Below are 144,179 nucleotides of genomic sequence, written 5' to 3'. Positions count from 1 at the left end.
ACTCCTTGCCTCTCACAAGCAGTAAATCAGTACTGTCAAATGCATTTATTTTGCATAACTAAATATTTCATGCCCATGACTATCAGTATTTGCCATGCTATTAGAAGTAGACTCCTTAGCATTTTTGGGTCTAATCATATTAAGCAGTCAACTCCAGAAACCGCCAAACCATGAAAGAACTACATCCTTAATATTCTGTTCCTTTAGAATCACTCCTGGTACCAAAATTTGTATTAGTCAGGGTTCTCTAGAGGAACAGAACTGACAGTATAGATATATGCAAAGGGATGTTTATTAAGGAGTATTAAACTCACATAATCACAAGGTCCCACAATAGGCCATCTGCAAACTGAGAAGTAAGGAAACCAGTCCAAGTCCCAAAGCTAAAGAACTTGAAGTCTGATATTTGAGGGCATGAAGCAACCAGCAGAAAAGAAAGATGCAGGCTAGGAGACTATGCTAGTCTAGTCTTTTCAGGTTCTTCACCCTGATTTTATCCCAGCTGTGGTAGCAGCTGATTAGATTGTGCCCACCCAGATTAAGGGTGGGTCTGCCTTTCGCAGCCCACTGACTCAAATGTTAATCTGTTTTTATGGACACCCTCACAGACACACCCATGATCAATACTTTGCATCTGCAATCTAATCAGGTTGGTGTTCGGTATTAACCATCACTTTACGGAAGACAAAAAAAATTGAGATTTGTGATTCAAAGTAGAGAAGTATTTTCTTACATAGTGAAGGGAATAATTTTATTTAACTAGAAACAGGAAAGTGTATTAGTGGTTATTATTTTTGCTGCAATATAAAATGTAAAGCTAATTACTGAAAATGGAAGATAGTTTAAAAAGAAAAATATTAAATATTTATTTTTTAAAACAGACATGAGCCTTGAATAAAAAAAAACTAAGATTGTTGACAGTTTTGAAAGCATTATTGATCTTACAGATATTGGTGAAAATGATCTGTCTCCTTGCAATTATTCTACAGAATTGGTCAGTAATGCAGCTGACAGATTTTGGCATTTTCTGTGTTCGTATAACTTTGGATATCAGAAAATAGAAATAAAGGTATTGTTTAAGGTCAAATTGAATATTAAATGATGGGAAGCATAGGAAGGAAATAAATCATAATGTACAAGAAATAAGGAAGAATGCTAATGCATTGAATGACCTGATGTGTACCACAGCTGATTCCAGTTCCAGTTAAGTGAAAACAGAGAAATTGTTCATATTCCTTCATTTCTGTTCTTCAAGTAAACACTTTCTTTGTGTTACCTATATTTATATCAGAGTGATAAAAATCCAAGAATATGGTTCATGGATCTTATGATTCAAGAATGGAGAATATACCAGTTAAATAGATAGAGAATACTGGATGTAATGTATCATAGGGATGTGTATATCAGTTATACCAGTTATGTTGCTGATGCAATTAAGGAATAGAAAAAAACAGTAAAATATAAAGCATGGTTTTCACTGAAGGAAATGTTGTGGCTTTGGGTTATAATACAGTGAAGAGGTAAAGGAGAAGGTTCTGATTTAGTGACAGTTCCTTTAATAATAACAAATAATATTTTATATCTAGAATAAAGTCTGATGAAATTTTTTTTATGTTTTAGATGCAAACTCTAGGTCAAAGTAGGATTTCTGCTTCTCTGAAGTTGCAAACCTACAGAGGGCTGAGTCTGTTTCTTTTTCTTCTTCTTTTCTACTTATTTTAACTTCAGAGAGTAAATGTGAAGGTTTGTTACATGGGTAGTTGTGTGTCACGGATGCTTGGTGAATGAGTGATCCCATCAGCAAGGTAGTGAGCATAGCACCTGGTAGGTAGCCTTACAACCCATGCTCCCTCTCACCCTCTGCTCTTAAGCAGTCCCCACTGTCCATTGCTCCCATCTTTGTACTCATGTGCATTCAGTGTTTGGCTCTCACTTATAAGTGAGAGCATGAAGAATTTGGTTTTTCATTCCTGCATTAGTTCACTTAGGATAATGGCCTCCAGCTGCATCCATATTACTGCAAAGGAAATGTGTTCATTTTTTTAAAAATTGCATTCCACGGTTTATATATTTTTTTCCAGTTCACTGTTGATGGGCATCTTGGTGGATTTTGTATCTTTGCTATTGTGAATAGTGCTGCAATAAGCATACAAATACATGTGTCTTTTTGGTAAATGATTTGTCTTTGGGCGTTTTGTTTATTTTGCAGGGCTTTTTTGGTTGATAGGCTTTTTATTATTGATTCAATTTCAGAAGTTGTTATTGGTCTACGCAGGGTTTTAAATTCCTTCTTGTTCCCTCTTGGAAAGCTGTGTGCTTTCAGAAATTTATCCATTTCTTCTAGGTTTTCTAGTTTGTGTGCAGAGAGGTGTTCATAATAGAGAATAATTCTGTTATTTTAGAACTGGCAAAATTCTGTAACCTAGAACAATAAATACCTGTGCAGTTCAAAAATGCGCAAATAATAGAGGCTCAATATCTGAACACTAAACTTTCTTAAATTTACCCTTTTTAATAAAATTTGTCTCTATTTTTAATATTAAATAATCAGTAATTTATATGATGTTTTAGGAAATAAAGATACAAATATGTAAAAAGATCTAATGGAAACTAGATTCCTGTATTAAAATGTATTTTCTGTTTGTAGTTTTGTAATCTATATCAGTAATTTAGAAAAATCTATAAGTTTGAATAAAATGAATAATATTTACAGTTTGTTGAAACAATACAGTGGAATTGTAAATAAAATGATTTTTTTCACATTAATTTATCTTTTGGATATTATCTTTTTACCTAAATTTGTTAATATGAGACACTTCCAATAAAATAAATGCCAAGAACATATTTGTAACTGAGGGAGATATGAATAAAGTGAAAAGAGCAACTACAGTTTGCTTAAGGACCTTTATCCACCCAGGAAAACCTGTTACGCTGGTTTGACAATTTTTAAAAAAAGAATATTGATATCCCTAATCTGTTGTTAATTTAGCAAACATAGATCTTTATTTAACTATGTTAACATTTTCGTAATTACCGAGATTACAAATTCAAATACTGAAAGAGGAGACGTTATATCGAAGAGATGTCATTTTAAATGGATAAGAAAGAAATGTTGACACTTTGGCATCTCTGTTGTTCTTAATAGAATGTGTGTGTGTGTGTGTGTGTGTGTGTGTGTGTGTGTGTGTGTGAAAGCAAGTTACAGATCTGGGCTGGGTAGGCACATTTCAGGAAAAGCACATTTTACTGAAAATATTTAAAAGCATTGATTACTGTATATCTAAAGTAATGGGTACAAAACTACTCAATAATTTGAGACTATCTTAGAGATAAAATTTGATTTTTATAAAATTACCAAATAAAACAAGTGTTAATAGTGGAAAATTGTATCTTGAGTTGACGAACCTTTTAAAAGTTAACTAATAAAAGTGGCTGCCAAAAGGAACTATCAGCTGCTCCTGGAAATGGTCACTGGGACCTACAATTATGTATTATGAATCAATTTATTTAATTCATGACTATTTTTGGATTTTCAAATCTTTTAGTTCTTCAACATGTGGAATAAAATCAAGTATAGACTTTGTAGAAAATGTTCTGAAGCAGACATAAAAGTACTGACTCTGAGATGATCTCTCTGAAAAACGAGCATACGAATTAAAAAAAAAAAAAACATTGGACCACCTCATTGTGTATGCCTCATAGGGTTAGTTATACTTATAAAGAAGATAAGCAAACAACAGCAAGCTTTTTCGTCTGGCCGCACACCACCTTCTTATATATTGTATATGGTTCATCAACGTACTAATGAAGTTTCCATAAAGATTAAATGAAGGAATCAGTATAAAATACATAAGAAGGGGGTCTATGTGCCAAAAAAAAAAAAAAAGCTTGCTGTTGTTCGCTTATATTGTTCATCACTGTAACTAACCCTGGGAGCCACACACAATAAGGTAGCCCAGTGGTTTTCTCTCTTGTACGACAACAGCTGTATATCTCTCTGTACTGTAACAGCTGGTTACTCTATGCCAGTTCATGCTGTAGAATCATACAGTGCTTATTTCACAGAGATTTTACAGAATCAAGAACTATGATACATAGAAAAAGACATTAAACCTGTAAAGAATTGTATAAATAAGTGCAGTGATTGTTATCTAAATCATGCTATCTAGTTTTCATATGCTTCCAGAGAAGAGATGAAGCAGAAATCTTGGCTGAATGTTTAAAAAAGAAATGTAACATAGCTGTAGTAAATCCCAAGCTCATGAAGGAGAGAGGATCTTCTAAAACATAGAATGTGGCTGTTAAACAATTTGTGTTTGAGGATCAACTCCATCTCCTTGAAGATTCAGCTGTTCTCAGGAATGTTGCTTGCTTCAGGCCCTAGAATTTGTGTCACACCCTCGGTTTATCCAGCCTCTTACCTGGGAAGACATACCTCAAGTTTGGTGTGCATAACCTTGTTGGATTTGGTCCCATGCCACATCTTAGTACCATACAGCATGGTCCTCCCTTCACCTTCCCACGCTTTCACTTTTTCTACTGGATTAAGCCATGTCTACAAAGTAGCTCTGCATGGTCCCTCCAAGAATACTAAATGAGAATCCCAAGCAAGATTCCACCTCACTCCCCTTACCTAAGGAAACTTATCATCTCTACCATGGCATGGAAAGGGAAAAGTTTGAACAAAAATATGACATTTCACTCCCGTGATTTCTTTTTGTTTATTTTTTCACAATTGTCTATGAGTGATTCCTTTTTCATTTTCCTTTTAAACAGCCTCTACCTACAACAAAGCACAAATATCCAGGCTACGATGTTATAGATGAGAGGATGCCTCTCAATAGTAGGAAGAATGCTATGAACCGAGACTTAATTTTGACGTACTAAATGAAGGAGAATTATTATGGAAAATATTTTATCAAAACAACTTGATGGCCTTTCACATTTTGTTACCTCAAAACCCTTTTAATTTATTTCAAAAATATTTCCAATCCTCGCCCTTATATAAACAAGAGCACAGTCTCTTTTTTATATATATAAACTAAGTTAGCAATGTCATAATCTTCAACCTCCTCCTGTCTTCTTAATCCGAGAAAGAAAAAACAAACACAGACATCTAGGGCCCACCAGAAAGAAACTTTCATTATGAGAAAGGCTAGCAAGAAAAGTATCTTAAAATTTTTTAAAACACCTTCTCTTACAGAGAACTTACTCCTTGATCATTATGCATACTATCGACTAAGAATATGGATATAATTTTGCATTAAAAAGCTGAGATTATATGTAATTTGAGAAAAAATTTAAGAAAACTAAGTATAATTTTTACATGCTGCAGTTTTTGTATTTTGTTGTCACTTAGGAAAATAAACATTAAGAGAAAAACTCAGTTTAGATTATCTTATAACTTCTTACCATTAGACAATCTAATTTCTCAAAATAATATTGAATGTCCCATAGCCATTATAGAAAAAAACAGTGTACTATCAATCCAATGACAGGATACAATTTCAGAGAACCTGCTAACGGGGTAAGTTATGAACATGAATCCTAAAACTACTAGGAAATAGTCAATCTGTTGTAACAAAGGCAATGTTAATCTCTGTACAAATCATAATGTGTACTGATTAATCACTGAGCTGCTTGCAGACATGTGAATTATTGGGGATGAAAAGGTTTATGCTAACAGCATAATGGCGAGGTAAATAAAACAGAATTATGCTCAGTGAGGGCAGTGACTTTTTCATGTTCACTATCATTACATTTAGCCCAAAGTTTAAGGAGTCTTAACCAAACACTGAACAAATGCTTTTCTTCCCCTAAAGAGAGAGAATATAAGTTATAGTTTTGATATACATTCTCTACCATTGCTATGACACGTTACCACAATTTTATTTCTTATCTCACAGTTCTGTAAGTTAGAATTCTGACAGAGGTCTCAAAAGGCTAAAATTAAAGCATCAGTAGGATTGTTTCTTTCCATGCTCTGAAGATAAATCTGCTTCCAGGCTCTTCTAGTTGTTTGCAGAATTCAGTCCTATGTGGTGGTAGCACCCAGGTTTCCATTTCCTTGCTGCTTGCCAGTCTGGGGTCATTCTCAACTTCTAGAGGCCACCTGCATACCTTGTCTTAGTCCCCTTCCTTATTCTTTAAAAGCTATCTTTGCAGGAACATGAATGAAGCTGGAAATCATCATTCTCAACAAACTAACACAGGAACAGAAAACCAAACACCACGTTCTCACTCGTAAGTGGGAGTTGAACAATGAGAACACATGGACACAGTGAGGGGAACATCGTACACCAGGACCTGTCCGGGTATAGAGCTAGAGGAGGGATAGCATTAGGAGAAATATCAAATATAAATGACAGGCTGATGGGTGCAGCAAACCACCACAGCACGTGTATACCTGCACATTCTGCACATGTATCCCAGAACTTAAAGTATAATAAAAAAATTAAAAATTAAAACATAATATTTCAGAGAATATTTGGGAAATACAAAAATGAGAGCCATCAACCACATATCCTTCTCATGCTTTGAATCTCTCTGATGTTCTCTTCTTCCTTCTCTCTCCTCCTTTCCACGTCTGTCACATATCTCTAATGGGCCCTTTTGCATTCTTCTGTTACTTTTACTTACTCAGTTCACTTTGACTCGATTACCCTGAGTTCACTCAGATAATTTAGAATAATCTCTCTATTTTGAGGCCAGCTGTCCATAAATTACAACCTTAATTCCACCCGCCAAGTCTTTTCTTAGAAAAAGCTAGATTATTGTTTGATTGAATGACCATGAGACAGAGACTTGGGGAGAGGAAAATCTTTAAAAGTCTGCTTCCCACAATTTGCTTACTTGTTTTCTATTCTGTAATCAACAAATTTGTAAAATTCTAGGTGCCAGACACCTTTCACTTGTCACAATATAAGAATTACTAAGTCTCAATTGCAAGTAACAAAGTCGAGAAGTTAAGAGACACAAATAAACACTCTTTGCAATAAAATGTATTAGAGAAACACTTGTGTATGGGTGTCAGTGGAACTGTGAGCAAATTAAACCTATTTTTAGACACATAAGAAAGTTTTATGGAAGTAGCAAGGTAGTGATTTAACTCTTGGGAGGGTCATAGTGAGCAAAAACTTTACAGAAAAAATATGATCTAATTTTGCTAGAAGATCTTAGTTCAAAAGAGAAAGCAGAGGAATTGAGATTCTAGGAAGAAGTAAGATACACAACAATGAGTAGTGTAAAAGAATACAATGTTTTAAAAATTGCAGGGAGAAAATGTGGTATAGGCATGGCCAAAAGAAGGAGTAGAAGAGTTGAAAGACAAAACAAGTTAAACTGCAAAAGTATGAATAGATTGGAACAAATCTGTAAATGTCTTGAGTACTACTGCTAGACCACCCTAAAAATGTAATGGCACTAAACATCTAGAAAATCAGGGGTGTGTGTGTGTGTGTGTGTGTGTGTGTGTGTGTTTATTTAAAATAGCTTTAGTGCAATATAGACTGGAGAAGGGGGCATAAGGCTGACAGACTAAAAAACAATAAGGAAATAATAATTTAAGTATTTTATTAATAGGACACCCCATGGTAAACTTCATACGCTAATGTAGTTCAACTCATTTTTATCTGTGAATGTCACAGATATAAATATAGGCTAAAGCAGAATTCAACTGATTCTTTGGACAGAGATTTTACTTTGGAATCAGAGTGGCTTCTTTCTCTTCATGCTGCTTTTTCTTTTTCCTTGCTCGTGTTGGTTGGGCATATTTACTACAATTTTTATTCTATGCATTTACTTATGTTAACAGTATCAGATTTTGGAAGATAATTCAATTATGCACAGACATTTTCTCTTATTATTTCAGTATCATTCAAATATTTAATGGCACCGATTCAATTCATTTTTACTGATGAAAGCGAAAATTGTCATCAGGTGAATTTGTTTTTATAATTCATGGTCACGGGAAGAAAAATAATACAGTTTCTTGAAAATGGATGCTGGTAAAACAGCATACTTTGAATATCTGTTTGTATGTTCACAGTTAAAATAGTTCTCCAAGGATATTACTTTATATGGATCCGTGACAACAACCATCTTGCTATTAATTTATTTGGTACTTCATGATAATACTGCAAACACATCACTGCTGATCTCAGAAAGCTTTCACAAATGTGCACCAACAAACACAGGCACAACATACTGGCCTTGTTCCATATGCTACTGATGAAACTGCATACCTCCTCAATAAGAATAAGCAAGGGAATAATTGATTTTTAATGAAATACTGAATTTTTAAATACTTAAATGACCTTAAATAGATACTTTAGAGTTACTGTATTTTGCATAAATAAAAACAGCCTTTCTCTTTTTCTAATGTATTTCATGGTACATGAACGGTTATACTGATTTTACTGCACTGTAGTAAGAGGAACAACAAAAACTAGAGAAAATATACAATAGAACGTTGGTCGTAAGATATATTTTTAAAAAATCAATTAAACATCATACATTTAATGTTTGCTAAATGTACTTCAGTGTGTCAGTTTTATTGTTACATATACATTTCACATTGGCTGGGGCAAGCAATAAAGCAAGCAAGAAAAAAGTATAGTAGAACATAGGATGATATATACGTGGAGAGGATGAAAGATAAAGCAAAAAATGGAATATGGATGATCAAAAAATGGGCTATGGAGTGTGTGTGTGTGTGAGAGTGTGTGTGTTTTTGTGTGTATGTGTGTGTGTGTTTGATGGGGTTGGATGCAGAGAAACCTAAAAACATTACAATTATAAATGGTGAAAGCTTTTTTGAGTTCCTGACATATAGGTAAGACCTAAACCTATGAGGATGAGCCTTGTAGATTTCTGGGAATGAGCATTCCTAGAAAAGAGAAAGCAAATGCAAAATCCTAATTTTAGTAAACAGTAGTGTGATGGTAAAGAGACCCTAAAAAATAAAAAGCTATGCTTCTTGGTGATTGATTATTTCTATTGTATAAATATTCACACCACAAATAATTTTCAAGCTACTGACATAATACTTCAGAATTCGGAGTTGGAATGATATGCACACTGCTGGAATGAGAGCCTGTTCCAGTGGCTTGAGCATAGGATTTGAACTTGAGGATGTAAGGGCCAGATGGGGATTAGATAATATAAAGGCTTCTAATTCATTAAAGGTTCTGAGTTTTTCTCTGCCGAAATTACAAAATTATTGGATAGATTAAAGTCTGCTTAACTCACAAACAATATAATATAAAACTATAGGAATCATTAATTCCCCAAATAGAATTTATGAAGTATTCCTTCCTCATTAAATCAAAAGAACTTGTGAAAGTTAAGCAAATTTCAAATTTATAGTTTTAAACCACACATAGAGAGCCAGATTAAATGGTGAGTCAATTACAGAAAAATCTACAGAGGGCACACAAGGTGCCATTTACCTTGGTTTTTAATTTTGATGAAATTTACAAGAACTACTACTCATTTTCACCTTCCTGTTCATCAATAAATTTACATTGAATTAATAATTAATGCTACAGGATCAGAGGAGCAACAACTTTTTGGCTTGATTATCATGGTCGGGAAATGTACTGTGCAGAACATCATCTACCTATTATTGACAGCTCCCTCTGTTTTTCTAATTGTGTCCATCTGAAAACGTAATATTTCATCAAGCCCACTATTCTTATCACACTCTGCCAAACGTTCCTCACTATTTGGCAGTGATAGCAAAGATTACTGTCAAATACGACAATATGAATAGCACACCTTCATTATCTCCTCATGTAAAAAAAAAGGAGTCTATTATCAGTTAATCAGTCTCACATGACCCCTTAGTATCTCAAGAGAAGTTGGTCACTTTCTCCAAGGCCAGGCCTACTACTTGTGGTCTACTTTCCTCTCCTTATCATTTGTCCGGATACTGTCTTCCATCACCTAGTTTATCAGCAGTTTATCATCACCCATCAACAGGATCTAATATAAACATGATTAAATCACGGCAATATTGACAGAGATTCCTATCTATGTTCCACAGAGCTAAAGCACTCTCTTTCCCTTCATGATAACGCTCCCAATGTGAAAATAAAGATTGATATGGTTTAGATCTGTGTCCTCACCAAACTCTCATGTCAAATTCTAACCACCAATATCGAAAGTGGAGGCTGGTGGGAGGTGGTTGAATCATGGGGGTGATTCTCCCTCAGTTCTGCTCTCCTAATAGTGAGTGAGTGCTCATCAGATCTGGTTGCTTAAAAGCATGTAGCACCTGGCCTCTCTCTCTCTTCCTCCTGCTTTGGCCATGTGACCATGTGCCTGCTTTTCCTTTCTCTTCCACTATGATTGTAAGTTTCCTGAGGTCTTCCCAGGCATTCTTCCTGTATAGCCTGTGAAACCATAAGCCAGTTAAACCACTTTTTCTTAATAACAATGTGAGGATAGAGTAATTCAGAGGTTTTAATTTTTCTATTTCCCTGCATAGATCATTATTCCACTGCATCTGTCTTCCAACCCACTAGCTCACTGAATTCACTAACTGGAGTCATCAAGCATTTATTTTTTTTTTTTTATTTTATTTTTTTTTTTTATTGGATTATAGGTTTTGGGGTACATGAGCAGAGCATGCAAGACAGTTGTGTAGGTACACACATGGCAGTGTGCTTTCTTTTCTTCTCCCCTTCACCCACATTTGGCTTTTCTCCCCAGGCTATCCCTCCCCACCTCCCCCTCCCACTGGCCCTCCCCTTTTCCCCCCAATAGACCCCAGTGTTTAGTACTCCCCTTTCTGTGTCCATGTGTTCTCATTTTTCATCACCCACCTATGAGTGAGAATATGCGGTGTTTCATTTTCTGTTCTTGTGTCACTGGTCATCAGAGAGATGCAAATCAAAACCACATTGAGATACCATCTCACGCCAGTTAGAATGGCGATCATTAAAAAATCAAGCATTTCTTAAATCTCAGATCCACTAGAACATTTTTGGTTGTTATATTACAACTTTGTGGTATTTACCTGATGGCCTCATGTCTTCTAATATCTTTCCTGGTCATCACTTATATATATTTCTTCTTCTTCCTGATAGTGCCTTTCCTGATTATGTTTCTATCCCTTTTCTCAACCCTCAAGCATTAATAGTTCCTAGGGATATTTCCTTTCTGTCTTATCCTTTCCGTGGTGCATATTTTCTTGATATATTAAGTATTTATTTATGTATAACCCTTTCTAGATATCTAATTGGTATGTAGCTTGTCCAGATATCTAATTGATATACTTCATCCTGGTGTCTTCTATAATTTCCAGAACCTAACAGCTTTAACCATATGCCTATTTAAAAGTCCAGTTAAGAAAAAAAAAACCTAAACTAAATTTATTCTCAAATCTATTCTCCCATATGTGCTTCTAATTTGGGCCAATGGTTCAAGCGTTCATTTAATGTTAAAGAATTAAATTGTTGAATATATTCTAAAATGCTCCCTATGTCTATTTGATAGACCAAATCACTAATAAAGCATTTTCATTTCTGTCCTATGTTTAAAATCTATTCCTGTTTCTCAACACCTGACTTTGCTTTTATTAAAATCCATATTTTACCCATCTAGGTAAAAAAAAAATAGAGACTTTACTAGATATAACAGCATATTTGGTGGTTTTTTTTTTCTTTCCAGGTTAACCACTACTTGCCAATATACACACTTTCCTAAAACTTCCCAAAATTTGACTGATATGCCTAATATAAATAAATACATGCATTCAAAATGAGTAAATTATTCTGCTTAGTATACAGCATTTCTTGTGATATGGGTCCCAGTCTCTCGTGTCTCAGCTATTGTCTCTCTTCCACACCTTCACCTTTAGAAATAGAATTGCTTATATTTCTGAAAGGCAATCTTTTATTGGTATTTTTACTTGCTATTCCCTCTGTCTAGACAACATATTCTTTCCCCACCTACATGACTAATTCTTTTTAACCCGCGAAAACAAAGGCTTTCTTTCAAAATACATATATATGTATACATATATATAATATGTATATAAAGATGCATATTTACTTAACAAATCCAAACAAAGATTATTAGTATTTAAAATAAGAGAAACTCAGAATCAGTACTTTGTATAAGGAAAATGCTTGATAAACACCAGAGAAAATAATAGTATTATTTTTAAATCTTATAAAATTAATGAAAAAAATAAAAATATTTAAGAAGTGAAAGCATAAGTGAATGTCATAATATACTAACTGAATATAATGTATTCAACAATCATGTGCAAAATTCCAAAGAAAAAAGGTTGATGTACCAAATACAAATTAATGACATTTACATGATAAACATAAACACAATTAAAAGGGAAATGAAAAAAATTAAGGAAAAAAATGCAATATGTGAAGCAGTGTGTTGATATACTTAATATCTAAAGAACAATTTACAAATTATAAAAAGAACAGTATCTTATAAAACTGGGCAAAGTTTATATAAAAAAAATATTTCAAGAGAGCAAGATAAAATAATTTTAACTGAAATAAGGAAATTGCAAGAGGTTTCATTCCCCATGTTTCATTTTATTGTAACTGCTTATAGTGGGCTCACACTACATGTTAGAATGACCATAAATATATTACTAGTGGTTCCTCATGTCAATAGTTTTGATGGCATATCTTCATTGATTTAATAGTCATGACCTAAATTTGTTTTCATTTGCTCAACAGAGCTAATGGTTGTGTAATTGAAGTACTGAAAATTTTAAAGCAGCATATACAAATAGTATGCCCAAGTTTAATTTGAATTTTTTATTAACCATTTTATCCCTCATAACTCTTGAGCAAGATGTAGATATACACACACACACACACACACACACACACATAGGTACAGGGTGCACATGTGTGTGTGTGTGTGTATACATATATGTATTATTTAAAAATAATAGAAAAACAAGGCTGTGAAAACAAAATTAATTTTTAGAATCTTGCCAAAACAACTAAGTTGCTATAAAGTTTCTACAGATATAAAAGGTTTCAATAGGTACAAGAAACAAGAATCTTATTTGAAAATACATTAATAATTGGTTATTGTGCCAGGTTAAGTAACAGACCCATGAATGCCCATGTCATTAATCTACAGAAACTAATTGCCAGAACCTCTGAATATGATACTTTACATTGACAAAGGAAATTTCCTAGATGTAATTAGGACTTTTGAGATTCAAAGATTGTCCAAGCGGATCCAGTGTAATTACAAATTACTCATATGAAAACGCAGGAACGTCACGGTTAAGAAATGGTGGGAGGATAGAGATGAAAGTCAAAATGGTTAGAGTTTGCTATAGTGTTGGTCTTGAAGATGGAGGAAGGGGCCATAAATCAGCCAATATGGTGACCTCTAAAATTTGGAAAAGCTCTTAGGCTCCTGTCAGAGCTGCCAGAAGAAACAAATCCTGCCAATTCCTTGCTTGTAGCCTAGTGAGAATGATGTTGGACTTTTGATCTTGGAAATATAATTTGAGCTCTGGTATTCGTTATTAAAATAGCAATTAACTGCTGTATATGCTGCCCTTCAGCCCTGTGAGAGCATGATGGCACAGGCTATAGTCCTCATATGGACAACTTACCCAAGAGCATGGTGGGTACACTCATGGGTAACAACCCCCCACACTGGGATGACACAAATATCCACTTTAGCAAAGTGGGGTGCCTACTTGGAACAGCAAAGTACGCTGAGTACAAGTCCCTTAGTAGCAGAGTTACAAGAGGTCTTGGGGCTTACAGTCCTAATGCAAGATAAGGCCATGGGGCCTGAGGTACCCCTAAACCCCAAGCCATCACCTTTAAGGAAGGGTGCCCCCCAATTCATGATGGGGAATGGTATATGAATGGGACCAGCTGGGATGCTACTGCTGCCTGGAGTGCTGTCACAGGCCAGCTTAACACTGACACTATATGGTTTGATACCAAGTGTGGTTAAAGTAGCTAATGAGCTGAACTCAGGGCAATGTAAATGATGATCACCAAGAAGGTGACACCTACAGTAACCTTCACTAACAGCTGGATAGTTTATTGAGGCTCAACCTTGTGTTTAACTACCTAAAAGTTAGAGAATTGACTAATGAGAAATAGGCCCATATAGGGCCAAGCCATGTGGCAAGACCTACGGAAGGAAGAACGACCGTCTCTGACCAGGTATGGGGACGAATGGTAATTGTTGTGGCCTGCTCCAATGCTCCTGAAGGCAGGAGAAGAGAGAACCTGGTGTTGGCCATGGACCCTGTAATCCCCCCACTGCAGATGGTTGGCTATGGTAGCCCCCTGTGGGGAGGGCCCGCAGTATGAGTTACATGTTACTCCTTGGGTATTTAATGTGTGACCTCCACAATTGGCTATTCATGGGGGAACGGCCAGGGAAGGGACCCTCCTTGGGGTAACATGTGTACTGTCTGTGTGGCCTATCGTGAGCTCCCCTGTGATTTTGGCATGGGTACGGGACCCAAAAGAACTACAGGGAGCTGATAAGGTGTGGTACCACTGCCCAGAGCAGAAGCCCTTAGCGGCTGCATTGTTATCCAGAGATGAAAAGTTAGCCTGTGTTTTGCCTGACAGACCTGATGTATCCCTGTTAGTACCTGTGCCTGCTTTGTCATTTTGACCATAGGTTTTCATACTCCAACAGCACCACAGATTAGGCCTACATCTATGCTGAGCTGACCAATGTCTCCAGCTGCTGGATCTGCACCCTCCTTCCAGCAGCAGCTGCAGATGGCTTGCCCTGGGCTTCTGTGAAGAACTGGATGTGGCTAGAGGCTTGGGGTCCCACAGACAATGCTTGGGATGCAACATGCAAGCTTTGAATAGGGGTGTTGCAAAATCTGTGGCATGTCTGCCACTGGCTGACCTATAGAATCCAGGATGGATGGGCTGGGTAATGGGAGAACACATGTACCATGGTGTATAGAGCAACAATGGGGTAGTGTCACTGTGGTATGGTTGCCTGCTGTCATCTATACAAACATACCAAGGGCGTGGAGGAACAAGTGACTTTCTCAAGGCTGAGCCCCAATAGACTTTGTGTCTCCTGGAAGTTTATGGGTCTGTGGGGACACAGGATGGCCATATCTACCAATCAATTGGACCAGACATTGTACCTGGCGTGGCCTTATGTGCCCGCCACTGTGCTTCCCACATTGCCTAGATGCCCACATAACTGGGAGATGCTACATTCCCAGTTCCTGGCAGTACAGCAGGCCCCCTGGTAGCATTACTCCCGAGCTTTGACTGTCACTGGACTAGGTGTCATCACCGTAGAAATGTAGGTTACAGCCCTTGCAGAGCACACAGCTCAGGCCCAGAAATACACTCGAGTTACCCTCCTTTTGTTAACTGATGAGATGGCTCAGATCAGGAACATGGTGCTGCAAAGCCAGATGGCCTTAGACATAGTAGCACTTCCCCAAGGTAGGACTTGTGCCCTTGGAGAACACAATGTTATACATTCATGACTGACAACCACCAGAACATAAGGTCAGTTTTACAAGGGGGTCATGGGACCCCCTGCAGAGATGGTGGATGTCTCTGGGCTCTGACCTATGTTGGGTTCTTATAATCATAGGTAGCATAGCAGGAATATTAGCAGTAGGTTGTTGCCTCCTGTATTGTTGTTATGGGCTATGGGTTCAGGGTGCTGCCCTATATGCATGGGTTCCCACTAAGAGGACCCCTCAGCCTTGGTGCTGGAGTGTAAGGAACATGGCTACACTGCAGCAAGGCAGGCATAGGCTGAGGTAAGCATTCCACATGACTCAGAGGGAGACAGGCACACAATTCCATGCATTATATGTAGCCATAACTTAGAGAGGCTCATCACTTGGCTATGAGCCACTATTGTTTATGAGGTATATAAATGCAGCACCAACACTGTGAGAGAGCTGCTGAATAAAGCCATGTCCCATCTACCTGCTGTCTCTCCAGTGTTCTTCCAGCTCCCTGTCCCCTGCCCACCCACTCCCCTCAGACCTCAGCTGGGGCTCGAACCTGGCACTATTTATAAAGATAGAATTTTGGGCTTACAGTTTTAGCTCTGACACATATAAAATCAAGATGTCTTCAAGTCTATCCTCACAATAGGAAATAAGACAAGCAAACCAAAATCAATAGCTTTTCTTAAACTAATCGGCAAACTAAGGGTTCAGGAAAGTTTGGAGAGGCAAGTAAATACAGAAAATCACAGCCAAGATCAACTAGACAGGGGCAGAAACTACTGAAGCAGGTAACTTAGGAACACTTGGAAAGCAATTTTGACTAATTCCTGGAGTCTTAGAGTAAGTTAATTTAAGAGTTAAGAATGCCTGGGGTCCCTGTTTTAGAGGACCCTCATACCTACATGAGCCCCATTGAGTTGTCACAGTTAAGATGGAAGAAAAAAAATCCCCTCTGGTTTCAGACAATATGGGGAATAGAAACCATTTTGAAATATGCCCTGAGTGTTTTTCATAGCAATGGCTAACTCTTTAAGGGGGACTACTTTAGCAGAGCCTTATGTGACCAAGGAAGGGGCAATGAAAACGATCTCAGCTCCCTCTAGACTTCCAGTTCCATAGGAGAAGGAGAGGTCACATCTCTATGATCCAGAGCCACTAAAAGAAAAAAAATCTAAAATCAAGAAAACAAGCTCCCATCTTCTTTGGAAACTACAGAATGAAGAGCAATATAAAAGTAAAGCAAGTAGAAAAAAATTAAATGTTAAAAATGACAGCATGAATCAATATAATTTAAAACAAATTAACAACTGAGAAAAATAAAAATATCCTAAAGCTGGTTCTTTGAAGATGTCAATGAAATTTGTAAATCAAAGCAGGATAACAAAAAAGCATAGAAAAAGAGAGAGAGGAGAGAAAACATTAATGAGTAATTCTAGAAAAGAAAGAGGTCATAATATGGATCCCATGGAAATGAAAGGGATATTAAAGGAATATTATGAAAGCCGTTTGGCTGCAAATTTGAAAACTTAGTTAAAATGGACCAATTCCCTTTTTTTTTCTTTTTCTGTGGGGGGTGGGATGGAGTCTCACTCTGTGGCCAGGCTGGAGTGCAGTGGCACGATCTTGGCTCACAATCCTCCTGCCTCAGCCTCCCAAGTAGCTAGGACTACAGGTGCATGCCACCGAGCCCACCTAATTTTTGTATTTTTATTAAAGACAGTGTTTTACCACGTAGGCCAGGCTGGTGTTAAACTCTTGGCCTCAAGTGATTTGCCCACCTTGGCCTCCCAAAGTGATGGGATAACAGGCATGAGCCACTGTCTGGCCCAAAGACCAATTTCTTGAAAACACAAACTACAAAAAGTCCTGCAAAGAAACTGCATAATCCCTACTGGCCTGTAATTATCAATGAAATTGAATAAGTGATTAATAACCTTCCAAAACAGGAAGCACCAGGTTGAGATGACTTCTGGTTAATTCCACCAAACTTTTAAGAATAAAAGCCATAAATAAATTCACTACAATCACACTAAGAAAATAGAAGCAAAGGGAATACTTCATAACATGCTCTATGAGACAAGCATTACCTTAAAACAAAATGAAGATTAAGACATAAAAAGAAAGAAAAACAGTAAACCAACATCCCTCATGAACATACATGTGAAAGATTCTAATAGAATACCAGCAAATGAAATCCAACAATGTATATAAAGACCAAGTGGGATTTCTTCCTGGGATGCAATTTATGATTTAAAAGTCAATTGTATTAATACTATATTAATTCAATGCAGTTTTAGTCTAAAGAAGAAAAATCAGATGATCATATGAACAAATGTAGAAAAATAATTGACAAACTGGAATGTGCATTTATGATAAAACACTCACCAAACTAACAATGCAAGGGAATTTCATCACAATTATACCTACCAAAAAAACCCTACAGATCTCATCATATTAATGTTGAAAAACTAGATGGTTTCTCACAAAAATGCGAAATAAAGTAAGGATGTTTGCTATTATCATTCCTATTCAACATTATCTTAGAAGACCTAGAAAATACAATAAGAAAAAATAAATGCTATATCTACAGATTCATAAGAACAAAATAAAAATGCTTTTTTTTCTCCAAGATGGTAGAAAACTCCAAGAAATCAACAACAAAACATTGGAACTAAAAGTAATTCCAGCAAGATACCAGGATAAAAAGCCAAGGTAAAAATGTCCATTTCTTTCCTTTATACCAGCAACAAAAATTTGACATTTAAAATTAAAACACAAAAAAATTTTACGCTAGCAACAAAACAAAATATTTAGATATAAATCTAACTTATCCTGTAATTACTTATGCACAGAAAATTACAAAATTCTGATGAAAGTTATCATAGAATAGCTAAATAAATTGAGAACTATTTTATGTTTCTGAATTGGAAGATAATATTGTTCAGATGTCAGTTCTTCTAAACTTGATCTATAGATTTAATGCGATCTCCAAAATCCTAGCAATTTATCTTGTAAATATTAAAAAACTGATTCAAAATTTATTTGGAGGCCAAGTATAGTAGCTCACACACCTACAATCCCACAACCTTGGGAGGTCAAGGTGGGTGGACTGCTTGAGCCCAGGAGTTCAAGACCAGCTTGAGCACCATAGTGAAATCCCCTCTCTACTTAAAGTACAAAAATTAGCTGGACATGGTGTCACACATCTGTGGTCCCAGCTATGTCAGAGACTGAGGCAGGAGAATTGCTTGAATCTGGAGGTGGAGGTTGCAGTGAGCTGAGATTGCACCACTGCCCTCAACACTTCAGCCTGGGTGACAGAGTGAGATTCTATCTCAAAAAAAAAAAAAAAAGGTTTTATGGAAAGGCAAAAGAATCAGTAATCAATATCAAGAGAAACTTTGGAAACTACACACACACAAGGATATTAAACAAAATGCTCCTGGAAAACCTTTGTGAAATTTTGAACAATTTGGAAACAAATGAATATGGAAATGCGACATAATAAAAACCTCTAGGATAGAACAAAAACAGTACTGAAAGGAAGTTTTATAGCACTAAATATGTGCATCAAAAAATAAGTCACAAATTAACAACCTAACATTGCTTCTCAAGGAACTTGAAAAGTAAGAACAAATGAAACTCTAAGCTGACAAAAGAAACCATAACAACAATAAGAGCAGAACTAAGTAAAATAAATGCCAAAAAAAAAATTACACAGGATTAGCAAAATGAAAGACTGGTCTTCAAAAGGATAAACAAAATTGATAAACAATTAGCTAGACTAACTTGAAGAGAGAAGATCCAAATAAAAATCAGAAATGAAAATAAAACTTTATAACTGATACCACAGAAATACAAAAAGTCATCAGAGACTATAATGAACAAATATATGCTCACAAAGTAGAAAACTTAGAGGAAATTAATTCTCAGAAACACAGAACTTCCAAGATTAAACCAGACACACTTAAAAATTGTTAACAGACCAATAATGAGTAGTGATATTGAATCAGTAACAATAATAATTAAAAAAAAAAAAACAACTCCAAGAAACCAACAACAAAACACTGGAGCTAAAAGCAGTTACAGGAAGGTCACAGGATAAAAAGCCAATATACAAATGTCCATTTGTCTCCTTTATACCAACAATGCCTCATTAATTAAGACAGTGAAAGAATAGGCAAATCAATTGAACAGAACAGAGTTCACCAAATTCCACTAAAATATAGTCAGCTGAGCTTTCACAAAAGAGCAAAATAATTCACTGGTGACATTCTTTTTTCGACAAATAGTGCTAAAGCAACTGGACATTCATATGCAACAAAAGCAACAACAAAAACTCAAAGGGAACCATAAACCTCAATGAAAAATGCAAACACACAAAATATATAGGAGACAACGTGAAAGGAAACCTAGATAGCCTTGGATTTGGCATTCAGTTTTAGATGCAATGTCAAAAGCACAAGCTATAGAAAAAATAATGTTGTACTCTATAAATATTAAAAATATCTCTGCAAAAGACACTATCAGGAAAACAAAAAAATATTTTATGAATTGAAATAAAATATTTGCAAAACTTTGATGAGGGACATATATCCAAAATATACAAAGAACTCTTACACAATTATTAAACCAATGAATGACAACTCTTATTCAACTCTTAAATCTATGATGAAGAAAAACTCAATTTTAAAATGGAAAAAAATCTGAATAGACAGCCACCAAAAAATATAGATTGTAAAAATACATATGGAATGATATTTGACATCATACATCATTAGGGTGTTTTAAATTAAAACAAATAATTGATACTACTACACATATTTGATTGGTAATATATATTTTTAAAATACTGAAAATACCAAATGTTGACATGAATATGGAGCAACCGGAACTCTCTTTCAGTTCTGGTGGGTAGGAGGCCTTTATTCTGTACAATACTGTAATGGAAGATACATCATGCCAGGCATTTGTCAAACTCCATAGCTGTATGACACAAATGTGAATTTTACTGTAATCTACTGACTTTAGTTAATAATAATGTATCCCTATTGTTTCATTAATTGTAGCAAATATACTGTAGTAATGCAAGATGTTGGTAATAGGCAAACTGTATGCAGGAGATGATACATTGGAACTTTCTCTGTGCCGCTTGTTCAGATTTTCTGTAGATCCAAAACTGCTTCATTTAGTTAGGAACATTATTTTAATTAGAAAAATAAGTAATTTTCTGGACCCCTTTAAATTTATCTTATGTGGTAAACAATATTTCCACTAATTAAATATTTCATAGTATCACTGCCACAATTTTGGTAACAGAAAGTTTTCTCCCATTTTAATGTACTTGTGAATGCTTTACATTTAGTGTTTTAAAGCATCTTACTAGTTACTGCAATTGTGGGATGCTTGATTTTCTCTATTGCCTGTCCTTCAATTTGTAATCTCGCAATGTGAAATCTTAACCATATCTGCAACAGGATCAGTTTTGCTCAGTGGATTACACTAATGCAATTCTGGCTACTACTTATTAGGACAAATCAAAGAAAATGAACCTAAGTACAAATTCCAAAAAATGTGATTGGCCTGGTTTGTGACAACGGATACTGGGCTTAAGCTCCCTAAGCTTTATAAGGACTGTATCTACATACAAAGGTTGCTCCATCAATTATGCGCAGCAGAAACACCTGATCAGATTTCTAAACAAGGCATTGTCTTTCAGAAAAGCAGGCAGGCTCCGTGGTTTTTCTGGGAATTGTCTCTCGAAGTGGATGTGACAGCAGCACCAAGGTAGTGAATGTAATGGTGAAAATGAGGCCAAGCTGGGGAAAGTGGAATCAGAAAAATCCTCTCAAGACAAAGCAGCTAGAACCATACCATGGTTGGAATTAAACAGAGAACTGAGATGCTAGAATTCTTTGGACCTGTTTTGTTTGTTCCCTTTTAATTAATGGTGGCTGTAAGAAAATCAATCTTAATTAAAAGACTTTTACAAAAGTCAAGTGTTATTACACCACAAAATGTAGAAAGCTAAGTTTTGCTATGAAGTGCACAAAACAAGAATCCATTAACAAATGAACATAAACTAAATGCAGATGGGCAGTTACCAATGCTCTGTATGAGGAAAAACCTCTCTTAAGCACATTGGATACAAGGATACCCAAGGGTAATGAGCTATAAACACGGAGGCATTATTTGACTTTCAATACGAATACAATCTTAAAACTCTTAACAACACATTAATGCCATTTATTTTTGTTTGGAAAAAAAATCACATCTGAGAATCATTTAAACAAAAAGTATGCACCCAAGGACAGCTGTCATTTTCTTCATTTTATACAAGGAAAAGAGGACGGAAGCTTGTTTATCAACCAAAACAGTCACAATGGCAAATGGATAACTGAACTTTTCACTCAAAGAGTGAATTATTTAACAAACGATTTCTAATTAGGCTACCTGCAGAGACCAAGAGTGAGCATCATAATAGATTCTAGAGAGATAAAGATTTTAAAAAGTGATCTAGTTTGAATATGTGTCCTCACCCAAATCTCCTGTGGAACTGTAATCCCCAGTATTGGAGGCGGGGCCTGGTGGAAGGTAATTGGATCATGGCGTTGGATTTCCCATGAATGGTTTAGCACCATCCCCTTGCTGCTGTGCTCCTGACAGTGAATTGCTTCTCACTAGATCTGGCTCTTTGAAAGTATGTGGCAGCCAGGGGGCAGTGGTTCATGCCTGTAATCCCAGCACTTTGGGAGGCAGAGGTGGGCAGATCACTTGATCACTTGAAGTCAGGTGTTCAAGACAAGCCTGGCCAACATGGTAAAACTCCATCTCTATTAAAAATACAAAAATTAGCTGGGCATGGTGGCACATGCCTGTAATCCCAGTTACTCAGGAGGCTGAGGCAGGAGAATTGTTTGAACCATGGAGGCAGAGTTTGCAGTGAGCCACTACACTCCAGCCTGGAAGATGGAGTGAGACTCTCTCTCAAAAAAAAAAAAAAAAGGGAGTGGCACCCTGATTTCTCTCTCTCTCTTTCTCGTGCTTTTGCCATGTAATATGCCTGAATACACTCTGCCTTCTGCCATATTGCAATGAGGAAGCCACAATCCTTCTTGTATGCCTACAGAACCCCGAGCCCCCAATTAAACCTCTTTTTTTTATAAATTAGCCAGTCTCAAGAATTTATTTATAGCAGTGCAAGAACAGCCTAAAACATTTCCAGTGCTTTCAGAGGCTAAGGTGAAAGAACAGCATGTCTGAAGTTGAGACTAGTGGGAGCAACAGAGGGAGATTCTGTCACTACAAAAAATAGGCAGACTAACAATTCCAGTCAATGGAACATAAATAACCTGTGAATAACACATGGATTCATAAAGCTTACATTTATAGGATATTTTCTGAAGTGAAATGAAAAAGACAAAAATTTGAGCTTGTACTAAAAACTAAAAAATGTAACACAGATTAAAATGAAATTAGCTCATAAGTTTTAAAAATATGCCTGAACAACTAGCCTTGAAACCTATTTTCCAAATTCTAAGATTAAATCAGAGCTTTGAGATGAACATCAGCAATAAAAATGGATTCTCATCAAGACAAAATACAAAGGTAACTGGAATTTTAATTGATATGATTAAGAAGGATTATATAATATCTAGAAAAACATGAAAGGCAATGATAAAATCCAAGAAAATCTTAAAAACAAAAAGCTTCGACAAAGGAATGGTGGTGAGAAACTTTAAAAATATTTGGAAAAGGATGCATCTAACATCGAAACTTAGAATTCTCTCCCCATTGCACAGAGGTACGGTTGCTTAGGACTGAATTTCTTTCCTATTTGTTTCTTCAGGATAAATATGCTGCCTGAAAATAGCATAGTAGTTTAGATCCCTGGCTCTGGATTTAAATGGCCTGGACTTTTATTTCAAACCTGATAATGTTTATTAAAAATGTAGCTTTGGCAAGTTCCTTAAACATTCAGTGGCTGTCTCCTTGTGGTTAAATGAGGATTAATCCAAGTTAAATAGAAATTGACACCAAGTGAAAATGATAAGGGAATTAGAAAAATGCAATCCTAGACTAACTATGATGATGGAATGGGGAAAACGAGGCATGAAAGGAATAAATGCAAGAGTTGGCAAGATGAAAGCTGATTATAGCTTCTGAGAAAAACACAGCTAGTATTCTGGCTATGTGTGGGGTTGCCAATTAGAACACAAGACACTAGTTCTTTTTGACTTAGATAAATGCCTAAGAAAAATAAATCTAGACTTAGTAAAAAAAAAAAAGGTATCTTTTTCTTAAAATGGTGATTGCAATAGGGAAAATGCTCTAAACCAGAAATCTGCAAGCATAGTCAGATCAATGAGAATTATTTTTTTCTTTATTTTGGTTGGGACAGGTTATCAGGAATGACAGAAACTTTTAAGAATAAATCTACGGGGATTGAGCAGACACTGCGGCTACCATTGTATTATAGGAATGTATCTCAATGTGGCCAGCCAGTCTCTGGGATGAGCTGGCAAGGGGGGCACATTCAGCCTTTTGGAGCTTGCTCAGGCATATGGGCAAGTCAAAGTTCAGAAGTCCATGAGGAGGAAAAGTTTGACTCAACCTTGGCTAAGACAGGGCAGAAGGTAAGACCTGGGTCATTGAGATCACTTGATCATAAACAATACGTACTTGGCGGACTTTGGTTATTTGCTTTAGTTTGGTTATTTTAAAATAAGTTGTTCTATCCAATGTTAGGAATTTACGTATTTTAAAAAAATCATGCAGTACTTCTGGTTTGCGGCCCAGCATGCAAGAAACTTGAAAGTCTTAATTCCAGCAACTGGTATAAGGCTGAAAGGCTGAAATGAAAGTGAACATGAAAGCTGAAAATCAGTGAAATGAAAACGACGGTCAAATGGGGGCCCAGGGCAAGCTGATGCCCCCAAACTGGAGAGACAGACCATTGCATTGAGAGGATTATTACTTACCTAAGCAGAAACACTCATGGGAACCAGGGTTGGGGTAGGAAACTCAGAATAGTAATTGATGAATTTCTAGCAGCTTACTGTGGACGAGCCTGAGAGAGTTAAAACCCCTGGAAGAGCCTAGCTAAAAGGAGCCTTACACTTTTAATTTACCTACAGCAACTCTACCAGTTTCCTAAGGTAAATATCAAGAAATATTATTATGCTTTCATCAGGTAAAAACAAAAGGCAATCATGGTTAAATAAGCCGGGATACTATTATTCTTTTGTTTAGCAATTCTTTTTTTATTTTTAATTTTTGCGGGTGCATAGTAGGTGTATATGTCTATATATATACATAATATATATATTTATATCATATATGTATATGTTTCTATATTTTGATAGATGTGCAATACATACACTTAGTTTATGATTGTTGAAATGGCCTCCTCTAAAAAGAAACGACTAGAGCCTAACCTATTGCCGTTTTATCAGAACCTGTTTGATCTGGGGGAAAGGAAATACTCAAGCCCACTCTAGACATCTTGTCCTTACCTGAGCAGAAACATCCATGGGAACCCAACTAAGGGTTGGGGTAAGAATGGGGGAGGTTGAGAATTACTTGTGATGCTCATAGCCCGGGAGCATGGGCTCATAAAATACTGAGATTGAGTCCTAAGACTACAGCAGATACTTGTTCCCACACATTTTACCACCACATTGCTAAAGACCCATACATCAGAGTTCCTTTTACCCAGTATAGCATCCCCCTCTTTCAACCAAATATTACAAGTCATACTAAAAGGCGCACGCGCGTGCACACACACACACACACACACACACACAGAGAGATTGGAAAGGCTGAGCCAGCATCAGAACCACACCCAGACATGGCAGGGTGGTGGAATTACCAGTCCATAAATTTAAAACAACTATAATTAACATGCTGAAAACTGTTATGGAAAAAGTAGACAACATGCAAGCACGGGAATTGTAAGAAGACAGATGGAAATTCTGAGAAAGAGTCAAAATAAAATGCTAGAAGCAAAAAGAAATCATTGTAAAAGAAATAAAGAATGCCTTTCGCGGAGCTCAGTTTTAGACTGGATATGAGTGAGGAATGAACCTCTGAGCCTTGAGATATGTTAATAGAGACTTTAAAACTAAAAAGCAAAACAAAGAAAAAATAAAAAAGAAACAGATAAAACAAAATATCCAAAGAACTGTGTGACAATTACAAAAAGCATCACATGTTTTAGTGAAATACTAGAATAAATAAGCAATATTTGAAGCAATAATTACTAAGAATTTTCCCAAATCAATTTCAGACACCAATCCACCGCTTCATGAAAATCAAAGAACAGCAGGCAGACTAAAGGCCAAAAAAGATACGTAAGCATGTCATATTCAAATTGCAAAAGGCTTAAAAGATAAGGAAAACTTTAAGGAAGCCACAGGGTGTGGGGGTGGGATACCTTAAACCATAGAAGAGCAAAGATAAGAATTACAGCTGATTTTTCCTTAGAAGCCACACAAACAAGAACAGAGTGGAGCAAAACATTTCAAATTTTGAGAGAAAAATGCTCACCAACTTAAAATTCTGTTTCCTGTGGAAATATCCTTTAAAAATGGAGAGGAAAGCATTCCTGAGAAAAAACAAAAGCAGAATTAGTGACCCGTAGATATGCCTTGAAAGAAATTTAAGAGTCTGTTAAGAAAAAGAAAATGATATACATCAGAAATTCAGATTTACATAAAGAAATAAAGAGCATCAGAGAACATGCAAGCACGGGAATTGTAAGAAGACAGATGGAAATTCTGAGAAAGAGTCAAAATAAGAAAGTTTTCTTTTTCTTAATTGATCTGAAAGATAACAGCTAGCTGAAAATATTAATAGCTAAATGTATTCAAGTGTGTATGTGTGAGTTTGTGTCTCCCCTTTTCATTCATGATTATCATTGTTATGTTTCAAATCACCATAAATGTACCTACCAAGTATAGTCAAAAGTCCAAAAGTTCTTTTAACCATTTTCACATGTTGTAACAACAGACAAATAAAAGCTTTTCCACCCTATTTTTACAGGCTATCACTTTAAGAAGCTGATAAATAACCTGTAACAAATCTGGAGAATCTTTAATAAGAACATTACTAGCTAAGTTGCTATCATGATAACTCTTCCTTTTCTAGGATTCAGATCTAAAGAGCTCTTTTGAAAATGATTATTTTTATGAAAGAAGATGAAGATACAATTTGAACATTTTTCTATTATACTGCTATCACTTTGAGATTTCTAGTAAAATCTCCTCAAAGGGGAAGAATAATTTTAACTGTGGATATTTAATGAAAGCTATCCTAAAATAATGTCTCCTTAATATTACAGTTACATTTGCATTCAACATTTATTTAACACTTCTTGGTTGAAAATAGAAAGATACATGAGATGTGTACAAGTTTGCTATTTTCTTAAAAGTGTTTATATTGGTTTGATTTTGTTTTCTTTTTCGTTTCTTTTTCCTAACTTGGCAAAAGGATAATTATCCATATGAATTCACCTCGTCAGGCACTTGTCCTGTTCATTGAGCCAGAAGAAAATTGTATCATTTTCATTTTTATTTTCTATCAAAGATTTCTTTGTAAAACTCAATCCTAAAAATATTTACTTGTGCTATAACTTTGGTTGTCTTATTCTACGTGATGTAGTGTTTGTAATTCAATTGTGTGGTCCCACTTGCACTTTGAATGAAGAAAGCTGAGAAAATGTTGCTTTCACCCTAAAAACAAAAAAAAAAGTTCAGATAATGTAAATAATTATTACTTTCTTCCAACCATCAAGGGCCAGTTTCAAATTTCCTAAAATTTAAGAAAAAGGGCTTTCCAATGAGAAATAATCTAGTTCTGGCTCAACTCCTGGAGACCACAAGAGGAAGTGATGACTAGACTTACACAATAGATAAGGTCTTAGCAAGAACCTTCAGGAACCTGTTGAAAGTTGAGTGTGAGCAAATGTGAAGCCACTCACCATAGAACTCGGCCTTCATAAAGACCATTGTGGCAGTCAATCTATAGAAATGAACTCCATTGACTCATGCCAGGACATGGGCAGCCACAGAAATCTTTGCCTGCATTGGCAGCAATCCTTCCTATTTCAAAATATCCTGAAACTAGCCATGTGCTTCATAACAGACCACCCGAGTCTCACCAGCTTTATAAAACCCTGTGTTAATGGAATGTTTGCCAGCAGACAAACATTCAGTGTACCCTCCTTTTTCTCTATAAAACTTACACTCCTTTTTAACATCTTTGAACATTTGCTGAAATGAATGATAGAGCAGATGGTTTCTTCTAATGCAACTTGAATAAAAAGCCTTCGTTACTTTTGTTTTGGACCTAGTTTTTTCTTTGGGAATAGAGAGCCTCCTGAAAGCCACAACGTAAAAAAAAAATATATACCTAATCGTGGGCTCTTTTCCACACACCTGTGCAGGATGCTTACAAGAAAGATTCAGTTAGAAGTAAAACCAAAGAAAGGCTTTCAAGGTCCATGTATAGAAGTAAGGAACAAAGTACCAGTGGAGGAAAGACAGAAAGCTCACGTAGACTCTTCTACACTGTGAAATAATAGCCTTGAGTCATGGAGGAAGGATAGAAATGCCTCCTGTTCTAGGACATAGATGAAGATGCACTGTGGCTAGGAAAGTTAAAAAATGATCAGTAAAAACTCCTTGTACACAGGGGTGGGAATACAGATAGTCCTGGGCAAAAAAAAAAAGAAAAGAAAAGAAAAAGGCTCAATGAATACCTTGATAACAATACTAAAAGAAGAACACGAACCCCATTTTGGAAAAATACTCACTAAAGATACAAGGTAGAGTTTGGTTGCCATGGAAACAGAGCAAATCAATGAAGAAACTTTATGAACTGGTTCCATGGATACAGGGTGTTCCTAGGAGACTGAGCTCTCACCCACCCATCCACCTCAAGCACCCAAAAGTAGAACAGGAAGTACTGAGTAATCAGCGACAACAGTCTACTACTAAAAAAGGAACCAAAGTGTGACTAGAGACTCCTTTGTTTTTACACTCGTCACAATGAAATATTTATTACTGATTATAATGGTTATAATTATTATAGTTATATCATTAAAAGTAAATATATAATATGTATTCTTTTTTTGTGGAGCTTCTTTTTTTTAATTGCATTTTAGGTTTGGGGATACATGTGAAGAACATGCAAGATTGTTGCGTAGGTACACACATGGCAGTGTGATTTGCTGCCTTCCTCCCCATCACCTGTATCTGGTATTTCTCCCCGTGCTATCTCTCCCCACTTCCCACTCCCCACTCCCCACTCCCCACCCCCCACTGTCCCTCCCCTATTTCCTCCCGACAGACCCCAGTGTGTGATGCTCCCCTCCCTGTGTCCATGTGTTCTCATCATTCGACACCCACCTATGAGTGAGAACACGTAGTGTTTGATTTTCTGTTCTTGTGTCAGTTTGCTGAGAATGACGGTTTCCAGGTTCATCCATGTCCCTACAAATGATACAGGCATGCAGTCAAGGCCAGTAGATGAAGCTACAGTGCTGGTAATTTCAGTTACGATGCCAATTACAAAATAATCTGTGAGAATTATAAAGCTGCTGATTCACTGAAGGTAACAATAGCAATGCAAAACCCAAACACCAACTACTGACTAATTGGAATCAACCCTCATACTAACATTCTAGCATAAGAAAAGTTATGATCAATTCAGGGCACAAATATTACTTATCTCAGTCTTGAATCCTTTATGCATGACACCTAGCCTTCAATAAACAATTAAGTGCACGCACACAAAAGCAAGGGTGGTGGCGGTGAGTTACAACCCCCTGTGAAGTGACAAAACATTCAACAGCAGCAGTCAGAGAAGGCTGGAATGATCACACAGGAAATTTAAATTAATTATGATTAATGAGCTGAAGACTCTAGTAATAAGGTGGAAAATAATGCATCAACACGTGGGGGATTTCACTGGGAAGACCAGAAGTATAAGGAACAATTAAATGAAAATGCGATTTAAGAGCAAAAATAAAAGCAACATCAGCAGCAAAATGGTAACTGATGATTAATGCCATTGGCAGGCATCAGTTAACTTTACCTATCTGAGGAAAGGATCAGTAAACTTTAACATAGGTCAACTGCAATAATCTAAAATGAAATACCATAAACACAGAGTAAAAATACTATAAGCAGAATATAAAAATTAAAAACAGCAGACGCTATAAGAGTTGTAAGACAAGGCCAACATTGTAAAATACATATAAATGGAATTACAGAACAAGAGGAAAGAAAAAAAGACCAGATAAATATTTGAAGAGATAATTGCTGAGACTCCCAAAAAGTATTAAAAAATAACAAGCCACATATACCAGGATCTCAGAGAACTCCAAGCAGGATAAATGGAAAAACAAATAATAAAAAATCAGAAAAAAATCCCAGATCTACAAGCATAATTTTCAAACTGCTCAAAGCCAAAGATAAAACCAGAAAATAAAGAAAATGCCTAAGTGTCTCATGTACTCTACAAAGATATAGGCTTATACAAAAATTTTAAATTAAATTAAAAATTAAACAAATAAATATTATTTGACAATTAAAAAGCAGAAAGAAATACATTGTAGAGGAAAAGAGGAGACTTGAAGTCCATTGCTTGTCAGACACCTGAAATCCAGAAGACAATGGGATGAGACCTTTAAAGTACTAAAATCAAAACACTCCCTATAGAAAGCCTGAATGCAGCAAAACTCTTTCAGGAATAAAAGAGAAATCACATATTTTTTTCTAAAACAATCTGAGAGATTTCATTTCTATCAAAACGACCCGAGAGATTTTAAAAGTCACTCTCTGGGAAGAAGAAATATGATACAAGATGCAAGCATGTGTCTGCATAAAGAAATATATATGTATATTTGAACTGGCTGATATAGAAGGAAACAGACAGAAATTTGGGAATAAGATGGCAGAATAGAAGGCTCTACTAATCATACCCTGACAAGGACATCAAGTGAACAACTATCTACAAAGTAAAAACACCTTTCTAAGAGCCCAAATCAGGTGAGCACTTGTAGCACCTGGTTTTAACTTCCTATCCCTGACAGAGGCACTAAGAGAGAGAAAAGACAGTCTTGAATCACAAGAGGCATCCCTCTCCACACTCCCAGCATGTGGCAGCATGATACAGACAGCATCTCTGGGCAATGGGGGCAGAGAGAACACAGCAAGTGCAAGGCATTGAACTCAGCACTGTCCTGTTAGAGAAGAAAGGAAAACCAGACCAAACTCAGCTGATGCCCATCATGGAGGGAGCATTTACACCAGCCCTAGCCGGAGGGAAATTGACATTTCCAACTGTCCAAACCTGAGTTCCTGCAAACCTGGTGACCTACTAAGTAAAGAGCCCTTGGACCCTGAAAAATCAGCAGCAATACTTGGTTATTACATCAAGAGCCTTGGGTGAGCCTCAGAATTGCTGGCTTCAGGGGAGGCTCAGCACATTATCAGCACTTTTAGCTATGGAAAAGAATTCCTTCTGCTGGAGAAAAGCAGAAGAAGTAAAAGGCTCTTTGTCTTGCACCTTAGGTACCAGCACAGCAACAAGAAGAAGAGCACTAAGTGGACTCTTGGGATTCCCCAATTCCAGGACTTGACTCTTGGATGGCATTTCTGGACCTGCCCTGGACAAGAGGAGAGGCCGCTATCCCGAAGAATGAGTCTCAAGACAGGAAGCATTTACCACAAGCTGACTTGAGCACCCTTGGGTCTTAAGGGACCATCATCAGTAGTCTGGCAGTACTCCTCATGGCCGTGCTGGTGCGGGCTATGGGGTAAGGTTTCTCTGCCCTTGGAAGGGGGCAGGAAGAGTGGGAAGGGCTGCATTTGATAATGTGGAGGACTGCACATGATAAAACAGAACACCAGGTGGACTTCTAAGGTTTTTGACTCTTGTCCCTGACTCCCAGTCGGTATTTCGATCCATTCAGGACTGGGGGAACTCTCTGTCCCAAAGGGAAGGACATAGACATAGCTGGCTTTGCCACTTTCTGGCCCTAGAGCCCCAAGGCCTTGAGCCAACAGAGGCATTAGCCGGGGAGTTGCTTATAGCTCACCTTGGGCAAAATCCAGTGTTGTGCTAACTTCAATTCCGACCCAGCACAGTCGTAGCCATGGTAGCCACAGGGGTGCTTATTGTCACTTCACCCACAGCTTTAGGTGGCTAAAAACAGAGTGAGATACTACGTTTGTTTAAGAGAAAGTAAGAGAAGAGAACAAAAGATTCTCTACTTAACTGCAATTTTGATTTTCCAAGTTAATATCAGTATGACATATTCTAAGTTGCCGTGATGTAAGTCTCCATGATATGTGTACTACTCGACTTGGTCAAACTCCTGACAGGTGATAGAATACTATGATAATTCAAGGGCTTTTTAAGAATTTTCAGAAACTATGTTCTTATTACTGGGCAGGCACAATTAAACACAGATGACTGTCTATTTTACATAAAAATACTCCTTTATAGATCCCAACCAAAGAATTACTGGTGACTACTATGAAACCCTTTGTTTTCCAGGTTCTTTACAAATCTAAATAAAATATAATGCATTTTTCAACTCCTAGAGAAATTACAAAAACAAATTAAATTAAATAATCAGTAGGCAATTTAATAGTAACTGAATTTAGTTAGAAATGGAAAAATGAAATGGAGATATTCCTGTGGAGATACTATAGCTCACTTATATATTGTCACATTCACTGTGTTAAAACAGTTAACAATAATATATTAAACCTCAAGATAACATTCAAAATGACCTACAGAGTAAGTTTTTCTAAAGCAATTAGTGTAGTAACTAAAATAGCTATGGGTTATTTAATTTTACTTTAACACAGACTATTATAAATTAAATTTGAAGTTATGAATTAAAAATTTACAATTGTAGATTACCAAGTAATATAGAAAAATGTAGACATGAAATAGATATATATGTTGTTAGTGCTTTTATTAAAAATGCTTGGCTGGGCACAGTGACGGTGACTCACACCTATAATCCCAGCACTTTGGGAGGCCAAGGCAGGTTGGTTCACCTGAGGTCAGGGTTTGAGACCAGCCTGGCCAATATGGCAAAACCCCATCTCTACTAAGAATGTGAAAAATAGCCAGGTGTGGTGGTGGTTGCTTCTACTCCCAGCTAATTGGGAGGCTGAGGCAGGAGAATCAGTTGAACCTAGGAGGTGTAGGTTGCAGTGAGCCGAGAACACACCATTGCACTCCAGCTTGGGCGACAAGAGTGAAACTCCATCTCAAAACAAACAAACAAACAAATGCTTGTATGTACAAGCATAGAGAAATACAACATTCAGATTGTATAATGAGACCATTATAGTCTCATCAATGTGAATATTTTGTATATGACACAGATAAAATTACTAAATCTTTGAGGAAAATGTGGATAATACAATGAGATTTGTCAATTTTTTATCCAAGTGGAAAAATTATTACACCCATACCTTTGCCCATATAAAATATAAATTTCTATATTCAAAGTCCCAAATATTATCAGGAAAACTTTGAAAACCTTTCAATAAATCATACATAGGTAGATTAACCTTTGTGAGTTGGAAAATATTTACAATTAAGTTAGAATGTAAGCACATTAAGCAACAACATCTCCTCAATGAAATGTGATGTAGTCCACGATTGAAAAATATATTTCCATACATATAAAGGATAACATCTAGCCTCTACTAGAAATTATTCAATTCAGTAAGAATCCAATCTTTTGATTGGATAAAAATAAAAATGAATGAAATATATAAATAGGTAATCCAAAATGGCAGAAACTAAAATAGTACAATTCCAATAATCAATGAAATTAAAATAACATTTCACGACATAATATTAGCACAAAGAAAAAATTGTAGACATAAAGAATTGGGAGAAGCTGGGCGCGGTGACTCACACCTGTAGTCCCAGCACTTTGCGAGGCCGAGGCGGGTGGATCACCAGGTCAAGAGATCGAGACCATCCTGGTCAACATGGTGAAACCCCATCTCTACTAAAAATACAAAAAATTAGCTGGGCACGGTGGCGCGTGCCTGTAATCCCAGCTACTCAGGAGGCTGAGGCAGGAGAATTGCCTGAACCCAGGAGGCGGAGATTGCAGTGAGCCAAGATAGTGCCATTGCACTCCAGCCTGGGTTAACAAGAGCGAAACTCCGTCTAAAAAAAAAAAAAAAAAAAAAAAAAATTGGGAGAAAAGAAAAATATCAAACAATTTTTAGTGAGGTACAAATTGGTATCAAAATTGTAGAGGGAAAATTCTAATATTTAAAACTCTGAATATGTGTATGTATTACTACTAATGGCTGCAATTTCATAGTTTTCCAGGTGACAGTCCACATTTAGAAAAGGTTTTTGTACCAATATTTTTGTAATATTACTAAAAATTTGCAAACAAATATAAATACAATTTGTTGTAGTCTAACAAAGGAAATTACAATGGCAATGATGTGGATTAACCACATCGCTCAGAATGGATTAATGTCAAAATATTTTGAAGATATCTGACAGTTAAATGCAACTCATGGACCTAAGTTTCAAATTAGAATAGGAAAAAAATGCCATAAGGACATTAGTAAGAATGTGGAGAAAAAAACTGAAATATGGACTGTGTGTCAGATAATAATCTTACATTGATATTGAATATCCTAAATTTGATAATTATACTGTGGAATGGAAGGAATGCCTGTATTCTTAAGAAATACGTATTAAATTACTTAGAGAAAATTGTCATGTCTTTAACTATGGCCCAAATTATTTGGGAAATAAATTATAGGTACAGGCACACTATTTTATATTGCATATCGCTTTACTGAAATTTGCAGATATTGTATGTTTTACATCTTGAAGATTTGTGGTAATTCTGTTTCAATCAATTCTATTGGCACCATTTCTCCAACAGTACATGCTCGCTTTCTGACTCAGTGTCATATTTTGGTAATTCTTGCAATATTTCAAATGTTTTGATTTTCATTATAGCTGTTATGGTGATCTACAATGCTCTTTGGTGTTACAATTATAATTGTTTTGGGACATCATAAATCCAGGCACATATAAGAGAGCAAACTCAATCAATAAATGTTCTGTGTGTTCTGACTGTTCCACTGACTGCCTGTTTCCCATTTAGTCTCCCTCTCCTGAGACCTTTTTAGTCTCTGAGACACAACAATATTAAAATCAGAAAAATTAATCATTCTAAAATAGCCTCTAAGTGTTCGAATGAAAGGAAGAGTCACAGGTTTCTCTGACTTTAAATAAAAACTAGACACGATTAAGCTTATTGAGAAAGGCATGTTGAAAGCCAAGAGAGATTGAAAACTAGGCTTTTGGTGCCAATTAGTCAAGTTGAGAATGCAAAGGAAAAGTTATTGAAGGAAATTAAAAGTGCTACTCCACTGAACAGCCTTATTGCTGATGTGACAAGAGCTAGTGATCTGAATAGATAAAACCAGCTGCAACATTCCCCTCAGCCCAAACCCAATCTGGAGTGAGCCTTTAACTCTCTTCATTCCTATGAAGGCTGAGAGAGGTAAGGAAGTTGCAGAAGAAAGTTTAAAGCTTGTAAGAGGTTGGTTCAAGAGATGCCATCTTTATAACATAAAAGTGCAAAGTGAGGCAGCAAGTGCTGATGTAGAAGGTGCACCAAGTTATCCAGAATATCCAGCCAAAATGTTTGATGAAAGGGGGTACCCTAAATAATAGATTTTTAATGTAGATGAAATAGCCTTATATTAGAATAAGAACGTTATATAGTATTTTCAAGATACAGTCAAGAAATCAATGCCTGGCTTCAAAGGAGAAGTTGACTCTCTTACTGGCTGTCAGTGAGTTTAAATTGAAGCCATTGCTCATTTACCTAGGCTGAAAATCCTAGGGGCCTTAAGAATTACATTAAATTTACTCTTCCTCTGCTCTCTAAATGTGACAATAAAGCCCGAATGACACCACATCTGTTTAACAGCAGAATTTCCTGAAATTCAGATCTACTATTTGAGAGCTACTGCATAGAGGACAAGATTCCTTTCAAAACATCACTGCTCATTGACAATGTACCTAATCCTCTAAGAGTTCTGATTAAGGTGTATGCAGACATTAACATTGTTTACATGCCTTCTGACACAACATCCATCCTGTGGCTAATGGATCAAGGAGTAATTTTGACTTTCACATCTCATCATCTAAGGAATACTTTTCTTAAGACTGTACCTGGCATAGAGAGTGAATTATCTGATGGATCTGGGTAAAGTAAATTAAAACCATTTGGAAAGGATTCACTAAGATGCCACTAAGAAGATTCAGGATTCACGGGAGGAGGTCACACTATCAACATTAATAGGAGTTAGAAAGTTGATTCTATTCCTCAGAGGTGACTTTGAGGGGTTAAGACTTCAGTGGAGGAAGTAACTCCAGATATGGTAGAAATATCAAGAGAACTCGATCTAGAAGGGAAGCTTGGAGATGTGGCTTTATTGCCACAATCTCATGATAACACTGTAATAGACAGAGGTTGCTTCTTGTGAATAAGCAAAGAAAGTGGTTTCTTGAGACAAACTCTATTTCTGGTGAAGAGGCTATGAACATATTCGAAATGAAAGCAAAGGATTTAGATTACATAAACAGTTGATAAAACAGTGGCAGGGTTGAAAAGAATCGACTCCAATTTTCATAGAGGCTCTACTGTAAGTACAATGCTATCAGATGGCATCAAATGCTACAGATACATTTTTCATGGAAGGAAGAGTCAATCAATTTAGCAAACTTAATTTTTTTTTTTTAATGAAATTGACACAGACAACCCAAACTTCAGCAACTACCACCTTGATCAGTCAGCAGCCACCAACATTGAGGCAAGAGCCACCACCAGCAAAAGAGATTGCCTCTAGCTTAATGCTTTGATGATTTGCAATTTTTAGCAATGAAGCATTTTAAATTAAGGTATATATATATTTTTAGATATACTGCTACTGCACTCTTAATAGACTACAGTATAGTGAAAATATAACTTTTATATGTAATGGGAAACCAAAAAAATTGTGTGACTCACTGTTTTGCTCTATTTACATTATTGCAGTGATCTGGATCCAAAACCACAATATCTCTGTGTGTGTGTGTGTGTGTGTGCAGAAAAATAATAAATTGTAAGGAAAATGTAATACAATGATAAAAATTGGTCAATCAGTATAAAGTTTTTTTAAAAAATATGAATAATGACTAAGAATTGTGAAATACATTGAATAAAATGCTGTTTTATTCAATAAAAAAAATTTCATGATTAAACATGTATTTAATCCTTGTTTATAAATGTATATACAAATATAAATATTTTATACCTAGGATTTTATCCCTAAAGCAAGTTTTTTTATTATTATTGCTCTGAATACAGAGCATATAACTTTATGTTTAAGCTTATTTATTTAAAAAATTGTTTTGATGATGTAATTCATGCTATAATCTATAAAAATTATTTCTCCTTCTTTCTACTCTCTAACCAATATAAAATCAAAGAAAAGAAAGCAAATTAACAACAGGAATGAAAAATACTATTTAAATGACTTTTTAAAACCTCCTGTATTCCCCAAGCACAGTGCTACCAAGTTCAATGAGTATTAGATCAGACAGAATGGATATCAGAGAATCCAAACCTCAGCCAGATCTTGCACAAAACAGCATTTTGCAAATTAGGAAACACAGACTGAGGTAAAAATACCATGCTTGAAACTCAATTGCACTGACCCTGGTACTCTCCCTGAATGACATTTGAAAACATGGAACAGCAGATGAATTATTCCCAGACCAGACCAACAGACTTGCTTTGCAAGTTACAGCCTATTGAGGACAGAGACTTATATAAAAAGCTGTGGTCAGCGAATTGCTACAATGTACCCACACATGCACATAACACATGCACACAAACACACATACACATATAGGTACACACACACTTCTTGATACAAGAGCTTCAGAGTAAGTCACAGTAATGCCTTAAACTGGATTACTTGCTCTTTTCTAAATGATTTTGCCACAAATAGATGGTTCAGGAAGACATACAGGTACATAAAGAAGAATATAAATTGGCAAGGCGTGGTGGCTCATGCCTGTAATCCCAGTACTTTGGGAAGCCGAGGCAGGCCAATCACAAGATCAGGAGTTTGACAACAGCCTGACCAATATGGCAAAACCCCATCTCAACTAACAAAAATTAGTCAGGCTTGGTGGCACTCACCTGTAGTCCCAGCTACTCAGGAGGCCGAGGCAGGAAAATCGCTTGAATCTGGGAGGCAGAGGTTGCAGTGAGCCAAAATCACACTGTTGAACTCTAGCCTGGGAAACAGAATGAGATTCTATGTAAAAAAAAAAATTAGATCAGTATTCCAACTATTGGTAAAGAATATTAAAAATGAATCTAGGACATAAGAAACATTTTCTTTTGCTATGAGTAGGTCAACATTGTAATTAAAAAGTACTCAAAAATATGCATTAAAAAATCTTGAAAGAGATGTTGAGTCCAAATTATAAGGATTATGAAGAAAGGTTAACACAAGAAAATAAAAATTAAATTGGCTGATCTAAAAAAAATGTAAAATAAATAATAAGGTCATAACATAAATAAATGCCACAGAAAAGAGTCAAAATTGATTAACAGTGACAACCCAACACATTGAAGGTGATATTGTAGACCTAAGAAGAAATGTAATAGGCTATCTATGTGCTCCAAAAGAAATAAAGTATAAACTTGAGCCTTCCTATGAAGGAAGACCGTTAAAGGCTCACTCTGGATTAGGTTTTGGCTTTAGAGAATGGTGCAGCTGGTTTGATCTATTCAGATCACTGACTCTTGCCATATCAGCGATAAGGCTGTTCAGTAGAGTAGCATTTTTAGTTTAAAATTTAATATTAAAATTTTAAATGTTTTAATTTTTAAATTAAAATTTAATATTAAAATTAAATAATTTTAAAGTATTTTATTTTAAAATACTTTAAAATTAATATTTTATTTTAAAATACTTTAAAAGTAATATTTTATTTTAAAATACCTTAAAATTAATTCTGAAACTGAATGTATTTCTCATGCCAATCCTAATATATTTATTGGAACAACAGTCTTGAATTTTCGAATCACACAGCAAAACCATATGCTGCATGCCAAAGTTACATCTAAAACAAAAATCTTTAAAATAATTTAAAATTTAAAAATGGAAATATCAATAGCAAACAAATACAATAGTAATGGATGATAATATTAACAACAGAGACTTTAAATTCTAAGGAAAGCCATTAAATGGGAAAGGAAATGTTCCTATTTTGTTGAAATTGAAATATCCTATAGTCAGGAATATGCTTGTATTACACAACATAGCACAAACATTCATGAAGCAAAGACTACGGAAGATGTAATAAAAATTATGCTTCAGCTTTTATTGGCTAATGCTACCACAAATAATGTATTAGATAATAATTTAGAGAATCTAAATTAATGAGATGTCATTGCTATGTATGAAGAATTTTACATAGGAAGCAACTCTTCCAAATGCACATACAACAATCACAACTTAAAATGTATTACATATTAATAACAACGAAGAGGAAAGGATATGTTGTAATAACTAGACTAGATAAATGACTAGATAAAAACTACAATTACCATCCTGATTTTTAAAAAATTTTTACAAGTGCACACACACATACACCTCACAGAAGTGCTAAACTACAAAAGCATATTTCTCCAGAGATAATATTTACATGGACAAGATAAAAATTGAAAGTGCTGAATATTTTGAAAATAGTAGTTTTTAAATTATTATATATCTAAATATCTGTGAAAAGGTAAGAGAAAAATATACAGATATAAATGTTTTTAATAATGACATACTGAATGAAATAAGATTCTAAAACTAGACTTTCTCAGTTAAAAACATGAAAAACTATTAAAAGAATAGGTTTATAAAAGTCAGATGATAGGTTAGTGAAGAAAATATGAAAAACTAAATATAATAAGCAACATTTGAAAAAGAACAAAGTAACAGTAAAATAACTCTGATTAGTGAACAAAATCTAGATTATAAGGGAAGAAAAATAACAAAATATGAAAACAAAGTGGTGGGAAATATTTTAAAGGAATCCTTCAATTTTACGAAATTAAATATTTCAACCTAAAAAAGGAAGACTTTAAAGAATGTAAGTTAACCGTATTTAGAAAACATAAAATCTAGACAGAATATTTACTGGAAAGGTATACATAAATTGAATGAAATAACACACTCCAATAGAAATCTAAAGAGGATAACAAAATGGATGTTGACATACTATGGTTGCTTTCTATTACTGCATTAACAAATTACAATAAACTACCAAAATCACAAAAACTTAATAACTTAAAATATCACCCTTCAACACCTTACAATTCTGTGGGTCTGAATTCTAGCACACCTTGTCGCTCTACAAATGGGATTACGAGGTTTTAAATCAAGATGTTCACAAGCTAAGTTCTCATTTGGAGGTTTTGAGGAACAATTCTCTTTCAAGGAGCTCATTCCCATATTGGCAGCATTCAATTTGTTGTGACTACAGGATTTTGGGCCCTGTTTCCTATGTGGTTATTTAGTTGGAGATGGTCTCAACTCCCAAAGGCTGCCACATTCCTTGCCACAAGCCCCTTTCCCACATCTTCATTCCAGCAATTACATATTGAATTCTCCTCATGCTCTGATATCTCTGGCTGTCTCTTTAACCTCCAGACACAGGTTTAAAGATGCCACGTGTTTAGATCCATCAAGATAATCTCTGATTTTAAGGTAAGGTGATTTAGGACTATAATTGTCATACAAGATCCCTTTAGGACAACATGGGTGTTTGATTAAATCACTGGGGAAAGACATATTAATTTTGATCTCTGCCTACTATATGTACCAGATAGCAAAACACACTCTAAAGTTATAGTGTTCTAAAAACATTTTATTGGGGATGGAAAAGATGTAAAAGTCATTGTAAAAACAGTCTAAAAAGTAAGATATATGACACATTCAATGAATGTATAGAAAACAGTAGGTAGTCATAATGTTACTATTAGTATAAGAATCCCATCTCGGCTATTTACCAAACACCACATCGATTAAGGGCAAACATAAAAATATTAAATATGTAATTGTAGCAGAAACAGAAATATAATAACTAAAGAGAAAGTATTGTATATTTGATTATAACAGCAGTCAACACTGAAAAAGTAATTATATCATGAAGATTTTTTTTTCTTGAGACTGGGTCTCACTCTGTCACTGAGGCTGGAGTGCAGTGGTGTGACCTTGGTTCACTGCAACCTTTGCCTCCCAGGCTCAGGCGATCTTTTCACCTCAGCCTTCCAACTAGCGAGGACTACAGGCACCCAACACCAAGTGTAGGTAACTTTAGAAAATACAAAATGATTATTTTTGTATTTTTAGTAGAAACCCTGTCCCTACCGAATTTCCACTATTTCCTCCTGCTTTAGTAGAAACCCTGTCTCTACTAAAAATACAAAAATTAGCAAAAAAAAAGAAAATACAAAATGAGTTACACATGATGGCAGGCTCTTGCAGTCCCAGGGGTCTCCCAGGTTGGTCTTAAAATTTTGATCTCTACAAATCTGCCTGCTTTAGCCTCCCCAAATCCTGGGATTACAGGCATGAGCCACCAGGTTTAGCCACAAACATTTAAAAAATTGATATACTAGGTGAAAATACTTATAGTACATATAATACTATTATCACAAAAATTAAGAGAAATCTAATAAATCAACAAGAAAAGCTTAAAGCATCCAATGGCAAAAAAAAGGCAGTGAATCTAAGGTTTAATAAGATAAATCTGAGGGACAAAAAAAGACAGAAAAAGAGATGGATGAATAGGAATGGGGGGCAGAGAGAGAGAGATCTAGATAGATATTTTCCAGATGACCAGTGATTAGCCTTCAATCTTTAGCTGACATAAGATTTTTATTGTGATGCTTTTACTAAGTTTCTGAATGAAGCTCTTCTATTCTGATGCTTTACAAACTTCCACTCTGCACTAGTTTGCACAAAAATGTTGACTGGTGTTCATTTTTTGGTAAAACAAGTTTATAAAGTGAACAAAAGAACAACGGGAAAGTTTTCACTTTTCCACTCTGTTCCACTTTGCAGCCACTGTGCTGCATCTTTGAAAAGCCGATCACACTCTACATGTTGTTTGCTCATTTTTTTCAGTTAACAAAATATAGTCGACATAATTTTATGTCTACATGTACAGACACTTTTATTCCTTCTTCGCATCTGAGTATTGTAGCATGTGAACATAAAATGATTCATTTAACACTTTCTCAATGACTATTTTGATTTTTCTTGTTTTTTTCACAATTATGAAATATGCAGAAATGATCCTCTCTGTTTACATTTCCCTGTGTAAATATTTCTGTAAAAGAGCTAGCTAAAAGATGAATCATGAGATAGACAGTAACATGTTTAAATTTTGCTTTTTCCATTATTTAATTCAAACTGTGTCTTCTGTAGGAGTATATAAGAATGCCGAATTCCCTAAAGCCAATAGTATAAATTACCAATAGTTTCAATTCTTGCAATGTGAATATCTTAAACATATTTCATTATGCTTTAAATTTGCATTTACCTAGTTGCCAATTATGTTAAAGGCTATATATGTGAAATGTGGAAGAGTATATGATATATATGATATGGCAAAAGAAGAGAATACAAAGCAAGATCATGTGAAAACTAATACAGAGTGCAAGTTTGCAAAATATAGACAAGAACTTTATCACAAAATTCAGTAAAGACATCATAATACAAATTTTATTTGACCTACAGTTTGAAGAAACTATTTGCATTTTGATAGAAGAGTGTAGGAAAGTTCACACTAGATGTTTTGGGGAAAAGGAATAACTATAATCTTAAAATCATATTACACATTTTATATTTTACCAACATGGCTTTAGAGTGCTAGTTCCTTGAACCTAAAATACTGATATTGTTCCATTTCAAAATTAAAAATTGTTAAATCTTTTGAGGTAAGTTATTACTTTTGTGATATATATTTTTACAAAAAAACAATTAGGAATGCTTTGGGATTTTTATCCATTATTACAATTCCTTCTTTTTTTTATTAATTTGATGACTATTGTTTTATCCTTTGGCATACAAATTTGAGATCAGCTAATTAAAGACTTTAACATTAATCTGTATTTTACAAGAAGTTTTATTTCTATTTGTAATCATTTCGAAATTAGCTTCACCATAATACATTTGGAAAACGTTATCACATAAGAGGTCACTTTCAGCCAAATTGTGATGAAACACTTCAGGCCAGGTATGCATTGTGATTAGAGCATATTTTGAAATTTGAATTAATTTTTTTTTTACTAAATTTAACCATATGTATCAATAAAAACAGTAAAAAAAACTTTTGCATACAAATTATACACCGGAGAAAATAAGAAATTGTTATATGTTTATTCCCCTTACAATTAAACAAATGTAAGTTTTCATATGTTTAATGTTATACTTAAAATAGTCCAAAAGAGGTTTATGTAGTGACAGGCTATGAATGCCTTTATTCAAAGTGTTTGGAAGTCTATACCTAGCAGGTCATTGGAAAAATCTATAATACCCATGTAATAAAAAGTCACATAAATGACATGAATGATACTATTGAGTTATGTATTAGACACTATTATTTTATTTTGTTGACTTTTTTAAGACCTCATCCATGATTATGGAAAATAATGTTGTAACATAAATTTATTTCTATAACTGATAAACAATTGTGGACTATTATATTATCACAAATTTTCTATAGAGACTTGCTTCAAATCTATTAGAAAATGCATTAAAGTTGTAATCAACTCTCTTTAAGTAAACATAACAAAAATAGAATATTTATGGTATTACGACACTTTGTAAGATGCGCTTTGAAAAGGCCCATAAAACTGTTTTCTGTCAGGTACTACCTATTAGTTTTCTATTTTTCGATCTTAATGTCAGACTGTGCAAGTATTAAAAATAAACCTTGATCAGTAAAAGAAATGGTAGTATGACATTGTTATAATATTATGATGCCTTAGATAATTAGTAGAAGTTTCAGACTCACTGTTTTTTGGTAATTCAATAGCAAACACTAGGCTATAATTTTTCATTAAAGCTAATAGATCTATTTTCCAAAATGACCATTTGCTATGCAGTGTTTCCAAACTTGAAAGGTACGTCTAAATTTCAGTCTGACATCAGGAGATGTTGAAAAACTTATCCTTTTTTGAAATGTAGAAAATTCCAACCAAAAACACAAATTTTATTATTACTTAAATTAAGTAGGCAAAGGAAGAACCACATTACAGATACTTGGATATATTCTGCATTCACCAGCAAGGCAAATAAGCCACAGCAATTATAGAGATGTTGTGAACAAGTGATTACAAATTACAAACCCTGGTAATATGTAAGTATTTATTTGAAATATTTCAATAAAAAAACTCTTTAGATAGATGGCGATGAATATTCCAGTTTTCAAATCACTCACAAACTCACTGAGAGGGTGAGCTTTTCTTTTTTACCCTGTCCAGGTCCTTTTAATTTTAGAAGGTAAAAAGGAAATAAACAAACATTAGAAGGAAAAAAATAAAGAAAATGAAGAAAATACACATAAGTTAAACATAAAAAAATAAAATACATGTAAATTAAACACATTTCCTTTCATTGAGAGGGCAGAAACCTAAGGGACCTTTACTTCACATGTTATGTATTTCTCCAGTGATTTCACTTTCTGTAACAAGAATGCATTATTTTTAATTTTGAAAAAAATGTAATTATAAAAAGATAAATAAAACCAAGTATTTTTATTTGCTTTTGTAATCAGTAATTAAAACTTTGATATCAAAAACTGTTTAACTTTTTACGTAATCTAGTATAAATTCTCCTACATGGGGAATCATTTAAAATGCATTCTTGTAAGTCACTCATATATCATTTTACTAATTTTATAAATAGTGCTGGCTTTCTATGCTTGTAATCCATTGTTAGGTATGTCTCCTAGTTTCAATATATTTTCCAATGTTTTGCCTAAATATGCTTCTCATTGATTTTAAGTTTTATTCTTCTTAGGGGTAACCTTCAAGTTCATATCAAGAGACATCATGGGAAAATTAATAAACATCATTTTCTCTGAATAAATTTATAATCTATGTTTGATTTCTTAGTTGATTTTAATTTTAGACCCATTATCATTCTGAGTTTCTTCCAGTATAGTTTATAAACAACTATTATAAGATACATTACTTCAAATTTTTATAAAATACTCTAGTTGTGATTTGACAAGTAGGGTGTTCTTCAGTTTTCATGTATAAAAACATCTCTTTTTCTGTAATTGCAAGACTAATAAGTGCAAATGCTATGAAGTAATTGAGAATATTATCTCTGTCTTTAATACCGTATTCTGTTACCAGTTGATTGTTTTAGAGGCAACTATTGTAAAGAAGATGCATCTGTAACCTTCAAGCTTGCTCAAGATCTGACTTTGAACATTTTTTTTTTTTTTTTTTTTTTTTTTTGAGACGGAGTTTCACTGTTGTTACTCAGACTGGAGTGCAATGGCACGATCTCGGCTCACCGCAACCTCTGTCTCCTGGGTTCAAGCAATTCTCCTGCCTCATCCTCCCGAGTAGCTGGGACTACAGGCGCGCACCACCATGCCCAGCTAATTTTTATATTTTTAGTAGAGACGGGGTTTCACCTTGTTGATCAGGATGGTCTCGATCTCTTGACCTCGTGATCCACCCGCCTCGGCCTCCCAAAGTGTTGGGATTACAGGCTTGAGCCACCGCGCCCGGCCTGACTTTGAACATTTTAATATCTTTGTCATTTAAGGGGAAGAAAACGTTCGTTGGTGGAGATGGATATTTTACAACAGAAGGAAATGAATATAGGCTAATTTTAATCAAGAATATATGATCGGAAGAGAAATGGTCATCATTTTTATCTAATTTTGTCATATTTTTATAAAATACTAATCAAATCAGTGCACGTTCACTAGTGGAAGCAAGAAATCTATAAAGTAAATATCATTGTTAAAGTATCCACCGCAGTCTGGAATGTAGTCAGTGGCTCAAAATGGGATTAACTATGACACAGGGTTCTGTGTCTGGTTCCAGAGATTGCCCTAAGGTGTTCATAGATAGGATTTTGGAGAACTTTACATTGAAAACAGGGAAACCTTATTTCCATTAATTTTGAACTGAATTTTAGTGTTTACTTCAAGTTGGAATACAAGTGAAAACTCACATTAGTATCAGTATTAACTATAAATCGCCACCAGTAGAATCAGACTTTTAGATCATGTGATTTATTGCATCTCAAAATATCACGTATGCACCACTCCTTTCCAAATGTAGTAGTGCTTTGTTTCACCTTGATAATAAAGTAGTACAGATATCCAAACAGCCCAGTTTAAAAAGTTATATTTTGATAACTATGAAACTGATTTCCTTGAAACACTACATGTAATTTTCCAAATTTTGTGCATTTATTTGAGTAAGGATTTATATCTTCACTAGAGTTTAAACAACCAATGGCACATGTTTTAAAATCCTTCTTGTGAAGTATTTAACACAAAGTATACAACCAATAAATATACATCTAAATCCTACATATTGCCTAATACTTAGTCAAAATTTCATGTTTTCCACAATACTTACTCTGATCCAAATTTCTTTTCTTGGAGCTTCAAAAATTTTTACAAAGAAAGAGTGATAGAGAGAAAAATGCCTAATACCTACTCTCAGTTTTAAAAAGAAAAATAAAGACTTTATTTTTTAAAACAGTTTTGCATTCACAGCAAAAGTGAGCAGAAAATGTGGAGTTCCCCATATATGCCCCAGCCCCACTCAGGCACAACCTCCTCCACTGTCAGTTTTCCTCACCAGAAAGGTGCACATGTTACAATCCATGATCCCCAACTGACGCATCACCCAAAGTTCATAGTTTAGGTTAGGGTTTACTCTTTGCATTGTACATACTCTGAGTTTTGACCAAGGTATAATAATGTGTCCTCACTATTACATCTCAGAGAATAATTTTACTGCCATAAACATCCTCTGTGCTCCACCTTTCCATCCCTCTTTCCCACCTAAACCCTGAAAAATCCTAATCTTTTTAATGTCTTTAGAATTTTGCCTTTTCTAGCATGTCATATGTTGGAATCACACAGTATGTAGCATTTTCAGATTAGCTTCTTTTATTTAGTAATACACATTTAAGGTTCTTCCATGTATACTCATGGTTTGATAGCTCATGTATTTTTAGTGATTAATAGTATTTCATTGTCTGGATATAGTACAGTTTATTTATCCATTTGCTTACTGAAGAACATCCTGGTTGCTTTTAACTTTTGGCAATTGTATATAAAGCTTACACACTCATCGATACACAGCTTTTTCTGTGGATACAATTTTTCAGATCCTTTGGGAAAATACCAGCTACCATTATTGGTACTATAATCATACTATAAGAGTCCATTTAGTTTAGTAATAAAGCACCAAAGCATTTTCCAAAGTGATTGCACTATTTTGCATTCCCATCTGCAATGCATAAGAGTCTTTTCTGTTCTACGTCCTCCCCAGCACTTCCTACTGTCAGTGTTTTGAATTTTGGTCATTCTGGTAGGTGCTTTCTCATCATCGTTTGAATTTACAGTTCCCTAATGCCATATCATATTGAGTATTTTTTTTTACAATCTATCTCCTTTGATTGTACTATGCTTTATTGCACTTCTCAGATATTACATTTTTACTTTTTTTAAGTTCTGCGGTACATGTGCAGATGTGCAGTTCTGTCACAGAGGTAAACACATAGCATGCTGGTTTTCTGCGCCTATCAACCAGTCACCTAGGTATAAAGCCTGGCATGCATTAGCTGTTTTCTTGATGCTTTTCTCTCCCCGAGAGGCCCCAGTGTGTGTTGTTCCCCTCCTTGTGTCCATGGATTCTAGTTATTCACTTCTTACTTATAAGGGAGAACATGCAATGTTTGGTTTTCTGTTCCTGTGTTAGTTTGCTGAGGATAATGATTTCAGGCTTCATCCACATCCCTGCAAAGGACATGAACCTGTTCCTTTTTATGGCTGCATAGTATTCCATGGTGTATATCTATCATATTTTCTTTATCTAGTCTATTATTGATGGGAATTTAGGTTGATTACATGTCTTTGCTATTGTGAATAGTGTTTTGATGAACATAAGTGTGCACATATTTATAATAGAATGATTTATATTCCTTTGGATATATATGCAGTAATTGGATTGCTGGGTCAGATGGTATTTCCAGTTCTAAATCTTTGAGGAATCACCACACTGTCTTCCACAACAGTTGAACTAATTTACATTACCACCAACAGTGTAAAAGTGTTCCTATCTCTCCACAACCTCACCAGCATCTTCTTATTTATTTATTTATTTATTATACTTTAAGTTCTGGGATACATGTGCAGATTGTGCAGGTTTGTTACATAGGTGTACACCATGGTGGTTTGCTACATCCAACCCACCATCATCTACATTAGGTATTTATCCTAATATTATCCCTTCCCAATTTCCTCTCCCCGTGCTATCCCTCCCCTAGTCCCCAAGCCCCCGACAGGCCCCAGTGTGTGATTTTCCTCTCCCTGTGTCCATGTGTTCTCACTGATCAACACCCACTTATGAGTGGGAACATGTAGTGTTTGGTTTTCTGTTCTTTGTCAGTTTGCTGAGTACGATGGTTTACAGCTTCATCCATGTCCCTGCAAAGGACATGAACTCATCCTTTTTATGACCACCCAGTATTTCATGGTATATATGTGCCGCATTTTCTTTATCCAGTCTATCATTGATGGACATTTGGGTTGGTTCCAAGTCTTTGCTATTGTAAACAGTGCTGCAATAAACATATGTGCATGTGTCTTTATAATAGAACAATTTATAATTCTCTGGGTATATGCCCATTAATCGCTGGATCAAATGGTATTTCTATTTCTAGATCCTTGAGGAATTGCCACACTGTCTTCCACAACGGTTGCACTAATTTACACTCCCACCGACAGTGTAGAAGCATTCCTATTTCTCCACATCCTTTCCACCATCTGTTGTCTCCTGACTTTTTAATGATCCCCATTCTAACTAGCATAAGATGGTATCTCATCGTGGTTTTGATTTCCATTTCTCTAATGACCAGTGATGATGAGCTTTTTTCATATGTTTGTTGGATGCATAAATGTCTTCTTTAGAAAAGTATCTGTTCGTATCCTTCATTGACATTTTAATAATTGCCATTCTGACCAGCGTGAGATGGTATCTCATTGTGATTTTGATTTGCATTCCTTTCATGATCAGTGATGTGCTTTTTTTCAAATGTTTGTTGTCTGCATGTATGTCTTCTTTTGACAAGTGTCTGTTTTCATATGCTTATTTGCCATCTGTAAATCTTCTTTGATGGATGCATGTTCAGATCTTTGCTTATGTTTAAATTGGGTGTTCATTTACTTATTGTTGAGTTTTAAGCATTCTTTGTATATTTTGAATGAGTCCTTTATCTGATACATCTTTTGCAAATATCTTCTCCCAGTATGTGACTTCTCATCTCATTTCTTGATAGTGTTTTCCACAGAGCAGTTTTTATTTCTAATTAAGTAGAGCTTATCATCCACTTCTTCTATGGACCATGCCTTTGGCGTTCTATCTAAAAAGTCATTACCAAACACAGGACCATCCAGATTGTTTTTCTATGTTATCTTCTAAAGATTTTATGGTTTTCCTTTTAGGTTTTGATCCATTTTGGGTTAATTTTTGCGCAGGCTCTCAGCCTTTTTGAAACAGTGGCTATGCTTTTTCTTTCTGCCAATCACATTTATCAGCAAGTTTTGAATAACCCAATAAACGTATTACTAGGTAAATAAAAGTATACCAGTATGTGTTATGGATCTCCTTTACACTCTCTTGTTTCTATTTCTCCATTATTAAAACCCACCTTAACTGGAGGTTGTGAGCAGAGAATGAGATAATGCTCACTTAGTACAGCTCTAGGTTATTCCTGGGAGATGCTTTCCAGAAATATCCAGAAAGGCTGTCAATTTTTTGTTTGTTTTGTTTTGACACTGGGTCTTGCTCTGTCACCCAGGATGGATTGCAGTGGTGCAATCTCGGCTTACTGCAACTTCTGCCTCCCAGATTCAAGCAATTCTCCTGCCTCAGTCTCCTGAGTAGCTGAAATTACAGGTGTTCGCCACCATGCCTGGATAATTTTTTTATTTTTAGTAAAGACAGGATTTCATCATGTTGGCCAGGCTGGTCTCAAACTCCTGACTTCGAATGATCCACTAGTCTCAGCCTCCCAAAGTGCTGGTATTACAGGCATGAGCCTTGTCAAATTTAAACATGAACTTTATTGTGTGACCATGGCTAAATCTAATTGATCAGAATTAACTTTTTTGTATTTTCCCTCATGTTTTTAAATAACACGTCAAAGAGATTTTCAGTGCTCCTAGACTACTGCCGCACATGAAAACTTAAAAGAAGAGCAGATTAAAGTAGATAATAGTGAATATTTTCTTGGATCCATTAGGTTTAAGTGGCAGAAATTCATTGATAAGAATAATTTGAAAGTTAGAAACACTGTTAATTTATCATGAGTGATTGATTCTCCTACCTGATGCACTGTTTCAGTTACACACACACACACACACACACATATTTGAGTTTAAATAATAATTGTGCCCCCAAACCTCTAGTTCCTTTAGAATATTTTCCTGCATTTTATTAATCTTCTCTGGTTTTCTTCTTCATATATCATATATTAAATAATTTCTTAGTTTCTTTAAATTTAGTATGCATATGTATTTTCCTTATACTTACTTTTCTGTCATTTCTATAAAAGGAGGGAAGATACAGTTATTACTCTACCACTTTAAAACTGAAGTTAATGATAGTAAAGCAATCTTTGTTGTTTTAGAAACATGTGCATAAAATTTCTATAATCTTTGACTATCTTAATTGCAGGTATTATTAAGGTAATTGCTTTACTGTACATTTTAATAACATGTATTTAAATCAATAGTTTATTCTCTAACATATAATCAAATTATACTAGGGCAAAATATATCAGTGGTAGATTCATGTTTTGTAGATTTTGCTCTCCAAAATAAGTGGCAAAACCAGAGGGGAAGAGCTTACTTAATCTGATTACAGCCATCAGTATTCTGGACCAGGTCTGCCATGATGGAAGAGAAAGTGTGTACTAAATAAGGGAATACATTTGATCTATATTCAGATCCATACTTAAGCACATCTCAAAAGAAAAAGATCATAAAGTCAAACATGAAAAGGAAAATCTTTCTCAAACAAGAATTGTAAGCTTTTGCTAATTTGTATTCGCCAAAACAAAAACAAAACAAGACAAAACATAGGTAATATATATGGACATTGATTCTGTGAGAGCAGAGGAAGGGAGAAAAATATGGATTCTGCTGAATTTATCACTGAGAATCCACACACCAGAGATTATAAGTTAATTGTGCTTGCTTAATAAATTGTGTATAGTATTATTTCTTAAGTTAGTTGTCTAAAATCTGGACTTAACATTTCACTCACTAAACCAAGTTAAAATGATAGAAATTCATTGGAATAATATAAACAAAAGTATTAGAATAATGCATTGGAATAGCATTCAATGAAAACACTGCACATAAATAGTTGCTTGTAACTCACTTGCCCACCACCCATATCTTTCCACTTAGAGGGTACTGGAATTACTTATTTTGATGAAGAATTGAGGAATACTTTGGTGAAGGGGGAGGCAGTATATCTGAAAGGTTATTGTGGCAGTTATTCTGTTTCCAACCAGAAATTTGGTTTGTATGGGCTGGCTTTGAAATGGGCTCACTTATTTTAATGAGGATAATTGTATTCTAGGGTGGAAGAGGTCAAGTTGCAACAGTGTCTGCCAGAGAAAAGGTGAGTGACGATGGTCATTATGACAGGCAGAAGGTCTAAACTGTTAATTAGAGCAACCTGACCCACTGCAGCCTTTGACAACAGCAAATACATTGCCAGGTCCTTGGAAGAAAATAAATGACCTGTCATACAAAGTCCTGCTTAATGAGTATTAGACAATAAAGATCTAGGTCTGGTAAATTAAAATCTAACTAGAGACTTGACTATCCAAAATAAGATTTACTGAACTTAAATAAACTCCTATACTTACATCAGTTGAAAATCCCAGAGCTCATTGAATAAAAGGGAAGAAAAATTGCCAATGAATTTCATAATACAGCACAAGAATGTGCCCAACTAGATTTCCCCAAGATTACCAGCAGCTAGATACTCTATATTGGGCAACTATAAAGAAAAAAAGGGAAAAGTACAATTTTCATAGGAATTATTGGACACTGGACCCAAGGTAATGCTCTTACCTGAAATCAAAGTATTTTCTTCATCAGGGTGGGCTTCTGAACATCAAGTAATCAAGTTTTTACTCACTTAAATCTTCTAGTGTCCCCAGCCAGTGCACAAAGTCAATTCCAGTATAAGGTGTACAGTGATAGCAGTTATATTCAGTATCAAGCACCTAATCTAGGTCTGTGAGAATTTGCTTGCCAATATTTATTAAAAAAAAAAAAAACCTGTTGAAGTTTTTTTTCATCAAGACTAACATAAATCTATACATTGAATTGAGAAAAATAGATGTCATGACAACACTGTGTCCCCCAACCCATGACATGGCCTTTTGCTCCATCTATGCTCATCTTTAGTTTCTGTTAGAAAATTTCAATAGTTTATGTACAGATCTTCCACATATTTCAATAAATGTACACCTAAATATTTTGATTATTTTTTCTCTTGTATGATGGTGTATCTTTTTTTAGTTACTCGTTGTTATATAACTTTATATCTGATGTTTCTATATTAACACATGTTCTGTACTGGCTAGGATCATTAGTACAATGGTATATAGAAGGAATATGTGTGGACAGCCTTTCTTTTTTCAGATGCTGTTGGGAAAACATTTACTCTTGAACTGTTTGCTTAGGCATAATTTTTGTTTGGGGTGGGCATATATTTTCTTTATTTTAGACCATCTGGAATCAGCTATAATATGTCTCTATTTTTATGAGATATCTTCTTATAAACTTGAATTGATTGTGAGAATATTTTTCTGAGTTAAGATATGTGTTCTTTATAATTATGATAATACAATAAATTGAATTAATTAATAACAAATATTAAACCAACCTTATATTTATAAAATAAATATATTTGGCAAGCTTTCTTTTTCTTTTTTTTTAAATGTGCAAATCACCACTGTAAATATGCATTTATATTGATAAAGCAACATATTTTTGTAAGCCTGAATTAACAAATGCGATAAAGTATAATAAATTTAAGTGTTGTTGGTAAATATAGAAAATAAGTATATTTATTCTTCCAGAGTGCTATTGCTAGTCCAAAAAGAGATAATTAGTAATACCAATGCAGATTGATTCTTGGGCTCATTCATTCAAAAAACAAACTCACTCCACAGTGATTGGATTAAGGCAAATGCTATAATCCTCCAAATTAGAGAAACTCAACCACTATGGATATTTTAGAAGCATTGAATGATACTTCATAATTATAAGCAATGGGATTTATATAAGAAGCCAAAATTTAAGTGTTAACCCATTTATGCCTAGTGTTCCATTATTGGAATGCTAAGCTTGTGGGAGTTATTTATAACCTACTGCTCAAGGTCGTCACCAAGTTCTGATTTTTCACACACAAAAAATGTGCAACCACTGGCATAAATGGGTTAATAGAGTTTGAAAAGACATGTGTATGAATATATAATGTGCAAGATATCTTATTGCACACATAGAGAAAAACAGAATGTTCTCACACTCTTATAAAAAATTCTATTATCTTTATTTCCTCATATTATACATAATATCTGGCCAATAAATTCATTAAATATGAGACATATTTGAATGAGATGACTTAAAATATAGAATTGTTGGTGTACCTGAAAATCACTTTGGATTTCACTTGAAGTACAGTTAAAATATTATTTTCTTTAATACAGAACAGTGTGGCATGTTGATTTAAACCTTCTTTAGTATCAAATATGACCATAAACTTATTGATGGGTATTTTGGTCCAGGTGTCTGAATGCTAATTATTGTTCTACATCACCTAATTTTATTTTCGTAGATATACATATAAGAAATTATGCCAGAAAAACAAAAAGGTCAAGCTGAAAAACCTGTTAGTTCAATAGCAATGAGACCTAATGGATATGAGAATGTTTAGAGGAAAGCCAATCAAAATCCCAAAATATAAAACCCCAAACACCATATTTCCAAAGGTAGAAATTCTAAAAGATCAAAATTTCTAGCCTAAACCCCTTAAAATTGCAATCCTGAAAGATCAAAATTTCAGAAGTATAATTCTGGAAAAATAACTTTTAAAGTTCTTTAAAATATATTTGTTTACATTCTTAAAGGTGACTTGCTGGAAAAACATGTAAAAACATGACAGAGCACTTCATAGGCCTCTATACACAATAAAATAATGTGCATTCCTCACATGCACATATCTAGACCACAATACTGGTGATCAAACTGCTACACCTTTGCATACATGAGTTCTTATCCTACAATGTGCATAATTATTTTTAAACTAGTAATTTAGCTAGCTTCTTTAAGCAATTGTGGCTTTAGTTCATTAAAAGCTCCTGATATGTCATCAGCTAAAAGGAATGTCAACACAGGCAAATGGCACACTTTTAAATAGAAGTTTTCATGTTGCGATATTGTATGGCTAATCCCCACCGGAATTTTTTTGCCAAATGCACTAGGCTGAATGAAAAAAAAAAAAGAAATTTTATTGATAACGCCTCGAAATTCACTTTTGGAATGCTTGATTGAACCTGATTCCAAATCTATCATGGCCTGGAGATTCCATTGAAATACATTTTCTTCTACATAAAAACAATAACAAAGTAATCTTTCCACCTAAGATGATGAAACTATTCTGTGATTGCGATTTTTTGGAATTTAGACATTAGGAATTTTAGACTTTAGAAATTTAGACTTCAGGAATTTGACCTTTAGGGATTTCAACATTTGGAAATATGGCATTGGGGATTGTCTTTAGAGATTATAATCCAAACCCTTCTGAGAGAATCTAAATGTCAATCTAGAAAAGATAGCTAATTAAAGACCATTTATGAGAGAGGAAAACTTTGAAGATAAATAAAAGCAGAGTCGTTGAGTACTATTGGCATAGGCCATCACCTTCCAGAGCTGCTAAACCCTGGAGCCTGTGTTCATAGAGAGACAAAGATAGAATACACACAGATAAATTGAATTTGCTAATCTAAACTCGCTCCACGATATGAAACATGTTACTATGCAGAACTCTGATGTTCTAGGTTAAATTGTGTTCCCAAAAAGATGTTGAAGTTTTAACCCTAGTACCTGTAAAGGAACCTTATGGCAAATAGTCTTTGCAGATGTTGAAATTAATATGAGGCCATTAGAGTGGACCCTAATCCAATATGACCAGTGTCATTATAGAAAAGGGGAAATTTGGACACAGGGATAGACAAAATGTGAAGAGCCAGAAATAATACCATATATAATCCAGGAAATGCCCAAGGCTACCAGAAACTAAGGGAAAAGAACAGAATATTCCACACTACCTTTAGAAAAAAAAAAACAACAACAAAACCTCTATTGGCACCTCAATTTCCATAATCATAAAACAATAAATTTCTTTTGAAGCCACCCTGTCTGTGATGCTATGCTGCAGCAGCCCCAGGAAACTAATATATCCAAGATAAAAAATTGAAAGTAGCAGTTTAAAATGTTTTTTAGCCACAAGTAGCAGAACATCTGAATGCTAATGGCTTACATTTGTTTTGCTCACTTAAAAATGTTTTGGAGGCCAGCAGCAACTCAATGTTGTACAACAACTCACTGAAGAAATCAATATTCAAGACACTCCTATCATTAAACTCTACCATTCTCTGTGTTGAGACAGTCGCCTGCCTCATAGTGAGAATGACATGTTGTCTATCAGGCTATCATGCAAGATGAGAGGATATCACAATAAACCACATTAGTCTCTTTTATCTAGAAACTAGTAGAATGTATATTATGACTCATTGCCTATAGCTCTGTCATATTGTTTCACTACCTGCTAAGGAGAGTGAGAAAGCAATTATTTAGGTATTTTAGTCTCTAAAGTAGAGCATGACCAAAGATAAATTGCTGGGGAATAGAATTTGGATAACAAGCCTCAATGTCTGCCAAATGTGCTTATGCAGTGGTTATATATTTTGAATGTTAATGTCAGGTCATTCACAGAGCACTTAGAGCTTAAGCCATCATTTTAGGGCACAGCAACATCCAGAATCCAGTGACACAAAAACAAAAAACAAAGAAACGTTGAGCCCAGATTGGCACACCCCATGAGGTAGACAAGGCAAGATATATACAGTGGCCATCAACCATCAACCATCAACCACTGGAGTTTTTCAGATTGCTCCTTTGCTTTCACACATCTGCACTTCCCTGGGAAATTCTGCTTTGCATGGTTATCTATAAGCGACATAAGAAAGGCATCTGATTAACAATCGCTAATTTGTTCTTCAGATGCTTCTTAGATGAACAGCCTAACTCCATGTGTTTTCTCTGTAAGGTGAGGAAGAGCAAGAATTTATTAATATTTTCCAGGTGGTAGAAATAAAAATGTCATCCACTAAGATGTTTCCTTGCCAAATAAAACATTGTAGTTATTATTCATGATATAATATTAAAATATATTATTCATCCAGCGTGTTTTTAATTTGTATATTTAACTTTATTTATTCGCAGTTATTTTTACATTTAACTTTACTTAATGAGAGGTAGTTGTTACAAATATATGTAACACTAGAGAATTCTTATCAAGTATCTACAGTAGTTCTTATATTGGTGGCTAATTAATTCTTCCATTAGTCTACTAAAATAATAATATTCCTTAATTCTCACTTCATGAAGAGCTACATAAATATTTCAAAATATACATATTCAATAATAAAGCATGATTTAGTTAAATAACAATAAGACTAATTTCCTGATTGATGTTTTGCAAATGGATAGAGAAGATAATCCAGAATGTGAAAAATTAAGAAAATGCAAGACCAGGTTTTAATTCATTTCTATAATTTTTAAATAAACAAGAAAATATGTACAGATTAACAGAAAATATGTATACAAAATACCCTCACGTAGTCAAGTTATACTATTATGTCTAAAACATCACATTGAGAATATCACAATATTGTGATATTACTTGACTATAACCTGAGTTGATTGAGGTGCAGTCTCTAAACCAAATACTCACAGAGCTCCTCTCACCTCTCCTGGTTGATGTTAGCTAAATTAGAATGCTGTAGTATTACTTATAAATTGCTTTCAGATGTTGGTTAGAGAATTGTAAAGCAAAATCAGGTTAAACATATAGAGGTGTTTCTTCTGTCTCACATAAAAATCAATCTATTTTAGCCAGTCTGCAGCCATTGTGGTAGTTCCAGGACCACATATCTTTTTGCTCCATGATTAGGGGCATGTAACTCCAGGCCCATCCAGCTTGCTTATGTCCCTAGAAGCAGGAGGGAGAAGAGGGCAAGGAAAGCAGGTGCACCTCTCAATAGGACCAGCCAGTTTTAAAGAGAGTTTAAAAAATCTTCTCCAAAATTCCCATGCAATGCCTTCACTCACATCTTACCAGTCACTGCTAGTTGCAAATAGCTTAGAAAATAGTCTTTAAGTTTTGTAAAATGGTGTTCTGAATAAATTAGGGTTCTGTTACTAAAAAAGAATGAGAAATAGGTATAGAAATCACATTATTCTTACCACTAGAAAAGGCAAGCAGAGTAGAAGATGTGTATTTATACACATAGTATATTTTTGTTAGAATATATAGTTTTCTTGGAACAGTAGTTTTGTTGAAATCTTCAGGGGCATTGTAGAGAAAAGAAAATTACTCTATGATATATGCTTGGAAGTAGTTAAAACAAGTGTAGTATTTAAGACCATCAGATATGATTGTGTGGATATGAGGTACTAAGAAAACAGACTTTGGTTCATATTGTGGAACTTCAAAATGGAGATTCCAGAAAACAAGATTACTGTGGAAATATATCGAAGGTGGTTAATTTGTTTGATCATAAGGTAGGTAATTAGACCAGATGTCTATTTCAACTCCTTATATTTATTATTTTATTACATATTATATAACACAAGATTCATGTGTGGTTTAAGTAGAAGGGCAATTTGGTGATCAATGAGTCTTCTTATACAAATATATCAGTAAATGTTTACTGAATTTAAAAAAATAACCTCTTATAGTACTTTATAGAATAATTCATTTTACACGGAAATGGGGGAAGGAATGTAATAGGGGCCAGTGAAATTACATTGAAAGTGAGAGACATTATTATAACAACTTGATTTCTAATTTTTATACAAATGCCTTAACCTCTGATTTAAATATTTTTATTTTATTACCATACTGTACATCATATGAAAAATTACTACTATTTTTTATTTATAAATTTTATTTGCATTGCTTTGGTGTTTATTTCTCAGAAAACAGATACCCACATAAAGTGTTGCTGAAGTTTACATTTTTTGTTGCGACACAAATTCAGTTGGTAAGCATGTTTTGTGCATTTCAATTTTTCAAGGTCCTGCACCAATTCAGTAAAAGGTGTCCATCCCATATGTGATCATCTCTTTACTAGAACATTCATGATTATTCTAAAAGCAAGCATTATCTATAAAATTGCCTCATTGTAGACTCAACAAAATTCACAGTATACCTTCTACAATAACAAATAATATTCGAATGATTTCAAAATATATACTTTTGGGAAATAAGAACACATATAATTATGAATAATTTAAATAACTTTAAATATGTCAACAATGTTTGAAAACGTCAAATGTACCTCCGAAAAGCAAAAATAAATTGAACTGAGACCAACCACACCCTGATACCAAAACCTGGCAGAGACTCAACTAAAAAAGAAACTTTCAGGCCAATATCCATGATGAACATCAAAGCAAAAGTCTTCAATAAAATACTAGCAAACTGAATGCAATATCCAAAAGCTTATCCATTATGATCAAGTAGGCTTCATCCCAGGGATGCAAGGCTAGTTCAACATATGCAAATCTATAAATTTAATCTGTCACATAAACAGAACCAAAGACAAAAACCACATGATTATCTAAATAGATGCAGAGAGGACCTTCAACAAAATTCAACAGCTTTTTATGCTAAAATCTCTTAATAAACTAGGTATCAATGAAACATATCTCAAAATAATAAAAGCCAGTTATGACAAACCCACAGCCAATATCATACTGAATGGGCAAAAACCGGAAGCATTCCCTTTGAAAACTGGCACTAGACAAGGGTGCCTTCTCTCAGCATTCCTATTCAATATAGTATGGGAATTTCTAGCCTGAACAATCAGGCAAGTAAAGGAAATAAACGGTATTCAAATAGAAAGAGAGGACGTCAAATTGTCCCCGTTTGCAGATGACATGATTGTATTTTTAGAAAACCCCATCAGCTCAGCCTCAAATCTCCTTGCACTGATAAGCAACTTCATCAAGGTTTCAGGATACAAAATCAATGTGCAAAAATCACAAGCATTTCTGTACACCAATAACAGACAAACAGAAAGCAAAATCATGAGTGAACTCCCATTCATAATTGTTACAAAGAGAATAAAATACCTAGGAATACAACAAACAAAGGATGTAAAGGACCTCTTTAAGGAGAACTACAAACCACTGCTCAAGGAAATAAGAGAGGACACAAACAGATGGGAAAACATTCCATACTCATGGATAGGAAGAATCAGTATCATGAAAATGACCATATTGCCAAAAGTAATTTACAGATTCAATGCTATCCTCGTCAAGCTACCATTGACCTTCTTCACAGAACTGAAAAAAAACATGTAAAGCTTCATAGGGAACCAAAAAAAGAGCCCACATAGCCAAGACAATCCTAAGCAAAAAGAACAAAGCTGGAGGCATCATGCTACCTGGCTTCAAACTATACCACAAGGCCACAGAAATCAAAACAGAGATATAGACCAATGTAACAGAACAGCAGCCTTAGAAGTCATGGCACACACCTACAACTATCTGATATTTGACAAATCTGACAAAAACAAGCAATAGTAAAAGGATTCCCTCTTTAATAAATGGTGTTGGGAAAACTGGCGCCATATGCAGAAAGCAGAAACTGGACCCTTTCCTTATACCTTATAAAAAATTAACTTCAGATGGATCAAAGATTTAAATAAGACCTAACACCATAAAAATCCTATAAGAAAACACAGGCAATACCATTCGGGACGTACGCATGAGCAAGGACTTCTTGACTAAAACACTAAATGCAATGGCAACAAAAGCCAAAATAGACAAATGGGATCTAACTAAACTTAAGAGCATCTGCACAGCAAAAGAAACAATCATTAGAGTGAACCGGCAATCAACAGAATGGGAAAAAATTTTTGCAAGCTACTCATCTGACAAAGGGCTAACATCCATAATCTACAAAGAACTAAAACAAATATACAAGAAAAAAAATCAAACAACCCCATCAAAAAGTGGGCAAAAATATGATCAAACACTTTTCAGAAGAAGACATTGATGCAGCCATAAACATATGAAAAAATGCTCATCATCACTGGTCATTAGAGAAATGCAAATTGAAACCACATCGGGATACTATCTCATGCCAGTTAGAATGGCGATCATTAAAAATTCTGGAGACAACAGATGGTGGAGAGGATGTGGAGAAATAGGAACACTTTTACACTGTTGGGGGGAGTGTAAATTAGTGCAACCATTGTGGAAGACAGTGTGGGGATTCCTCAAGGATCTAAAAATAGAAATACCATTTGACCCAACAATCCCATTACTGGGTATATACCCAAAGGATTATAAATCATTCTTTTATAAAGACACATGCACATGTATGTTCATTGTGTCACTGTTTATAACAGCAAAGACTTGAAACAAACCGAAATGCCCATCAATGATAGACTGGATAAAGAAAATGTGGCACATATATGCCATGGAATAATATGCAGCCATAAAAAAGGATGAGTTCATGTCCTTTGCAGGGACATGAATGAAGCTGGAAACCATCATTCTCAACAAACTGACACAAAAACAGAAAACCAAATGCCATATGTTCTCACTCATAAGTGGGTGTTGAACAATGAGAACACATGGACACAGGGAGAAACATCACACCCTGGGGTCTGTTGGTGGTTGGAGAGTTAGGGAAAGGATAGCAGGGAGTGGAGAGATTGGGGAGGGCTAACATTAGGAGAAATACCTATTGTAGGTGGCGGGGGGGATGGATGCAGCAAACCATCATGGCATGTATATACCTATGTAACAATCTTGCAAGATCTGCACATGTACCCCAGAACTTAAAGTAATATAAATTTAAAAAAAGAGAGGGAGTATTTATTTCAGTGTCACAAAGACCCATGAATTTTTCTGTCAAAACACAACTAAAACAAATGCAATTTTTTTAAATTAAAAAAAATAAAACTCTTCTAAAAAAAAATAAATTGAACTAATTTTTTTTTACAAAGTTAGATTTTATAATGTAAAATTTCATACATATTAATGGTAAGAAGCATATATGATAGTGGTTTAGAAATAGTCTATTTCACCTCTGTGTTTGTTAGGAGACTGTATTTGATGATGTGTTTACTAGTTCTACTATGGATTCCTCCCCAAGAAATTGAAATAAAGAAAATGTTAACAATGCCTTCTTTTCCATACAATTGAACAGGCTTTTGATTTTCGTATTTCCAGTAGTTACTTTTTTACAACCATCCCCCAAGGTACTACATTGTATTGTTATTTCCTTTGCTCTAACTTGCGTCTTTCATTGGAATTTTATTGTTTGCTTGTTTTTGAACCTACGGATTCACACATAAAGAGTTATATGTTTTGTTGAATTTATGTTTGGAGTGGCTAAGAGACTATCAGCAATTCTAAAGAAATAATCATTTGGAGTATATAATGATATATTACTTTTGCATAAAAAAGAAGAAAATTCAGCCTACCCTACCATTCCCACTATCATGCATATTAAGGAAAAATTTGCTTTATAAGTTTTCAAAGGAAAATGACTGTTTACTTGAGCCACAAAATCTAAGAAAAAGAAATATTGGTCCCAAGTTAAAACTGAGTCAACAATATAATATAAAAAGCTACTTTTACATGAAATTCACATTTTAGAAAATATTCCTCTGTCTCCAGGATTTTGTCTAATCATGTCCCCTGTGGACACAGTGATATATAATGTGACTCCTTCTTCACAGCCTGGATACAATAACCAGTTTTCTTCCTTATTCTCTGCCATAAATACTAAAATGAAATGCAACTTGTGGTTCTAATGTATTCCCCATTTATTTTTAAGTAGAAAAAAAATGTTAAAATATGTCAATCAACTCTGATCACATTGTGCCTTGTTTTCCTTATCCTAAATTACAGTTTTTCTTTTTTGTAAAACGTTATTTAAAAAATCTTATTCTATACTAAAAAATGGAATCATCATGATTTAGAATACTACAAGAATCCAAGAAACATTTGACAATAAGGTAGTATCAATTTCTTTTCTGAATTTAATGGAAATGTTTTTAAACATCAAAAACTTCTAATCTACTGTGTACCCGGCAAAAGGAGCCTCAGTGAGAAAATACATCTCTAAAGCATAAAAGTTATGTAAAACCAGTTAAGATTACAAGCTCAAATTATTCTACTTGAACCACAGTTTGACAACATACAACTTCATAGACATCTGAGAGTAAATTAGCATATCATTCAAAAAGAATAGATGTTATATGCCCATTAAAATTATCCTGAGGAATTGTTATATTCAAAGATAAAAATACACATCACTGTCCTTAGATGACAAAAATAATAATTCTAAATTAACTGATTTTATTTGTCAATTTTCACAATGTTGTAAAGGACTGTCTGGGACTGGGTAATTTATAAAAGAAAGAGGTTTAATTGATTCACAGTTCCGCATGGCTGGGGAGGCCTCAGGAAATTTATGGTGGAAGGTGAAGAGGAAGCAAGGGACCTTCTTAACAAGGCAGCAAAAAGGAGAATTGAATGCAGGAGGAACTGCCACACATTTATAAAACCGTCAGTTCTCATGAAAATTCACTCATTATGATAAGAACAGCATAGAGGAAACCACCCCCATGATTCAATTACCTCCACCTGGTCTCTCTCTTGACACATGGGGGCTATGGGGATTAAAATTCAAGATGAGATTTTCGGTGTGGACACAGCCAAACCATATCATGATTCAAAACCTTTTAAATAATTTAAAAATTCAATCCCAGGCTCAATAGTAATAGCAGAGATATTTCAGATTTCGGATAACATAGTTTATATCACTCTCTCAACCAAAGTGATAAAGGCAAGAGTATTCTAATCTAGGACAGCTGTTAAAGACACCCAGCTTAAAATCTAAATTCTCTCCATTTTCCATTTTTGCAAGGGTAATGTCTGTGTTGTGATTATTTTTTAAGAAATTCAAGAATTTCTTGTAATTGTTCATTTTCTATTAGTTTTGCTTATTTACCATTTTATTCTACACCAATAAAGGAGTCTGTCCGAAGAAAGCTAAAATTGATAGTTATTGATATAATATAATGTAACATTTGTTATAGATAAGTTGAAAATAGGCCTTTCTGGGTTCCTCTTCCATAGGATTTCATTGTACCTCCTTTTTCATTTCTGTGTAATTGTTCTTTGTTCCAATTACATTAGAGACTTCATACAGACAGTTGTTATGGGTTGAATTGTGTCCCTCTAAAATTTATATCTTGAAGTCCCAATGACAGTACCTAAAAATATGATTGCTTTTGGAGATGAGGTCTTTAAAGAGGCCATCATTAAAAAATAATATTATTACAGTGGTCCTTAATCCAATATGGCAGGTGTCCTTAGAAGAAGAGGAAATTAGGACACAGACAAACACAGAGGGAAAACAGTGTAAAGACACAATGAAAAGATCATCATCTATAAGTGAAGGGGAGGGGCCTTGAAAGCAATGACCTTGCATATACCTTAAGCTTGGACACCTAGCCTCCAAAACTATTAGGAAAATACTATCTGTCATTTAATCTGCTCAGTTTATGGTATTTCATTATGACAGGCCAAGTAAACAAATACAACAAATTGTGTGCTTCATCCTTTAAATATCAACCAAAAAATGTGAGTCTATAAAACTCTATCAATATCCATATATATATCATTTTAGTATAACTCATATTTAATAAAATATTAGTAACCTTATGTGTACTTAATGTATTTACTTATTTTCGTATCCAATTCGAGACATATTTCTAATGTAAGATAAGATTGTGCATATACTATATATTATATGATATATAATACCTTTTTTTTTTTGAGTTGGAGTTTCACTCGTTACCCAGACTGGAATGCAACGGCACAATCTCGGCTCACCGCAACCTCCGCCTCCTGGGTTCAAACAATTCTCCTGCCTCAGCCTCCCAAGTAGCTGGGACTACAGGCATGCGCCTCCACACCCAGCTAATTTTTTTGTATTTTTAGTAGAGATGGGGTTTCACCATGTTGACCAGTATGGTCTTGATCTCTTGACCTCGTGATCCACCCGCCTCGGCCTCCCAAAGTGCTGGGATAATAGTGCACCCGGCATATAATACCTTTATACAGTCTACAACAGCACCTGTAATCAATCGCATTACTATATCTACCTAGAAACCTATATTTATTCACACTAAATGAGATTAAAGAATATTAATCCTCATCAACATAAGTGTTCAGTGAGAGTCACAAAATCTTCTGGGTTTTCAAAGCTTTGGAGGATTCTCAAAATTCAGATTGTTAACCTGACTATGGAAAAAACACTGTTAGGAATCTGCTGTTAGTTAGCATCTTCCTGAATAAGAAATATTCAAGGTTTAAATCATGTCTGTCATCAGTAACATGACATTCTCTGCACTGTGTTATCATCCATTTGTCATCACACCATGGTGCCTTGTTCATCACCAACTCTTGATCTTCCTTAAAGCCAATATTGGACAGAGTCTTTGTTGAATAAAAATGAATGTACTAATTTTACAGAATCCTTGTGTTAAATTTACCAAAATTGAACCTTTAAATAACCACATAGTTGTAATCCAAGACTTGCGATCCACACTTTTCTTTGGAAGATGGATATCTGATAAGATGTGGTTTCTGTCATAGTGGGCTAACTGGAAATTCCTGTTCAACTTAGTGTCTTTAGTGTAAGATTTCTAAAGGTATGTACTAGTAGCAAAGTTGTTTCATAAATTTCTAAACTACATAATCAGCAAGTTTGCAAAAACTAACCCATCGGAAATTTTTGCATCACCATTTCATTAGTGATTATATCACCATTTCATTAGTCACTAGAGTTGTAAATGTCACTAATCAAGACATGACACTAGTTATTTTTTTCCCTACGAGCTTCCATAGAGCTCTACCCAATGCTAAAACTCAGGCTTATTTCTGTCCTGCAGAAGTAGATTTTTTTGCAGGACAGAAATAAGGAGATAACGAAGTGGGGAGAGGAAACATGTTGCACAATATTCTGTAACTTGAGAGATAAGGAAATTGCAAGTTTGAGTGTTATCTCAAAATACATTGCTCTGTCTCCCAGAATAAAATATAAGAACATACTAGTAAACATTCTTATCAAGATACAGAAACCATTATTACTAAGTAGTCATCCCACATCTATTTCCATGTGGGTTACATATACTACATTTGATTACCCTTCATATACAAACTATTTTGTGAACCTACACAAGAGAAAACTATTTACAGGTAAATAAACTTTGATAAACAATTAATTGTAAGGTGCATCGTAATTTCAGATACGTTAAAATGTAAATAGATAAGCATCTGATTTTAATAACTTAATTGAAAAAGTCATGCTTTTATGACAAACGTGGTTGGGGACATATTTAATAAATGAATCTGAAAGAAAATCCAATTTTATTCTTGTATCTTGACTCAGAAATTAATCTTATTTCAGACCTCTAAGGTCTTTTTCATTCCATAGGAGAAGTCAAGAACTATATCCCTCAAACTCCTCTCTTCACAGTGCCCCAGGTTGGAGTTTGCCACTGAGGATTACTGACAGGGGCTGTACACAGGAGAAAGAGAAATGTAAGCATCCATTACACTGTGTCCAGAAAGGATCAGCAAAGGACAGAAGGGTTGTCATTGGTCATGATTTAGCATAAGAAACAATAAAATAGGTGGACCTATGCAATATGCTTAATCAGTAAATTATATTAAGTATAAAATATAAGGCACACAATATAGTCTATAACATAAAATAATATATGTAAACTGAAAATAACTGCTTATGCAAACTAACTCCATTTGGAAAAAGCAGGTTGTGCAGAAAAGTAAAACTAGGCTTCTATTTTATACCACAGAAAATAAGTACGTCCCAATCTTTGTACAGCATTTAGTATGTTTCTAGTGCGGAAGCTATTTGCATTTTATATGACAAATTATTAATTTATCTTGTAAATAAGGGGAATCTATAAGCTAAAAGGAAAATATCCAAAATCTAATATAAAAATGAGCCTAAAAAATAGGTGGAGAGAATTCAGAGAAGGAAACATGAAGGGCTCAAAGTACTCTAAAATATTTTAAACCTCATTCATAAAAAGTTATATCATTTTTTTTAAAAAAGAGAAATAACATTGTTTCCCTTTTTCTTTTTAAGACAACCCAGAAGAATCTGTTCAAAAAAATCAACATTCTATTGAAAGACACCAATGATCCTTTGCTCATGTTAAAGTCATTCATGATTTCTCCTGACACAAGGAACAATCTCTAGAAAGAGTCACCAAGTTTTTTCTTTAAATGTGCAGAGAGTAAATATTTCAGGATTTTCCAGCCATCCAATCTCTGTGGCAACTACACAGCTGTGCTGTCATAGTGTGAAAGAAGCTGTAGATGATATAGACATAAAAGAGCGTGGCTGTTTTCTAAAAACATGTTATTTACCAAAAAACAAGTGGCAGGTGAGATTTAGCCCAGGAGCCATACTTTGTTGATGCCGATCTATAGGATTTTCCTATAACACATTACTGAACGATATGTTAAAGTTATGCCTACATTGGGCCACCGAGCAGCTTCACATGGTACATTTAGATATTCATGACAGCCTTTTGAAATCACTCACCAGAATTCTGTATATCTCTGCTTAAAACATTAAAGAAATATCAGTGACCACATTGAATGTGTAAGTAAACAATTTCAGTCATATAATCAAACTTAAAAATATAATTGGAATTACATAAGAATAGGCACAATTGGGTTCCAATTAAATTAATCTTGTCCTATTCTTAGAATGTTATTGTATTAATTTCATTAATTATGACCAAATATCATACATTTTACTTGTTCTTCTTCAACCTTTTATAACATTCCTTCATTCGACAGCTGAACTTGCTTCTTTTTAACTTTCTAAATTTCCAATTATGTTTCAAATATTATATTTTATTTATATTTTTTAATGAGAGAAGCCTAATTTGACTCTTACTTTTTACTGGGAAAATGCTACTTACTACAGGCTGAATCAAAAGTCTGCCTTTCAGAGAGAATTTTTGTAACACAGACCTGTTGAGAAAGAATACCCTTTGAGAGAGAATGGCTTTCAGATTCATTGGCATTCTGCATGTGCTTCGGGAATTGAGGCCACGAGACCAAGAGTATGTGAATAATGCACATTTCAGTGATCTGAAAATCCAGTGAATTAAAGTTTTAGGTGATAAAGCAGAGACTCATTGAGCTCAACCCACACTAAGCCAGGGAAATGTGCTTTTTAATATGTATATTCAGATCCAAAGTTCTTTAATGTATATTTTAAACTATTTTTCACAATAATCCTGTGAGTTAGTCAAAGTAGCATTATTTTTCTATTTTTGAAATATCATATTCGTATTTCAAAACTTGAAAATCATGGGCTAGCAAGTAGCAAAGCTGAAATATAAACACACACATTCTGCGAAACTTCACTGGTGGTGGTATGAGTCGAGCCCACCACTATTCTTATCGGCTTCTTTACTGTCCTGGAGAAAATTTAGAACATTTTCAGAGTTATCTAATTGATATTAAAATAGTCTTTAATATTTTTACAGAATATTATATCTCATGTTAACTTTCAGGCTATGAGCTATCTCTATGAAGTTGGAAGAAATGAAGGCAGCTCATTTGTTCACTCAGCTTCCAAAGCAATATCCATGAACTTAAAGATATCATCCAAGCATCTGTATCTACTTAAAGTAAAATAATCTTTGCACCTAGTGTCAGCTCCCAGATATAACATATAAGTTAAATAATGTGTGATTCTTCATAAAAAAAGACTATATAGCTTCTCACAAAAACTCCTATAAAGATATAAAAAATTAAGCTTACAAAAATGAAATGAACAATTAGTAATCCTTCCCTCAAAAATCAAACTTTAATAAAAATAAGATAATACTATATAATGCAAAAATTAAAAAAATGGTAAGTCAAACAATACATGTATAAAATCATGAAAACAAACAAAATGCTAGCTTTATTTTTTTAATATTGAATATAATTTTATAAGGGTCATGTCATACATATTTGTTTAGTGAATAAATAAGATAAGTGATATCTCTCATTTCATGTTAATTGAAAGTTATAACACTAAGAAGTATTTCGAAGATAATGAGAGGGAAGGAAGGAAGGAAAGAAGGAAGGAAGGAAGAAAAAAAGGAAGACGAAAGGAGGGAGGAGGGGGAGGGAGGGAGAGATTGAGGAAGGAAAGGAGGAAGAGAGGGACGGGAGGGAGGGAAGAACAAGAGGAAGCGAAGGAAGAGAGGGAGGGAAAGAAGGGAGAGAAGGAGGGAGGGGAGCAAGAGAGGGAGGGAAGGAAGGAAGGGAGGAAGGAAGGAAGGAAGGAAGGAAGGAAGGAAGGAAGGAAGGAAGGAAGGAAGGAAGGAAGGGAGAACATTTGTAGAAAAAATATTGTAAGGGACATAACACAATACCCAAAAGGAAAGGTAGCCTTAATTTCTTAGGCTTTTTATGTTTTTATACAGTTCACTCTTGAAAAATACAGAACTCCATGGTCCACTTATAAGTGGATTGTTTAATAAATATGTTGGAAAATTTTTTGAAGATTTGCAGCAGTTAGACAAAACTCATAGATGAAGCATGAAGCCAAGAAATATCAGAAAAAGAAAAAGTTAGGTATGTCATAAATGTATAAAATATAGGTAGATATTAGTCTATTTTATAAAAAGATCTATAACAAGTTAAAATTAACAAAATTTACATACACAAACACTTATAGACTGTACATGGCACTATTCACAGTCAAGAGAAATGTAAATAAGCATGAAAATGCAGTATCAGGTCCGGTGTGAGTGGCTCACACCTGTAATTCCAGAACTTTTGGGAAGACCTCACATGAGGTCTGGAATTTCAGAACAGTCTTGCAACATGGTGAAACCATTTCTCTACTAAAAATAGAAAAAGTTAGCCAGGCATGGTGGCACATGCTTGTAATACCAGATACTCAGGAGGCTGAGGCAGGAGAACTGCTTAGACCCTGGAGGCTGAGGTTGTAGTGAGCCGAGATAGAGCCACTGTGTTGCATGCAGCCTGGGTGACAGAGCCAGTCTCCCTCCCCCACAAAAAAAAAGGCAGCATTAAATCTTAAATGCATATAATTAACTGCAGTCCACACTTTGTAATTTTATAGCCACCTACTGTTATTGCAGTGAGCTGGAGTATTTCAAGGATGCCCTTAAAGTGCTGTGTAAGCGAATCCCTCCAGTAAGCTGCATAAGCAGTAAAAAGTGATCCCTCATGGTTCTCATGTATTTTTCATCATGTTTTGTGCAATACTGTGAACCTTAAATAACACCATGGAATTCATATAAAGTGCCACTAGTGACACTGGAAGTGCATCCAGCCAGGAGCGAAAAGTCAGGACATTGCAAGAAGTTCTGAAACTGCACTTGCCCACGATTTCAAGAGAAATGTAAAACAAGGAAAGAAAACTTGTGAAGGTCCTGCTGCCGCTATGCCAGCAGGACATAAACCATGCACTTTTTGTGAAATGCCTTTTTATCTCATATTGAAAACGTAGCTTTCTAGCGGGTGCAGGATTGTACCCATAGACTCTAACACAATTCAAGAGAAAGTGAAGTCAATAAAGAGACAGGGATGGAGGCAGCAAACCACAGTGCCACGTATGTGCCTGTGCAACAACCCTGCATGTTCTTTGGACCCCAGAACCTAAAGTGCAATAAAAATATATATATATATATATATATATATATATAAAGATGTGTAAAGAAAAAAGAAGGTGAAGAATCTAAGCCTAGGGAAATGAATACCAGTAAAGGATGGCTTGACAATTTTAGAAAAGGGGCTTGGCTTAATAAATGTTAACAGGAGGCCGGGCGCAGTAATCCCAGCACTTTGGGAGGCCAAGGCTGGTGGGTCACGAGGTCAAGAGATGGAGACCATCTTGGTAACAAGAGCGAAACTCCGTCTCAAAAAAAAAAAAAAAAAAAAAAAAGAGTTAACAGGAGAAGCAGCTTCTACCAACCAAGAGGAAGAAGATGAGTTGCCAAATGTCTTTAAGAAAATCATTGAGAAGAAAGACTATCCGACTGAACAGGTTTTTGATGCACACACAAGTGTCCCATTACACAAAAGAAAATGACATGAGGGACATTTATTAGGAGGAAAGAGAAGTGAACACAAAGATTTAATGGAAGAAGGGGTTGGCTCCCTCCACTGTTCTGTGCAAATGCAGTGAGGTCAGGACTGTCCATATCTATAAAGCTGCTCACCCTTGAGCCTTCATGGGAAAAGATAAACATTAGCTGCTAGTCATTTGGCTGAAAAACAAGGAGGCCTGGACAATAAAATCTCTTTTTCCGGATCAGTTGCACTGAACTCAGGACGTACCCTGCCAATAAGTGACTTCCTTTTTAAGGTGCTTTGTTTCTGTTGTTTTACTGGACAACGCTCCTGGCCACTCAGAACCCCATGAATTCCACATCAAAGGCACTGTAGTGGTCTAATTACACAACGTGTCCAATTCAGCCTCTAGATCAGTGGTCTTAAAGAACCTTATGGCTTATACACATTACAGTACTCTATGGAAAGAATTGTCAGTGCTATGGAAGAGAATCTTGGTAGCGGGAACATCATGAAAGTCTGGGAGGATTATACTACTGAAGATGCCATCGTTGTTACAGAAGAAAGGTGTGAAAGCCATCAAGCCCCAAATAGTAAATTCCTGCTGTTGGAAACTGTTCAGATATTGTGCATGACTTGACAGAATTTGCTATGAGTCAATCAAATACATTATGAAAGAGATTGTGAACATGGCAGAAAGGCGGGGGTGAAGGGTTTTGAAATACAGATCTTGAGTCAATTCAAAGTTAATAGACACCACACCAGAGACATTAACAGAAGGCAATTAGCTGGAGATAAGTGCTTCAGAACCACTGCCAGATGATGAGGAAGGAGGCAGAGCAAACTGGCGGAAAACAAATTGTCTTTAGACGATCTGGTAGAAGAGCAATGATTATTCAAGACTGCTTCTGGCCTCTTTTATGACATGGACCCTTCTATGATATGGGCACTGAAACTAAAAGCAAATGGTGGGAGAAGGATTGGTATCATCTAGAAACATTTTTAGGGAAATGAAAAGATCAGACAGAAATTACAACATACTTCCACACTGTTACACTGAGTATGGCTGCCTCTCCTGCCTGCCCTTCTGTGTCTTCTACCTCTGCTACCCATGAGACAGTAAGACCAGCCCCTCCTCTCCCTCCCCCTTCTTAGCCTACTCAACACGAAGACAATGAGGATGAAGACCTTTATGATTATCCACTTCCACTTAATAAATAATAAATATATTTTCTCTCCTTATGGTTTTTAAAATAACATTTTCTTTTCTCCAGCTTACTTTACTGTAGTGATAATTTACAATACATAAAACATGCAAAACGTGTTCATTTACTGTGTTAACAGTAAGGCTTCTGATCAGCAGTAGTCTATTAATCATTAGGTTTGGGGAGAGACAAAGGTTGTACATGGATTTTCCACTGTGCAGTGCGTCAGCAACCCGCACTCTCGTGTTGTTCAAGAGTCAAATATATTTTCCATAATTCATATTCTTTTAAATTTTAAAAATCCATTTCAACTAAAAAAATGACATTAAATTTTTCTCTGTCCTCAATGAACAGTTGAAGTGATGTAAGGAGAATGGTAAATAACTCAGAAAACAATTATACAGCGGACGTGAACGCTGAGCACTGCTTCTCCTAGCAGTGATTTCCAACTGCTTTCTGAGCTCCAGGGATCTGGTCAACCCTTTCAGCCTCCTTCCCTGAAGAAGGATGAGAACAAGTAACAGGACTGTAGGTTTCTAGGCTGTACTCCATCCAGTTCGATCCAGCGAGATTCTGAATACAATTCTGTTTGAAGGAAAATTTGAACCCCATCTCCCCAAAAGCATAAGGTTGTTATCCTCTACAGATCTGGCACAACCGGTGACAAGTGGAATTGGCTCCATCTCTGTGACTCTGAAAATAAATGCCATTTTTATTCCATTCTGTTGGCTTGTTTCCCATAAATTTAAAAGGACATAACAGCAACTTGCTTATTGTATTGATTTTACAACCTTGAAAGCGTTTTTAATCTGAGGAAAAGTAAACCTTTATTAACAAGTTGTCACTTTCACAGCAGATAATTCTAAGTTACAGGATTTCATGAAGAAAAGAAAACATCCCCTTCCAATAATGTGGAGTGCTGGAAATGTTATTTGTTTAGCCTGTTAATTTGTAATTTTCTAAAGGTATTGCATTTAAGGATTTTACTTGTTTACATTACATAATATTTTGAAGGTTATTTATCTGAATTTAATGTTCACCCATATCTGTTCGTTGGAGGAGGAAAAAAGCAAATGATATCTTTCATCTTAACGTGGCAAGACAAATAGGATCACTTACAATAGAAATAAGAAAAACAGGTTGAGAAACATAAATAAATGATGTATTAAAAGTGTAACTTCAAATAAGCATGTCAATTAATTCTGGTTTTGATATAAGGTACCGGTGATCTATGGAAAGCCTCCTTTATTTTAATCTTTTTATTGTTTTTTTCTACTCTAACCAGAACTCAATTAGAACAGATATCTCTTAGTTCAAAGGTAACACGATTCATTGATGTTTTGCACCTGCATTACAATTGCCCTGACTAGGTGAAAAGAAGTGCTAAAGTCAGTTGTCCTGGTACTAATTTAAAGAAACAAAGCTTGTTCTTTCTTCTCATGGAAGGAGAATACCTCCCAGAACGGCCGAAATCCACTCCTATCATCAAACACAATTTCAGATACCAATGCGGTAGCCTCTGATAATGCTTCCTATCCCAGTATTGTGAAAACTGAGATTAGAATGATAGAATTTGATGCTGAACAAGTGTCTGTATCCCAAATCGCAGTTGATAATAGGAGAGAACTGCAGTCTCACTCCATGATGTAAAAGAAATTTAATCCAACATGCTGGTTCAGAAAGCACTTTTTGAAAATCATAAACTGATATTTTTATTTCTTTACATTGTGAAGCAGATACCTGCTTAGTCATTCCACATGATGTACCAGGGAAAGAGAGCAAATACCCCCTTGAAGCTGTGTATGGCATGCTGAGCAGAAGGGAGCCTGGCGTCAGGGAGACACTCACAGTGGCAGGAACAGCACGCATGCAAACCCATCTTTTAAATCAATGTTCCTTGACAAAGTTAGGTGAGTTTAGAAGAAAAACAGAAACATTAGGAAGTGATAGCCCAAGAATCCCCCATTACCTTCAGCCCACTCCCATTCACACATGTACATTTTCTACCTTCTACCGACCCAAGACAGGTAAAGGAAAATGAAACTGGCCTTAAGCCTGATCTAATGTGGCAGAAAGAGCACTTTGTTTGGCTCCCAAAAATTTCCTATGGGCCCCATGTGGCTATGACCATTTCCAAGAGCGTCCCTCCACCAACCCCATGAAAGGACAACAAGGTGGCAGATGGTGTTGATTGGCAAGCTCACCAGGGAGGTTGCTGAAGGTGGATTTCAGCAGTTTTGTATTAGGGCAGCAAGGCCAGAATTAGGAATATTTTCCAGGTCAGGAATGTCAACTGCTCCCTTGGAGAGAGACAGATGACAAAAGAAAACCTGTCTGAAACAGACTGAATAAATTAATGGAATGGCCTGAGTTTATTGATCTAGATACCTTTTCTGCCCTACACATAGGAGAATAAATGGGATTACAGATAGGTAATCAGGCACATACAGTTACAATCTTTGTATGTGTGATTATAGTGTGTACATTAGTCACCACGATGCAATGCTTTTCAAAACTCTGCTGGCTGATAATCTTCCAGAAAATAAAATTATAAATTCTAGACAATCTGTGTGCCACTTGAGGATGTGACAGAGACAGTAGAGAGATATTAACACAATTCAAATTACTAAGAAAATATAAATTTTGTGAATAAGAGGCTTGATTTCTAATACTTTGGTTTCCACAAACCTGTTTTGTGCACCAACTTCGGCAACTTACAAGACTGCTGCTATTTTTTATAACAGAAAAAGGTCAGATCTTCGATATAGTTTTTAAATAAAACTGAAGAAAAGGGTTCTTTGTGAAATCTCAATGGTCTTAATAGACTTTTGGTTGGTAGTTCTTTTAACCATGTCTATGGCAGAACATAATGGGATAATTCTTTTGTCAACAAAAAAAAGCTGTGACTGTGTAAAAGTAAAAAATTACAAATGAAGAAATATTCAAAAGTTGGTTTTTGTTTTTTCTGAAGATAAACTCTGCTTTCTCTATGTTCATGTAGAAGCATAATTTTAATCCAATTGTTGATTCAGGGAAATATGTATATATACATATATGGATACATATAGATAGATATGTTTCTATAACTATGTATAGATATATGTCAACAGTGTATATTTTATATATGTGTATCTGTATCTATATATTTCTGAGTTTTTCACTTAATTCTTTAGAAGTTAGAATTACTATTTTTTAACAAGTAATGACAATGATAGGAGGATCCCAGTACCAGGGGTTGGGCTTACATGTGTTATCTTTCCTGAAAACTTATACAAACAAGTAATCCTTTCCTCCCTGCCCAGAATCCTTTATATGTAACAACTCAGACTTACAAGTGATAATTTTAGCATATTTGGAGAATATATAAATAAAACTTAGTTATAAGGGCTGTGGACCCTACTTTCAATGTGCGTGTGCGTGTGTGTGTGTGTGTGTGTGTGTGTGTGTGTTGCAGGGAGGGGTGTTATAGGGATTTGACAGCCATAAATAGGGATCAGATTGTAAATTCCAAACTTAACAGTCTACTTTCTCCACTTCTCACTGGTTTTGACCTTTCTAAACTGTTGCACAAACATGAAGATTGAATGCTTAAAAGAATAATATATTTTACTACAGTATGGCAGTAAACATAAGGAAAAATAGATTGGGTAATTGAGCCATGATCTATTAAGCTATGCCTATTTGTACAGAAAAATCTTTTCAGTGTAACTAATTGAAGCTTAGTGTTTTGAATTAGAAGAGCAGTTCAGCAAATGCAAATGTGCACAAAATCGTAATGACTTGAAGTAAATGGCAAAATCCTGCTTCTGTCTATTGCTCTCCTCTCTCTGGGTTTTAAATCTGCTTGAAACTAACCATAAATGTTACTTTTTATATTTGCTATGAAAAATTAGAGGGAGCCCAAAATGCAACACCAATAAACAAAGGTGGGGTGAATAAAAATTACAAAGTATTTTACTGTTTCTAATGGTCTATAACATACTCTTATAAGAACTCCATTCTTATGTTTGACCTCTGAAGATAAATAAAGGCACGTTAATTTCAAATTTTACATCTTGTTTCATTCATTTTTTCAAATATAAGTTGAGCAGGCAATGATAGTGTGAAACACAGAATTTAGTATAAAAGGCATTGCATTTAAAACATGATGTTGGTAACTCTACTAGCTATCGGCATTTGTGATAAGATATAATCTGTGCTTTCGTGTTTTCAGTATTAACGGGAACAATAATATATGTCTCTCTGGGTTGAAGTAAGTGCTAAAGTTATTCATGGATATAAAGTACAAGAAAACCATTCTTAAAAAGTAGCTACTCCAGATTCAAAATTACACCTGTGGGGTATTTTTGTCATTTATCTTCACCTTATAATGGAGAAGTGAATATCACCTTTTCTCTGCATTGGAATTCTTGCAGAGTTAAAAAATAACAGATGTTGGTGAGGATGCAGAGGAAAGGGAATGCTTACACACTATTGGTGGAAACATAAATTAGTATAATCTCTATGGAAAACAGTATGCACATTTCTCAAATAACTAAAAGTAGAACTACCATTAGATCCAAGAATACCACTACTGTGTATCTACCCAAGTGAAAATAAGTCATTGTATCAGAAAGGTACATACTCTTTTTTGAAATATTTTGTTGCATTTTAGGTTTTGGGGTACATATGAAGAACATGCAGGATTGTTGCATAGGTACATAAATGGCAATGTGGTTTGCTGCCTTCCTCCCCATCACCTATATCTTGCATTTCTCCACATGTTATCCCTCCCCAACTCCTCATCCCCTTCTGTACCTCCCCTAGTTCCCCCACCCTGCCCCCAGTCTCAGTGTGTGATGCTTCCTTCCCTGTGTCCATGTGTTCTCATTGTTCAACACCCACCTATGAGTGAGAACACTAGGTGTTTGAATTTCTGTTCTTATCTGAGAATGATGGTTTCCAGATTGATCCATGTCCCTACAAAGGATATGAACTCATCATTTTTTATGGCTTCATAGTATTCCATGGTGTATTTGTGCCATATTTTCCCTGTCTAGTCTATCATCGATGGGCATTTGGGTTGGTTCCAAGTCTTTGCTATTGTAAACAGTGCTGCAATGAACATTCATGTGCAGGTGTCTTTGTAACAGAATGATTTATAATCATTTGGATATATGCCCAGTAACGAGATTGCTGGATCAAATGAAATTTCTATTTCTAGGTCCTTAAGTACATTTATCATGTACAGTGCTATTCCCAATACCAAAGATATAAAATCAATCAAAATATTCATCAGTGGATTATTGGATAAGAAAATGCTCATACACACACACAAACACACACACACACAATGGGATAATACTCAGCCATGAAAATAATGAAATCATATTCTTTGCTTACCATGGATGGAATTGGATGCCATTATCTTAAGTGAAATGACTCAAAAACAGAAAGTCAAATACTGCATGTTCTCACTTACAAGTAGGAGATAAACAATGTGCACACATGGACATAGCATAGGATGAAAGGCATTGGGGACTGAAAGGGTGGAAGGGGTGTGAGGGATGAGAAATTACTTAATGGATACAGCGTACATTATTCCAGTTATGGTTACACTTAAATGCCAGAATTCACTTAGCAAAATGACACCACTTAACACCCTCCAAAAAATCTGAAGATCTGATTTACTGATTAAATTGGTCTTAGATTGGTTTGGGCTACATTCTCTCTCTCTCTCTCTCTCTCTCTCTCTCTCTCTCTCTCTCTCTCTCAACCTATACACACCTAGGTAGCCAGTAACTTCATGTCAACAAAATAAATTACCATCTCCCCAGATCCAGAACCTGTGCACCTGTCCAGGCACATCCTTGAGAATAATGACCATAAAGGTGTCTAAACACAAGAATCAGTTTAGCCCATTTTTATTTCTGGTGACTCATCATTCACCATTATATTTGTGATATTCATCCATGTGGTTGCTGATAGATGCAGATAATTCAATACTGTTGTAATCCATTCCCTAAATATGTTAAAACTTCTATATTTACTCTTCCCTGCAGGGCCACTTGGGCAATTTCTAGATTTTGTCTGATAAGAATAGGGCTCCTACTACATTGAAGCAAATGGGTGTTTGTGTACACGTACCTGTTGGATATTTTCCTAGCTTGGTTGAATTATTTGATTACATGATATTCATAACATGAGATTTCACAAATGATGATTTTACAAATTGACTATTTCAATTTACAATTCAACAAGAACTATACGAGAGGGCCAAAGACTACAGTTTTTGCCAACATTGGCATTTTTCGTGGTTTTCATTTTAGCCATTATGGTGAAAGTTTATCGTGTGTCAATTTGTAGTTCTTAGTGATTTGTAAAACTGAGCAATCTTTCATGACTTATGACTCACTTGGATGCCTTCCTTTTGGCAATGTATATTCAAGTTCGAATTGCCTATTTGCTATTGTTTTGGCTGTCCTTTTTTTCTCAGCATTATGTGGTCTGTGCATGAGGTTTTTATTCTTCTTGTTGTTGTTAAGTATCTGTATTAGAAATATTATAGTCTAGGCTGAGGACCACCATTTTAATCTCTTCATAGTATACTTTGATATTGAATTTCTTATTTGTAACACATTGTAAAATATGTCAGATTTATTATGTTTTCTTAGTGCTTAGTGCTTTTGTGCACTCTTATATATTTGTCTATTCTGACAAATATTTTATGTGTTTTCTTGTGAAAGCTCTACTATTATTCTTAAAATTAGGCAAGAGTATCCAAAAACAAACTAGAAAAAAAAATTCTGTCATATTTGAAACTTTATATTGTCTAAAATCTCACGCTCTTAACTGTTGCAACTGTTTTCAAAAATTAAAATCTATTTTGTAAGACCTTCAGCTTAAATCTTATTTCTCTTCAATTGTATTCCCTATTTTTACCTCTCTAGTCTTCCAGGTAAATTTCAGAAGAAGTTTATCTGTTTCTACCAAAAAACCTGGTATTTTGATTTGGACAGTGTGGAATCTATAGATTTCTTTAGGAAGAATGGACATCCCTATAATATCTAGTGTTCTAACCCATCAAAATGTTATATTTTTCCATTTACTTAAGTATTCTGTAATTTGTCTCAATAATGTTTATAATTATCATCTTAAATTATTGATTTCATGCTCATATTTAAATAGATTTATTTTAAATATTTCACATTTTTGGACATGTTTATGGAGACAAATTTAACCCACCATGCACTTTATTTATTTAAAGTATATGATTATTACAATCATATATTGTGAACTGTGCAGCCATTACCACAATCCAATTTAGATTATTTCATTACTTCAAAATAAAACCCTGCGCCTACTAGCAGTTAGTTACTTTAAAGCTTTAGACAACCACTAGTGTACTTTCAGTCTCTGTAGAAATACATATTCTATACATTTTATATATATATATATATATATAATCAAGTAATATACAATCTTTTATGACTGTCTTCTTTTACTTGAGTATAAGATTAATCCACTGAGGTCCAGACATAGGTTTCTGGCCTCCACTGTGAAGCACCCGGGAGTGTCCCTAAACATGACAGCCATGAGATACCCAAAGCAAGCCAGTGGTCCCACATTTTGTTTCTGGAGAACACTTCCTGTGTCCTCTGGCAGAAATGTTTCAGCCCCATCCCCAGTAACCAGAATGACAGCTAGAACTTCAATATCAGAAGACAAGAAGAAAATATACAAGTGAGTAATTGAGTGATGGTGAGTAGGTCTAATTCCCTTTCTACATTTTGGATCCTGAAGCTATTGGCAGCACAGAACCAAATATTAGCTGTTTGGTCATTACTCCCCATAGGGTAGAGCCCCAAATATTGTAAGATTTGTCTCAAACTGTCATCTTAGGCTACCTTTAAATAAATCTTTCCATCATTCTCTAGGCTGGGCTCTTTCCACTAAACACTCATGCACTGACATCCACATCTCCCTAGTTAACATTTGTCCCAGAAAGTATGGAATCCCTGAACCTCTAACTTACGCTATGAAAAGAAATCCAGCTATCTGTAGCTTTTGAGAGAGTCCCAGGGCAGGACAACAGAGCTGTCCATGCTCTGCTTAGTGTGGGATACTACCAAGTGCACAGAATTGTCCAAGAAAGCTGCCCTGACAACAGGTGCACACATGGCATGGTGCACCAAAGGTGGGTTTTATTGTACATATATTTATTTTGTTTCCTTCCTTGATTGCAAGCTCCATGAACTGAAATTTTCTTTATCATGTTCAATATTTTACCCACCAAGTACTATGAGGCTTGGCAAATGGTAGATCTTCAATTAAGGGATATTGGATGTATGATTGAATTGATTATTTTGTAAGTAAGCATGGGACTTCCTTTGGTATATTAATTATATGAAACATAACATTAAGATCATTAAAGGATAAAGTTTACTCTCTTCTTAAGGTAAATATTAGCACTTCCTCCATGTAGGAGTTAGTGATGATGTGGTGAATTTCACTGTTTATTCCAGATGACATTTTTTTCATCCTGTCAAAACATTAGATTGTAGATAAGAATCTGACGAAATGAAGACTAAGCACGGGACATGATGTTGATTCACTCAGAATCAATTTACCTTCCGCCTAAAGGGGACATGATGTTTCATGGCAATGACTGGTGACTGAAACATTTAAGACTGTCAACTTAACAGTCATCAAACTGACATACTTTATCAATCATAAAATTTATGGTGAAAGCAGATAACACCCAATGACATTCTGAAAAAGCAGTAATTGTTTCTGCTTTAAAAATATTGTAGTTAGATGTTTTCCTCATCATCAGTTAGTAGAATGTTTAAATAAATTTATTCATATCCCTAACTATAGATATTTGAGCTTTATGATATTTACTATGCCGGGATGTTAAGAGATGATTATAGACTGAAAGCTGTGTTATCTCATAATGTAACCTGAATTTTAAACCAAAATTTACAGTTACCAAGCTATTACCTATAAAAGAGTTTAGATATTCAAATTCATACCTAAATTTGTGACAAGTTAAAAAACAAAAGGAAAAGTATCATGAAATAAAATTAACAATACACAAAAAACTTTTAAAGAATGATTGTAATAGATGCTGTCCCCTCAGAAAAAAAATACTGAATACGTAAATCACAATTACATTGGATTTGATCCTTAATTTTATATCATTAATATACCAAATACTCTCATTTCATTAAATCCTAAATTTAAACATTAAGTAAATGTACTGTCTAAATGTTTTACTATTGACCTGTATTTTCAGCTCTTTGATAAGCATATTGAATTGCCCCTTTGAGACTTACGTGTGTGATGCCACCAAAGACACTAATTGACTCCATTTTAATTCAGGAATAGAAAGTTCAGCTACAGTACCAGGAGAATGGAATATCTGATATGAAGATGGATTAGCCGCATCTCATCTTGAAATGGCATTGAACTTATATTCAGGCTTACAAACACCTTTACTTGCTCACAAATATGAACCAGGTACATTTATCTTATTTGACAAGGGAGAATGAAATGCGGCAATTATCATCATGTACGTGCAGCATCTGTTGCTTCTGTGCCTAGAAACACAACTTCTCTCTTCAAGAAATACACTCACAGGCGTTTATAATTTTAGATATTGATTAGCCTCAGTATAACCCTTTCTCATCTTTCATTAACAGTTATTTGATCTTAAATCATATGCTCCTATTACTTACCTAGGAATGAATAGTAAATTGTTTCTGGGTAATATTACTCATTATTAAGCATATAATTTTATATATAACCTTTGGAAGATAGGATTAGATAATTGGAATTTCTGGCTGAAAGGCTTATGCATTTATAATTTCCATGCAAATCTCCTGATTGTCTTAGAAAAAAAGACTATATATACAGTCAGCAATACTGTATGAGATTTTTATTTCTCTGAAACTTTGCTGACACTGGGCATTGTTGAGCCCATTTAGATATTTGTAGTATGATGGGCTCAAAATGCCATTTAAAATCTTTTTAATCCAGTTAACTAATGATAAGCATTAGTACATTTTTATATTCATACTGGTGGTTGTTTACATGTTTTCATTGAAACCTCACTTATTTTTTTCTAGCGTTCTTATATATTTAAAAGTATAGCATGTTAACTTTTTTCCTACCGGAAAAAGGTGTATCTCCATCTATTTTCAACTTAAGGGCCTATTTTCCTTCAATGGCCCTTACCTTTCCTTCAATTCTTCGCTCACGTATTTACTGCACTACGGTCCAAATTCAACAACAACAAAAAAGAAAAACATGTACTTCGATTTTAAAGTCTCCTCCTCCTTTGCCAGCTATTTCTTTTTTTTTTTTTTTTTTTTTTTTTTTGAGTTTGTCACACCAACTAGAGTGCAGTGGCGTGACCTTGGCTCACTGCAACTTTCGCCTCCTGGGTTCAAGCAATTCTCCTGTCTCAGCCTCCTGAGCAGCTGGGGTTACAGGCTCCTGCCACTGCACTCAGCTAATTTTTGTATTTTTAGTAGAGATGGGGTTTCACCGTCTTGGTCAGGCCGGTCTGTAACTCCTGACCTTGTGATCCACCCGCCTTGGTCCCCCAGCATGAGCCACCATGCCTGGCCTGCTATTTCCTAATTCACGCTCTTCTCATCATTGCCTGTACCCTTCTCTTGCACCTCTGACCTCTCTTGCTGTCATCTAAAATCAGGAACTATAAGCTTTTCTCCCTAAATACTCTTCCCTCCTTCTTATTTCCAGTGAAATTATTGAGAAATGCTTTTGACATGCAAGGAATTTCAATGTTTTAGCCAATGTAGTACAGAAAGAATCATATTAATAAAAAAGTGGTCACTTAGGTCTTCTGGGGTTTTTTTTTCCTGAAACTTTTAACATGACCTGACAAATTCTAAAGAAAACTTACAGAGAATTCCTAACTTAATCGCACTGCGTAACTTAGCAGGGTCTGAATAGCAAGACTGGACACCAGAGCAGCTGGTAGGTACTTTTGTTTCCTACAACACAATTAGTTGCTGCTCTTGGCTTGTGCACCCACAGAAGTCCAGTAGCCACATGGTGGGTTGTATGTAATTCAACCTCATATTTGGCCTACATACATAGGCAAGGCAGATATCAGTTGATGACTCATTCCCTGTAACAAAAACTTCCCAGCTTGAACTAAAAGCACTGTTTGCCTACTGTCTACACAAACGTTTTTAGAGAGAGGATTGAGGGAAAAATGACAAAATAATTTTTTCTAGGGAGTGGAAAACTAAATAAAACACATTCTCTGTGGTAATAGATTGTTTGACCCTATTTTGAGTTGTTTCTTAGGTATGTGGTATGATCATACACCTCTACCTGCATTGAAGCTGGCTACTAAGATGCTACTTATTGGTTAATGAACTGTGGGCAGTAGAGTCACGTGTCATTTCCAGGAAGAATCTTAGGGCATCTGCAAGGTTTTCCACAGTAATGAGGGAAGCATATGATGAGATGGCTTCTCCATCAGCCTGGATCCTTGAGTGGCTGTGATAGGTCGGGTCCATTAACAGTCAGCACCAGACATGTGCTGTGGGAATGACATATTTCTCATCATTAGCTACTCACAGGATTTTGGAATAAGTTTTGACCAACATATTCCCTTTCTTAAATGTTAACTGAAGCAAGTGAGGACAAAGTTGAGTTAACTAAGATATGTGAACATCAAGAATGGGCGACAGAGGGAGACCCCATCTCAAAAAACAAACAACAACAAATAATAATAATATGGAGGTGTGGTATAAGAAATGGAAAAATGGACACAATAAAAGATAAAAGGTATAATTTAGTCTTAAAAGAGGATTTAGTAGATTATATATCATGCTTGGAGATAACCGTAGCATCTTTTCTGCTCTCCCAAATGACAGCAAAGTGTCCAATTCTAAGATGTTAAAATTAGAGACTCTATTACCTAGTCTCCCTTACTCTTTGGCTTCTGAGCATCCAGGGCAGCATGATCAAGACACTTCTTTCTTCTCTGCTTTCTCTGGCACTGTGTTATACCTGGAATGTATTCCTTTATGACAAGCAGTTCTCTAGTAGAGAGGACATTTAACAATGTCTGGAGACTCTTTGATTGTCTCAACTAGGATGCTACTGAAATCTAGTAAGAAGACTCTAAGGATGGTGATAAATATTTTACAATGTGCAGAATAGCTGCCCTCCCAAAATAACACTACACACACACACACACACACACAAACACACACGGTAGAGGGGAGAATTATCCAATCCTAACTGAATAGTGCCATGATTGAGAACCTCTGATCAATGACCACAGGTCCTTGTCCGGAGTTCCTTGTCCCTGCTACAGCTCACACTGAGCTCGATCTCCTGGAACTTTTAAGCTTGTTACAGGTAGTCATGTCTTCCTACTAATACTGGACTCTGTGTGCCTCAGCATCCCTCTTTGTTTCCTAAAGGCTAATTATGTCTTCATATGTAATCCATTTATCAAAGTCTGTTTAGCCCTTCATTGCATTGGCCATATTTGCTTGGATCCTGAATTATTAGAGTAATTGCCACCAGCAAATGAGCGCTTAACAAGGCTTTCTCAAATTGGGTTGCTCATATATTTGGTTAGATGACTAACTGCAAGTAAATGAGAAACTGCTAATCCTGGACTTTTGTTGCAGGTGAGGATCCCAGTATTGGGAGGCCATATCCCTGACGTAGGCTTTAGTTAAGGGCAGTTTTGGCATGCAGAATGGTTTTCAGATGTGCTAGCTATTCTGGCTATAATGGAGAGTTACAGTATGAGACAAACCTAAGCTATTTGACCACTCTAGTCAAAGCCTAGATGGGCAATGATATATTCAACCAGGTGCCTTAAAAATAATTCCTTAGTTTATGTACCTGATGAACAGACATGACTGAAGTTCAAGCTCAAAATGTGGTTTCCATAGTGAACATTCTAGTTGGGTATATGATCTTCCTAAGATTTTTTAGGCTGAATTTCAGACCATTGTTCAAAGGCTAGGAACAAGACTTGTGAGAGTGGCATATTTAAGCAGAACAAGAAATTTGATTGTGAAACATGAAATACCAATCTAACTTTCTGGAAGATGGAGGCAGATCTTTTTTTATATCTTTCGCAACTAGTCTCTCTATGCATAAGAATCCTTAGATGACCTCACATGGGGCAGGTATCTCCACAGTGATGCCTATTCCCAGCACAAGCTGCCACCATATTGTATCTAAAGCCCTAAATGAGTCTAATGCCAGAATGCCCCAGAACAGCAATTTCAAATTCTATTCAAATTTTGAAGAAACAAGATAAACACAAAAAGAATTTTAGAATAATGATAAATGTTGCCAGTAGGACCCCAATTACATTTGGGAATACGTTATAAAAGTGTTCAACCTAGGAATGCTAATTATAAAGCTGGAACTAATTAATTTATAAGTGTGTATTCACTCAGGATTTCAAATGTAATGTTTTAAGTCAAATTCTTGGGAGTATCTTCAATACATCTCTTCATTTTTAAATTGATACCTTGGATTCCATGGTGGTTTATAAACAATGAGATTGAGACACTGGAAAATTCACTGGCATATTATTTATAGTTTGCAGAACTCTGCGAACTCTCCTGTCCTTCTCCTACTCCCAAGTCTATTCACCTCCTTTCACTTTCCTGCTCCCCAGTAGGCCGGTCCACATTGTGTGCTAAGCCTACTCTGACCAAATTTCCCAGAGGTAGATTTGTAAAGAAGGTCCACTTACTTTACATGGCATTGAGAATTGTGCTAGCAAGGGATCTTTCAAAAAGATTGAGAATCTTTTTTGAAAAACTCTGCATTGGCTACCTTTTATAATATGGAAAGACTGAAGTGAATATATGGTACCTGTATTTTATATTAATTTATATTCCCTTTCAGGAAGAGTATCAGTGTACATCAAAGTTACAACTTAATTTTGGGATGATATTTTGTTGAATATATTTTATCTTGTGATGATTTGGTTAATGTCAGAACTTTGTGTCTCTCTTCTTTGGGTCAAGATCTCCTTTACAAAATAAAATACAACAACAAAAACTAAACAAACAGAGAGAACTCTGCAAACTATCCTGTATTCTTCCTCTTCCCACGTCTATTTACCTCCTTTTACTTTCCTGCTCCCCTGGCGTGTCATCCACGTGAACATAATTCTGCGGGTTCAGTTGTCCTGTGGCTTCTGGTAGGCTCTAGCCAAGGAGAGGCATCAGCCAGAGGGTAGAAAGTCATATAGTGCACTCTGAAACAGATCAAAGTATTCTTTATCAAAGATAAATTTGAGAATGAGAAATATGCGAAGGATTTTAAAGCAAATCCAAGGTAAAACCAGCCAATTTTTTAAAGGAAACAATTTCTTTCAAGATTTCTTTACCTAATTTCTAAAATTTTTTTATTTGTCTAGGAAACTAAAAGGCTATTACTATACTTCAGTCTACGTACTTTTGAGGATGTTGCAAAAGAAAACATTATATGGGAAATGTTGTAATTTCAAATAACCTCACAATTTAAAAAAAGAACAATGTTTATCATAGTGAAGGCCTGGAACCAACCCAAATGCCCATCCATGATAGACTGGACAGGGAAAATGTGGCACACATACACCATGGAATACTATGCAGCAATCAAAAACAATGAGTTCACTTCCTTTGTAGGGACATGGATGAATCTGGAAACCATCATTCTCAGCAAACTGACACTAGAACAGAAAATCAAACGCCACATGTTCTCTCTCATAGGTGGATGTTAAACAATGAGAACACGTGGACATAGGGAAGGGAGCATCACACACTGGGGTCTGTTGGGGGGGGGGTTGGGGAGGGACAGCAGAAGTTGGGGAGATTGGAGTGGGAAAACATGGGGAGAAATGCCAGATACAGGTGATGGGAAGATGGAGGCAGCAAACCACATTGCTATGTATGTACCTATGCAACAATCCTGCATGATATGCACATATACTCCAGAACCTTAAGTACAATTTAAAATATATACATATATATAATTAAGTTAAAAAAGAGCAATAAAAATCAACAGAATAATAATATAGAATCAAATTATTGCAAAAGGGAAAATCAGGAAAAATGATCAATTAGAAAATCTCAGTAGCATGAGCCAGAAAAAGTAATACATGAACATATTATTTGCAATGTTGAAATTATGCTTCTAATTGAATATAAAATGGAAAAAAGTAAAAAAAAATAGAAAATTAGAAAATGACAAAAATGTATCAGATATATATTTATCGGATATTTATTACCAGACCTAAAATTAACTGTGAACAGTTTCAAATGTCTGTCAACTTGTTGATGTATAAATATTCGGGTATGTCTACATAATGGATATAAATCAGCAATATATAAAATGTGTTAGTGCTGCATGCAACAAAGATGGATTTTAAAAATATGGTACTAAGAAAAAGAAGCCAAGCTCAAAAGATACAGTAACAAATACATTCATCTATAGGCATTTTGGAAGAAGTAAAACTATAGGAACAGAAAATAAAATAAAAATCTGTCAGCTGCTAAGGATGAGAATTGTATACAAAAAGGGCACAAAATAACATAATAGTCAATTAAAATGTTCTATAACTTGAGTATAATTATAGCTATTAAGCTACACATTTGTCAAAAGCATACATCTAAAATTGATTTTAATGAAGTAACCTATATCTCCACCTACCTGACTTTAAAAATTGGTTTCAAAATATTAATATAGGATTAACTCAATAATGATAGAATAAACATTTACAAATAACTATTTCCAAAAATAGGCACGTGCACAAAACAGTCTTGAGTATAAATCATTTCCAAATGTTGGGGGAAAGTTATATAATTCATATGGAGCAAACATAGTATTTTCTAAAAGACCATCAGTAGATAATAGCTAGTGTCTAACCTATAAGAAGGGAGAAGCCAGTTTTTGCTCACATTTAGCAACAATTGCTTAGCATAGTTTTGATAAGCTATGGAATATATATTTAGCTGTTAAGTATATAAATAAATGTTAATCAAAATGACAATATTTTTCAAAGTCTAATTTAAGTAACCTAAACACCAATATAGATAACTATAGATTCAAAAGACCTTACAAACAAGAAATAAAGTAAGAAGGCAAGATTAGAGAAAAAAAGAGTAAAAAAAAATGAAAAAGCCTCCAAGAAATATGGGATTATATGAAAAGGTCAAATCTACATTTGATCAGTGTACCCGAAAGTGATGGGGAGAATGAAACCAAGCTGGAAAATACTCTTCAGGCAATTATCCAGGAGAACTTCTCTAACCTAGCAAGGCAGGCCAACACTGAAATTCAGGAAATACAGAGAACACCACGAAGATACTCCTTGAGAAGAGCAATCCCAAGACACATAATCATCAGATTCACCAGGGTTGAAATGAAACAAATACTAAGGGCAGTAAGAGAGAAAGGTCGGGTTACCCACAGAGATAAGCCCATTAGACACACAGCAGATCTTTTGGCAGAAACCGCACAAGCCAGAAGCGAATGGGAGCCAATATGCAATATCCATAAAGAATTTTCAACCCAGAATTTCGTATCCAGCCAAACTAAGCTTCATAAGTGAAGGAGAAATAAAATCCTTTACAGACAAGCAACTGTTGAGAGATTTTGTCACCATCAGGCCTGCCTTACAAGAGCTCTTGAAGGAAGAACTAAAGATGGAAAGAAACAACCAGTACCAGACACCACAAAAACACACCAAATTGTAAAGACTATTGACACTATAAAGAAACTGCATCAACTAATGGGCAAAACAACCAGCTAGCATTAAAATGGCAGTATCAAATTCACACATAACAATATTAACTTCTAATGTAAGTGGGCTAAATGACCCAATCAAAAGACACAGACTGGAAAATTGAATAAAGTCTCAAGACCCATCAGTGTGCTGTATTCAGGAGACTCATCTCAGGTGCAGAGACACACATAGGCTCAAAATAAAAGAATGGAGGAAGATTTACCAAGCAAATGGAGAGCAAGAAAAAAAATGCAGGGATTGAAATCCCAGTCTCTGATAAAACAGACTTTAAATCAGCAAAGATCAAAAGAGACAAAGAAGGGAACAATGCAACAAGAAGAGCTAATATCCTAAATATGCATGCACCCAATACAGGTGAACCCAGATGCATAAAGCTAGTTCTGAATGACCTACAAAGAGACTTAGACTCCCACATAATAATAGTGGAAAACTTTAGCAGCCCACTGTCAGTATTAGACAGATCAATGAGACAGAAAATTAGCAAGTATATCCAGGACTTGAAATCAAATCTAGACCAAGCTGACCTAATAGACATCTGCAGAACTCTCCACCACAAATCCACAGAATATACATTCTTCTCAGTACCATATTGTACTTACTCTAAAATCAACCACATAATTGGAAGTAAAACAGTCCTCAGCAAATGCAAAAGAAGAGAAATCATAACAAAAGTCTCTCATACAACAGTACCATCAAATTAGAACTCAGGATTAAGAAACTCATTCAAAACTGCACAACTATATGGAAACTAAACAACCTGCTCCTGAATGACTATTGGATAAATAATGAGATGAAGGCAGAAATAAAGATTTTTTTTGGAAGCCAATGAGAACAAGGACACAGTGTACCACAATCTCTGGGACACATATAAAGCAGTGTGTAGAGGGAACTTTATAGCACTAAATGCCCACAAGACAAATGAGGAGAGATCTAAAAATGGACATCCTAACATCACAATTAAAATAATAGAGGAGCAAGATCAAACAAATTCAAAAGCTAGCAAAAGACACGAAATAACTGAGATCAGAGCAGAACTGAAGAATATAGAGACACAAAAACCCTTCAAAAATTAATAAATCCAAGAGCTGGTATTTTGAAAAGATCAACAAAATAGATACACTGCTAGCAAGACTAATAAGGAAGAAAAGAGAGAAGAATCAAATAGATGCAAAAACAAAATGATAAGGGGAATATCACCACCAATGCCACAGAAATACAAACTACCATCAGAGAAATATCTCTATGTACATAAACCAGTAAATCTAGAAGAAATGGATACATTCCAGGACACTTACACTCTCTCAAGACTATACCAGGAAGAAGTTGAATTTCTGAATAGACCAATAACAAGGTCTGAAATTGAGGCAGCAACTAATTGCCTACCAAACAAAAAAAGTCCAGGACCAGATGGGTTCACAGCCGAATTCTACCAGATGTACTTACACCCTCCCAAGACTACACCAGGAAGAAGTTGAATTTCTGAATAGACCAATAACAAGGTCTGAAATTGAGGCAGCAACTAATTGCCTACCAAACAAAAAAATTCCAGGACCAGATGGGTTCACAGCTGAATTCTACCAGACATACAAAGAGGAGCTGGTACCATTCCTTCTGAAATTATTCCAAACAATACAAAGAAATAGAATCCTTCCTAATTCATTTTATGAGACCAACATCATCCTGATAGCAAAAACCTGAGACACAAGTAAAAAAGAAAATTTCAGGCCAATATCCATGATGAACATTGATGCAAAAATCTTCAATAAAATACTGGCAAACCTAATCCAATAGCATATCAAAAGGCTTATCCATCATGATCAAGTCAGCTTGATCACTGAGATGTAAGGCTAGTTAAACATATGCAAATCTATAAACATAATCTATCACAAAAACAGAACCAAGGACAAAAACCACATGATTAATTCAATAGAAGCAGAGAAGGCCTTTGACAAAATTCAACAGTGCTTTATGCTAAAAACTCTCAATAAACTAGGTATCGATGGAATGTATCTCAAAATAAGAGCTATTTAGGACAAACACACAGCCAATATCATACTGAATAGACAAAAACTGGAAGAATTCCCCTTGAAAAATGGCACAAGACAAGGATGCCCTCTCTCACCATTCCTATTCAACACAGTATTGGGAGTTCTGGCCAGGGCCATCAGGCAAGAGAAATAAATAAAGCATATTTGAATCAAAAGAGACATGATTTTATATTTAGAAAATCCCATAGTTTCAGCCCTAAGTCTCCTTAAGATGATAAGGAACTTCAGCAAGGTCTCAGCATACAAAATCAATGTGCAAATATCCCAAGCATTTCAATATGCCAATAACATACAGAGAGCCAAATCATGAGTGAATTCCCATTCCCAATTACGATAATACCCTTTATGATAAATAGAATAGAATAAAATATCTAGAAATACAACTAACAAAGAATGTGAAGGACCTCTTCAAGGAGAACTACAAACCACTGCTCAAGGAAATAAGAGATGATGCAAACAGATGGAAAAACATTCCATGCTCATGATTAGGAATAATCAATATTGTGAAAATGGCCATATTGCCCAAAGTAATTTACAGATTCAATGCTATCCCCATCAAGCTACCACTGACTTTTTTCACAGAATTGGAAAAAACCACCTTAAACTTCATATGGTACCAAATAAGAGCTCACATAGCCAAGACAAACCTAAGGAAAAGGAAAAAAAAAAAAAAAAAAAGCTGGAGGCATCATGGTATGTGACTTCAATACATAGTATTGTGAAAACTGGCTAGCTATATGCAGAAAGCTGAAACTGGGTCTCTTTCTTACATCTTTTACAAAAATTAACTCCAGATGGATTGAAGATAATACCTAACACCGTAAAAACCCTAGAAGAAAAGCTAGGCAATACCATTCAGGATATAGGCATGGGCAAGCACTTCAAGACTAAAACACCAACAGCAATGGCAGCAAAAGCCAAAATAGACAAATGGGATCTAATTAAACTTAAGAGCTTCTGCACAGTAAAAGAAACTATCATTAGAATGAACCAACAACCACAAGAATGAGAAAAAAATTTGCAATCTACCCATCTGACAAAGGGATAATATCCAGAATCTACAAAAAGAAAAAGAAATTTACAAGAGAAAAACAACACCATCATAAAGTGGGCAAAGAATATGAACAGACACTTTTCAAAAGAAGACATTTATGTAGCCAAAAAACATATAAAAGAAACTCATCATCACTGGTCATTAGAGAAATGTAAATCAAAACCACAATGAGATACCCTCTGAAGCCAGTTAGAATGGTGATTATTAAAAAGTCAGGACACAATAGATTGCTTATTGCTCTGGCTAGGAATTCCATTATTATGTTAAATAAAAGTGCTGAGAGTGGATATCCTTGTCTTATTCTAATTCTCAAAGGGAATGATTCACCTTTTGTCTATTTAGAATCATGCTGGCTGTGGGTTTGTCATAGATGGCTGTTATTATTTATTGTATGTTCCTTCAATTGACTAGTCTGTTGAGGGTTTTTAATCATAAAGGGATGTTGGATTCTATTAAAAGCTTATTCCACATCTATTGAGATGATCCTCTGGCTTTTTAATTTCTTCATGTGGTGAATCACATTTATTATTTTCATATGTTGAACCAGCCTTTCATCTGAGGAATAAAACTTAATTGATTATGGTATATTAACTTTATGATGTGCTGCTGGATTTGGTTTGCTAGGATTTTGTTGCAGATTTTTGTATATATGTTCATGAGGGAAATTGGTCCTAAGTTTTCTTTTTGTGTTGTGTGTCTGTCAGGTTTTGGTATCAGGCTGATGCTAGCTTCATAGAATTAGCTAGGAAGGATCCTCTCCTCCTTAACTTTTTGGAATAGTTTCAGTAGGATTGGTATCAGTTTTTCTTTATATCTTTGAGATAAATCAGCTGTTAATCCATCTGGTCTATGGCTTTTTTTGGATGGTAGGCTCCTTATTACTGGTTCAATTTCACAAGTTAATATTGGTTTATTCAGGTTTTTAATATATTTCTGATTTAATCTTGAAATTTAGTTTTCAGAAAACCAACACTGTTTCACTTAACTTTTGTACGGATTTTTGCATCTCAATTTCATTAAGTTATTCTCTAATTTTAATTATTTCTTTTTTTTTCCAACTTTGGGTTGCTATGTTGTTGTTGATTTTTTGCTTTTTGTTTTTGTATTTTCTTTAGGTGTAAACATAGGTTGTTAATTTGAGACCTTCCTAATTTCATAATAAAGGTGTTTAGGGCTATAAACTTCCCTCTTAACACTTCTTTAACTGCATCCCAGATATTTTGGTAGGTTGTGTCCCCATTTTAATTAATTTCAATTTTTTTTTAATTTATGCTTTAATTTTGATTTTCACTCAGGAGTTATTCAGGAGGAAATTACCTAATTTTCATATATTTGTGAAGTGTTGAGAGACATTCTTGGTATCAATTTTTATTCTTATGTCACTATGATCAAAGTGTGTGGTAGGTATAATTTCAGTTATTCTTTTTGATTTATCGCTACAAGGAGAACTACAAAACACTGATGAAAAAGTTTGAATATAACACAAATAACACAAATGGATTGGAAGAATCAATGTCAACATAGCCATACTGCTCAAAGCAATTTACAGATTTAATAATATTTTTTAAAACTATCAACAATCCAACATTTGGTTCTATTTCTGTAGAACCAAAAAAGATCCCAAGTAATCAAAGCAATCCTAAGCAAAAAAAAAGCAAGTCAGAAACATCACATTATTCAACTTAAAACTGTACTATAAAGTTATAGTGAACAAAACAGCATGGAACTGGCACAAAAACAGACATTTAGACAAATGGAACAGAATAGAAAACTCAGAAATAAAGCTGCACACCTACAATTATCTAATCCTCAACACAGCTAAGAGAAACAAGCAATGGGAAGGGACTCCCTATTCAATAAATGTTGTTGGAATAACTGGCTAGCCATATGCAGAAGTATGAAGCTGGACTCCTACCTTTCACCATGTACAAAAATGACCTCAACATTTAAATGGATTAAAGATTCAAATGTAAGAATTCAAACTACAAAAATGCTGGAATACAGCCTAGAATATATTCTTATTGACATTGGCCTTGGCAAAGAATTTTTGGCTAATTCCCCAAAGCAATTGCAACAAAAACAAAAATAAACACATGGGACCCAATTAAACTAAAGAGCTTCTGAACCACAAGAAAAGCTATAGACAGAACAGATAACCTACAGAAAGGAAGAAGATATTTGCAAATTATACATGCAATCCTAATATCCAGAATGTATAGGAACTTTAAACACATCAGCAAGTAAAAAACAAATAGCCCTATTTTTTTAATTGGCAAAAGACATAAATGGACACTTCTCAAAAGAAGACATAAGCAGACATCCAGACTTACAAGGCAGCCAAAAAACATGAAAAAATGCTAAACATCACTAATCATCAGAGAAATGCAAATCAAAACCACAATGAGATACCATCTCACAGCAGAGAGAAAAGGCTGTTATTTAAAAACTCAAGCAACAACAGATGCTGAAAAGTCTCCGGAGAAAAGGGAATGCTCATAGACTGTTGGTGGAAATGTTAATTAAGTCCAGACACTGTGGAAAACAGTGCGGAGATTTCTCAAATAACTTAAAACACACATACCATTCAAACCAGCAATCTCATTACTGAAGATGCATCCAAAAGAAAAATAAGTCATACTACCAAAAAGACACATGTATTTTTATGTTGATTGCTGCACTGTTCACAAAAGTAAAGACATAGAATCAATCCAGGCATCCATCAATAGTAGACTGGATAAAGAAAATGTGATACATATATAAGCTAGAATACCATGTAGCCATAAAAATGAATGAATCATATCCTTCACAGCCACATGGATGGAGATGTGCTGGAGGCCATGATCCTAAGCAAATCAATGCAGGAACAAAACACCAAAACCTGCATGTTCTCACTTATAAGTGGGAGATAAACATTGAACACACATGGATATAAATAGGGGAACAATATATACTATGGCCTTCAAGAAGTTGAGTGGCGGTAAGTTAAAAAACTACCTATTACTACTATGTTCACTACCTGGACGGCATTTTCTGTACTCTAAACCTCAGCATCATGCAATATTCCTATGTATAATATCTGCATGCATATGTCAGTATCAAATGTCAGTATCAAAATAAAAGAGGAAACAAAAAAAAGTGACTCAAAAAAATAAACTAAAAGAAAAAAAAAACAGACAAGAATTCGCCTTACTCAAATATTAACACATCTCTATTTAAACTCCCTGCTTCCTAGAGGGGAAAGTAAATCTTCTCTTCGAAAAATTTACATCATGTGCAGCTTCTACATTTTAGACATCTGTCATACGTCTGGCATTCAACCAAAAATTATGAGATACAACAATGGGTCAAGAGAAAATGACCAGTAATCCAAAGAGAAATAATAACAATAAAAGTTAAGATAGATACACATACGATCCAACAAATAGATCAGGAGATAAAATATTCCAAAATAGTCATGGTAAATTTAAATAAATCTAGATATAGAAAACAGAGAACAAATTTTAAAAATAGATTAAAATGTGGAAAATATAAACAATTCAAAATATAAAACATTTTAAGTCCACATTTTATAGCATTTAATAACTACATTGTATAAACAAAATGTCTGATTATATTAAATTAAATTTTGATGAGTACATTTAAAAGCAATAAATATGACATAAAATGATTGAATTTGAAGAAAAATAAAAAGTGCCCAAACTGTAGTGAACAAAATAAGTAATATGAGTGTTCACCATAAGTTTTTGAAAATTTGTAGTCAACAAGAGAGAGGCTTTCAGATGCTTGACATTTCTTTACTTTGATGTTGAGTGGTGAGTATACCGATGTATATATGCTTAAAATTCATCAAGATATATATATTAATGAATATTATATATTTAAGCAAAGTGTAATACATTGTGTACTTGATTGACCAAAGTAATTTTAATGTGTAAGTAACAAAGTGAATAAGAAACACTTCGCTAGACTATTATCATTATTAAATAACATGTGGTAGGATTTGTACACAATGCAAAAACAGAACAAAAATTGGACCATTTATTGTAAAAAATAATGTCTTAATGAAGTCACACATTTGTAACTTGGGAAAATTAAATAAATTACAAGAGAAAATTTGTTGCATTTCAGTATACTCTCCAATTTAGTAAGCTTATTCTTTATTATTAGATCATTTTCTAGCATGAGATTTAAGTATGAGTAACATAAACTACTTTATATTCAAGAAAGATAACTCGGTTTTAGATACTGGATGGGAATGGAAAAATGATACAGATAGGTGGGGAGGTTAGATAATTATCTACAATATTTAATTTGCACTTAATAAAATAAAAATAAATAAAAATATCGATAGGAATGATTTTAAAAGGAGAAACTTAAGAAATATTAAGACATTTGCATCAATCAATTTTCATTATCCATTATTGAAAATGAGGAAGAGTAAGTAAAAGAAATAAAATAACAACAACAAAAATTCTTCCCGCCTACCCAGTATTTTCCTCAAGAATATGAAAAGCTGGTATTTGGGAAGATGATATATTTACTCGTGGAAATGCATATGAGAAAAACAGATTTAAGGAGAACAGTTTTGATGAGTTGAGTAGATATACTAAACTTAATGTTTGTGTAACATCACAGAACATATGCTTGTGAATAGCTGGATATAACAATCTGGAATTAAAGGGAATGATATGAGATAAATATGGAGATCTGGGACACCAGAATAAAAATCATCTTAATACCAACAAATAGCAATTGCTAGATACCAAGTACTGTTCTATGTGCCTTGTACAAATTAATCTCATTTAATCTCCACAATAATAGAATGAAGTAGATAATATTTACTATTCATCAGAAGAGAAAACTGAGACACAGAGGTTTAAATGACTTGCCCAAGTTCACAGATCTTGTAATTAATGGTGGTAGGATTTATACCCAAGAACACTGCAGGAGGACGCAGGCTCTGACATACAGTATGTACTGTTTCTTCTTCTTCTTCTTTTTCCTCCTCCTCCTCCTCCTCCTCTTTTTCTTCTTCTTCTTCTTCACACATATATATACATATTTATATATTTTAACTTCTGCACTACATATACAGATCTTTTAGGATTTTTACATAGGTATACACATGTCATGGTGGTTTGCTTCCTCCATCCCCCCATCACCTACATTAGGTAATTCTCCTAATGTTATCCCTCCCCACTCTCCCAACACCCTACTATCCCCCCTAACCACCCACCCACCAAAAGACCCCAGTGTGTGATGCTCCCTGTGTCCATGTGTTTTCATTGTTCAATACACACTTATGAGTAAGAAGATGCAGTTTTGGTTTTCTGTTCTTGTGTCAGTTTGCTGAAAATGACAGTTTCCAGCTTCATCCATGTCCCTGCAAAGGACATGAACTCATCCTTTTATACGGCTGCATAGTATTCCATGGTGTATATGTGCCACATTTTCCTTGTCCAGTCTATCATCAGTGGGCATTTGGGTTCATTCCAAGTCTTTGCTATTGTACACAATGCCTCAATGAATATACATGTGCATGTGTCTTTATAACAGAATGATTTATAATCCTTTGGTTATATACTCAGTAATAGGATTGCTGAGTCAAATGGAATTTCTATTTCTAGATCCTAGAGGAGTCACCACACTGTGTTCCACAATGGTTGAACAAATTTATACTCCCACCAACAGTGTAAAAGTGCTCCTTTTTCTCCACATCCTCTCCAGCATCTGTTGTCTCCAGATTTTTCAATGATTGTCATTCTAACTGGTGTGAGATGGTATCTCAATGTGGTTTTTATTTGCATTTCTCTAATGACCAGTGATAGTAAATATTTTTTCATATGTTTGTTGGCTACATAAATGCCTTCTTTTGAAAAGTGTCCATTCACGTCCTTAGCCCACTTTTTGCGGAGGTTGTTTTTATCTTGTAAATGTGTTTTAGTTCTTTGTAATTATGGATATTAGCCCTTTGTCAGATGGGTAGATTGCAAAAATTTTTTCCCATTCTGTTGGTTGCTGGTTCACTCTAATGATTGTTTCTTTTGCTGTACAGAAGCTCTTAAGTTTAGTTAGATCCCATTTATCTATTTTGGCTTTCGTTGCCATTGCTTTTGGTGTTATAGTCATGAAGTACTTCCCTATGCCCATGTCCTGAACAGTATTGCCTAGGTTTCCTTCTAGGGTTTTTATGATGTTAGGTCTTACGTTTAAATCTTTAATCCGTCTGGAGTTAATTTTTCTGTAAGGTGTAAGGAGGGGGTCCAGTTTCAGCTTTTTGCACATGGCTGGTCACTTTTCCCAACACCATTTATTAAACAGGCAGTCCTTTCCCCATTGCTTGATTTTGTCAGGTTTGTCAAAGATCAGATGGCCATAGATGTGTGGAGTTACTTCCAAGGCCTATGTTTTGTTCCATTGGTCTATATCTCTGTTTGGTACCAGTAACATGCTGTTTTAATTACTGTAGCCATGTAGTATAGTTTGAAGTCAGGTAGCATGGTGCCTCTAGCCTGTTCTTTTTACTTAAGATTGTCTTGGCTATGCAGGCTCTTTTGTGGTTCCATATGAAGTTTAGGTGTTTTCTTCCAGTTCTGTGAAGAAGATCAATGGTAACTTGATGGGGATAGCATTGAATCTGTAAATTAGTTTGGGCAATGTGGCCATTTTCACAATATTGATTATTCCTAACCATGAGCATGGAACGTTTTTTCATCTGTTTGTGTTTTTTCTTATTTCCTTGAGCAGTGGTTTGTAGTTCTTGAAGAGGTCCTTCACATTCTTTGTTAGCTGTATTCCTAGGCATTTTATTCTCTTTGTAGTAATTGTGAATGGGAGTTCGCTCATGATTTGGCTCTCTGTCTGTTATTGGCATATTGAAATGCTTGGGATTTTTGCACATCGATTTTCTATGCTGAGACCTTGCTGAAGTTGCTTATCATCTTAAGAAGATTTTTGGCTGAGATGATGGGGTCTTCTAAATATACAATCATGTCATCTGCAAATAGAGACAATTTGACTTCCTCTTTTCCTTCTTGAATAACACACTTCTTTTCCTTGCCTGATTGCTCTGGCTAGAACTTCCAAGACTATGTTGAATAGGAGTGGTGAGAGAGGGCACTCTTGTCTAGTGCCAGTTTTTAAAGGGACGCTTCTAGTTTTTGCCCATTCAGTATCATATTGGGTATGTGTTTGTCCTAAATAGCTCTTATTATTTTGAGATACATTCCATAAATACCTAGTTTATTGAGTTTTTAGTATAAAAGGCTGTTGAATTTTGTCGAAGGACTTCTCTGCATCTATTGAATTAATCATTGGTTTTTGTCTTTGATTCTGTTGATGTGATGGATTATGTGGAAACGGAACAACCTGCTCCTCAATATCTACTGGATAAATAATGAAATGAAGGCAGAAATAACAATGTTCTTTGAAACCAAAGAGAATGAAGACACAATGTACCAGTATATCCGGGACACTTTTAAAGCAGTGTCTATAGGAAAATTTATAGCACTAAATTCCCACATAAGAAGTGAGGAAAGATCTAAAATAATACCCTATCATTGCAATTAAAAGAACTAGAGGAGCAAGATCAAACAAATTCAATTGCTAGCAGAAGACAAGAAATAACTAAGATCACAGCAGAACTAAAGGAGATAGAGACACGAAAAAGCCCTTCAAAAAAATCAATAAATCCAGGAGCTGGTTTTTTGAAAAGATCAACACAGTAGATACACCACTAGCCAGATTAATAATAAAGAAAAGAGAGAAGAATCAAATAGCAATAAAAAATAATAAAGGTGATATCACCACTGATTCCACAGAAATACAAACTACCATCAGAGATTATTACAAACAACTCTACACACATAAATCAGTAAACCTAGAAGAAATGGATATATCCCTGGACACTTACACCTTCCCAAGACTAAACCAGGAAGAAGTTGAATCCCTGAATAGACCAATAACAAGGTCTGATGTTGAGGCAGCAATTAATAGCCTCGCAAAAAAGAAAGTTCAGGTCCAGACGGGTTCACAGCCGAATTCTTCCAGACATACAAAGAGAAGCTGGTACCATTCCTTTTAAAACTATTCCATACAATACCAAAAGAGGGAATCCGTCCCAACTCATTTAATGTGCTCAGCATTATCCTGATACTAAAACCTGGCAGAGACACAACTGAAAAAGAAAATTTCAGGCCAATATGCATGATGAACATCAATAAAAATCTTCACTAAAATTCTGGCAAACCGAACCCAATGGCACATCAAAAAGCTTATCCATCATGATCAAACAGGCTTCATCCCAGAGATGCAAAGCTGGTTCAACATACACAAATGTATGTCCTGCTTTTTAAGACATGGTCATTGAAACAATGAGAAAAGGTGATATTAACCAGAGAAAATGAAAATGAAATGTCCTGAGGCTGGAGTGTTATGGAAAATTGACAATAATATTGGCAGAGGACAAGGAGATTGGAAAATGAATTGAAATGGATCTACCATAAAAGTGACCAAAGGATAAAGGGCCATGAGGCCTAAGATAATTGTGCTTCCTTCCCGAGAGCAAGGGGATGATGAGTTGGTAGTTTAAAAGCTGTTAAAATTAGCAAAAATTAGCTGGAAATAAATAAAAGACATTGACTGTGCTTCACATTTAAGAATTAAAGGAGGTAGATAATATTATTGGATTACTATTTGTCAGAAGATGTTCACAGTTGACCTTGTTGTAGAACTGTCAGGAGGTAAAATGTCAAGTAGCTGAAAAGCATAGGGAGAATCATTAGCAAAGGACTCAGGAGAAATGGTGGCGTGCCTTTTTAAGAATTTGAGGTACAATATTTAAGGAGTCAATTAACCTTTTTCAAGCTCTAGACATAAACACTTTATTGTAAAATGAGCATGATCCCCAATTTTCTTAGTCAGCCAGGCCTGAAATGACAGAGTATCATAGACTGGGTGGAGTTCAATTAACAAAAATGAATTTCTTATATTTCTGAAGGCTGGAAATTTAAGGTGAAAGTGTATACAGATTTCATCCTCATGGGGACCTCTCCTGGGCCTTGGACTGGCAACTTCTCTTTGTGTCCTAACACCATGAAAAGGAAGCTAGACAGCTCTCTGGGGTCTCTTCAATAAGAGAACTAATCCCATTTGTAAGGGCTCTACCTTCATTTCCTAATCACCTCCCAAAGGTCCCCCCTTCCTAAAACCATCACATTAAGGGTTAGGATTTCAACCTATAAATTTTCGGGTGGCAAAAACATTCAGTTCCTTGCATCAATGTTTTAACAATTATATTTCAATTATAAAAAAAGAAGAATCTACATTAATAATACTAATATTATCAGATTTTTGTCAAAATGTATCACTATAAAAATGTCTAGGAGTGAAGAAAGCAGTTGCAGGAAGATGTTTTCCATTTTTGAACATTAGGAAACATAAACTACTTGATGCTTTAAGAAAAAAAAAACAGTTTATGTTGTTCTCTCCAACTTTTATGGTAAATGGCTTGTGCAGGAAACAACGGACACCTCTGCTACTTGATATCTTCACTGGAAAATTAAAACAGTGAAAAAATTGTAACTTCAATCTTTAAAGGAAAAACACTATAGCACATTCTTGTAAATGAATTTTGTAAGTGATCAGAAACTAACATAGGAATTTAACATTTCATAAAATATATTTACAGCAAGTACCTTGAATTTCAAAGGTAAATTAACCTAGATATATTGAAATATCTTCTGATATCAAAAAGTAGAAAACATGTTTGATTATGTGTGGCTTTTATTGCTTCTTCCCCAAAGGAATGTTTACACACTGACATTTTGTACCTATGTTGCAGTAACTCTAGGATCAGGAGAGGAGACGAACATCACACCACATTCTAAATAAATGTCATAACTACAAATCATGGGGGCAGAGAAGAGCAAAAGCAGTCCTTAATTTGCAAATCAATTTTGATGCTACAATAAATACACACCTTTTATAGAAACAACGGTGGCCTAAAAAGTATTTTTCCTAAAACAATTCTACACCAAAAACCTTTGAAACTGAACATGATGAAAAAGTCAGAATTATATTTTTAAAATTCCATTAGATTTAGCAAACATCTATTGCATAGATATTAGTTACCCAATATTGTTTCAGTTTCTTATTTTGGTTCATAACTGAAAGAAAGAATCAGATTTGAAGAAATTAAATATAAAATAATGAGATAAAAAAACCTAATAGAGGCATATATGATTTGATATAAAATATAAATCAATTTACTTATGGAAAGTTGCTGAAAATCTCTCCAGAAATGGTATGATGTTTTACAGCATATAAAACAATTTCATCTGTATTATTTGCCATTAAAGGCAACTTTCTTGGCTTGGCATTTGATAATAAAGATATATTGCACTGGTTTTTAGTTTAAGGCTCAGAGTAATTTTAAGAGCTCTTGAAGAAAATTTCCCCTCTCCAGAAGACTCTTATGGACAGCTGTTGCTGCTTTCAGCACACCTGGCTCTGCAGAAATGAGGATATTGACATCACACTTGAGTCTCCCCAAGTGCATTCAGATATCTAATATTATACTCTCTGCAACTGACTATTAGCATCATCTCTGAGTGACTTAACTTTCAACATAATCCTATAGAATTGCCTGTATATTCTATGTATTGTTTTTTCTTATTATAAAGTATATTTCCAGACTCTTATGCAATGCTAGTTAAAAAACAATATAAAACCGTATCATATTATAAATCATATCATAGCAAATCTAGAGATCCTTCTGCAGATATAGTCAAGAGAAATAAACTCATGATTTCAACTTTCAAGTAGTATATGAAAGTAAATTCTGCAATAGACTTACAATCATTTCTATATTCAATACATATAAATTCCTAAGTAAAGGGTGGGTAATAATGATAATAATCAAATATCTAAAATGTAAGCTTAAAATGCTTACTTGCCCTGATGGAATTATTATACAGTCTGAAAAATTATTTTGTCAATTTTCTAAGTTATTTGTATTGTGTGGGCCCAGACTGAAAGACTAATCATCATGGAACATTATACTCAGGGTCTAATTAATTGGTTAACCAATTGACCTGTAGTCCCCAGGAATTTCTCATGCTTTATTCCAACACTCTGCCTTGAGGAATTTGTCAAAATTAGCATTTAAGAGTTTGAGCCAGGTATGAACTCAGTGACTTCTATTTCAGGTAGGAAGATTTCAGAAAGGTCTCACTGAATGATCCTGTCTCTCCAGATTTCCAAGAGCCGGTTTCCCCTGACTTGAATTATCTGATTCATGGAATTACCTGATTCATGGAGATCTGATTCATGGAAATTTACAATGTTTAACTCTAGGATATAAACATAGAATTGGTTCCTCAATTACAAGTGACTCCTTCTCAACCCATTGTAAAATTAATGAGAACGGATATTAATATAGTACTTGTGACAGCAGCTAGGCAAACTGTCATGTTTAGAAGCAAGCCTTGAAAGCAATTCATGCAAATTGCAATGTAGCTTGTCATCTCTGGATCTTCCATGCTCTGGGCAGAGTCTGTAATACTGGTACTGACAGGTTGCAAAAAACAATAACAAAGAATAGTGCAACAAAGATATTGGGAAATGTAACAAATTTCAGCAAATCAAGAAGAAAACATATATATGTTGACAAACAGGACTTGCTAAATATGATTTCAGTCTTTCAAGAAACTAGGGAAATAGAGATGAGAAGAGATAGCTTCTGAGGAGACAAAGTAATTAAAAACAAGGAGAAAGCAATGTTTATCACAGAGAAGAAATGACCAAAAAGAATTATGTTGGTGAAAAATGGGAAAGGGAATAATCTTTTATCTTTGCAATTAAAATAAATTACGAGGTTTAATTCTAAACGGGCAACATAAATTAAATCAGTCTCTAAGTAAATAAGTCATGAACTTAATTATTTATAAAGATAGTTCTATAAATGGATATTTCACTATAGTTTACTGTAATTTTCAGAGCATCTTTTTTTTCTGTTTTTGTTCTGGAAAATTGGACAGTGAACACTGGCAAACATTTCTAGAAAAATGAAAGAAAATGTCCCTGAAGAATACGACGTGGAACTTCTGTGAAGTGGAGGACTGAGTGATGTGTTTTCTGAAATAAAAATCTTTTTGTTTTGCTTTTCTTCTTACTCCCAGCAGTAATACAAACTTATAGAATTGTTAGGTAGTAATGGTGAGGATCTCTACTGAGTCCTAGAGTGTTCTGAGATCACAATATATAAACACATTTTAATTCCCATCTGCTATATTATAGTTGAGAAAATCAGAAACAATGCCCTATTAGAATTACTTTATTTGCCTTCCAAAGATCACAGCATCTATAAGAATCTTCATGATTTTAAGACATGTAACAAGTAGATAGGCATGAATATCATTCTCTTTCTTTCCCAGGCATTAATAATATCTTGTGGTAGCTGTATTTATTAAATCCTCTTGATTTTTTAATATAGTTTGCAGGTATATTAGATTTTCATTTATTTATCCCTTCACAGAATAAGTATTTATTGAGAAATTAATATTAGAGTTTCTTAGTATATGATGGTGAATAAAACACCGTCTCTGTCTTTAAAAATAGGTAGGTCATGATCATGAAACCTTCCCCTATCGCAAGAGCATCCCTCGGGCCTTCCATGCTGTGCACCACATGACTTTATTCCTCAGGCCATGTTTGAACTATTGGCAGCAGCTAACCTAGGAGTCTCTGATACACAGCATGGCCAGTGTATCAAAATGCCTGACCTGCTTTGTACAGTCGGAATTATGATCTGAACTTTCAGTGAGCTGGTGCCTTGGGGTTGTGACACTTCTGTACAAGTGTTTCTCCAGTGGTATAACTTCCTCTGCCCTTTATTTTCTTCCTTGGCTACAGCATTCCAGGTCTATTTCTTTGAAGTTCTCATACTATTTAATTTGTTTTGCTTTGCTTTACTTCTTGTTGTTGATGTTGTTTCATTTTTGCTTAAGTGAGACAGGATGGGATTAGAGAAGGTCTCCCTAAAAAGTGAAATAAAATTCTGTCAGAATTATCCCCCTGTGTTATCACAAAGGCTCTGAAGTTATTTCACAATGAATTTTTTCTTCCTTTGTCCTTGCCAGATGGACAAGGGGATGTTTCTCAGATACTCATTGTGCGAAACTAATAAATCACCAGCAGATAAAGCCCACAAAAGTGCTGGGTTCCCTTTAAACTGCAGTCCCCAGGAATTTCTTGCACTTTATTCCAACACTCTGCCTTGAGGAATGTGTCAAAATTACCATTTCAGAGTCTCAGTCAGTTAGAAACTCAGTGGCTTCTATTTCATGTAGGAAGAGTTAAGAAAGGTCTCTCTGGATGATCCTGTCTCTCTAGATTTCCAAGAAGCAGTTTCCCCTGACTTGAATTATCTATCTGATAGGTATAAAATAAGTCATTTATTTTCAGTTTGTCCAGGCTTTGCTTTTTGCAACGTGAGCAAGAACCTGTCAGCTGTTTATTTACACGTTAGAGCTGAAATTAAAAGTCCAAATATTATTACTACTAATAGAATAGTATTTTTAATTTAGCTATTGGCCAATGCTACATCATCCTATGTCAAGCTTTATGGACTTGAAACAACAGACATAGCAAAATATAATTTAACCATAGTCACCATGTGCAGCACCATGTATATAAAAATGACTCACGGGGTATAAAATAGGTGTAGAAATAAAGTATCTTGATCTTACCTCTAATAGAAGTCATCTAGATAAACAGCAGAAATCAAGTATAGATTCAAACAGCAACAAAAAATCTGAGAATTTTACAACTTAAATGTGTGGTGTAGGAGGTAAAATTTGAGAAATCATCAATTTGAAGCTCAGATAATCAACATTTCTTTTTTCCTGAATGTCTTGAATAAGTGTGAACTGTGCCTGGAAAGTATCATAAAAGAGGACAGGCCAGCATATTTAAGGCAGCCTTCATCACAGAACACCTGCGAACCTCGTTTTTACTATTTAAAATATTTTAAAGGGCTGGAGTGCATTCAGGGAGAAGGACAAGTAGACTTGACTGATTTACCCACTATAGCTGAAATCTGAATTCCAATCTTGTCAAAAGTGACTAGAGTCTTGATAAAAAGTAAGAAAGTCTTCATTCTCCAGTTATAATAAAGTCATAGTTCTCAAAAGTTATCATATGTAAATCATGTGCCATTTTATAAAACAAAGTTAATGTGCTGTCATATTTAATATTTGGGGGGGAAGTGCTTGTCTTGGGCTTTTAACTTAGACAATTTTTGCAAAATCAGTGTCACCTGGAAGCATTTTATTGACAATTTAATGATTGACTTTTCTTCAGATGATTCTACTAAGGGCAGGAATTTGAGGGTGAAAAAATGTCACCAATATTAAAAACAACTTGATCATTTTGAAAGGCAAGTTATTTCAAACTGAGCCTCTCTGGAAAACTTTGATAAAGTCATTTTGATTCTGGAACATGCTGCTCCTTGCTATGTTTCACAAGAGATCATCAGCTCGTAATACAGAAATTGCATTAAGCAATTGGGATTTTGTAAGAAATTACCTTCTTAAATATCATACTTTATTGTAATATTGTAACATGCTTACTATGTTCTATATTTGGTTTCAGATGTATTAATACTGAATATACCCTCAACACAGCATCACTATGAATTAGACTCAGTTAACCACAGCAACTAGGAATAGTAGCATCAATTTAACTTTTCCTAGAATAGTGTGGCAATTTTATGTTGACATTCAAAATCCAGTAATAGAAATTGATTGCAAAACTCATCTACAGTTTAGAATATGAGACAATTAAACTAATTTTATCTCTAAATAAACTCAAAGTTGCATTTTAATATCAAAACTCATCAGGTCCCTTTCTGCTTTAGTGTCGTTAGCCCCCTCAGCTTACCCCCATAGCAGGAAGAAATTGAAACCCTGAGCAGACCAAACATGGGTTCCAAAATCTAATCAGTAAAAGCGACCTACCAACAAAGAAAAGCACTGGACCAGATTATTTCAAAGTCAAATTCTGCCAGATTTACTGAGAAGAGCTGCTAACAATTCTACAGAAACTATATCAAAAAATCAAGGAGAAGGAACTCCTCCCTAATACATACTAAGAGTCAGGATCACCCTGATACTAAAACCTGGCAAATACACAACCAAAAAAGCAAACTACATGCCAATATCTCTGATAAACATAGAGACAAAAATTCTCAACAAACTACTAGCAAATCATATCCAGCAGCACATCAAATTCAATACAGCATAATTAAGTAGGCTTTATTCATGAGATGCAAAGCTGGTTCAACATAAGCAAATCAATAAATGTAATTCAACACATAAACAAAATCAAAAGCAAAAATCATATGATAATCTTAATAGATGAAGAAGAAATGTTTGATAAAATCCAGCATCCCTTTATGATACAAACTCTGAACAGACTAGGCATCAAAGAAACATACATAAAAATAAAAATAGCCATCCATGACACATGCACAGCCAACATCGCACTGAATTTACAAAAGCTTAAAGCATTTTCTTTGAGAAGAGCAAGAAGACATAAATGTCCACTCCCAACACTCCTATTCAACATATTACTGAAATTTCTAGCCAGAGCAACCAGGCAAGAGAAAAAAAATGAAAGGTGCCCAAATAGAAAAAGAAGTCAAACTATCTCTCTTCACTGACAACATGAATCTATACCTAAAAAATTCTAAACCCTCTGCTAAAAGGCTCCTAGAATTGATAAACAACTTTAGCAAAGCTTCAGAATACAAAAATCAGTGTACAAAAACTAGTAGCATTTCTATACTCTAATAGCATTCAAGTTGAACGCCAAATCCTGAACATAATCCCATTTATAATAGCAACACACACACACACAGACACACACACACACACACACACACACACCCCTAGGAATAAATCTAACCAAGAAAGTTAAAGAGTTCTACAAGAACTACAAAACACTTCAGAAAAAAATTTTAGCTTATATAAATAAATAGAAAAACATTCCATGCTGATGGACTGGAAGAATCAATATTATTAAAATGATCATGCTACCCAAAGCAATCCACAGATTCAACACTATTCTTATTAAAATAGCATCATCATTTTTAACAGAATTTGAAAAAATATTTTATGATTCATGTGGAACCAAAAAAGAGCCCGAATCACCAAAGTAATCCTAAACAAAGAGAGCAAAGCCAGAGGCATCATATTACCTGACTTCAAACCATACAATAAGGCTACGGTAATCCAAGTAGCATGTTACTGGTACAAAACAGATACAAAGACCAATAGAACAGAAATAAAGCAACACACATACAGCTATCTAATTTTTGTCAAACTCAATAAAAATAAGCAGCAGGGAAAGCACTCCCTCTTCAACAAACAGTGCTGGATAGCTGGATAGCCATATGCAGAATAGTCAAGCTAGACTCCTATCTTTTCCCACGTACAAAAGTTAACTCAAAGTAGATTAAAGATTTAAATATAACACCTCAAGCTCTAAGAATCCTAAAAGAAAACCTAGAAAACACCATTCTGGACATCGATCTTGGGAATATACATGACTAAGTCTGCAAAAGCAATTGCAATGGTAACAAAATTGACAACTGGGACCTAGGAAGCTAAAGAGCTTCTGCACAACAACAAAAACTGAAGAGAGAGTAAAAGACAATCGGAAGGACATGAGAAAGTATTTGCAAACTGCACATCTGACAAAGGTCTTATATCCAGAATCTACAAAGAACTTAAATCATTCAACAAGTAAAAACTATATACGTTCATTAAAAACTGGGCAAAACATGAATAGAATCTTCTCAAAAGAAGACACACAGGTGGCCAAGGAACATAGGAAAAAAATGTTCAACATCACTAATCATCAGAAAAATGCAAGTCAAAACCTCAAAAGGATACCATCTCACACCAGTTAGAATGGCTATTATTTAAGTCAAAAGAAAGAAAAGCTGTAGGCTTTAGAGAAAAGGGAATGCTTACACTGTAGTCGGGGATACAAATTATTTCACCCACAGTGGAAAGCAGTTGGGATAATTCTCAAAGAACTTAAAACAGAACTCAGCAATCCTATTATTGGGTATTCCTCCAAAAGAAAATAAATTATTCCACCAAAAAGATGCATATACTCTTCACGGTAGCAAAGACTTGGATTCTACCTAGGTGCCCATCAATGGTAGATTAGATAAAGAAAATGTGGTACATATACACCATGAAATACTACATGGCCATAAAAAAAACGAGAATCTTTTCCTTTGCATCAATATAGATGAATCTGGTGGCCATTATCCTAAGCAAATTAATGCGGGAACAGACAAACAAATACCACAAGTTCTCACTTATAAGTGGGATCTAAACATTTGGTTCTTGTGGAAATGAAGATGATAGCAATAGATACTGGAGACTATTAACAAGGGTAAAGGGGGAGACTGCCTATTGGGTACTCTACTCACTACCTGGGTGGTGGCATCGAGCATACCTCAAACGTCACCATCAAACAATACATTCATGTAACAAACTGGCACAGGTACCCCGGGATCTAAGATAAAAGTTGAGATTATTTTTAAAAATAAAAGAATTGTGAGTTGTTCTATCATACATATTCTACAAATTCAATAGCAATCAAACGAAGAAATTTCTTGAAAAATACAACAAATAAAACAGATCTAAGAAGATATAGAATATCCAGTTCAATATTTAAAAAATCAAAATAATTTTAATAAAAACACTCCAACCAAGGAATCTCTAGTCCAGGATGGTTTTACTGGAAAGATAAATCCAACATTCAAGGGAGAGATGACACAATTTCTCTCTCTCTCTCTCTCTCTCTCTCTCTCTCTCTCTCTCTCTCTCTGTGTGTGTGTGTGTGTGTGTGTGTGTGTGTGTATACATGTATTTGTCTGTTTAGAGAAAAATCATTTACCAAATTGTTTTATCAAGGTAGTTCATGGCTAATCCAAAATCTAATAAGACATTACACAAAAAGTAAAAAGAAGAAAGGAAGGAAGAGAGAGAGGAAGGAAGGAAGGGAGGGAGGGAGGAGGAAAAGGGAAGGAAATAAGGAAGGATGGCAATATAAAAGGAAAGAAAAGAAGAAAAAAAGAAAAAAGCAAAGAAAAAGATAGAAATATACATGGCATTCATAATACCCCACATTTCTCTGGGGCTATGTTTATTTTCTTCATTCTATTTATTTTTTCTGTTGTTCAGCTTGCAGAACTCCATCAATCTATTCTCAAATTTGCTTATTCTTTCATCAGGGATTCTAAGTCTGCTTTCCAGCCCTTCTCGTGAATATGTTATTGTTGTAGTACTTCTTAAACTACTGTAATACTTGTGAGTTTGTTTCATAATTTCTATTTGTATTGACATTAGCCCCTCAATGCAACATTGTCATCATCCCTTCCTTTCCTTCTTTGACCATATATCACCTTCGGTTCTGTGAATATATTTAAACTGGCTATTTTGAAGTCTTTTCCTTTCAAATCTGGCATCTGGTTGCTCTCACAGGTAGCCGTGTGGCCTGCATTACTCTTTTTTTTTTCAGTGTAGAGCCCCTACTTTCCTGTTTCTTTGGATGCCTTGAAATTCTTTATTGGAAACCTGACATTTCAGGTATACTTTCTAGCAGCTCTGGGTACTGATACTCTTTCTTCCAGGGCTGGTTTTGTCGTTTGCTTGTTCATTTTCTAATGACTGGACAGGACATATCATTTCTGTGAATATATCCCCCACCGCTGCAGTGTTAAACCTGTAATGTCAATATACAGAAAGACATCTCTTTGGAGATACTCCCAGCGCTCTGGAAAGACAATAGTGTAGGTCTCTTTTTCCTGACTAGACGGGGCTGCTAAACTACACTAATTGCTTCCTCCTTGTTCTAATAGTTTCACTAGTGAACTGGGGGATCCCTTGCTCTACAATCTAACCCAACTCAATTTAGGCTACTTTGAAGAAGCAGTTTCTGGTGTCCGTGTTGACATTTGTTCTGACTCTACAAGCGTTTCCTTTAGCTGTCCTATTTGCTATCCCCTTACCTTTCTTACTGAATTTTCAGATTTTCTTGAGCAAGTGTTTTTTCATTACTGTTTGCCCTTAGGGTCCAGAGCCTTAGGATTCACTGGGGAGAGAGTCCGTGAAGTTCCTTATGCTGTCATGACAGTAGCTTATCCTCAAGAATGCCAGATTATTTAATGTTCAAAATCAATCAATACATTCAAAATATTTAAAAAATCATACGGAAAAATATAATCCAAAAACACCCAATCATTTTTTAAAAGCTGAGTATACTACCAGTAATAAGAAACATACTCATCTGATAAAGAACATTAGAAAAATTCAATAGCTAATATAATGTACAATGATAAAAAACCAAAGTTATTTTCCTCAAATATCTAGAAAACTATGCTAGCTTTCACACTTTTCACTCAGAATTTTCCTTGTTGTTCTAGCTATTATAATCAAGTAAGAAATTAAAATAATGGCTCACGCCTATAATCCCAACACTTTGGGAGGCTGAGGCAGGTGGATCATGAGGTCAAGAGATCAAGACCATCCTGGTCAACATGGTGAAACCCCATCTCTACTAAAAATACAAAAATTAGCTGGGCATGGTGGTGCAGCCTGTAGTCCCAGCTACTCAGGAGGCTGAGGTAGGAGAATTGCTTGAACCCAGGAGGCGGAGGTTGCGGTGAGCCAAGATCACACCATTGCACTCCAGCCTGTGTAGCAAGAGCGAAACTCTGTCTCAAAAAAAAAAAAAAAAGACAGAGAGAGAGAGAGAAATTAAAATAAAACCTATAATACCATAAATTGTAAAATAAAATTTTATGTTAATATATCTTTACATAGAAAATTCCAGACAACTAGAAATTTGTTCAAAAGGGAATAAGTTTAGCAAGAATATAGAACTGATTAATGAAAAACAATTGTTCTTATACACCAGCAGCAATTTAAAAATTAAAAATTACCACTTACAGGATTGCTGTAAAAAATACAACAACATGTCTAAGACCTCTGCACTGAAATTTATAAATCAATACAAGAATACATTAAACAAAATATAAGTAAACAAAGAAATAACAATGTTTAGATATCAGAAGAATTGATTTTTTTTAACTTTACGTTCAGGGATACATGGGCAGATTTGTTTTGTAAGTAAACTTGTGTCATGGGGGTTTGTTCTACAGATTATTTCATCACCCAGATATTGAGCCTAGTGGCAACTGGTTGTTTTTGCTGATCCTATCCTTCCTCCCACCCTCCACCCTCTCAAAGGCCCCAGTGCGTGTTGTTCCTCTCTATGTGTCCATGTGGTCTCATCATTTAGCTCCCACTTATGAGTGAGAACATGCAGTCTGTGGTTTCCTGTTCCTGTGTCAGTTTGCCAAGGATGATGACCCCCAGCCTCATCGATTTTCCTGCAAAGGACATGATATCTATGGATTCTGTGGCTGCATGTATTTCATGGTGTATCTGTACATTTTCTTTATCCAGTATAACACCACTGATGGACATTTAGGTCTATTCTACGTCTTTGCTATTGTGAATAGTGCTGCAGTGAACATATGTGTGCATGTGTCTTTATGACAGAACAATTTATATTCCATTGGGTATATACCCAGTCATAGGATTACTAGATCAAATAAGAGTTCTGTTTTTAGGTCTTTGAGGAATCACCACACTGCTTTCCACAGTGGTTGAACTAATTTACACTGCTACCAACAATGTATAAGCACTCCAATTTCTCTGTAACGTTGCCAGGCCAGCATCTGTCATTTTTTAAATTGTTAGAATTAACAATTCTAAGCTGGGAAGACTTGGTGTTTGTGGAGGGCTGCTTTCTGGGGCATATATAGTTCTTGCTCACTGTATTCTCACATGGTGAAAGGGAAGAATAAGCTCCCTTCAACCTCTGCTGTAACGGCAGTAATCCCATTCATGAGCCTCATGACCTAATGACTTGCCAAAGACCCACCTATTAATACTATCACCTTGGGGGTTAGGATTTCATCATATGAATTTGGAGGAGGCACAAACATTCAGACCCTAGCAATATGTTAATGAAACTATATGATTATTTCTTGTATATCTGTATTTACAATATTCAGATTACTTACCAATGTCTTGATGTCAACAACATCATGTTACAGATGAAAAAAATCATGGCTAAAAGAGCTCATTTTCATAATATTCCATAAGTAGAAATTAATTGAGTTATGATTTAAACCCACAGGTTTTCAACCCATGAGCAATCTCATTTACTACACCTCCTTGTTGGTATATTCTGTCACGTTTCTCTACAGTGATAATTACCTTATAATACCATGCCTAAACAGATTAAAACCCCGGCAAGAGATTCTTATTTGCTTAGCTAAAGTGGTGCTTCTTTTGGTTGTTGCTAGAGTGAGGAAGTCCTCTATGGACAGATTTTTTTTTCATAAATTATGGGCATCTGTACTGGTAGTCTAAACTACCAGATGTTAGAAATACTCTACTAAGGAGATAAGATATAAAGTTTTGCCTTGCAGTGTTAGACATTTAAGAAAAAATATATATATATGTGGAAACCCAGTGTTCTCAGATTAACACTTTGAAATCCTTTTTTCCCAACAGCTGTGAGGAAAAGCCCACTAAGAATTTATAAATAATTTGGCAGGTATGACTTTCACAGACAACAAAGAAATTTGGACGTGATATTTTTATTCCAATTTAGGAAATAAGAAAATTAATGTATATTCGTAAAGTTTTTACATAACACTGCCTTTATAATAGAGTACAAACAGTGACATAAAAACACCTAAAAATATTTGGGAAGTTAAATCAAGGTATGACCTCAAAGATGCACAGGAATAAATGTAAAGGCTGTTTTCAAATACATAAATATTTCATTCATGTTTATACTCTTAATAATTTACCCTTAGATAAAAGCAGTACATAACAGTTATTAAATTATAGGTTCTATAACTATTATCCTTATAGAACTAAATATTTACATTCATGTATTCTATAGATACATAGTCATGCTTGGTAGTCTAATTTTAACTTAATAATACAAATGTTACCAAACAACTTTTCTTCTAAATTTATTGAAGATACAAATAAGTGAAGCTTGTATTAGCTTTAGTTTTAGGCTTGAGCCAGAGTAAATAACACAATAAAAGCCTCTGTCATAGGCATGAGGTCCTAAAAAATGCATGCTGATTATAATAGTTGCCGTCTTTAGCAATTATTACCTTGACATTTGAGATCTGACAAATGATTATAAAGTACTAACAATCATTTTTTGCAACCTTATGAAACTAGTGCAAGGGAAATATTTTCACATTTTCTTCCAAATATTTAATGCTGCTGCCTTGACCAGAGTCAATCATTAACCTTTATTCAAAATTTTTATGGATTCACTTCATTTATAATTACTCGCCAGGAATGGTGGTGGAATATTATCAACTTAAGTGTCGTGAATATATTCTCTGTGCTGATTGAGTTATCTTTTTATGAACCACTGTTTTTACCCCAATATTATTTATTCTTCTCTGTGTCATTCATGTTTTTCAAGCCTTTTTAAAATTTCTGTGGCCAACATAAAATTAGTAGCATCTATGTCTTTCAGTAACGGAATAAGCACAGTGAAATATTTTAATTTAGGTCACATTTGGTGATGTTCTGCATTACAGTAAAATAATCCTCATTCTACTGAAGTATTTGTCAAGTGCTATATTTAATTATGACACACAAGGCATGCTGCAGAACATAATGAGCTAAAAATTGTTGCCATGCTGGAGGAAAGTGTATAATATTGAGGTCCAGACAATCAATGGGCAGAATTTTGGCAACATACAATTTCCTATAGGGAATTCTTTTCAAAGCCTTAGAACATGCATTTGGGAAAGTATGAATACATTAGCATAGGCTTCCTTCAATTGATCAAGTGTTAAATCCAGCCTCCATGTAGACTAGAGGCTGGGAAGACACAGAAAAGATTTTAGGGAGCCATCCATTGTCAGAGCAATAGAATGAGAACATGACAAATTGAGTGGAGATTTCAATAAAGCCCATTGTCAGATAAACTAACATGACATGGGAAGGACATACAAGAGGGCAGTTGCTTCTCTCAAGAGGGAGGAGCTGATACTGACTGGAGCAGTAATTATCTAACAGCTCAAATGGCACATCAAGGTAGGTGTTTGAAAAAATAGCCAAATAGAGTTTCCTATGTAAAAAATGACTTTCTACCTTACTACTGCGATTTTTTATAGAAGGATTTCACCTAAATCAGCATAGTCTACAAGTAACCAGAGCAAAAGTAATATTTAATACAGAAGAGGATGTTTGCTGTCGAGATGAAAACAACTGGAAGAACAAGATGGAAACTGGGGATTGCATCATCAGGTAATTCTGGCATGAAGTGTTTCTCCACAAACTTTCCGTTTTTATCTCTTCATTTATTTCATTTTTTAAAAAATAAATTATACATTATGTAAAATTTTAAATTGTCTCTGTAAACTCTCAGTATTCAATTTAAACACTATGGTGAAATATTATTTTATTAATTTGAGGGCTTTATTCTGTTTGTTTATATGTTAGAGTACATCAACTAGAAGATTAAGTGATCTCAAAAAATGTCTCTAAAATGGGCTCATTGTATGTACAACAGTTCAGTACCTCAAACAAGTTAAAAAGAGACCCATTTCTTTAAGACAATTCATTCACTGTGTCTAGTTCCACCCCTGGTTTTGGAACAAGGTGAATCCGCTAACAACATTGCCATATATGTACCTATGCAACAATATTGCATGTTCTTCACATGTACCCCAAAACCTAAAACACAATAAAATATATTTTTAAAAAAAGAAGAACACTGAAAAGCTAATATTGTTTCCAACTCTCAACGTAAGCAAACTTAACTGTGGACATGCCTCTCCCTTTGTGAGAAGTTATACTCAGCTGATGCATCCCCAAAGCAAGACCCATGCAGCAAAACAAGCCTGAGAAAATCAGCATCAACTCTGCGGTGCTGCCAGCTTACACTGCACCTGTTGCTCTTGTTTTTATTATACCTCTTCCCTCATACACATTCTAAGTTTGAGGTTGATTCCTGTTTCTTATCTTTTTAGCATTGGCAATTGGCCCAGCCTTCTTTTGTGTATTAATAAATTATTGCCTCCTTTTCAACTCTACTCTGCTAGTATAAATTCCTCCTATTCTGGAAATAACTTGATGGGAGCCATTTGCACCATATGTGGAACTTAGCTATTTGATTGTGTGTTACTTCCCCTTTGAACATTTCTAATTTAACTCTTTTTTGCAATTATAGAATAAGAGGATATACTCTCTCTCAACATAAATTGAGTAAAATCATTTAAGCAGGAGACTTTATGAGATATGAAGTTACTACTGGTGTACAGAAAATTGTTGAATTTTGCTAATGGAAAAAGTCATAACGTGCTACGCTTTGATATCGTTGTTACTTTAAAGAATGTGAGAGTGCCAACTAGTACAAAGAGCACCCGTTTTGGCTCAGAAGCCAGTCCAAATTAAGTAAAACTACAAACCATCTTGAAAAATTACACCAATTGTGCCAAGATTTACTTACCAAATTGTATTGATTTAGACATAAAAGGTGTGGTTCTACTAATATCAGATTATTGAAGATTTATAAGGAGATTTTAATCAGGTTGATTGAAACGATTCCCCAAGTCGCTATTACTATGTGCCAGTTAGCACACAGCAGTTATTTAGGGGTTTTGAAGTAAATAAAAACACTCAAAATAAATAATACTTCTGATCTCATCTAAGGAAATCAGAAAGTCCTAATATTTGTGTTGTAGAATTTGTGATATGTAGATATTTGAAATGTGATAAGATGAAAATCATCATGTCCACACTAAATGTGGCCTTGTCATCTATCTTACAATGCATTTTAAAATGGAGAAATGCCCTCTTTTTCTGAAAGTGCTAACTTTGTGTTGTTTATTACATCCTTTAATAATTTATCCCCAAATAGAACAAACTGACAAAAAGCATTGACCCGGAACAGGCAGCTTGTCAGTCCTCACTGCTTAATGAAAAAAAGAGCAAAAGGACAGAATACATCAGAGCCCACAAAACTCAACTTATTGTCAGGCCTCCAAGTCCAAGCCTGGCCATTTTAGCCTTGGTGATCTGCACGTACACCTCTGGATGGTCCCCAGGAGCCAGGAAGTCTGAAGTAACCACAAGTAACCAGGTGGCCACAGAAAGAAGTGAAACAACTTGTTCCTGCCTCAACAAGTTGCACTCCCACTGTAATCTGCAATCATTGTTTCTGCTCAGCCTTGCAAAAATCCACCCCCTTCAGACACTGGGTTTCTCCACCTGTGACTACGTAATTTACTGCACGTCCTGTCTGCTTGCAACAGATATCTCCCACCCTTATGATCATGCCTGTTTGTAGTAAATGACCCCTACCCTTCTGACCATGCATCCCAAGATGCCCTTCGCCTCCCCAACGTAGATTATCACATTTAGCTGACCATTCGCCCCAAACTATATAACCAATCCCCTTTTCTACCCCGTTTGCCAGCTTCTTTCTTGGATTCAGACCCCTTGCACCCAAGCGCAAAATAAATGGCCTTGTCGCTCACACAAAGCCTGCGTGATAGTCTCTTTACTCAAGCTATGCACCTGACAGCTATCAATTATTATAAGGCTGTATTTTAAAATATTTCCTAGAATCATCTAAATTCACTTATATACTATAAGTGAAGAAGAGATACACTCTTCTGTATTTATTCATTAATTTTATCAACTTGTCATTTTGATGTCTGGAAGGAAGAGGGAAGAGTATATATAAAATCCTGATTTCTTCCCCAAGCCATTCAGTAGAAAAAAGTAAATGCTGTAATCATTGAAGAAAAGTTCTTTTCTTTAACTTTAAAACAATTACTACCTACATACTATGTTTCCATACTCTTCTGCCTTGTGAATCTTTAATTCTCATTAGTAATTGTAGACAGACTCCAGTGAGCTCTGATAACACTTGTATTGAGAGGATGGCAATTAATTACATTTAAATAACAATAACCTTTCTAATTTTTAAATGCAAGTAACCAAATTTGAATACTTTATTTCAAATTAGAGGGCAAGCCACTATTTATTTTTCTGCAGTCACCACTCTTCCCACTCATCACTGCTTTTACAGCTATACTCTCCAGGCATAGCACTGACAGACAGTTTGATGATTTAGGTAAAAATTATAGACATGTATAGAGGTGATACATGAGATTATTAAAAAATTGTAGCGTTTTCACCATAATTACCATATAGGTTATTTTATATAATAACTAGTTTTTTCTTTTTTATAATGGAAATATATACTGCAGTTTACATACATATTTTTAGAAATACACAGAGAAAATATTATATAGTATATGCAGCAAGAAACAAAGGTGCTTTTATTTATATCAAAGTAGAGATATATTGCTGTTTTGGGTTTTTTTGTTTGTTTGTTTTAAGTTCAGGGCTACAAGTGCAAGTTGTTACATAGGTAAATTTGTGTCATGGGGTTTTGTTGTATTGATTATTTCATCACCCAGGTATTAAGCCTAGTAGCCTTTGGTTATTTGAATTTTCCATCAATCAATTCATATTGACCTAAACTTAAATTGTAATAGATAATAAAAATTGATGGTAACCAGTGCCTTACAGTTCATTTTCATGATGGAAGAGGATTATAAACCTCTTCCATCATGGATTATAAACCTCTTCCATATCATTGGGAAATGATAGCTCAATTTCCCAAAAGACCAGTTTTTACACAGAATCAGATGTCCTCCAATGGTATATCAGAAAAGCTACTTAGCATCTTAACAAAATGTCCAGTAACATCTATAAAGTCAATAAATGTCCAGTAAAGTGTGTATACAAACACAAACACATACATATATATATATACATATTATGTATCATATATTTTATATTTTTTGTTCCTATTGCACAGGTTACTTTAAATAGATTATATTTTCTCAAAAGTATAATATTGATGCTAATTCATACTATTTATTCCAGGCTGGATATTGATTACTCCAAAATAATTTTTAGTGATATAAATAATAATGCTATGTTTGTTATATATATTATAAATATATATCTATATATTTTATATTATATATATGTATTTATATATGCTTTCATGTTTGCAAGCTGCATGTGAAATTATTTTTTATTCTTGCCTTTCTTTGCAATTAGAAAACTCACATACATAACCCAACAAATCTTTAAATTCAGTCTACTTTGAAATTAATGAGTTGCTTACATCAACAGATTAATCTCATCTAAATTTCCCAGGGACTATGACTGGCAGCTCTATTAGTTCATCACACAGGCTACACTGTGAAATCATCTTCAATTCCCTCTTATTTCCATTTTATAAAATCCTTCATCAACTTATCCAAAATATGTTTTTCCTTAAAATGCTTTTCAGTTTCACCCTTTCCTTTTATCTTTACTATCAAAAAATATTCCAGGGAAATATCAGTTTAATGGGATGAAAGCAAACTTGAGGGTTGCAGAGACCATAGACTTTAAGGAAAGAGGAGAGTGAATTGTGAGTGACTTCTGGAGTACTGTGAAAAAACACTTAATTATAGAAGGTGAGATTTAAGAAGAATGTGAATGGAGAAAAGGAAAAGACAAAATAAATTAGGGGAAATGCACTTTTTCTCATTGTGTTAGAAACAACACAGGTAGCCATAAACATTCATTCAGAAAATAAAACCCAGGGAAAAAAATAACCTAAACATTTTGAACTGAAGTGCTATGCTTCATCAGTGACATCAACAATACCATTGTTAGTGTTAATGCATTTTTCCACCATTTTTTAAAATCAAGGATGCATGATCTGTTGCTGGCATTAGCCAACTCCAGGCAATGAAATAGACAAAATGTCAACAGTATCCACAATAACTCACATAATTACTGCATTCCTTTATATGACACAGAGTTGGTCTGATTCAGGAAAAGTATGAGTGGAAAATTTAATGAAGTGTCTGAAGAGTGAGAAGTCATATTTTCCACAAGTAGGTTGCAGTTCAAGACATTCCAAGGTTTTAATATTAGTAAATGCATTTGGTAGTTTCAAAATGTTTCTAAAGCTCTTATAAAGCAGTAAGGTTAAGAGCATTATTTGATTAATAAGTCTTCATTGAAGACAGCAAAATGATGTTTTTATAGGCAACTTTTCTTTCTATAAATGAGATACATAACTTCTACTCACTGATGAAATGACAGAATGGTAAAAATGCATCCATCCTTGAAAACAGACTCCACACTTAAAAAGTCCTTCTAGTAAAGGATCATACAACTGAAAGTTTCTTAGTAATGACTAAGTGAAATGCAATATTTTTATTGGGTTTATACTTAATTTTGTTATGTAATGTTTAATAACAAAGTAGTATTACACTTCTTATAATCAGAAAGATGACCTCCTGAAAGTATTAGAAATATCATGATCAGAAAAATATAAGAATAAACCTGGCATCATGAAAGAACATTTCTGACTTCTATAAAGAAATCAGGATTTGTTCCCTCTCCTTCATTAATAACTTTTCACCTTGGGCAATTTATCTAATCAATCTATACAAATTTGCATTATTTTATATAAGTAATAACAAGAATAAAACCTTCATCATTACCTTACTTGAGAAAAAAGAGAGAGTGTGAGGAAAAATCTAGGCAAACTGCAATAAGCCTAAGCAAAATTTGGCTATATAGGCATATCTCATTTTATTGTCATTTGCTTTATTGTGTTACAAATATTGGATTTTCTAAAATTGAAGGTTCTAGAAAACACTATGTCCAGCAAGTCTATCAGTAGCATTTTTCCAATAGCATGTGCTCACTTTGAGTCCCCGAGTCACATTATTGCAATATTTCAAAGTTTTTCATTATTTGTTACACTGATCTGTGATCAGCGATCTTTCTTATTACCATTATAATTGTTCTGGGTTACAAAACCATTATAATTATATGGGCCACACACTGCACCCATATAAGATGGTGAAGGTGAACTGAATCAGTAACTGTTGTGTTCCTCTATGTCTCTCCCTCTCCTTGGGGTCTCCTATTCTCTAAAACACAATAATATTAAAATCAGGCCAGTTAATAACCTTACCATGGCCTCTAAATGTTCAAGTGAAAGAAAGATGCACAAGACTCTTACTTTAAATCTAAAGCTAGAAATGGTTTCACTTGGTGAAAAAAGCATGCCCCAAGGAGAGACAGGCTGGAAGCTAGGCTTCTTCCAGCAAACATTCAAGTTGTGAATGCAAAGAAAACATTATTGAAGCAATTTTAAACAGCTACTCCAATGAACACAGGAATGATAAAGAACGTGAAACAGTTTTATTTCTGATATGAATAAAATTAGTGGTCATGATAAAAGATCAAATTAGCCACAACATTCCTTTAAAACAAAGCCTAATCCAGTGTAAGGCCCTAACTCTCTTCAATTCTGTGAAGACTGATAGAGGTGAGGAAGCAGCAGAAGAAAACTTTGAAGGTAATAGATGCTGGATTGTGAGGTTTAAGAAAAGAAGTCACCTCCATACAATAAAAGTGTAAGGTGAAACAGCAAGTGGTGATGTAGAAACTGCAGCATGTTATCCAGAAGATCCAGTGAAGACAACCCACAAAAGTGGCTAAATAACAGATTTTCAATGTAGGTGAAAGCTTTACATTGGAAGAAGATGCCACTTAGGACATTCATAGCTAAGAGATAAGTCATCACTGGCATCAAAGCCTTAAAGAACAGGCTAAATCTTGTTAGGAGCTATTTTAGCAAGTAACTTTAAGTTGAAGTCCATGCTCATTTACCATTCTAAAAATCCTAAGGCCCTTAATTAATATGCCAATGCATCATACCCATGTTCTATAAATAAGTCAACAAAGTCTAAGTGATAACACATTTGATTACACCATGGTTAACTGAATATTTTAAGCCTACTATTGAGACCTACTGCTTAAAATAATTCTTTCAAAATATTTCTGCTCATTAACAAGACACCTGAACACACAACAGCTCTGATGAAGAGGTACAAGGAAATTGATGTTGATTTTATGCCTACTAACACAACTTCAGATCTGTAGCCCATAGGCAAGAAGTAATTTTGACTTTCAAGTAAAAAATGTAAAAAAATACATTTCTTATGGCTACGACTACCATTTCTTAAGGGCATAACTACCCAATCCTTGGGAAGATATAAACAAATAAACTAGAAACTTTCTGGAAAGTATTCACCATCCTGGAAAATATTCAGCAGCTGGGAACAGTGGCTCAGACCTGTAATTCTAGCACTTTAGGTAGCCAGAATGGGCAGATCACCAGAGATTAGGAGTTTGAGACCAGCCTGGCCAACATGGTGAAACTCCATCTCTACTAAAAATAAAAAAATTAGCTGGGTATAATAGCACATGCCTGTAGTCCCAGCTACTTGGGGGCTGAGGCAGTAGAATCGCTTGAACCCAGGAGGTAGAGGTTGCAGTGAGCTGAGATCATGCCATTGCACTCCACCCTGAGAGACAGAGTGAGACTCTGTCTCAAAAAAAAAAATGTGATTTAAGGAAGGAGGTCAAAACAACAACATTGATAAGAGTCAGGAAGAAGTTGATTCTAACACTCGTAGGTAAAATTAAGGGCTTCACAACTTTCATGGAGGAAATATCTACATATATGGTAGAAACAGCAAGATAATTAGAAGTGGAGCCTGAAGATGGACCAGAATAGTTCCAGTCTCATGATAAGGAATTTCTTCTTATTTATGAGAAATTATAGTGCTTTATTGAGATGAAATCTACTTCTGGTAAAGATGCCAGGAACATTAATGAAATTATAACAAATAATTTAAAATATTACACAAGCTTAGTTGATAAAGCAGTGGCAGAGTTTAAGAGAATTGATGTCAATTTTGAAATAAGTTCTACTGTGGGTAAAATGCCATCAAACAGCATTGCACGCTACAGAGAAATATTCTATAAAAGGAAAAGTCAATCAACATGGCAAATCTTATTGTTGTCTTATTTTAAGAAATTGCCACAGCCACCCTAACCTTTGCCCACCATTGCCTAATCACTAAGCAGCCAACATTAAGACAAGACTCTATCAGCAAAAAAAAATATGACTCACTGAAGGTTCAGATGACAATTAGCATTTTGGATCAATAAAACATTTTAAATTAAGGTATGTATATTGTTTTTGTGGCATAAAGCTATTGCACACTTCATAACTACAGTGGAGTATAAACATAACTTTTATATGTGTTGGATTTATAGAATTATTGCAATGTTATTTTTTCAATAATTATTGCAATTTCCACTTTACAATAAATTTGCAACTTTTTTGCAATATTCACTTTATTGCAGTAGTCTGAGACTGAACCCACAATATCTCTGAGGTTTGCCTACGTTAGGTCTGTTTCTAACACTAATTTACTATATTGATATGTGACAATAAGTCATTAAATATATTTTTATTGTGAAATGTAGCATGCAAGCACAAGTCCATGAGATTAAATAGATGTGTATTTCAAAGGATGATAATAATTCAAAGACACACAGTTTAATAAATAATGTTACCAATATGATTGACATATCCCTTTGACTACATCATAACTCTCCCCACATACTCCAAAATCACACGATTTAACCATTATGATATATTTTTTGATAATCATCTTGTTCTTTATATTTTTATTATATGTATATTTATTTATATTTATATGTATATTATATGTATATTTATTTCTAATGACATATGATTCAAACCGGCTTCTTGACAGGGTTCTGGGACTCAAAGTGGCTAGCTTGGCTTCTTCACAACATGGCAGTAAGCTTCCAAAAAGGAGCATTCCAAAGCAAACATATCCAATGTATAAGGATTTATCAAGTGTTGCTTGCATCATGCTTGCAAATGTCTTATTGGTCAAGCCTAGAGGGGGAAATGCGCAACCCAGGGACATGCATATTGGGAGATGTGATTCACTGGAGACCACCAAAGTCATAGTCTAGCACAGTTATCTAAAAAGCTACATGTGCAATATCACAAAATTATTTATCTGGATAGTAGCTGCCCAAATGTCAAGTTAGAATTTGATGTAAGGTTTTTACTACCTAGAATGGATGCTAAGAAATGAGACACTTTATTTGGTCTTAGATGGAGAGAAAAAAAAATCTGAGAGAAGGAAGATAAAATGTGAGCAATACTAGAAAAACTGAAAACTTGATTTATATTATTAGATTATTTAGCCAGATCTTGTTAAATCTTCCAGCTATCCCCTGTGGATCATCAGAGCCAAATTTAGAGGTAATACCACTCAATAGTTGGGGGAAAAATGAATGCAGGAACTATGATACAGAAATTTACATGTTTCCTATCTTAGCTACGGCCCGAGTTTAAAATATAGCTTATATTATCCACCAAACAGAACCACCTTTTAGCAGCATGATGATTTTTCTTGATGTAACTATAGTGGAAAATATTTGAAATTCTACATTTTGTTGTCATTTTTGCTGCCTTCACAAACAGCCATAACGATAGACTCATCCTCAATAACAGAGCAGTCTTTAAATAATAAACTTGCATTGACAGAAACTCTTGCACAGTCAGATTGGAGAGGGCTGAAGTGGTCTCTCTAGAAGCCCAGAGACTGGATGAGTACCATAGCAACATGATTTCAAGTCAGCGGAATAACCATGAAATCAAAGAGTGAGGGAGCAACTGTGGGATCTAGCACATTTAGCAAAACTAATCAAACCGAGGTCAGTAGCTGGTATAAGCTGTAAAGGGAAAAGATAAACTCCAGTGACAGGTTCTTAAAATATTGTCCACAGACATGTTAAAACAACAGTATTGTGTTGAGGTATTGCAGAAAGGGCACAGCTCAGTTCAGCAATGTTTGCCACCGCAGACAGCTAAACTGTCTTAATGAGCAGCTTCCAAAATGAAATATAATAGATAGAAGAGATGGACTGTTGGAAAAATAAGTATGGTTTAACTCCAAAGGTCTTGCTGACAATAAATCCTGATATTCTCCTGTTCATTCCATGGATGGATGTATTGAGCTACATTCCATCCCATCACATACCTAAGACCACACAAGTTATTTTAAATCACTTTCTGGGGAACACTGTGTTTTCTAAACTATGTCATAAAAATTTACTTATCTGACCTTAGGCAACCCATTTTACCTATCTGTGTTACAGTTTTATTATTTTTAAAATAGAAGATTTGCCCCCCTCCAAATAATTTCTGGCTCTAATATTTTGTTGTGGTTCCTGTTATCAACCAGTCCCTGGATAAGCTCTAGGTATACAAAGTGGCAAAAAGCACTCTTCAACAAATTAGTTACCTGGAACTCTCAAATAAATTCATAAAAATATAAATAATAAGCCAGTATGAGTTAAGTATAATATTTAAATATATATATATATATATACATGGGCCGGGTGTGGTGGCTCATGCCTATAATCCCAGCAATTTGGGAGGCTGAGGCAGGTGAATCACCTGAGGACAGGAGTTCAAGACCAGCCTGGGCAACTTGGTGAAACCCTGTCTCTACTAAAAATATAAAAATTATCTGGATGTGGTGGCTGGTGCCTATAGTCCTAGTTAACTAGGAGGATGACGCAGGAGCCTGGGTTGCAGTGAGCCGACATCGTACGACTGCACTCCAGCCTGGGAGAGAGAGTGAGACTCTGTCTCAAAAAAAAAAAAAAAGGAAACAACTATAGGAAGTCCTCCAAGAATTGAGAGAAAGTAGAAATCACTTTGGGCCAATAGTTTTGAAAATCTTTCTAATAGTGGGTAGAAGTTGGATAAAATAGAGAAGTTGAGCAAACTGCAAGATGGTGACTGAAGTGAGTTTAGGTATGGAGGCAGATATTTAACTTTGGCCTTGAATAAGCTAACCACTACTGTCTGCAATGGTGTCTCCATGTATGTTTTCCCAGATGTCTAAATATTTAGTCTAGATATGCACATGCTCTTTTATTTACATCACTTAGTCTTTTTCCTTTGCCCTATTAACAGATGCCTACTATTCCTACTGGGGAGAAACCTAGACTGACAATTAATATAAAAAGTGTCAGCATTGTACTGTGTCTCACTTAAACAGTGCATTTTTTTCTAGTTGAGCATTCTTCTACTTAACACACTCCTCATTTTTTCCTCAAAAGTATCTGCTATGAAAAATAAAAGCAGATCACCCCTCTGATCATGTAAATGGTCCGATGTCATTAAACTATATACCTAATCTCTCTATGTCAACACTCCCTGAGTACATAAGAATCATCTCAAATTCAATAATTTAGACAATCAAAGAATGGTTGCTGCTCTCATATTATCAATGTACAATATATAGATCAATTCAAGGTAGCACAGAACATATATTTTGCTTTCCAAGTCACTGTAGAAAAGACATGTAGGTGAGTTTTAACATGAGTAGATGTATGAAGAACTTGAAGCAGACAATCTTAGAGCTCTGCTTCTCATCCTTTGGACACCTGCAGTGATGACGGCCCACCTGCAGCTCGATGGGGACCATTCTACAGGAGATCAGGCTCCCACTGCAAGAACTGTATTTCAAACACAACATATGACTCTGTACCTTCCTGCCTTTGGGATCTCACCAAGACTGCAAAACTTTGTCACAATTCTCAACCCCACTAACATCAGACACTGGAAAGTTAATATATGCAAAAAAGTGTTTTACTATTCTGACACTGTGAAGAAAACTGCAGTTGGTACATTTACATATCATTTTATTTGAAATATTTTATTGTAATTATTTCTTATCACGTGAAACATATTTACTTCCCAAATAATTTTTTTATGAATTTCAAAATGTGTAAGTTTGGCTCAGTGACCAACTGAACCCAAATACATTGCTATCTGTATCTTATTTTCTTAGTGGGAAGAATAAAAACAGTACTGAAGTGAAAGCAATTTTGTCGTCAAGGACATAGTCACTGAGAAGGACCGTTCAGCAGTTACGAGGTTGGTAGCGGTGGCAATAGGCCCCTGAACCTGGTGTTCAGCACTGGAGATTCTCAGCATGGGCAACATGTTATCAGGAAGCAGCCACTATTAGGAATAAAGACAGGAAGTCAAAGTGATAACAAGTGAGATAGAGAAGTAGTCAGAATAGTGGAATTCAAGACGGCCGAAGCCATCTAACACACCTCCTAATTTTGTCAAAGCAGTTTTGGAACAGGAAGAGGTGCAGTGTGGTAAGAAAATGCATAAATGATTCATGGTGTGTATTCCAATTGTAAATAAGTGTTGCACTTAAAGCTAGATGTCCTCTCATTTTTAAAAATATAACATGCTTGTTATGTCTTAAATAATAAAAAAGAGAATTACAAAGCTGAGAAATAAACAATGCCACATCTGGGGTGGGAGTTGACGTAAGATTAGCACATGAAAACGTTTGGGCTAAACAGTTATTTCTGCATTGCGAAACATCCAGACTTAAATGGAATCTTCTACACTGACAGCCTCTTTGAAAGATGGCTTATGCATGCCCATGACTTATGCATGCTCATGGGAGCTGGTAATATGCATTCCAAGCTGCAATTGCACTTCTGTAAAACATAGACCTATTTTAAACTGTAACCTTTCTCCATAATTCAATTTCTCCACATTATATACCTGGTGTTTATTCAGTGTCTTCTATATTTAAAAATAAACATAATTTGAGAAACATACATATAAAAATCTGTAAAACAATTTTTCAAAGTTCCAAAGACGGCGAAAAAGCAAAGGGCATAGTAAAAAAGGAAGAGGATTTTTTAGACCAAAAACAACCTAGACTTTCTGACAAAAATTAAATATGTTTTTGTCTCTAATTTACTGGCCTACCTGAGTAATGCCAGAAAAGTTGTCACGTAAATCCATGAAGCATCATGCACTAAGATATTCACCACGATATCATTGAGGGTAACAGGGAGCTGGTTACAGCCTAGATTTTCCTAAGATGATATATAAAAGAATTATAGTTAATTCACACTGTGAAATGCATGATGCAGTTAAAAAATAAATTTTAAGGGAATAGAATAACATTGAAAATATAGTAAACATTTTCTATAAAGAGATATGTTTTAAAAAAGCGTTAAACAAGAGAGAAAACATCGATTAAGTTTATAAAATACAAAAACAAAAAAAACCTTGAACACGTGCATTTGCACATGTAGACACACAGGACATATATCAAAGATGCTGAACAGATTGCGCTTGGAAGAGGTAAAATAGTAGGTATTGAGAGGAAGGAGACAAACGGTACAGCTACAGAAGGTCTTATATGGAAAACAGAAGAAATACATTGGAAATAGAAGGACTCTAAGTAATTAACGCATTAAACTCAGATTTTCTTTTTTCAGGTATCAGGTATCACAAAACTATGAATGCCAGAATAAATTCTTTCAGAAAGGGAGTCATGGGAGACAGAAAGTGGTAAAGAGTTTATATAATTAAAGTGATAATTTTAGGTCATTATAACATAAAGGTTCTGAAATTAAATAATAGCACTCTAATTTTTTTAGTTATATATAAATAAAAGATACAAATGTATATGAACAAGATTCAGCTGCTAGTAATCACAAAAAAGAAAGATGAAAGCATAAGAAAATGTACTGCTATGATCAAGGATTTTTCTATATTTTATTTAAAAATTTGTTTAAATTATGTATTTACACATTTATGATTTTATATTTCATTTTGCATTTGTCTTATTTTCAAAACTTCAATATTTAGCATCCTACTTATATAATTACATAACTATTCCTTATGAGTCATGAAATATGATAACATATTTATATCTTGTCAAACATAGCCAAAGCTCTTCCCCTTCCTGAACTAGGGAAAAAGGTTATATCTATATTCTCAGGAAATGAACTGCCATGGGTATTTGAAGTGACTAACCCAGCACCTACACCCAAAAAGGATTTAAAAATTACTTTTATAACCTAGCAGTTGCTAATTTCAAATTAGCTTTCATAGAGAAGATTTTTCTAATGGACCACAATTTGGTTGCATATGTTATACATAAATGACTATTTAGTACATAATCCTAGAATTGCAGGGACCATACATACATACACATACACACACACACACACACACACACACACACACATACACACACACCCCTCACCCACTCACATGAATCCATGCTCTTAGCTTAGACTTTGGTTGCTATCCTGTCTTCCATTGGTTGCTATCCTCTCTTCCATTGGTTGCTCTCCTCTCTACCAGTGAGAATAAGACCTGGCACCATAAAAACCCTAGAAGGAAATCTAGGCAAAACCAATCAGGACATAGGAATAGGCAAGGACTTCATGAACAAAACACCAAAAGCATTGGCAACAAAAGCCAAAATAGACAAATGGGACCTAATGAAACTCCACAGCTTCTGCACGGCAAAGAAACATTCACTAGAGTGAATTGGCAACCAACAGAATGGGAAAAAATGTTTGCAGTTTACCCATCTGACAAAGGGCTGATATCCAGAATTTACAAAGAACTCAAACAGATTTACAGGAAAAAAACAAACAAGCCCATTCAAAAATGGGCAAAGGATATGAACAGACACTTTATGAAAGAAGACATATATGAGGCCAACAATCATATGAAAAAATGCTCATCGTCACTGGTCATCAGAGAGATGCAAATCAAAACCACATTGAGATACCATCTCACGCCAGTTAGAATGGTAAACATTAAAAAATCTGGAGACAACAGATGCTGGAGAGGATGTGGAGAAAAAGGAACACTTTTACACTGTTGGTGGGAGTGTAAATTAGTTCAACCATTGTGGAAGACAGTGTGGCGATTCCTCAAGGCCTTAGAGATAGAAATTCCATTTGACCCAGCAATCCCATTACTGGGTATATATCCAAAGGACTATAAATCATTCTACTATAAGGACATATGCACACTAATGTTCATTGCAGCACTGTTTACAATAGCAAAGACCTGGAACCAACCCAAATGCCCATCGATGATAGACTGGACTGGGAAAATGTGGCACATATACACCATGGAATATTATGCAGCAATCAGAAATGGTGAGTTCGTGTCGTTTGTAGGTACATGGATGAATCTGGAGAACAACATTCTCAGCAAACTGACACAAGAACAGAAAATGAAATACCGCATATTCTCACTCATAGGCGGGTGAGAACAGATGGACACAGGGAAGGGAGTACTACACACTGGGGTCTATTGGGGGGAATAGGGGAGGGACAGTGGCAGGGGGAGCTGGGGAGGGATAGCGGGGGGAGAAATGCCAAATGTGGGTGAAGGGGAGGAAGGCAGCAAAACACACTGCTATGTGTGTACCTATACAACTGTCTTGCATGTTCTGCACATGCACCCCAAAGCCTAAAATGCAATAAGAAAAATAAAAACTTAAAAAAAAAAAAGACTCTACATCCATGAAACTCTTAAAAGAAGGATCATGAATTTCTGATGTCCCAAAACGCCAAGACAGTAAGAGTCATACAGGATTCTAGATCACTGGTAGGCAGAGAAAGTGAGAACAGTAATGGCAAAATTCTGACATTGAAGGCTCCCATGAGAACTTCAGGTGTGGAGGAGTAGGGTCTGTGGTGCAAAATCCACCTTCTCTGGTTGTACCATAAGTTGATTCCATAAGAATTGTGAGGAAATTGGTGCACCCCTCTTGCATGCCAACTTAGAACTAAGTTAGGTTGAAAATAAAAGCACTCTTCTGATGTCTTATTTCAATTTTTTTTAGAGTATAAGAAGGCAACAAAGCCTCAGTGAAGTTATCCAAAAAATATTGTCTATTGTATTTGGAGTATTAGTAGTTAATAGTTACTATTCATTTTATTATGAATACTATTAATAGTATACTGCATAATATAGTTTTATATTAATATTTGTATAATAGTTTTTAGTTATTGATACTATTATTACATTATAACAGTCGTAATATTTTTTTTCTTATTGGAATTAAAGAGCTAGAAAAAAAAATCCAAGGAACATAATTCTTGTATTTCTTTCTTCCTAGAGATGTCAATTCTCTATCTGGATAAAAATACAGCATGTCATATTCTGCAAGGCAGACATTGGATTTAAATGGAAAATGTGTGGCACCTGTATTCTTGTTTCAATCTCTTTATCTGCATCTGATGTGTCAAATTATCAAGAAACTCTTTAGACAAAGAATAGGACAAGAGAATTACGTAAGTGCTCATAAGCTTTCATCTTTCATAAATTGTCATAAAGCATAAAGATAAGATTCAAAAAAGGCTGCTGTTTATAAGTCCCTGCTTGTAGAATGGCTTCTGTGATCCTGCCATTGTTCTACATGTTGTCTCTTCAAATTCCGGCAGGTATGCAATATCTCATACAGCAGCTTTTGGGAACAGTACTTGAATAATAAAACTTTGCAAGCTGATACTTATGAAAATAGAAGAAAGGTTTATTTTTTTAACTCCAAATACAGTCAAAATCTGGTCATTGTCAGTGGTATAAGATGCAAAGTAAATACCGAAAGTGCGATTCAAAGTCAGTCTATGTAATTCTACTTAATGTGATTATGAAAAAGTATTAAAATATAGCAACTAGGAACTTAATTGATGTATTGAGTGAAAGAAAAAAATAATAAAAGTCATCTGTCAGAAAATATTTTTTTCTCTTTCTCTAAATCAAAATTTAAAAATCACTGATGCTTTAGAACATTTGTTTTTTACTAGAAATTATTTTAAAGACACAGCCCTAATAAATAATTACCTAAAGATAATTTAAGTTAAAGTCAGATTAATATTAAGTAAGATTTATAACCATTATGTTGGAATAAGCTTTAATTATAAATCTTATTGAATATTTTATTGCCCTTAACAAATCTTAATGAAAATCTGGGCAAAAGCAAGAATCTATATTTTAATTAAAATAAAATAAGAATTTGAATTGAAAGTGGTTTTTTTCAGCTAAAAAATAAGTATATAGGCTTCAAAAAAAATAAAGCTCTTTTTAAATTTTTTTAAAAGCTCTTATTTTTTTAAAATAAGCTTTTTTATTTTTTTAAAAGCTCTTATTATTGTGAATTCAAAATACACAAGGAATTCTTAAATTTAACAGTAGGAAAGCAAACAACCCAATTTTTAAAATGGGTAAAAGATCTAAGCAGAGAAACCTCATCAAACAAGATACACAGATGAACAAAAGTAAATGAAAAAATGTTTAAATTAAAATAACAAGAGATACTGCTACACTATACATCTATTAGAACAGGTAAAATTCCAAAACTAAAGTACTACTTGCTGATAGAGCAACTGAAGCTCTCATTCATTGCTGGTGGGAATGCATAACGGTACAAACATGTTAGAAGGCAGTTTAGCAGTTTTTTGCAAATCTAAACATACAATCCAGTGAATATCCTAAGTATTTACTTTCAAATTTGTGCCTCCACAAAAGCCTACCTGTCAATGTGTATAGAAACTGAATCCATAATCATCAAAAACTGGAAGCAATCAGATGTCTTTTGACAGAAGAATGGATAAACAAACTGATAGATCCATATAACGGATGCCACTTAGTAGCAAAAGGAAATTAGTTATCAACCTATGAAAAAACAGAGATGAATCGTGTGTGTGTGTGTGTGTGTGTGTGTGTGTGCGTGTCCATGTGTGTGTGTGTTTTAGAGAAGCCAATCTGAATATGATACATACTATTCAACTCCAATCATATAGCATTTTGGCAAAGGAAAATTTACAGAGACAATAATAAATCGGTAATTACCAGGCATTCTGGGAAAGTAGAGGTTTGAAGGTATGAGGCACAGAACATGTTTCAGAGCTCTGCAACTATTCTGTACAATTAGACTATAATTTGGGTACACAACACATACATTTGTCAAAATCGACAGAACTTTACAGCTCAAATTTATGTATGCAACTTTTTAAAATATCATTTAGGAAGTAAAGGGAAATCCCAGAATAGAATGCACAAGATGACAAAAACAAAACTGTATTACAAATGAATGAAACAATCTCACTGAAGTGAGTCAGGAAAATATGTGCTGACATAGTAAGTTGGAAAATGAGTGTAGTAGAGGTGCAACTTGAAATTGAGCAGCTAATTAAAAGGATAGCTAATGATGGAAACCATATTTCTCACTGTTGGTGTGAGAAAGTACAGAGAAACAAGAGAAAAAGGCTATAGTGATCCATGTGGTGCTAGATTGGAGTTAGAGTTAGTATGAACTTACGATATAGTATAGATACAGAGCATTGCATATAGAAATATTTAACATAATACATCAGCGAGTATATGTACATATATTTCCCTGTTCTGTCAACTGAGAAGACCTAAAAGCAAGGGCAATGCAGGGACTGAGTACATAGAACTCACAGATTTTGGTTTTCATTCCATTCTCCAATAAAAGAAACTAGCACTCTTTGAATAAATGTCTGATTCTAAAACTGGGGCAGAAATATAAAAGATGAGGCTAAAGAATCTTGTGCCAGAAAGCAAGGAATTACTGATCATACATACTCAAAATTATCAGAGCATGTCAAAAGGCCCCAAGAGGCAAACGCTGTAGTGATTCAAGCACTTCAATGGCCAAAGCTGTAGTGATTTAAGCAACGAATTAAAGTAGTATTAAAGTATAAAATAAATATACATGATTTCACTCTGATGTAAATAAAATATTTAATACACGAACAAATAAATGAGAAAGACAAATGTCCCATGCAGAAGAATTCAAAATAACTTATGTGGCTACTCCACTCTCAAAGAGCTGAACTGGAAGTCTTTCCTTTTAAGTGTGGGCTCTGAATAGTGACTTCCTTCCAAAGAATACAGTAGGAAATAGGGAAAAAGTGAAACTACTGTCTAGAAGCCTGATGAACACTGGCTCGACCAGGTGATCACAGTCAGTGTTAACATTGATAAGCCATGTTGATTATACATACATTTAATATGATGTGATAAAAACGTCACTTTACCTCACAGGAATTCCTTCTGAAAACATATGATCTCAGTCTAATCATGACTAAAACATTGGAAAAAACTTAATTGAGGATCTTTCTACAAATACTTGACAAGAACTCCTCCAAACTGTCAAGGTTTTAAAAAACAGAAGTCTGAGAAAATGCCATAACCAACAGGAACCTAAGGAAAATATGACTACTAAATATAATGTAGTAGTCTGGATGACATCTTGAAAGAGAAAAATGGGCACCCACCCACGCCCATTGTTAGGAAAACAAGCCTTTAATGCCCTGTCCTACAGTAGGTGGCTGAGAGTATGGGACCCAGAGCCAAACTCTCCTTTCCTCTAAGGCACGCCAAAGCAATAGTGTTTGAAAGGAAAGGAGGTAGTGGCATGGAGGCTCCAGAGACCAAGCCCTTCCTATGGCAAGGAGGGAGCCAGTGGGGCCCACTGCTGAGGGCCATCTAGCAGCTGCTCCATTCTACCTTCCACCTGGGGACCCACAGCCTCATCATCAGTGATGTCTTCAGGTTCACTGTCCCCAAGCTGCTTAGAAATGTCAAGTTGGATAAAGAAGCAAGGCCTATTGGTATGCTGTCTTCAAGAGACCCATCTCACACAAGCAAACAGAAAACATAAAAAAGTGTGATTTGCTATTTTAATTTCAGACAAAACAGACTTTAAATCAAAAATGATCAAAATAGACAAAAAACGGCATTACATAATGGTAAAGGGTTCAACTCAGCAAAAGGACCTGACTAACCTAAATATATATGTACCTAACACAGGAGCAACTGGATTGCTAAAGCAAGTTCTTAGAGATATACAAAAAGACCTAAATAACCAAATAATAATAGTGGGAGATTTTAACAACCTACTGACAGTATTACTGAGATTATCAAGGCAGAAAAGTAACAAAGATATTTGGGACAGGAACTTGACACTTGAACAAATGAGACTAAGAGATATCTGCAGAACTCTCTGCCCTCAAACAACAGAATATACATTGTTTTCATCTGCCTATGTCACATACTCTAAAACTGACCACACCATTGACCATAAAACAATTCTTGGAAAATTCAGAAAAAACAAAATCATGCCAAGCACTCTTAGACCACCATGCAATAAAAGTAGAAATCAATACTAAGAAAATTACTCAAAACTATAAAATTACAGGGAAAGTAAACAACCTGCTTAAGAATGACTTTTGGGTAAACAATGAAATTAAAGCAGAAATCAAGAAGTTCTTTGAATCTAATGAAAAAATGATACAACATACAGGAATCTCTGGGAGACAACCAAAGCAGTGTTGAGAGGAATTTATAGCACTAAATGTCCACATCAAAACTTGAGAGAGTTCTCAAATTAACAACTAATATCTCACCTAGAGGAACTAGAGAAACAAAAGAAAACCAACCCTGAAGCTAGCAGAAGACAAGGAATAACCAAAATCAGAGCTGAACTGAAAGAAATTGAGATGTGAAAAATCATACCAAAAAAATCAATGAATCCAGGGATTGTTTCAGTGAAAGGGTAAGATTGTTTGACAGCTAGCTAGACTAATAAAGATAAAGAGGGAAGATCCAAATAAACACATGCAGGAAAGACAAAGGGGACATTACTAACAACCTCACAGAAATATATGACACTCTCAGGGAATACTACAAATACCTCTTTGCACACAAACTAGAACACCTAGAAGAAATAGATAAATTGCTAGAAATATACAACTTTCCAGAATCAAACCAAGAAAAGACTGAATCTTTGGACAGACTAACAATGAGTTCTGAAATTGAATCAGTAATGAAAAGCCTACCAACCAGAAAAGGCCCAGGACCAGACAGATTCATAGCTGAATTCTACCAGACATATAAAGACAAGCTGGTGCCACTCCTACTGAAACTATCAAAAAAATTGAGAAGAGGGACTCCTCCCTAAATCATTCTATGAGTGTAGTGTCATTCTGATACTAAAACCTGGCAGAAATACAATGAAAAAGAAAACTTCAGGCTAATATCCTTAATGAACATAGATGTAAAAATCCTCAACAAAATACCAGAAAACTGAATCCAGTAGCACATCGAAAAGCTAATCCAGTACAGTCAAGTAGGTTTATCCCTGGGACTCAAGGTTTGTTCAACATATACCAACCAATAAATGTGATACATCACATAAACTGATTTGACCACATGACCATCTCAACAGTTGCAGAAAAGGCTTTTAATAAAATTTGACATCCCTTTATGTTAAAAATCCTCAATAAATTAGGCATTGAAGGAACCTATCTCAAAACAATAAGAGCCATCTATGAAAAACCACAGCCAATGTTATACTGAACGGGTGAAAGCTGAAAGCATGCCCCTCAAGAGCTAGAACAACACTAGGATGCTCATTCTCACCACTCCTATTCAATATAGTAGTAGAAGTCCTGGCCAGAACAAACAGACAAGAGAAAGAAATGAAAGGTATCCAAATGGGAAGAGAAGAAGTCAAACTCTCTCTGCAGATTATATGATTCTACATCTAGAAAAGCCCACAGTCTGCTCAAAAGCTCCTAGATCTGATAAACAACTTAGTAAAGTTTTAGGATGCAAAATAAATATGCAAAAATCAGTAGCATTTCTGTATACCAATAATATCCAAGCTAAGAGCCAAATCAAGAATGCAGTCTCTCACAATAGTCACAAAAAGGATAAAACACTTAGGAACACTGCTAAACAGAAAGGTTAAATATCTCTGTAATGAGGATCACAAAACACTGCTCAAAAAAACCAGAGATGACACAACCAAATAGAAAAACATTCCATGCTCAGTAATATTTCACAATAAAACAAAATATAGCAATATTTCACATCGGTAACCAAAATGGGAAAGCAAAACTACCAATAATGGGGGTACCTACTGTACTACATTCATGTAAGATGTTAATACAGAAAACTGGATTTAGGGTATACAAGAATTCTATATACTACCACAAGAGACTAAAGGTCTATGCCCTCACAAAATTTGTAAGTTGAAATCCTAACCTCAAATGCAAGAGTATTAGGTGAACACTTTGAGAGGTGATTAGATCATGAGAATGACAACCCACGAATCAATTTATATGTGCATGTGCATATATAAATTAATACATGCATGTATATATATATACTTATATGTGCATACATAAACTGATCCATTCATATTAATTTCATTTATTCATATTTTTCATTCATTCATATTAATTTATATATATAAATTAATAGGGCTTCAGACATTTATATGCTTTACAACTACTATATTTATCTCTTTGTTAAAGAGACAAAAAAGAATATAATTAGATAACTCAAAAATATAAATCTTACCAAAATGATATTACCAAAATTTCAGAACACAAATTTCAAAATATAGAAATTAATTTTTCTGTATATAAGACAAAAATAGAAACAAAGAGAGCATAAAATAACTATATATAACTATTAAATCTAAATATTGTATGCATGAGTGATTAATTATAATTGCATGTGACATTAAAATATAGAGAATTAAAACTCACAGCAAAGTAGCCCAAAATATAGAAGAAAATGAATAAATGAATAAACTTAAAAGGATACAAGGGACCTTATATTTTTGGAATGATGATAAGATAAAATGCGATAACCTCTACTGAGAAATTGAAATAATGAAAAATGGTTAATTAAAGTTAAAATAGGAGAGAGAAAAAAGAAGTAGGCAGGGCAAAGAAGGAGCATAAAAAAGATACTACATTAAGATAGTAAATCAATAATAAGATCATAAATATAAGATAATAAAAAGAGGATAAATAAGATACTTAAAACCAATTATAGCAGTAATTACATTAAGCCAATATGGCCTAAATGCTCTAAATAAAATCCAAATATTATCATACCAGATTCGAAAGTCTTAAAATAAACAACACTACATTCTGTTTGTAAGATTCAGATCTAAAATATGTGGATACACAAAGGTTAAAATCAAAAGTATTACCTAATGAGAGCTCTTCAATCTGAAATAAAAGGATGGTAGGGAGCAATAAGAAGTCATCTGAAGGTACAAAACTCACTAGTAATAGTAAGTACACAGACAAACAGACCCTTATAACACTGTAATTATGGTATATAAATTACTCCTATCTTAAACAGAAAGATAAACCTTTCAATAATAATAGGCGCAAAAGTCTTCAAGATATAGACAATATGATAAAACATAATTACAAAAAAAACCAACAGCAAATTAAAAAGCCAAGGGTGATGAAGTTAAAGTGTGAGTTTAATATTTTATTTGTTTTCTCTTCACTTGTTTATTGGTTTGTTTGTTTAGGCAATCAGTGTTAAGTTGTTACAATTTTAAAAATGGGCAATAAGATGTTATTTGCAAGTCTCACATTAACCTCCAATCAAAATACATAAAACAGATACACATAAAATAGAAAGCAAGAAATTAAAATACACAACATGAGAAAATAACCTTCACTGAAAGAAAGACAGAAGAAAAGAAGTACAAGGCCAGCTGCGGTGGCTCATGCCTATAATCCCAGCACTTTGGGAGGCTGAGGTGGGTGGATCATGAAGTCAAGGGATTGAGACCAACCTGATCAACATAGTGATACCCCATCTCTACTAAAAATACAAAAATTAGCTGGGCATGGTAGCATGCACCTGTAGTCCCAGCTACTCATGAGGCTGAGGCAGGAGAATTGCTTGAACCCAGGAGGCAGAGGTTGCAGCCAAGATTGCACCATTGCACTCCAGCCTGGGTAACAAGCAAAACTCCTTAAATAAAGAAAGAAAAAAAGAAGTACAAGAAGACCACAAAACAACCAGAAAACAAATAATAATATGGCAGGAGTGAATATGTACTCATTCTTTCATTGGAGAGTTTAGTTCATTTACATTTAATAAGTATATATACATACATACTTATTGAATGTAATAAACTAAATTCTTCAATGAGAAGACATAGGGTGGCTGAATTAAAAAATACAAGAAATGATACAGTGATCTGTTGCCTACAAGAACCACATGTCACCCGTACAGACAAATACAAAAAAATAAAGAGATGGAAAAATACATTCGATATTAGTGGAAACCAAAAAAGAGCTGGAGTAGGGGCTGGGCGCAGTGGCTCACGCCTGTAATCACAGCACTTTGTGAGGCTGAGGCGGGTGGATCATGAGGTTAAGAGATCGAGACCATCCTGGTCAACATGGTGAAACCCTGTCTCTACTAAAAATACAAAAAATTAGCTGGGCATGGTGGCTCGTGCCTGTAATCCCAGCTACTCGGGAGGCTAAGGCAGGAGAATTGCCTGAACCCAGGAGGCGGAGGTTGCAGTGAGCCGAGATCATGCCATTGCACTCCAGCCTTGGTAAACAAGAGTGAAACTCCATCCAAAAAAAAAAAGCTGGAGTAACTACACTAATTTTGGAAAAAAAAATAGATTTCAAGACAGAAACTACAAAAGACAAACAAGTTTATTATATAATAATGAATGGGTAAATTCAGCAAGAGATTATAATCCTTGTAAATATATATGTATCCAACACTGGAGAACCCAAATAAACAAAGCTAATATTATTAAAGAGGAAATTGACTCCAATACAATAACACTTGGAGACTTCAACACCTGATTTTGAGCATTGGACCAATCAGACAGAAAGTCAACAATAATAAAAAATCAGACAATCTGTACTACAGACCAAATGGACCTAAGAAATAACCATAGAACATCATATCCAGAGGCTGCAGAATACACATTCTTCTTTCTCTTCTGAACATCGACCATTCTCAAGGTTAGATCACATGTTAGGTTTCAAACGAGACTTACTTCAAAAAGCCTAAAATTATACTAAGTATCTTCTCAGAACACAATGGAATAAAATCAGAAATCAGTAACAGGAAGAAATTTGGAAACTATACATATACACGAAACTTAAACAATAAGCTGCTGAATGACTAATGCCTCAATGAAGAAATTAAATAAAAAATTTCAAAATTTCCTGAAACAAATGAAAATGAAAACATGACATACATAACCTATAAGATACAGTGAAAATAGTAATATAGCAAAAAGTGCCCGCATCAAAAAAAGTACAGAAACTTCAAAAACCCTAATGCTATATCTTAAAAAACTAGAAAAGTAAGAGCAAATCAAAGCCTAAATTAGCAGAAAAATAACAATAAAGATCACAACAGAAGTAAATGAATTTGAAATGAGAAAAGCAATACAAATATAAATAAAATTAAAAGTTGGCTTTTTGAAACAGTAAAATAATTGACAAATATTTAGCCAGACTAACCAAGAAAAACAAGATAGGAGGCAAATAAAATCAGAGATGAAAAGGGAGACAGTGTATTTAATACCACAGAAATGCAAAGGATAATTAAAGACTACTATAATGAACTATATGTCAATAAAATTTAAAATGTAGAAGAAATGAATAAATTCCTAGAAATACACAATCTACCAAGAGATCAAAGTCATAATAAAAAGTCTCCCAGCAAAGAAAAGCCTGAGACACAGTGACTTCACTGATAAATTATACCAAAGATTTCAAGAAAAACTAATATAAATTATATTCAAATCATTCCAAAAAGTAGAAGGGGAATATTATCCAACTCATTCTGTGAAACCAGTTTAACCTGGTACCAAAACCAGACAAAGACATATTAAACAAAGGCCAGTATCCCTAATGATTATTGATATGGAAATATGCAGCAAAATACTAGCAAACTGAATCAAACAACACATTAAAAAGATTATTTATCATGAACACATGGGATTTATACTCAGGATGTAAGAATGATTCAACATACACAAATCAATCAATGTGAAACATCCCATTCACGTAATGAAGAAAAGATCATAGGATCATTTCAATTAATGTAGAAAAAGCATTTGATAAAAATCAGCATCATTTCATGTTAAAACTTAAAAAACTGCAAATAGAAGGATCAAATCACATAATAAAAAGCCATGTACAACAGACCTACAGCTAGTATTATACTGAATAAGAAAAAGTGGAACTCCTTTTCTCTAGGATCTGAAAAAAGACAAGGATGCCAATTTTCATCACTGTTATTCAACATAGTAGTGGAAGTCCTAGCTACAATGATCAGACAAAAGAAACAAAGGGCGTCTAACTGAAAAGGAACAAGTCAAATTATTCTAGTTTCCAGACGATATACCTCACATGTGAAAAAACCTAAAGACGCCATCAAAAAACTATAAAAACTGATAAACAATTTTTGTGAAGTTGCAGAATACAAAAACATGCAACAACAACAAGAATCAACAGCATGTCTATATGCCAACAATGAATAATCTGAAAAAAAATCAAGAAGTTAAAACTATTTATAATAGCTATAAAAAAAGAAATACCTAAGAATAAACTCAAGCAAAGAAGTGAAAGATATCTACCATGCAATTAAAACATTGATTCAAAAAGTTGAAGAGCACTCAAAAAAAAGGAAAGATATTCTATGTTAATCAAGTAGAATAATATTCTTAAAATGTTCTTAACACCCAAAGAAATCTACAGGTTCCATGAATCTCTATCAAAATATCAATGACATTCTTCACAGACATATAAAAAAATCCTAAAATTTACATGGAATCACAAAAGACCCAGAATAGTCAGAGCTATCCTGAGCAAAAAGAACAAAACTGGAGGAATTACATTACCTGATTTCAAATCATACTATGGAGCTATACTAACCAAAACTGTATGGTGCTGACATAAAAATGGACACATAGGCCAATGGAATAGAATAGAGAACCTAGAAATAAACCCATACACATAGAGTAAATTCATTTTTAACACAGGTGTCAAAAACATAAATTGGAATAGAATAGTCTTTTCAACAAATGGTACTGAGAAAACTGACATCCATACGCAGAAGAATGAAGCTAAACCCCTATCTCTTGCCACACACAAAAATCAAATAAAAAAGGATTATAGATGTTAATCTAGTATTTCAACTCATAAATTTACTTAAAGAAAACATTGGGGAGACTCTATATTGGTCTGAGCAAATATTTTTTGAGTAATACCACACACGCACAGGTAATCAAAGCAAAAATGGACAAATGGGATTGCATCAAGTGAAAAAACTTGTGCACAGAAAACAACAAAGTCACGAGACAACCCACAGAATGGGAGACAATATTTGCAAGCTATCTATCTGACAAAAGAATAATAACCAGAATATATAAAGACCTCAAACAAATCAATAAGAAAAAATCTAATAATTCAATTTAAAAATGGGCAAAATATATGAATAGACATTTCTTCAAAGAAGACATGCAAATGGCAAACAGATACATGAAAAGGTGCTGAATATCCTTGATCATCAGAGATATGCAAATCCACACTATAATATATATCACCTTAACCTAGTTCAAATGGCTTTTCTTTTTCTTTTTCTTTTTTTATTTTATTGTACTTTAGGTTCTGGAGTACCTGTGCAAAACATGCAGGATTATAGCATAGGTACATACATGTCAATTTGGTTTGCTGCCTCCATCTGCCTGTCACCTTTATCTGGCATTTCTCCCCATGTTATCTTTCCCCAATCTTCCTACCCCCCACTGTCCCTTCCCTATTTCCCCCAAAAAGACCCCAGTGTGTGATGCTCCCCTCCCATGTCCATGTGTTCTCATTGTTCAACACTTCTCTATGACTGAGAACATGCAGTGTTTGTCTGTCTGTTCTTGTGTCAGTTTGCTAAGAATGATGGTTTCAAGATTCATCCATGTCCCTAAAAAGGACACAAACTCATTGTTTTATATGGCTGCATAGTATTCCATGGTGTATATGTGCCACATTTTCCTTGTCCAGTCTATCATGGATGGGCATTTGGGTTGGTTCCAGGTCTTTGCTATTGTAAACAGTGTTGCAATGAACATATGTGTACATGTGTTTTTATAATAGAATGATTTATAATCCTTTGGATATATACCCAGTAATGGGATTGCTGGGCCAAATAGAATTTCTATTTCTAGATCCTTGAGGAATTGCCACACTGTCTTCCACAATGGTTGAACTAATTTACACTCCCACCGACAGTGTAAAAGTGTTCCTATTTCTCCACATCCTCTCCAGAATCTGTTATCTCCAGATTTTTTAATGATTGCCATTCTAACTGGCGTGAGATGTTATCTCAATGTGGTTTTCATTTGCATTTCTCTAATAAGCAGTGATGATGAGCATTTTTTCATATATTTGTTGGCTTCATAAGTGTCTCCTTTTAAAAGTGTCTGTTCATATCCTTTGCTCACTTTTGAATGGGTTTGTTTGTTTTTTTCTTGTTTTTCTTTTCTTTTTTTTTGAGACAGAGTCTCACTCTATTGCCAGGCTGGAGTACAATGGTGTGATCTCCACTCACTGCAACCTCTAACTCCCTGGTTCAAGCGATTATCCTGCCTCTCAGCCTCCCAAGTAGCGGGGCCCAGCTAATTTTTGTATTTTTGTAGAGCTGGGGTTTCACCATGTTGGCCTGGATGGTCTCGATCTCCTGACGTCCTGATCTGCCCACCTTGGCCTCCCAAAGTGCTGGGATTACAGGCATTAACCACAGCTCCCAGCTGTTCAAATGGCTTTTATTCAAAAGACAGGAATAACTGAAGAGAATGTGGAGAAAAAGGAACCATTACACACTGTTGGTGGGAATGTAAACTTGTACAAACTACATGTGTATTTATCTCATAACACAGTCTCAAAATATGTAGAATGAAAGTCCATAGAACTGAAAGGAGAAACTGAAAAATTCCATATATTATTATTAAAAGAAAAACAAACAGTAAAAAGTAAAAGCATCAACAAACTTAACACAAGGAGTATGTTCTAAACATGTGCCCTCAAAATCACTAAGGAAAACTCAAACTGGAAACTGCTTAGGGCAAACCTGTCTCCCATTCTATTCAAAGTTCTGCCTCTGCTCACTGAGGTAGATGCTTATCTTTTTTCCTCCTTTGGAAAGGATTATCAGAAACTCTAAAGAATGCAACCATTGTGTCTCACCTATCTGGGACCTGGAAGCTCCCTCCCCACTTCAAGTCTTCCTTCCCTTGTTTCAAGATGTCCCACCTTTCCAGGCTCAATCAATGTACTTCTTACATATATTGCTTGATGTCTCATGTCTCCCTAAAATGTATAAAATCAAGCTATTTATTCCCAGACTACCTTGGGCACGTGTCCAGGACTTCCTGAGGCTGTGTTATGGCAACGTCTTCAACCTTGGCAAAATAAACTTTTCTAAGTTAAATGAGAACTGTCTCAGAGTTTTTGTATTCACAAACATCACACCCAAAACTTCAGAATAATTTTCAAGCACAAATGAAATGTAACGCCAGTAGCTGCAACTGGATTTCCTGGTTTCCACACTGGGAGTTGAAAACAAGCTGCATGGGTGAAAAGCAGTAATCCTAACCGCTAGGCCACCACAGAAGCAGAGCAATGGAACTTAGGCTCTTGGCCTTCTTAATCCCGAAGAATAGAACTCCTGGACCCAAAGAGTGTTCAATAGTGTGATTTATTAGGCAAAGTGAAAGAACAGCTCCCAAACCCATGGAAGGGGATGGAGGTGGGGGGGTGCCATCCTGGCTGGGGTGGCTAGAGCTTTTGCCCCTGAGTTATTCCCTCCCCATTCATGT

At 34.9% G+C, this 144,179-nt stretch overlaps 1 long non-coding RNA gene across 1 annotated transcript; it reads right to left on the bottom strand.

Moving 5' to 3' along the window:
* Positions 1-37,750: 37,750 nt before the first annotated feature.
* Positions 37,751-127,529, bottom strand: LOC128930003 (uncharacterized). Its single transcript, XR_008477457.1, has 3 exons — positions 127,424-127,529; positions 85,708-85,843; positions 37,751-37,849 (listed from the first exon to the last, which is right to left on the bottom strand). It is a non-coding gene; the product is annotated as an uncharacterized LOC128930003 (long non-coding RNA).
* Positions 127,530-144,179: the final 16,650 nt, after the last annotated feature.

The sequence above is a fragment of the Callithrix jacchus genome, chromosome 2, assembly GCF_049354715.1.
Source record: "Callithrix jacchus isolate 240 chromosome 2, calJac240_pri, whole genome shotgun sequence".
Classification (NCBI taxonomy): domain Eukaryota; kingdom Metazoa; phylum Chordata; class Mammalia; order Primates; family Cebidae; genus Callithrix; species Callithrix jacchus.
Note: the sequence above shows the minus strand (reverse complement) of the source record. Positions and strands in the feature narration are given on the sequence as shown.